Here is a 121896-nt window from a genome sequence, read left to right as displayed (position 1 = left end):
CATGAGGGCGGTGAGTGGCGTGAGGGGTGTGAGGCCATGAGTGCCATGAGTGCGTGAGTGGTGTGCACACCACTCACGCACTCATGGCCCTCACGCCACTCACCGCCCTCACGCCCCTCACGCACTCATGGCCCTCATACCCCTTACCGCCCTCACCGCCCTCACCGCCCTCATGGCCCTCACGGTCCTCACCGCCCTCACGGCCCTCACCGCCCTCACGGCCCTCACGGCCCTCACCGCACTCACCGCCCTCACAGCCCTCACGGCCCTCACGGCCCTCACGGCCCTCACTCACCCTCACTCATGAATTTTCCTGGTTCAGAAACTCACTCACCCTCACCTCACCTGTGAAGATGAGGGTGAATGAGGGTGAGTGAGGGCCCTCATGAGTGAGGTTTGCCGAGGTATGCTCAAAACTGCCTAAATTTTATCTCCATGCATGCACACTGTCGGTGAATCGGATGTGGTGGAAACGTTTGTTTTATTAATATCGAGACCTCTGGCCTTGTGGATGTCCCGTCGGGTCAGTGGGGAGGAGATTAAGCGAGAGTTTAACGGAGTGGTATGCCGGCAGATCGGATGAAAGAAAAGAGTGCGTTGTAAACTACTTTTTGTATAGTTGGTGGCCGATTTTGTTAGCGCACCGCAGCTCGGAGCACAAGGAGCAAAAGCTCGCATGCCCTGCAAAACCCATAGGATCCCGTTTCCCGTTTTGATCTGAATAGGGAATTGTAGTAGACCGTTTTTCTCCTCCGCTACGGTATCCGCGAAGAAAACGCAGCAGCTGCGCATGCACGCCGCCAGCCTTATCTGCATAGTTCAAGGTCTTGTGGCGGATTACGGAGCGCTATCCGGGTGCTTAGTGGGCTACGGAAACGGTCCACTACGATTCCCCAATAAGCATCGTAACCGGCACGCAGCCGTATATCGCTACTGCGTGATGCACGTTGTAGAGCAATCTATCAGTGGTGCTGCGCCGTCAAAATTTCTCATCTATACAGCGGAAACACCGGACACCCTTTGGGGCTAAATTCCCGCCGCCTAAACAGACCGAACCCAATTACTTATTGGCCTATGTCCAACGCTGCCTGAACCTGCGCTCAAGGGAGCATCGATACTCAACAATTGGCACCACCACATTTTCTGAAAGCCTGTCTTCGTTTTCGCTGTCTGCAGAACATGTACAGCACGCTTCGTGAGTGCTTGCTGGCGCACATCGAGGAGAACAGGCCCGAAGCCGACATCAGCACGTCGCCCTCGGCGCTCGAAGAGCTCTGCAACATGACAAACCTGGCGAGGCTGCCGGACATCCAGAGGGACGCCGATGCCGATAAGGTACATACACGGGAAGTGACTCTACACTTCGTTTAACTTTAGGTCCTAGCGCAGTCAAAACATAGATGGCAAACAAGCGCTTACACAGAAACTAAAAATGTAAAATCACGGCACACTCGCCGCGCTTCATTGGATAAGCCTTGCTTAGTTAAGTTTTGTCGGCCGCTCATGGCAAGACAGGACAGCCCGGATTGTATGAGCCAGTGTAGGACGATGATCCGACTACTCCGACAGACACACTGCGGCATTCATTATTGCCTACGCCGTACCGTAGTAGTTTCGGCGTACGCAAAAGCAACAACGGTAGTTTTTTTGCAGGTTTCCCAAAATCACTGCCCTCTTGCCGAAGTCCACTATCCACTACTCCGTAAAGAGTGACTGACGTTTGAGACAAGTAACGTACTGCCCGTCGCCGACTCTGTTCCTTGCCTAAATGTGAGATGAAATGATTGAAAAATACGTTTACTTTGACTACTCTAGGAAAGGCATTTAATTGACAGATGGTTTCATCGGCGCTGCTACAATTGTCATCAAAGAATCGTCTATAGTCGGTTGCAAGCTAAGAAAAAACCGGAAATGCCTCTCAGAGGAAAATGTAATCCTACGCCGAGAAACGCCAGCCAATCGTTTTCTTGACGTCACGATTCTGTGGACCAATCGCAATACTTTTGAAAAAAAAAAAAGCTCAACATGGCTGCTGGCCTTAGCAACGCGACGCTAGTTTCTCGTGACAATTATTCTGCTTTTTTGCACCGTGTTTTACGTGCCCGAGGTTACGCCACGAAATCTTAATGGTATCGGCTTGCGTTTGCAGCAGTTTTTGCGCGACAACGTGAGAATCCAGCGACGCTATCGCCAACGAAAATTTCGAAGCGGGCGCGAGGCTTAGCACTGCTGAGAGGTGAGAAGCTACGCCGGACGTCGTCTGCTTCGTCGGATTGTGCTTCTTTAAGAACCGCTTTGGTGTCGTCGGTAAGGCTGCACCAGGCTGTTTCGTCCAACAAGAATCAGAGGAATCGCTTTCCGATGTCACCTCAGTGGGATCCATGACGGAAGACAAGGAGAACGGGGCGCGGTGGTGGTGTCGATGACTTGGGAGGGTGCCGATTTGTCAAAACCCGAAAAGTATAATTATTCTTGTTTTCTATTCATCCAACAAAATAAAGGCACACATTTCGTGCGCAAAGCCCAAAAAACTAAGTAAATCACTAAATATTTATTATTTGCAGGAACTATAAGTGCAATAAAATGCTTAGATGGGCCAGTTGGTACATCGTGGTGCTTCGCTTTCCCCAGCGGCTTTCCCTCAATCGAAGCAGATCGAAGGCGCTGGAAGACGGTATGTTAGACAGTATCTTGGACAGAAAATGAATTGGGAAGACGGTACATTGGACATGACTTTCTTTCTTTACTAAACAGCTATTTCGTTGACAAAAGCGTATTCTAACTTATTTAAATGTCCTGAATGAATTAAATAAATAATGTAGTAGTTTAAGACACGTTTCCTGGAGGAAGAAAAGGCAACGTTGCTAGCGAACTACTTTCTCGACGGCGGAGGCACTTCAGATGGGCGCAATGCGCTTGTGGGTGGAGCTAAAAGATTGTTTTCAGGTTGCATCCGACTATAACAGGAACGCGTCTCTCCGATGGGAGATGTGTTTTGACCTACCGCAAAAGGGAGCTGTGCACGCCGGCCTGGTGACTTGATGGGAAATGTCACATGACCACAGCAGCACTTTCGAAATGGCCGCCCCTTGTTAGCATGCACCACGGCATGCACCAAGGCGGAGCAGCGTTCGGTTATCCGATTTTTGGGCGCAAGGGCGAAAAACTTGCGGATATTCATCGCAGGATTCTGAAGCAGTACGGAAACGCCTGTGAATCGCTTCGGCAGGTGTACGAGTGGCACAAAAAGTTTCAAAGTGGAGCGTCCAGTTTGACGGACACACCTCGCCCCGGTCGGGCTCGCACTTCAAAGACGCCGGACTCAATCTCTGCTGTGGAACGGCTTATACATTGAAACCGGCGTTTAACTTCGAGGAAGTGGCTGAAGAATTTGGTATTATTCACGGCTCGACGCACCATATGATTCATGATATTCTGTAATACCCCAAGGTATCCGCCAGGGGAATACCAAAACAACTTACGCCGGACCTTAAGAAGAGGTGTGTGGATGCTTGCGAGACGCTATGCGACGCTGCGAAGCCGAGGAAAGTGATTTTCCTCGACACATTGTCACCGGTGATGAATGCTGGCTACACTATGCCCAGCCAGAGACAAAGCGAGCGAGCATAGAGTGGCGACACACAGCGACACAATGTTGAAGACAGCACCAACGGTGGATCCCGACACAGGACGAGAATTCACAATCAAGGAAAGCGCTCTACGCGGAGAGACGAGCTTCTACCACGCCGACGATTACCGCCGACGCCATGTTAGCAGGAACCGCGACCTGCATGCAACACGCGCGGCCGAGCTCTCCCCGACTTGTGATTGGTCTGTCGGTGCGGTCGCTCCCGTCGTTCCCGAACGTAGCGAAAACGTTCAGCCCGACTCAACTTGCGTTGCAAACGAACACGAACAAAACGGCCGTTTGGTGCTTCGTTGGCTTCGCTGCTATGGCAATTCGTCGTTCCAACCGGTTGCATTCCTTCGTAAGCGTAATGGTCGCTCCGAACGCAAGTGTGTGAACGGGCCTTAAATGGTCTTTTGGGACCTTAAAGGCCCAATAATTCAAATTCCGATTTTTTATTTTCAAATCATTCATCCATTTACACAATTGTTGAGCATTAAATGCCCAAGGAACTCACTGTGAACAGTGCATCATACTGCAAACTGCTTGGGTACCACTTGAAGCCTACAATCAGGTTAAAGCGTCGCGGATTGTTCCGCTCAGGGGTGTTGCTGCACCACGACAACGCGCGCCCTCACACGCCATGTATGACAGCAAAAAAAAAAAAAAATTAAAGGTCTGCGGTTCGAGTGTATTCCGCACCCACCATACTCGCCAGACCTCGTACCGAGCGAATTTTTTCTATTTGGAATCCTAAAGGGGCTCTCGGAGGAAGGAAGTTTGATACAGATGATGACCTGAAAGCGGCGGTGCATTCCTTGCTCCGGAGTCAGCCACAAGATTTTTTTTCCGGCGTCATTTATGCATTGATAAAGCGTTGGAGCACATGCGTTGAGCGGGGAGGTGACTATGTTGAAAAGTAATAAAGGGCTTTTCATAATATTTGTACTACTACGCAAATAAAAAAAACAAGCCCGAGGACATCTAAGCACTTCATATGAGTAGTGAATGCGAAAGCAGGAATTTCGTTCTTCAGCGGCGTCACGAGGGTCTGCGGCACCCGGGGCGGTAGCCCACCGCGACACCCCCCCCCCCCCCCCCCCCCCCGCATTCGTGCTTTCGTGGCACGCCGCGACACCCCCCTGAGCGCTGCACCCGGGGCGGTCCGCCCCCCCCCCCCCCCCCCCCCTTGTGACGCCACTGCGTGGACGGCCACGTTTCGCCGGCCGACGGCCGAGCGCGCGCTCTCGTGAAGTGGCCGCGCCGCGCTGGGCCGTGCACCCTCTCCGGAATTTGCCCGGGCTGGGCTCTGCGGCCAGGCGCTCATCGACGCACCGCCGTACCTTTTACCGGCAACCGGGCCGCTTGACGTCCCTGGATATTTTTCGTTTCTACAGGTAGCGACAACTTTCCTCCTTTCCATCTACGATTCCTCTTTCCCCCAAAAATTTTCTCCTCTCCCTCTCTAGCGCCGCCATTCGCTTCCTAACGTCAGACGGGAGGGCGGTTCCGCTGTGTTGTTATGTGGTTAGCAGTAGCGTAGTCTTCTTTGTTTTGGTAATTTCCAGCGCGTGAAATTAATTTGGATATCATCGGGTTACTTACGTGAATCGAAGGTAAGCTGTTATTTCCGCAAAAGCACGTATATATATATCAATATTTTGCCGCAATCCCTATCATACTGCAGCGAGAGCTTTCGCGAGCAACGCTCCCGTCGATGTTAGATATGTGCGCGCCTGCGTTACAATAAACTATTTATATTTGTAATAAAGACAAATGCCTTGTGAAAATTTTGTTCCGTCGTCGATAGAGCCGCATGGTTAAGCTATTGTGAGAACTCTATTTTGTTTGCAACCATTCTCCCTCGTGGCGAGCGTTGGTAATGATACGCAAACGTGTGCACGGTGTAGACGCAAACACGTCTGGAACTCATTTTTTTGGGGTGTATCTACATGACTTAAACATGCATTTTGTTATAAGTACTAGTAGCAGTGTTTAGATGGAAAGCAAGCGTCGTGCGAAGTAGTGACCTTGACAAGTTTGGACGATGCGAGATCCGTGCGGATGAATTTACAGCACTTAACTCACCAGTCCCAAACAATATTTCGGGTGAAGTTACACCATCGCACGTGTTATTCCCACATGCGATAACGGGCAATCTCGTCCTCGAACCTCTACTGCGGAGCCGTGTTTGGTCTCAAATAACTCTGTGAAGGATTCTAGCTGGCAACTTTCGCTGCTTTTGATTGCTGGATAGCATACCTTCAGCGTGCAGTGAAGAAATGTTGCGTACAACTTTTATTATTTTGCCGCATTAAACGGTGAATCCAAGACCGATTTTATTAGATCGCGTTCAAGGAATTCGTTATGAACGTGTTTAATGTCTCTGTCTTTTTTCTGCCAAGCTTCCACTGTAACATCCACGTAGATATTTTTTTAGACAAAACCCCCGAGACTGGGGGTAAGGAAGGACAACACAACAGGAAGCATATGCATTGTGCAGACATTTTTGTTTATTTCAGCTCTTGTCGTGCGATTATATATATATCTCAAAAGACAAGTGTTCTACTCCCACAAGCTCCATTATTCCTCAACTTCGCTTCCTACTCCTAGTTCGGACCACAGCTCTCTCAAAAACAGGTGGTAAGCCAAAGAAGCATGAAAGGCGTTTTCGGCTCATATTGTCCTCGGTAGTAGCTTTTCGTGTTTCGTAGAGGTTCACTGCGAGACACTCACAGCTGAAGCGGCCAATTGGCGGCTTCATCCATTCATATCCTGTCCCTTAAAAACTCAGACTACGCGAAAAACTTTGCCGGCGAACAACCGGGTTTTCGAGTGAAAAACAACGGGCTAAAACGGCAGAGCACCGATGCCGCATTTCAGCTGAGACCGAGTTCGGCAGTCAGGCGCGTCAGGAAAAGCATTGCATGTGTACCTATGTGAACGTGTGTGGAAGAGGTAACTAGCTTAGAAACGCTCACCTCACAAAGCTTGCTGCTTCTGGTAGGGACAAAGTTTTTCCTCCCAATCATGTGGAGCCATGCCTTCTGCCTCTTCAGATCGGCTTTCCGAAGCGGAACGGCGAACAACTTTTTTCCACTACCAGAACTCTGGCGGCACCCAAAAGCGCAACACCCCGTCATCTAACACAAACGCTTCCTACTTGAGTTGCCTCATTACGGTCGAGAAACACCAGGACGTCGGGTTAAAGTCGTCGGCGAGTATCACGAAACACGCGAGCGGACGGAGCAGCCGAGCCAGCCGAGCAGCTTGGAAGCAAATGGCGGACGGAAGTGGCGACAATTCTGGAAATCACGTGACATCGCTCTCCTCCAATAGAAACAGATGTCGGCGCGGCAAAGAATGACGGTACTTGTAAAACGCAGTGAAAAAACATCGAGGGACTTTAGGGCCGCTGCGTGCGCTGCGCCGCCATGAAGAGGGCTTCTCTGGTGGCGTTTTTTGGAACTACGCCGCACGAGAGCCAATAGGAGCCTCGTTCCTTGATGACGCGCGCGCCAGCCAATGAGAGCCTATCCATCAGATTTCTGCTACCGACGACATTGGGACAGAGGAAGGGGCCGTTCGGCGCGGCTTCAAGGCTGATAACGTCGGTTCGCTCTATTGGACAGTTATTTATTAATGGGAACCATTTATTAATGCTTTTGCAATAATAAATTGGGGTTACCTTTTGGACTCTGTTGTCGGTTCTCCCATAGAAGTTCGGCGTGTCAGATGTAAATAAACGCGAGGAGCACCTCACGCCACTTTCGAAGCACCGCTGTTTGGTTCAGCCGCCGGGCGACTAAGCAGTGACGTCATGTGTCACGTGATACATGTCACGATGCAAAAGCAACTAAAACAAGCAGTGACAACATGTGTCACGCGCTACATGTCGCGTGACTTTGTGGCGGCATGGCTGCGCCCTCTGTGCCCCATTCCACCCCTGAAAAGGGGAGTCGCTATTTGCGCAGCATCAACCGGGGGGTCACGCGATATTCCAGTCACGTCATTTCTCTGTGTCACGCAATTCTCTTGATGGAGGTCGCGTGAATTTTTGTTTCTTTGCGTGTTGTCGGTTATAACAGCTGAGGCTGGGCGAAAGAAAGCACTGCAGAGGCTGGGCGCGCGAACATCTTCAGACGCGGTTCGAGTCCGTTCAGCCATAGCCTCCTCTATACTCACAAAGCCTGGCAGTTCGACGACGGAGCCATGGATTGCCCTGTCGCAGATTTGGAGCGCGAGGATCTGGTATACTTCGTTTCAGCTTCGGTCCAGACGCAGCCAAAGCTACAAGCGCGAGCACCGGGCTTTCAGCATCTCTGCCAAGCACGCGCGCTCGTGCAGTGCAAGCACTGTTCAGGGCCACATGCTCGCGCTTGTAGCATCGGCTGCGTCTGGACCGAAGCTGAAACGAAGTATAGCTTGGAGGATCGAAGAGCCATTTCTCGGGAACTTAGGGGAACCTGGACGTCAGCGCACAGCTTTTGCAGCGGCGAGGACTCGAAACACACTTGTTCGCTCGGGAGAAGTTTGTTTCGGCGTCTCGCCGCAGCGGGGCGCCAGTCATGTGGCTCTCCTCATTCGTTGTCTGCTGGTCCACCTTTTTCATTTCAGCGGCCGCTTCTCGTGGCGATCTGCCAGGCTTTGTGAGTATATGGGAGGCTATTGCTCAGCTCGTGCGCTGGCTTTGGCAATGCTTTCTTTCACCCAGTATCAGCTGAAACGCTGTTCCTGGCAGGCCAACCCGGGTTCGAGTGATTAGTAGGTAGACCTAAAGCTAGCTGCCTTTGTCTCCACTGTACTCGTCCAACGCGTTCGAATGCACTCGTCCTGCTTTTCGAATAAATTGAGCGGTACTGGCTGCAGGTGGTGCCCTACAAAGCTGGATCAACGTTCTACTGCGCCTTGTCCAACCTGAAGATCTCGCCACACGAATTTCAGAGGACGTACGACGTAAGTATTTTCTCGCTAAGGGCTCTAGTTGAGCTCGTTGGTTCATGCCGAGTTAATGGGTAGAGGCAGCCGGTCTTCGTCCCTTTCTGACCTTCCTATTCAGTCATGATTATTCAGCTGACCCCAATAACTTGTTCTCGCACAGCCGCGATCGCGCGTAAGCTGCATGATGATTTTATTTTTTTACTTTGAAGTCGGGTAAATGGACATCACGTATTGATTTGCTTATCCCGCAAATCGTACAAAAAAAAGTATTCTTTTTGTGCAAAATTTAAGTACGCATTGCTGAACGCTTATTCTCCGCCCAAATGTAGCGCTATAGCTATTCCAACCCGATGCCAAATTTTCAGAAATAACCGTTATCTTATTCAAAAGATGTAAGCGATTTTCTGAAAAATTCAGTGGGAATGGCAGTTTAACCATTTTCGTATTCAAAAGTTTTAAGTCATTTTCTGAAAATTTTAATGTTGGGACGATTTTCGATAACGAGCCATTCAGCTCCATGTATTTGATGAATCTGTCATCAAATACATGGAGCTGAATGGCTCGTTATCGAAAATCGTCCCAACATTAAAATTTTCAGAGAATGACTTAAAACTTTTGAATACGAAAATGGTTAGTGCTGAAACTTTGGCATCTGGATCGGACCGCTAGCGCTACATTTGGATAAAAACTAAATCTTTAGCAATGTTTTTTTTTTCTTTTTTTGCGCGGTGAGAAAATTATTATGCAATCGCTTTTTGGGGCCGCGCTGTATTTTTGATGTGATAAAGTAGTGGACATATGTTTGTACGAGCGAATTCCTCGCGCGCGTCCTCTATTGTTGAATAATTTATTAATGTTTGCGATTTCATCCTGACGCGGACACCTGTACATTAGAGCAATGATATTGACGAAGAGACAGATGCGTGATTTGCGCATTTTCGTTTGTTCTTGAGCAATAAAAAAAAACGGCTCATTTCAAGACGACTGCATGCCGTCGGGCTTCCAGTATTTGATCATTTATAATTTGCGCAAAATATCATGATGTGACAACATGGATTGAAAACGTCGCTTTTCTTCGGGTTTAGTTTTTCGTAGTTCAACTGAGTAAGACATTTTGAACCGTCGCTTGCTCATCAAGAGGAAATGACCTTGAACGTCTCAAGGCCCGTTCACACAGTACTTTCCTCGCGTTGCGGGTCGAGCTATAGACCTTTTTCACAAGGGTGCCGCCATTTTGAAATGTCGTCACTTCCAGTATGGGCGAAAACATCGTTTTGCCGTCGCCACGTCAGTAGAATGCATTTAGGAGATAAGCGTAACCGTCACGAATTCTCGTTTTGTCTCCCCTCTATTTTTTTACTATTTGCAGATTAAAACGTTTTATTATTTTTTCGTCGCCCATACCGGATATGCCTTCTTGGCGGTCGGGGGCGAGAGTAAGCGGAAAAGGTCTATACAATCGCGAGTCACGGGGATATTGTGCTTCGTATGAACCGTGCCAACCAACAGACGCTTTCGAAAGATCCCCAAAGACCGCGAGCGAAGTCATGCACGTTCCTCTTTGCCCCCGGAAAACATCAAACGCGTGGTACAGAAGGCGGAGACACACAGAAAGGGTAACACACAGTTGATCGCCTGCTCTCACTCGCTCACCTGCGCATCCTCCATCGTCTGTACGGTGCCCCAAAGGCGTTTTTGACTGGTGTGTTTACCTATGGTGCCTGGACCGCGTCTCCGACTGGTGTGTTTAGCGTCCTATCCCGCCCATACGTCAAAAGTAGGGATGCCGCGAACCACCCTCGGTTCGAATTCGAAAGGCTTCGATATTTTTCGACCGTACGGAGATTCGAATTAGAAAAATTCGCAACTTTCAAAAATCGTGAAGTTTCGAATTCGAAAAGTTTGAAGCTTTCACGGTTTCTTAAAGTTCGGGTTCGATTATTTCGAATATTTTTTTACTTGAGGTTCGAGAAATCGAAGATTTCGACCTTTCCTAAATTGAAATTTGATGGATTCGAATGTTTCAAATTCCTTTAAGTCTGAAATTCGAAAAATTTGAACGTTTCGAACCTTTATAGACATAAAGTTCGATAAATTCGAAGATTTCGAATTTCTTTCTACATGAAGGTCGAAAAGTTCAAAGGTTTCGATTCTCCTTTAGCGCTAAATTAGAAAAAGAAACTTATAGCGAGTTCGTTTCACGGCACTCGTGCCCACGCGTGCCCACTCGCAGCGTGGAACGGGTTCGTTTCGGCCGGCACTCCACGAGTGGTTGCACTCTCCGAGTTCGTTTCAGCGCTGACACCGCACGCGTGCATGCACTCGCTGCACCGAGAAAATCGGGAGTGCGCCAAAATGCAATCCCGTCATGCCTCGCTCCGGTGGGGCGGTGGGGCCGGCGAGGAGCGGGAGCAGACGACGAGGGTTCGTCTGCTTCGATGTGTCCCGGAACCGAACGGAAAAAAAGAGTAGATTTTCTGATAGAAATCGCGTCCCGCGGGCAACGAAATCAAACGCGAGCTTGAATTGTGAGCGTCTGCTATTTCACGAAGGAAGCAATTGACAACCCGTGATTTATTTGCAGGTTTTAAATAGCTCTGTTGCCGTACAAATGCTGAAATACACCAGTGTGTAAAGAAATGCTCAGAACAAACGCAACAGCGGCCCCCGAGATGTCTATCACCATCCGTGTGCGGGTGAAAAATTTAACATTTGTCGACAAAACTCCCCCAGCAGAAACCTCTGACTGCCCAATAAGCATCAGAGAAAGCTAAAGATGGAGACTTTACCCGAGGATTGGGCAACATCATCATGTTTAACATTTACCTACGTCAGCTAACTTGCCCCGTCGTATTTTGTTCGAGAAAGCTCTCGTTCTCGACGCCCTCACCAAGGCTAATATCTAATCCACCTATAATGACAATCCTAATCGAAAGTCCCAGTTTTGCTGGATATTCCAACAGGCTAGTTTTAAGCCGTACCCTTTCAGTGGTTCACGCATAATACCATGCTCAAACGGATCAAGCTTCTGCTCGGACGGCATCATCAGTTTTCTTCAGTGTAAACGGTTATAAGAATTGAAAGATCGCAACCACTTGCTTTGTAGACAGCTGGTTGCAGAAATTTACGCAGTCTGTAATTATCTCTACGGCAGCCTAGCTGCTTGAAGTCATCGCAACTATAAACTACAGGTTGCAGCGACCAATGTTTGTAGATAAACGTTGTTAGCGACTGCATTCTCGCATTCCCACGCATCACTCCGAACAGAAAGGCGCTAGTTTCGGTTTGAAGTCGGTACCTTTTCTACAACATAGATGGCGGCAGCATCAGTCTTCTGCACTCGGTGCATTTGGCGAGTTCGTTTGAGTCCAGTTTTCCGTGCAACACTCTGCGAGTGCGATGCATTCTGGGAGAGAACTCGAACGGTGCCAGTGCGTGTGAAACGAACTCGCTATTAGGTTTCGAATTTCTTTAAAGTCCATGTGCGCAAAGTTCGAAGTCCGGTTTTCATGTTCCGCCACAGTTTCAGTTTCAAATAACGTTTTCACGCCTCACTGGTTTTCACGAAATCAGGTTTAGAAATGTTCGGGTGTGATATTCAGATTGCGCGAAGTTGGTCAGGCAATTAAATGAGACGACGAGTGTCCCGCATGTGCTAGATTATTTGCCAGTGCAGAGTGACGTGTGCAGATCAGTAATTGTGGCCGCCAGCCCGGGGGGAGGGGGGGGGGGGGGGGTGTCTTTCATGTGCATCACGCAGTAGTGATCACACGAACGCACTGTTTAACGATACTCATCCAGTTCGAAACGGGCAGGGGCAGGCAGGTGGTTGAGGGTCACTTGATGCTCAGAAAAACCTTGAAGCGATCTGGCAAACTGCCTCCCTACCCCCTTGTACGCTGGTAGTAATCCGCTCGAACGCCGCCCGAGTGACGCTGGCATATAGTAAGTTTAGTTTGTACATGATGCAAAATCCTGAGACTGGGAATGAAATTTGAAAGAAAAAGTGTAAGAAGACAGAAAAAAGGGGACAGGACAACGTCTCAAACTCAACTCAGGTGAAAACTCAGCTCAGGAATAACGTCTCAAACTCAACTCAACTGAGTTTGAGATGTTGTCCTGTCCCCTTTTTTCGTTCTTCTTACACTATTTGTTTCAAATTTCATTTCCAGTCTCGGGATTTTGCATCATGATCAACGTACACCAGCTCGCCTGCACCTTGTCAATTTTTTAGTTTGTATTGGTTTGGAGATTTATTTTCGGAGACGGAAGAAACGCCGAGCAAAAAGCACAGAAGCCGACACAACTTGAGGTCGAGGAGCGTTCTACCATACCAGCAGCGTCGGAAGAGGAAAAACGGGGGGAAGGGGGGAAGGCTGCACTCTCCCCCCCCCCCCCCCCCCCCCCAAGTTATTTCGGACTGTTAAAGGAAACAATGCGGGGAAAGTGGGCATGGTCGAGCTTATTTTAATATGAAATTATTTATGCATATGTACAGACCATTCCATTTAGCGCTCTCTGGGCGGCACCATATTGTTCGACAGCAGCGCCCTCTCCATACATCCGGGAAATTCAGCGGGTTCGGCGGGGTAAAACGAGAGAGAGGGCACGCGCCCGACTCCGCTAGCAGACGACAAAACGGGAGGTTGCCAATCTCCATCTTTGGGCTGTATCGGTGGGCTGTACGGAACATCGAACTCTCGCTCGTGGCTGCCGTTGTGAAGTGGTTCGCGTTCTTAGAATAGCTATGGCTACTCCAAAATCAGCCTAGAGCTCTCTGTTGTTCTACTTCGGTAAATTATCAACTGGCATATCTTTTTTTCCGTTACTTAATAGCAGTTGAGTCAGCCGGCAGTATACCCTCAACTACTGCGTGTATTGGTGTATTGCGGCAGGAGAGCACGTTTTTATTTATTATTTTAGACATCCACTCCTGGTCGCTAAAGGCCTACACCAGTACGAACTCTGTATAGTAAAAAAGGTACAGCCACCGCATTCACTTTTCGCCGGAGAAATCGGCCAGTCTGACAGAATTTTCCCTGTTTTTTTTTTTTTTTTTTTTTTTTTATTTGCACGCAGATAACAGCGCAATTGGACTCTGTTAGTATTTTTATCTGGCATAGTAATACACGATAACTGGCATACCAAAATCTGCGCATCTGCGCTTGAAATTTCCAAAATGACGCGATTTTAAACAGAGTTTGTACGCCGGCCGGATGCTAGGTACTGCCCACTCGGCGGAGCAGACGACACCGGGTGTGAGGGGGAGGGCATTTTTTTCTCTTTTTATCCTCTCTGCTGTGACCCTAATGGAACGGTTTCACTGCATAAAAGATCGCGTAGATGGTCATTTTTAGAAACTCGTTGTCAGAAGGCACTACTCGTCACATGCTTAGTGGTTCGGAACTTCAAAGCTATGTCTTTTCGACCTAAATAATTGTGCCATTGGTAAAAAATAATAAATAAATAAACATAACAATAAATGCAAAAAATGAAAAGCTGGAGAAAAAAAAACTATCAAGAATCCGCCGGAAGTGTGGTATTGTTGCATATTCAGAGGCCCAGAACTACGACACAAGTTTCTCCTACCAAAATGTGTACAGGCTAAAAGAAACACGTCCCAAAAAAGTGAAATGAAAAAAAAAAATATATTTGAATTTGAACAATATTAGAAATCTTCTTCCCTGAGTTAATTTATTCCTCAACGTGAGAAGAACAATATATACATTAATTTGCATTTTGCAGATAGTAATGATATGTACTGTCTGTGGTGTTAATTTAAATGCTACAACTCAAACAATTTCGACAAAAAAGAAATTACCAAGTTTGGGGCATAATTGCCTGTAGATACATATTTGGATATTTCTTCGAAACTCGTCTTGAACAACAATAATCATATCTTAAGATGACACTTACCTAGGTTATACATTGATCATTCTTAAAAAGTTTAACATTTCTACCATAAATATCTTCGGCTATAGCGCGCTTCAAATATGGCAAAAACGACAATTGTCAAAAACCCGTCGTCCTTCCTCGCTCCTTCGGGAATCTATTTCTTTAAAACCAAGCATGTCCGATGATTGAAATGAACGGCATTGTCTTTCGCAAAGAATGCGACACCACATATAAAAATGCGAGAAAAAAAATTACGAATGTACCTCACTGCTTAAATCCAAATGAAACCAACCGCCCGCCCGTCTTTCGAAATTTATTGAACTTCGAACTTTTACCTTAAAAATTCGAAGTTCGTCGACTTTTGACTTTTCAGGAATCGAAAGTTCGACAATTTTCGATTTCTTTAGATTAATAAGTTCGAAAGTTCGAAAATTATCGAATTTCTCAGCGTAGGAAGTTTGAAAGTTCGAAAAGCTTCGAACTTTTTAGTGTAAGAAATCGAAAGTTGGAAAATCATCGATTTTTTAGTCTATCAAGGTCGAAAGTTCGACAAGCATCAAATTTTGCAGCGTAATAAGTTCGAAATTTCGAAAAGCGTCGAACTTCTTAGTTTAACAAGTTCGAAAATTCGACTGCCGTCGAATTTCTCAATATGGAAAGTTCGAAATCTTTCGAACCTTTCGAACCGATTGATTCGAAAATCGAAACTTCGAATCGAAAAAAGTTCGCGGCATCCCTAATCAAAAGTGGTCCCCAAGTAGCAACAAATGACGTCACAGAAGCCGGACTGGCCGGACTGTCATGCTGTTGCCTGTCGCGATCCTGACGGCTGACCGTAGAAATGCTGGCGAAAAGCACGAGCGAACGCGAGTGTCGCTGTCGTCACGGCGTCCCAACTTCCGGCTGCCTTATCTTCCGTCGACTGGCACAGGGGAAAGCGACGTGCAGAAAAACAGGCGTCTGCTACATACACCACAGCTGTTGGGACGCCGCCAGGATCGCGATCGGCGACAGCATGACACTTCTATGACGTCATCAGGCGGAAATCGAGGGACCACTTTTTTGGACCCGGTAAACACGCCAATCGGAGACGCGTTCCAGGCATCATAGTTTAGCGACCTATCTCGCTAGTACATCAAAGGTCCCAAGCTGGCAGCAAATGACGTCACAGAAGATGGCGTGTCATATGTTGTCGGATGTCGCGATCCTGGCGGTTGGTGAAGTGCCGGTAAAAAGTATACAGATTTCGAAGTACGGCCACATGGCGCAGCCATCTTGCTCGCCTGGGATGCGCTTGCACGCGTCATAAACCGATTGGCTTTCATAATCGGACTACGGCCGCGCCCAAGCCCACCCGAAATGAGCAAGATTGCGGCGCCCTTGTAAACCTGCATACACGTTTGCAAGTCCGGCCTCAGGGCGCCGCCATCTTGCTCCATTGGGGTGCGCTTGGGCGCGGCCGTAATCCGATTTCGACGCATTAGCAAAAATTCGTAATCGCATTATGACGCGTCCAAGCGCACCCCAACCGAGCAAGATGGTGGCGCCCTGAAGCCGGACTTGCAAACGTGAGGGAATGCGAGTGTTAGCATAGAACACATAAGCGATCAAAGTGGGCGCCGCGCGGCACTCTCCGCTTGCCCCTAGGCGCGCCGCGCGGCTTTATTTGTATGGACCAGATCCGACCACCGCGGCGCCGCGCAGAAGTGACGTAAAGACGCCAGCAGTGGCCAGGCTCTTTAAATCGACCGCTAAATTTGGTTTCTTAACCTATCGCGCTTCGACTTTGTGCAGTGTTGCCCACAGGTGGTACGTTGTTCCTATAAAATTTGTGAAGAGCGAATTTGCTTGAGGAAAAAGTAAAGAAAAGAAAAAGACTTAGCCCTATGGTTTGAAGACCGGTAGCTTCGCTGCGCTTCCATAAGAGCTAAGTCTTTTCCTTTTCTTTACTTTTTCCTCAAGCAAATTCGCTTGAGGAAAAATTTTACAAAAAAAAACAAAAAAAAAAAAAAACACCATCTGTGCGCAACGCTTTACAAAGTTGTAGCGCGTTAGGTTAAGAAACCGAGTTTTGCGGTCGATTTAGAGAGCCTGGCCTGGGGTGACCACCCGTCCCGCGACTCGCGGGACTGTCCCGCATTGAGGGCTCGTGTCCCGCGTCCCGCCCGAGAAAGTCCCAAATCTACAAAATGTCCCGCATTTCACACTGTCGTAAAATTCACTCCGCAACTCACGGTGCTGCCGAAAAATGGGGCACGGGGAAGTGCGGAAGTCGCTAGTAATTGTGTAAATCGAAATGGTACGCCGTGTTCAATGATCTATCTAAGCTTTGCGGGAAGCGACCGTCGTTCTTGCAAGAGGACCGTCGCGCATGCGCCGTTGTGGCTCTCCCTTTGGTGGAAAAATATTGTACAAAAAAGTTCTCGCCAAAAGTTTAAATATAAAATATTGTAATTATTTTCAAATTGCCGTGCCAATGCGAAAGGTGTGCTGTATTTTTTTTTTTTTTTAATGAAGGCAACTACACATGCAACGGTCGAAAAATAATATTATGTTAAAAGTTTGTGTAGTACCATGCCAATGCGAAAGGTTTGCTGTGGATTTCTCATTTTTTTTTGTTTTTTAGTGAAGGCAGCCACACATGCAACGGTCAAAAAAGAACATAATGTTAAAAGATTTGTGTAGGGCCATGTTGATAGAAGTAACCGCTCATTCACACTGGAAGCGGATCCGCGTTCGCAAAGCGGTTGCGAACGCGCTTGTACTTGATGTCATCGGGTGCGCGTGCAATTGTACTGGATCTTTATACAAGCGCGTTCGCAACCGCTTTGCGAACGCGGATCCGCTTCCAGTGGGAATGAGCGGTTAGCGTGGACAGGAAACAATAACTAGAAAAATATTTACTGCTTCTTATTTCCATTTGATGCATTGAGTTATGGTACAGTCGATTTTTATGTTTTCAACTTCGGCACATGTAATACCATCTTTGGCATTCAAAATAATCTATCACTGGTAGTGAAAATTATTTGAGCTTAATTGCTGCAATACAATTAGCAGGTATATAAACAGTACGGGATAATAAATGTGTTAACAGAGCCTTAATTGGTTCGTTGTGTACGTCTTGCCCCGCATTTCACTAGCAGGAAGGTGGTCACCCTAGCCTGGCCATCACCCAGTCGACACTGGTGCGCGCTGCCGCGCGACACCCGTTTTTATCGCTCCTGTGTCCCCTGCTCGTCGCAGTGTTCGAATACCTGCAGCTGCTGCTTCCGTTGACTGTGAAGCTGGACAGCGACCTGCAACAGGCGTCTGCCACATATCCAACCTGCAGCTGTGATACCGCTAGGATCGTGGTCGGCGACAGCATGCCACTTGTGTGACGTCATCGAGAGGAAATTGAGGGACGCTTTGGGACCCGACAAACCAAACACCCCAGTCGGAGACGCGTTCCAGGTGCCATATTTGTCTACTACGACTATCCCGAACAGGGCTTTCCCGTCATTCCTTTCGGTGCCGCTGACGGTGCTGGCGTGTTGCCCGTTCAGCAACGGTTATCTTCTTTGCACGCGACATAGGAAGCAAGCAAACGCTTCTGTGTGAATAGGCTTTTACCACGTGGCCTTTATGCTGGTTGCAAACATTACAGGAGTGTGCCAAGCAATTCAAGAACCTCATCGGAAAATCCGACGACCAGGTGGACTAGAAGGCGCAGCGCCTTCTACCGAAAGGAAAGCATGCAGTTGAACAACACTCGGGCTCTATTTGTTCATTAAATTTTCGCATAACAAATAAAGACATTTGCGCGCAAGAAACTATATAATTTTATATTTTCGGATGAAAAAATAAACCCAGCAATGGCGCTTTTTAGAACATTGCAAACTCAGCCGTCTCTATGGATGACGCCCGAGACTTTCTAGAGTAGGTACTTCCTGCTCTCTGCTTTTTCCAAGCTCGCCGTTTTTCCAGTGGCCCCTGTAGATTTGATTTTCTGTACGACTACTTTGGGCCCACACCTGATGTGATGAAAGTTTAAACGCCGTCTTGGTACTTTTCGATAGAAGAGCAAACATACTGTCGTTACCCTGTCGCACATTTTACTATGCTCAACCGGTATCAAAATAAACATTTTTATACTTCTTTTTTTTTTTTTTTGCTTTTCTGGTTGTTTTTTGAGCAGCACTACAAGAAAATACTTTCATCTTAAGGGTATTTGTTGATGTGTAGAAGATCGAGCGCATATTTTTATTTTTGACAGTCACTCCTGCTGAGTGAGAGTTCGTGAGGACTCACCCTTGAGCAGAGCTTGCAGTAGTGTTGTTCCGATTGATTTATGCGAGAAAGGGCTGAAAAGAAAACATTTAAACGAAACAGTACTGTCCAAAAGAAAGCAGTATCATGGAAAAGTATGAAGAGCGGAGTTTCTTTCGGATATGAATCGACAGTATATCACTGCAAATATTACGTTGAGGTATATGTCTCGGCCTAGCTGTCCAACTAAAATGCATCATCTACTTTGCCTTCTCACTTACCTGGAACCCTTTGTTAGCATATTGATTGCACAGCAGGAGTGATTTCCTCAAACACAGAGCTAGCTGTTTAGTTTCGTGTAGAAGTACCAGACACGTAAAGGACAGCACCAACTGCTGTAAAAGGTTATTTTCGGCACAGACTTCCACTCAAATAATGTTAGAATGAATTATTTCGAGCACATCAATTTATGTACCGTTCAAGTTCTAGAAATTGTAATAAAACTGCAATTCTTAATTCAAGTAAAAAAACAAAGCCTTTTTCTTATCCGATTATGAACGTCAATTACATTTTATGCGCAGAATATCGTAACAAAAATCGTCATGTGATCGATTAGTATGGCTTCTTACACACAATCCCGCCGAATTCGCTAGGGTTCTTCACAAGTTTCCATCCACTGCTCCAGCTAACTTAGTTCTAATTTGCCCACATTTATGCCAGTGGTAACTAAACGAGAGTTTGCATAAAAAAATAACCTAGAGAATAATCCATATACATTTTCTTGCAATACGTAAGTATTCTTGCTAAATCTCAAACTGGAAAAAATATATTGTCATGTTATCGCAGGCTATTATATTCTAGCCTCAGTTTTAGTCCAAAATTAAGGGTAATGCCCCGCTCTGGTGGAGTGCTTTCCCTTAGCACGCGAGTGCGCTGCGGCAAAGCAAGCAAGACCCGCAAATCCTCTATGCTTACTCAGCCGTTTTCGCTTCACTGCGGTCCACCAGTGCGCGACGAGAAGCGCACTCAATGAAACTGGCCAAGATAACTTTACGATTTTTACGATATTGTGCTCCCACGTAGCACGAAAACGTTCTGAGAACATTCCGGGAATGTTCAAAATAACATAGACAACATTCTTGGAATGTTGAAGATTTACGTAAGAACATTCTATCAACGTTGTCAGAATGTGGCGCAGGTACTTATCGCTACATTCGGGGAATGTCTTCAAAGGGATAATCTTAGAACGTTCTGAGAACGACATAGAACATTACCAAGTCATTCAATCAACATTGAAATATCCTAACAAGGTTCTCAGAACATCTGCAACATTCTCTGAATGTTGCAAATTTACGTAAGAACATTCTATCGACGTTGTCAGAATGTGGCGCAGGCACTTATCGCTACATTCGGGGAATGTTTTCTAGGTGATATTTTTAGAACATTCTAAGCACGACAAAAACTAACTATGTTCTAAGACCGTTCCCAAAACATCCAAAGAACGTCTGCAACATTCTCTGAGGAATGTTTACAAAGATTCCACAATTATAGCTTGCTCACCTTACATCCCCACTGAGGCGTACTACATATATTGATATAATCAATCTCAAAGAGCGATCGATATTTTTTAATCGAAATATATTTTCTCTAGGCCTAGCGCAACCTAGACGGCTTTACCAGCGCGTTAGCCACATCCTGTACTATAACGGCAGTTTACTCCTACTTATCAAAACGTGCGGTATACATAACCGATTACTCACTCTGAGCATAAGAACAGATACCTACGGCGTCCCACACTTCAGCGGGACATACCTTCTTCAAGGTATTAAATCCGAGATGCTTAAAATCGGGTCTATTCAAAACTGCCCCTCTACATACGCAGTGAGTGCCAAACTCGTTATCAAATTTTGAAGACCACTGCTTTTCTCCTACACCTTATCTCACATTCCTCGGTACACTCGTACAAGATAAAACTGATCCCTTATGCTAAGTTTCCAAAACCTCCACTTAATTTGCATATTTTTGGCACAAAGTGGCATATAGTGGATGGTGTTTCGAAACACAGGTTGCTTGAAAGCTCCGTAAAGTTGGCTTCACCTGCGAAAATTCTAGGAATGTTCGGAAGCGAACGCTCTAAGAATGTTGCACATATGAATGTTCAAAGGGGAACGTTCCGAGAACATTGTGCATACGAATGTTCGCCAACAAACGTTTTTAGAATGTTGAGCAGCATACCTTGTAAGGAATGTTCGCATACGAACGTTCCTAGAACGTTCCGAATGGTGTTTAACGTTCCTTCAACATTCAGAACACCCAGGGAATGTTCGCACGACATTGGATGCTACGTGTTGTTGAATAGTTTTTTTTTTAACTTTCATTTTATGATCAATTTTTATGATAAAATTGATTGTTACAAAAGCTGCCAATTATCTAAATCTGGTAAATTATCGTCAAAGGGGACAGGTTCGAAAGTTTTTACAAAACAGCAAAAACTTATGAATACCTTGCAATTTTAGTGCAATTAAAAAAAAAGCATTTCAAAAAGTGTCCTTGTGCGGTAGGTATCCGAGCCAGAAGCTCCCCAATGCGCGACCTGTGACAATCGCCGAAATCCTAAAACCAGTCTTTGGTCCTTTAGAAATAAACTCGAAAAACTAAAAACGACGCGAAAAATGTTTTCGTTTCGTCCTAGTGAAAATTCGCCAAGCATATATACATATTTATTTGTTCAAAAGATTTTGAGAAATAACATATCTTCTGCACGATTTGTAATGAAATCACCCCAGAAGTGAAATCAAGTTTTGGCAAAATGTTGGCGCCAAGTCCTCACATTCTGGCAATAAGTAGCAGGGTTAAGTAAGCACTTTGGCACAGTTTGGTGTAGCAATCCCATAACTGAGAGCACTGAGGCCTCTTCTACTGTGGCCTGTATGTTTTGGGATTTCTTTGTGCAATGTTTTCAGCTGTTTCCTTGTCAAACAAGGACATGGTTTCCCGGGATGACTGATGCCCCTGCATTCTTTACTTCTTCTAGGGACAGCATTTTGCGCGAGCTAGAACGCTCTCAAGCAATCTTTGGTAAGAATCCTTCCTTGACGTAAAAAACGATTTTTCCCCGATTGGCAACTTTCTACTAACAGTAATTTGCTCCCACAAAACGTTCGGTGATGCACTTGGAAAGATCGCTCATTTATTCGCTCTACACACTTTGGTCGCACACATTTATGGGCTGCCTTGGCCAAAATGTATTCGGACTTGCGGATAGCCGCATCCGCAGCCCCGGGCATCTGCATCCGATCTACAATTTGCCAACTTTTATTCGTTTTTATCTGCATCCACCAGTTGACTGCAGATGATCCGTGGGAAGTGTTATCTTTGCTCCCAAGGCAAACCCCTCTCATGCGTCATTCTCGAAATTGCGTTCCAGGAGGGTGGGTTTTCAACCCCGCCATACGAGGAATCGCTCGAATTACGTCAGGTCTCAACTTTTATTGATTCCATCCAGCCAATACACAGAAACAACACACCTTACACATCCACGTGCTAAGGAGGCTGCTGCAAAAGGCCCATGATTATGCATCGACGTGGCCAGAGGACCACAGGGGATTGAGGTTTTCTTTCTCACCCGATTGATTCGTTCGCGAGGCTGCGTTTGCAGACTGTGGGCACACAGAGATCGAGTAAGATTTCTTTTGTAGTCGAGCAATGAAGTAAAACATCTCCCAAATAACAAAAAGGATCCCAACAAATTGTCCAAAACCAGTAAGAAATGTGGCAAAAGCAAAAAGCAACTATAAAGCCTCTAAAAAAGAAAATGCTCATCAGCCGTAGGCTTAGTCTGCTTGGGATGCCCCAAAAATTACCTGAAAAGTGTAAACAAGAAATAAAAACAATAGAGAATGAGGCCATAAAAAGCAGCAACAACTAAGTGTTCAATAAATAACAAAGAAGGTGTAAAGGTACGAAAACAGTGACAAGAAGGATGCACAAGCTGTGAACTCCCGAAATATTTGCCCGGTGTCTGTATTGCTTGACTAGACCCTCCTCTCACAGCCATGTGCCGCACAACAGCTGGCAGGAGCGTCGGGGACGACGGGAAAGTGAAAACAAAGCTGTTGCATGGAGGCTCATGATGGCAACTGCAAAGACCTCAACAAAAGTCGGCTTCAGAGGGGGTCGCACAGGCCCAAAGCATGTGGGAGCACAAACTAGAAAAAAAATAAACTTATGCCCCGCATAAATAATAGAAAAAGAAAAATGCAGACTTTCAACAGGGATTGTAGCAGGCTACTATTAGATTCACCGAGACTCTGCTGACTTGGGACCACCCTAACAACGAGGGGTGTCTCGGGCCATTTGTCGCACTTCGAAGAGATTGCGTGGAGAACCACTTCGAGACCTACGGTCCACGAGTCCCTTTCCCTAGGCTAAGTAAAATAGTTTTTTTATTCGTAAAGCTGCGCGGAACTGGGGGCCGGAAGTGTTGCCCTCCCAAAGTCCTAAGACAAACACGTCCAGGATCACACCTGCCTTATTCCTTTCTGTCCTGCTGCAATAACAGTTGTTGCCAAACGAGGATCAAAGCCGAGTTGGCGTACCGTCAACCTTGCTTCGAATCTTTAACCGACGCTTGGAAAGACGTCAATGCCTCGCAAAGCGAGATTGGCGGAAAGTTGTTTCCCGGGCGTGTCTCGGGCTGCCCCAACAACAGTACTACGTTTATGTCCATGCACAGACCTCCACAAGGCATTAGAAGCTCAAACCTAGAACCTGAGGCACTTCCCTAGAAACGCACGTTTAAACACGACACGTCCCACGCAGAAAGACGAAAGACAGATCCGGCGTTGGCTAGATGTCTTTGCGGCTGCAACGGCCGGAATAAACATGTTTCCCACATTGTAATTTAGTCTTCTTTGTTTCGAGGGCAGGTAAGCAAACAAATGACTCACAGTTCTGACACACGCCACCCTAGAGACAGTCTAGAAGACAAATGCCCCACAACACCGAAAGCATGCGAGAAAAAAAGCATGCGGAAAAACATGCACACATACACGTACGACCATCGAGAAAAAGGACTCATAACGCAGACCCAGGCTGTACAGCTGAAAGACTGGTGTCGCGGTGGTTGACGACACAAAAGCGCTGCTGCCAGGCTTCTATAACGGGGAAAAAATACGAGCCTGGCATTGCAAGCGCGGCAAAAATCTTCTGACGTGGGGCCACCCATGATGCATCATTGGACTTTTCCGTTGCGTGTCGCAGGCTAGTGACTCTCCTAGAGTTCAAGTTTCTGAAGTCCACTAGACTGAGTGAAAGCACCGCTGGACACAACTGTGGCTGATACGTACGGGACATTCACGCATTTCTCGGGTCCCATTAGCCCACTTTGAAACCCTCAGACGGACGTGTAAAGCATACCTGTCAATGCTTTCCGAGCAACTGCAGAACGAAACGAATGAACAAATGGAAGGCCGTCATTGCAGCCTCTTCTGTTTTTCGCAATCGATCGTGTAAATGGATGGCATAAATATGGTGAATGACATATGCAGCCACAAAAGTGTGATGCACGGCCACAGTTTTAAATCACTGGGCCTGTGATCACCAGGAGACATTTCGAATCGACACACTCTAGGCAGGAGTTGAGTGGGTAAAGTTTACAATATGGGGAAATCTTTGGTTCGTAACTAATCATTTGGGAAGTACGCGGGGTCGTAATTTATGTGGTTGGAATCGTTAACAAAGCTCACCACCGTTTTACAATATTCAACAGGGGTGACCAGTATCTAAATGCTCCAACAGCCGGTGCCAAGTGGGTACGCAAGTGCATTGTAATTTGGGTCAGCCAACGGAACAAGTAAACTTCAAAAACCAAACCTCGCATCTTAAAAAAAAAATAAAAAAAAATATGCAGCCCCATCGGAAAGCGACGCTGAACTGTACTCACGTTCCCATCACCACAGATACGACATTACATCGTAACCAACCCTTCTCCGTTACATTGTACGCCCTAAAAAGAAAAAGAAAACGGCGAAGTGAAATTGTCGTATGAAACGACCCTTTCTACAGATGCAAATGAAAAATTTACAAAATGCAAAATGAGTAAAAAGACAAAATAATGCAATGGAAAAGTGAAACTATTTTTCTAAATTAACTATCTGGCAGAATCAGAAATCTGTAAAAAGGGACCACATATTAATTTGAGAGAACAGCTATTAGGTAAAGAGAACCTTAAAACAACATAAAATATATATTTCCACCTCGGGCATTAAGAAAACTAGCAAAAGCTTAGAAGCCCAAGGACCGGTGCTTGAGGAGTGTTGCCGAAAGACGGGAAAGCTAGAAGGAAACCCTGACAAAGCTGGAAGACGCTGGGGAAACCGGGGAAAACTAAACAGATGACGTACCTCGGCGTAACAGATGTGGCCGCAAACGAGCCGGGTGCAGACAATCAACCGCCGTCTGTCGACATACACTTCCAGATTGATTCCCATACTTCGCATCTCTCCTGTATACTCCTCAAACCTAGCACAGCCCTGTCGTACATGTAAATATGCCGCCAGACAACCGTTTTGTCGGCACGAAGTGGCATTTTTGGGTTGCATCATTGAAACCGTGCAAGATGCCAATGAGACAACCCCAATCTTCGTTCGCGGGAGTCTACCGCGGTCGCAACGATTGGCAACGAGCTTAAGCAGGATTGGGGCTGCACGTGCAACAAACAAAAACAAACGAGACGCAAGTGGCACAGGCGCCCACTCGGCACGGCACCCTACCACCGAGAACGGGCGGCACCGACCGTAAGCACGTCAAAATGCAGACGATGTCTGTGCTGAACGTGTGGGAAAGACAGAGCGTAGTCGTTAATGCCTAGAAGACGGGGCCCGAGCGAGACATGTTGCCCGTCAATCCCCGACCCGCCGCAAGCGGCGAACGCGCCGACGCCCAACAAGAATCGCTGCAAAGCCGCAAGAGCGCCCGCCTAGGCGTCGTCGCGTGCCAGAGTCGCGGTCGTTTCGAGATGCCGAAAAGTCCAATTCGAACAGTACCGTTTGCTCACGTTACGTTACATCCGCTTACGTTGAGAGTCGCCGGGACATCTGTGCTTTGTACGAAGCGTGGCAACCAGTTCAAGAAGTGGCCTCGCACGCGACGCTCAAGGCACGGATGTTTTGTTGACTTGTGACGTAATGTAAGATGACATTCCTGTGTGAACAGGCTTTAAGGTGTGCCAAAGGCGACGCCGTTGCGAGCTGGGCGGTGCCGCGCTGATCTGCTAGTGACGACGTTTGGAGGGTCGGGGGAGAAGGCGCAGCCCCCGTCTTCAGTGTTGGCCTAGTCCAGAGGAAGCGGGGTGGGGACCACAGCCGTCGAGAGGTAGGAGTAGCCGGCGGAGGGGGCCGCAGAGGAGAGGGGCTCCCCATGCATGGGCGGAGATCCCGAGGCTGTGACGCTGGCGTCCCCAAGGCTGTCCAGAAACCAGAAGGAGAGGGCGAGAAGGGCAATTCCCAGCAAGTCCCCCAGGGCGGTCAGGTAAGGGATGGCTGCGTTGTCAGGGTCGATGCGCCGCCCCCACATCCAGTACACCATGCAGCGGGCAAAATAGAGCAGCAGGGCCACCTGGGGGAGGGGCAAAGAAAGTGGCGATGGTCTTCGTCCTTCATGCCGGCGCTCAAATCAAATACGACGGTTTTACGTGCCGAACCGACGAAGGGTGTTTGGCACGCCCCGCCGAAGGACCGAGGATTAATTTCGACCACTCAGGGACATTTTGTTCCAAAACAAAATCTCAATTACCACAAAAAAAAAACGCTTGTACCCCGTAAAACGAATTGGAAAAATTGTTGCATGCATGTAGAACAATAAAACACTCGCCGATTGTGCATTTAGGTGGTGGATTTTACCTCGTGAATTTTTTAGGCTTAGTTCTCTTCTCGTAATAAACGAGACCAACAAACTCGTCAAACTCGACGGCAAATGCGTTCTTGGACGACCGAGTCGGCGATGAATGTAACTCGTGGCGCCATCTCCCGATAGGCACGGCAAGCAGATGATGCCCTTTGTTGTCTCCTAGCTGCACCTATTGGGAGGCGGCACTGCAAGTTACGTTCATCGCTAACTCGGATGTCCGTGAACATGTCCGTGAACACGTCCGCCATTGGCCCTGGCAGGTTTCTTGGCATAGAGTTTCGCAGGAAGGGAGCTTTGAAATTGCATGAGGGAAAGCTCACCACCTAAATGTAAGTTCAATGAAAGTTTTAGCTTTCTATGTGTAGGCACCAATTTCGCCGGTGTCTTCTACGGCGTAGGAGACACAGTGGACACACTGCATAACATTGCCGGCCAAGGTAGTGGCCCACCCACCTGGAAGAGGGAGGCCGTCAGGTAACAGGCGAGAAAGATGGGGGTGATCACAGTGTGGCCCGCACTCAGCAGCCGGATCGTGTATACAAAGATCACGTGGCCCGGCAGGACCATCAGCATCAGCAGCCGGGCCGTGCGGGAGTGGGAAGCTGTACACGCAAGGGCACACAAACAAGTTTCAGCAGGAATAGAGTCTGCATTCGCATAGCCCTTACTGCACAAGGTTAGCGTTTGCACTGCATTGGCCAAATTGGCCCCCTACAGCAGAGATCTAAGGTGCCATTTCCAGACAGACTCACCCTCACTGATATGGTCGACTCTTGGTAATTCTAAGTTCACAGGGACAGTCAACTAGAGGCATGTGCGAATAGTAGATTTTGAGTTCGAAGCAAACTGAAAGCCAATAGCGGTTTTGGCTGAATATTTTCAAATCTAATAACAAATAGTTTCTCCAAGCCTCTTACTACTGCACCGTGGTTAAATCAAAAAACAGCTGAACTAGTGAAGGTTTCTCTCAAGCATCTACTTGTCTATTTCTAAGCTAAATTAAGTTAGATATAGATAAATTTATAAACTGTTGCCTCAGAAAGTTCAATGCTTATATTGGGATGGCAAGTAATCGATGCACTTGACATAAAATGAAAACCACAGAGATGCCCAGGTATACCTACTCGAGAGGATTTATCCCTATTCTTGCTAGATGCAAATATATTCTCTACACTCACAAATGGTAACACGGGTTGTCAAGGCATTTCGGCCAAACATATACACATGCTTATTAGCTGGTTCAATATTACAAATTTTGATTTTCAAAATGTAGGCATAAACATTCCCGAAGTTTTCGTGTTTTTTTTTAAGTCCACCAGGCATGCGACTGCATCATCCCACTTTGAAAGGGTGGTTTTCTCCTAAGCGCGTGGCTCTTTTCGAAGTGCTGATTGTGGCGCTTTAGCCCCGTTGAGTGCACTTCTCACCAACCACCAATGCACTGTGGAGAAGCAGCACCAGTGAAAGCGAGCTGTGCGGGTATGGGTTCTCCGCAGAGCACCGGTGCCTGGTAAGAAGCACGCGCCACAAGGCTAACCTACCGCGGTCAGCACTTCAAAAAATACGAATATCGCAGCTCATCTCAAACCGAATACCGAATAGCGTATTATTCAAAAACTACTATTCTAAAATTCAAATATTTTCACAACAATAGCTGATCTAAGTTCATGGGGAAGCGAAATGTTTTGAATTCAGAAAACTTCAAATATACAGGGGTGAGACAAGTGGAACAGGTTTTGGAGCAATTTTTGGTGCAGAAAAATCTGGATTTTGGAGCAGCTTAGGAGCATAAAATTCTCGTTTTGGAGCAGCAGCTTATGCATTTTGGAGCAACTTCGAAGCACAAAAGTCTACAGTTTGGAGCAGATTAGGAGCAGAAAATGTTAGAGCAGCTTATCAGCAACTGAAATCATAAAAAAATCTTATCTAAATCACATAAATCAGATTTTTCTTTTTTAATTGTTAAGTTTGTCCACTTTGGTCCCAATAAGTCATCAGCACCGATACGCACCGAGATAAAATATAAAAGAAAAAAAAACGGAAAAGGCAAATGTGTGCTTCATGCGCAGGCTTGCTGCAAAGTTAGGTGGGCACCAGGTACTTCAAGCTTACACAAACTGGTGCCAAAGCGCAATGGTAATGCAAAACTTTTTAAAGCGGTGATTCGAGAGCATGAACAGGGAAGCACGGTTTACTACAACCAGACATCGATCGGACGCTCGTAGAAAGCACGTGCCGATAGAAAAAAAACTCCCCATAAAAGTGAGTCACAAGGTAAATAGTGAATCGGTAGAAAAACTATGAGCACCACATGCACGCTAAATACGGGTGTGTGACCAATTCATTCGATTGCTCACGCTCTGGAAGCATGTGTGTGATAACCGAAAGTACTCTAGGCGACGGCGCCGTCCATTTTGACGAGATTACGGACACAAACGAACAATTACACAATGGAGACGCTCAATAGCACTTTTAAGAAAAGGTTTGCTCTCAAAACGAACAAAATATTTAGTCATTAAAACTTTGGTTTGGGCTAGTTGGTCCATGGTAGGTATAAGGTTTAAAAGTGCAAACAGACAGGGACAATAGAAAATAACACAAACGACAGGGACAAAGCGCCTTGTCCTTGTCGTTTGTGTTATTTTCTATTGTCCCTGTCTGTTTGCGCTTTTAAACCTTATACCTAAAATATTTAGGTTTGCTTATCTTGACAGCCTGTGCATCGTACCTCCCGCGGCCAGACAGCGAGATCGCGTGACAGCATACCATTAGCATGCAGCCACAAATGACAGCGGAAAGTAGTAGGAAAATCGGGAAAAGAAAACATATCATAAGTACAGAAGGGTACTACGGCTGAAATCTTCGAATCCGGCGGTCTCTTGCGCCACCCTGTACCCGTGCCGTGTACTTTACTACGACGAGATTGTACGCTGCTAACCAAGCTTTCGTCTTTCCTAAAACTAGCGTCGCCACAAATTTTTTTTTTTAGTTTTCGAGTTGCCTTGGCGCAATGTGGCGCAGTTTCGACTGATTTCCCGTTTTTGCCGCAATTAGGCGCAGAAATTTGCGTTTGTATCAAAATAGTGCAATTGGTGCAGATGTCACACCCCTGAATGTATTATACTACCGTAAAATACCGTGCATCCGCCCATACCACATTAAGCGCCCATACCCAAATTTGTAAAATCTGAGAAAATATGCACAGTACGTTGATATGTAGAACTGATGACCGGACAAGTGCCCATCCCCCATTTTTTCATGATTATCTCAAAATTTTGAGTGGGCGCTTGCCCGGTATTTTACGGTATATACGAGGACGGTCAGACAAGTATTTAGCCTCACCGCCTGATGGCGCCACTATTGCAAGAGAAATTTACTATCGTGTATTACATTCTCGTAGATGGCTACTATCGAAATTTCAAACAAATCGGACTCGTAGTTTTGTTTTGACCGCATGTGGAAGCGGGCGTGTTCGCGAATTTTAGAAAAATGGAAAAAGAGCCATATCGGTGGTGATTTGATTCTTGTTTTTGGAAGGGAAATCGCGCAGTGAAATCAAAAAGCGCTTGGATCCTGTGTACGGTGACTGTTCTCCTTCAATGGCGACCGTCAAAAATTGGCTTAACATGTTTCAACGTGGTCGCACGTCGGTTTTTGATGAGTCACGCCTAGGTGCCCCGAAAACGGCTACCACGGGGGATAATGTGACAAAAATACACGATCTCGTATTGGCAGACTGCTGATTGAAGGTGCGCGAGGTAGCTGAGACAGTAAGCATCCCTAAAGACCGCGTGGGTCATATCCTGCATGAAAGTTTGGGCATGAGAAAGCTGTCGGCGCTAGGGTGACCACCCGTCCCGCGACTCGCGGGACTGTCCCGCATTGAGGGCTCGTGTCCCGCGTCCCAGAAGAAATCTGAAAATCTTCAAAATGTCCCGCATTTGTCACTGTCATAGAATTCACTAGGCAACTCATGGTGCTGATGAACAACGAGGCACGGGGAAGCGCGGAGATCCCTGGTGAACAGTATGTGAATCGCGATGGTACAACATTTTCTATCCAAGCATAGCGGGAAGCGACCGTCGTTCTTGCAGGAGAACTGACGCGCATGCGCCATTGTGGCAAAATATTGCAAAAAAAACATTGCTCACCAAAAGTTCAAAAGAAATTATTTTAATTATTTCCAAATCGTGCAGTGTCAATGCAAAAATATCGCTGTAAAAAAAACTTTTATTTTTTTATTGAAGACGACTTAACAAGGCAAGAAAACTGCAACTCAAAAAGGTAAAAAATAACAACATAAGGTTCAAAATTTGCGTAGGAAAATGTTGGAAAAAATAAGAATCGACAGGAAACCAGAAGCCTTTAAAGATTTACTGCTTCTTCTATCCTTCCGATGCATTGAGTTCTGCTGCTGTCGATTTTATGTTTTCAACTTAGGCCCTTTGGTCAGCATATGTGGCATGAAAACTTAAAATATATCACTGGGAGTGAAAATTATTAGCTTAATTGCTGCAATACAATATTCAGCAGTATTCGCAACTCCAACGCCCTATAGGTGGCGGGGCGGTAGTTCCAAGATGGCGGAAGAGACGGGGATAGATTCTCCAGGATATCTTGTGCGCCTGCTCGCTGACGCTGTTCAGCGCGCTAAAATGATTTATTTGTCTACAAATGCGAAGCGGTTAGGGAGGGATCATATTACAAGTGACGGAGATGCTAATGCACGTTAGGAAAACGAGCATGTTGTTATTTAAAAGTTGCAGAAACCTCAAATTGCGAAGCTTTTTGGTGAGCGAGCGCGTTTTAGGCACCGGCCACGTTACTGTTTGTGGCAGAATATTTTTGAGAGTGATGAAGATATGTTTGCACTTTGCCTGGCCATTAGTGCTCTAAAAAGAGAGCCGCGAACTTTGACCGTCAAGCTTCGGAAGAGCAGCGTTCACAGTATTGGTGTCTTCGCGTCACAGCCTCTCGTATCGCTGCTCACCGTCTCGGTTTTAGTGTATTGCAACACGTAATCAAACTGCTCTATGGTTATTGATAAAAAGTTTGTTACCGCAGGCTACCGTGCGGTGTAGCATTACAACCGCAAGCTCGCGCTGCGCCTCTGAAGCACAATTTTCAGTGCGCTCCAGGAGCGTTGCCGTGCTCATCACTCTAAAAAAAAAAAAGATGTAGTTCTTACACTCCTTGTCACATATTCGACACCTAAAAACTTCAGTTCGCCGTGCAACCCACTGACGTCAAACTGACGGCCCCAACTTGTACGAGAGGCTTGATGACGGCGCAATATACAATATTAAACAGCTAAAATACGCATCAGAGAGTACTGAAAAAAAAAAAAAAAGAAAACCGTCGAGGTTTTGTAGTAAAGCCCTAAAAACCCCGATTACTTTTTTTTACAGTCATTTAGAACACTTATTTAAGCTATTTTAATAAGTTGCACAACTCGGCTATCAAGCCGCTCATGAAAGTTGGTAGTACCGGTTGAACGTCAGTGCGCTGTACGTTCAACTGAAGTTTAGGGGTATCGTATGCTATGCAAAATCTGCCTATTAACATAATCGGCGTATTTAGGGGTTTTATTTATCGCTCTATTAAAAATAAATATTTTAATATACCATACATTTTTTGTACCGTGTTATTTGCAACACTGCGGTTCCTCCGGCCAAAACTGCGCGTTCTAAGCTCTCGTCACGAACGGCTGGCTAACACAGATGCGCTTAAAATGCTTCGAGCATTTTTTTAGTTGCTTTGTAATTACTTGAAAGCAAGTACAGGTATTCTGCCTTTTTAAAGTGCTTGGAATAAATGGCCGTGTTCCTTGTAACGGCCTTAAAACGCGAACCCATTCCCGATTTGTATTTCCCAACATACCGTTGCGCGACGAGTTTTCTCCTACTTATGGCAAAGAATACACTTTCCGTAGACCATACTATAGAGTTCTTCATTATTAGCGGGAGCATTTGCCGTCAGGTTGAGCACAGATTGAGCTGGCGGCCATGCACAAGACCAGAAATCCGCAGCGTATGCGATACACGAAAAGTCCCTAATGAAATTAGACATCCCGGTCCTTCGCGCAAGGCTGTTGCAAGGCGGAGTACGAGAATTCCCCTTATAACGCGCTCACTGTTTTCGTTAAAACGGCTTCACGCATCAAGGCCGAGAGCCCCTGCCACCGTTTCCGCGCCGCCGCCGCCAACGCTGCCGTCCCCGATCCTCTGGTTCTCCGTTCGTCCGCGGGAGGGCGAGCGGCGCGCTGGAGTTGCGAATAGTATGCTTTCGGTCAAGACACGATAATAAATGCTTTAGCAGAGCCTCATTTCGTGGCGTGTGTTGATAAATTTCCCTGAATTGTTACTTTTTCAGTTATGTCGTTTTTCTTTTTTTTTTAAGCTAAGACTGGGGCAGAAGGCCGAAACAAATGTTTCGGCCTTCTGCCCGTGTTTGTCTTCTATCTTGTGTACGTCTTTTTTTAGCGCTTTCAACCATGGTTCAATTCAGTCAACACCAACTAGCCCAACAACAAGTTCTTTTAAATGTTTCCTCCTCTTGCTGCAGTCTCGGGTTGAAAAGCATCATGGTAAATTTCCACCAGTCTGACTGCACACTAAGCTCTTTTTTGCAGTTGCCACAGTCGAAATATAATACTGTTCTTCTCTTACACCCCCCCTCCCCACTTTCCTCCGGTCAGCGTGTCCCGCATTTCGCTAGCGGGAAGGTGGTCACCCTAATCGGCGCAATGGGTGCCGCGTTTGCTCACTCCGGACAACAAGCGCAACCGTGAGACCACTTCAGAGCAGTGTTTGACGCTGTTTAAGCGCAATCCGAAGGAGTTTCTGCGTCGTTTCGTGACCGTCGACGAAACATGGATCCACTGGTACACACCAGAGACCAAGGAACATGTTGAAAAACAGCGCGACTAAGACGAGGACACAAAGAAAAGAAGAGAACACAAGACAAAGCGCTAGTGAGAGTTCATGTTTTTCAACATGAACTCTCACCAACTCGCCCAGTTATCTATCTTTACCAAGGAACAGTCGAAACAGTGGACTTCACCCGGGGAACGTGCTCCGAAAAAAGCGAAGACTGTCCTATCGGCCGAAAAGGTGATTTCTACCGTTTTCTGGGATTCACAAGGTGTGATCTACATCGACTACCTGGAGAAGGGCAAAACGGTCACAGGGCTGTAATATGCCGAATTATTGGGCCGATTCGACACCGAATTACAGAAAAAACGGCCCCGGAAGCTGTAATTAAAAGGCTTTGAATTATTGAGGGTTAACTGTACATTCATACAGTATAGACCACTTACAACGTAACCGCTTATAGTGCAGGACCGGGTATAACGCGGTTTTTTTAAACCACCGGTTCACCTCCCATAGAACTCCATGTAATTACATACCGCTTAAAATGCAGGCGCGCGAAGGGAAATACCGGTTATGGTGCGGTTTATGGCACAGCCCGCCGACCGCGCCGACGACCGGAGCAGCGAGCTGGCTTCCCTGTGCGACACTAGATAACGGCGCTGACGGCGCGAGCCACAAGCTGCACTCGCGGGGCAAGGAGGTTACTCGAAAACGCGGGAGAAGCGAAGAGAGAGGCTTCAGTTGCCATAGCGACGGAGGGACGCACGCACGAGTCGTTCACGTGCGTGCGTCCCTCCGCTGCGTTGGAAACAAAGAAACAAACAACCGCAACGACAGACCAATCGCAGGTCGAGGAGAAGTGTTCGCGCGCGTTGCATGACGGTGTGCCGGTCGCGGGCCGGCTGCTTCTATTCCGCAAACAAGGCGTCGGTTGTGATCGTCGTCGTAGACGGCGTGCATCTCATCGTTCTGCGTAAAAGCGCTATCCTTGACTGTGAATTTTCGTTGTGTGTCGCTATGATAACCCAGCACGCACTAGAAGGGAAGATCCACCTACTCGTGCGGCGATGTCGTGGCGGCGCTCTCAAGACGGCAGAAACGCCCGTGTCGTCGTGTTTGTTTACTTCGACTACAGTGGTGATTTCTAAGCATTTGTGTCCTCGAACATCGCCCGGATTTCTTATTTGGCGCATTTCATGCGTGTGCTCAAGCTCAAGTTATTACTGACGCGTACCGTATGAAGGATGCGAATTTTCACGCGCTTTCATCGGCGAAAAGTGATTAGGGTTAGCAATCCTGAACGCTCGCAACGTCCGTCCGCAACCCGCGACGCCGTTAAAAGGCTGCGCCAGGCAAAAGCCGCTAATTTCTTTTAAAATGTGTGACACACTTAAGACATAACTGTGCTCGTCTATTGAAATAAAGACTTTCCTCAAACTAAGCTTATTTTTTCATCTAACATAAAATAAATTCTTTTACAAAGGTAAGTTGTCTCATGGCACGTATTTTGGCCTGAAAAATTGATGTTTTGGTTATAGTGCGGTACCGCTTATAGTGCGGATTTTCGCGACTCCCGAGACATACGTTATATGCGGTCTACACTGTACTGCAATTTTTTGTACTTGGCAAAGCGAAGACCATAGAGTTATTATAATGTACGCTAGAGGTTCAACTGGCGCTAGTGTCTATGCGACTTCCGTGACACAAATTGAAGCAGACAGCAACCAGTCTACTTTTCCAGTCTTCCTGTGCATTTCTATGGGAAAACGCACATGCATTTTGTCTCTTCGACGGGAAATAACACGGAGCACTTCGGTTATTTGGGTCGTGCCGAAATGTATGTACCTTGATTAACGTTGTAAAAGTGTAATTGCTTTAGTTAGCGCATTTTTCTTCATCAGTGAACGATGTTTAACTTCGCTAGATTTCAATCCCAAACGTGTGTTCTGCAGGATGTATGTAAAAACAAGCGACGATTCAAAGCAACATTACAATGAAAAGGAATATAGAGTGTGTTCAAGGCTCGCCAGCATTCCGGTGACGCTTATATATTGCTAATATGCCAGTCCTGTCACTATATAAAATTGACCCCGTCGTGCATGAGCGGATAAAAACATTCAAAACGTAAAGAATAAAGTACGTGGGCTGTGAAAGGTGTCTCTTCGTATTGTTTTCTCTACACGGCAGCTTTTATCGGGCACTTGTTCTCAAGGATTTCGAGCGTGCGGGTGATATTTTGAACTTAGAACAAGCATCTTCGCACAGAGCAGAAAGAATAAAGCGGTATACTTACTTATTAAAAATCCGAATATATTACATGGTCTTCAATTTATTTTGATCGTACATGCACGAGTAGTGGCTGATCCAGTGTTGCTGCGTACTTCTTGCAGTCCTTTATTTCTAGATGTCCTTCGTTCGTTTGGCACGTATATTCCCCATGCTGAAAAGTGCCGACGTCGTGTTCGCGCTAACAGTGTCCGACAGTGCACACAAATACACGTACGAAGGCGTTTTAGCACCGTTTTAAATGCAATGAATTTGAAAGAAAAACGCCGTAACTGACCGATTATTGCATCGGCCTGACTGAGAACTGTTCCAAGCTACCTTGTACGGACGAATTATTCGGGATATTTGCATTTATGATCGAGCGCAGGGAGAAAATGCACTCACTTTTTCCCATAGAAATGCATTACCGGAAGTCAATTTCGGACTGGTTGCTGTCTGCTTCAATTTGCGTCAGCACACTAGCGCCACTTGAACCTCTAGCGTTCATTAGAATAACTCTATGGCGGAGACAGCCCTACTACGCTCGCTAATCTCCATTATACCTTCTAGTCCGAAGATGTGCAAAGAGGGGGTCGTCGGTAGGTGGGGGGAAGGAAGGTGGGGTCGCCGGATGGCGTTTGGTTATTTTTGGAGTTCTGGGCCTAAAAAGTTTGCACACCTTTGTTCTAGACAACATGTTGAATAGATTGCGTCGTCTCTGACACGACGCCGTGTGCAACACATCATGCCTTGGGTAGCCGTGGAGCCACGTCGTTAACACTGGGCAAAGTCCGTATTGCAATGCACCGTCAAAAACTGAATTTGGGTATAGTATGTGCCGCTCCATCTTCCTTCCTAAAGCCAGATCTCGATCACTTAGACACAGAGCGAGAGGGCCTTAAAGGCTCGTTCACAGAGGTGCGTCGACTGCGTTGCACCGCATTGCGTCGTGCAGCACAGCACCTCCCCATTGGCTCGTCATAAGGGTTGCCATAGCAATTGCTCGACGCGAGCAGTCTTAACGCAGTCAAATGCAACTGTGTGAACGAGCCTTAAGGATGCCGTAACGTAGGGGCGCTGGCATTTGCGAAAACGTTTACCGGTGACAGCGTCCGGCAAGAGGTTTTCCTGCTTGCCAAAGTCGCGGAGAGCGAGCAGAAGAGCAAGGAAGGAAAGGAAGGGAAAAAAAAGAATGAGTCTCGTCACTAACTTTTCCCACAGAAGGCGGAGCAGGGGTTGATGCAGCTCTGGTTGTCGCTGCTCGGGTGGCTGCCCATCTTGGACCGCTGGGCGAGGAACGTCGACAGCTTGCACGACTGGATTGCCACCAGGTTCCCACCCACCCCTGCGAGATTTGAGGAATGGAGCTGAGCGAGGCAGGCTGCCACAACTAAAGGGCTGAGGCAGGGTGTCGCTTTTCTCCTCTGCCTCTGTGCGCCTTTCACTTTCACTGCCTGTGGCCAGAGCGGTTTATCCTCGGCGCACGCAAACCATGCAGCGATGGCAGTGTTCGTGGAAAGCCTCGCTACCAGTGGTGCAGCGCGCGGTTTGATGTATCAAATGTTCCGGGGTGGTGAAGTTTGATACAGATGCACAAGGTGTCTAACCTTTCACATGGGATTTTCAAGGGGATGTTTTCATTGTTCCAAATAGACAATATCTAAAAATACCCAGGTTCAATAGAGTCAAGTTCGACTCTATGTAGAAGAAAAACCAGCAAATGTTTTTCTGCGTTTATTTTTAAAAAATCTGCACATTTCAGAGATTTTCTATGAACAGACACTAAAAACAATGATCATCGGTGAAACAACTCACAAAAATGAAGGGTTCAAATTTAATTTACAATTAGTATACAGCCTTACGATGCTTCATGCTTATTATAATGCTACAGTACTTGCGAAACCTGGACAACAAGTGTAAAAAAGTCAAATTTGGGGGCTTTACGTGCCAAACCTACGACGGGCATCTGGCACGCCCCTGCGGAGGACTGAGGATTAATTAGACTACCTGGGGATCTTTTGACGTGCAACCGAAAGCTCGGTTACACGGCGCCTTCTCCGCAATAAGCCTCCGTCATATTGCGGGCACTGGACAACAAGTCTGAACATGGGCCAAAGTCCAAGTAGTCCTTAAGGGGGGACACTATCCAGAAAAAACATTTCTGCAAAAAACAGTTGATTATGAAAATGCTCTATTTACATCTGCCAACATCTAGAGAGTATTCCCAGAAAGTTTCATGCGTTCACAGTGCATAGTTAATTTTTTATAAATTATTTTCAGTTCCCCAATGCTAAAGAAAAGGTAGAGGTTCGAGCACTTTGAATGCATTTTTTTCAATCCACTTTTTGGCATAAGTTAACTACCGAGACGTAATATTTGCGGCTTATATGCCGAAATTTTATGGAGCCGGTTACTACACACTTACATTTTGCATTTTCATGTTCCTTTATTATAAAAAAATGTAATTTGCAAAAATTGGTAAAAGTAAAAAAAAGAAATAGAAGTTTTTTTATTTGAAAAGTGTGTATTTTCTGCAATTTCTTTTCATAGTAACAGGCAACAGGTATTCCAGTATGCATTTCACCAGAAAAATATGTGGTAATCAACACCATTCTTCAACGATAGATTCATGAAGCAGATTCTATGCAAAGCTATGCAGGGCTGAAACTTTTCATGCCTTCCTTCTACAGTAAAACCTCGTTATAACAAAATGGGATATAACAAACTAATGGATATAACAAAGGAATCATAATTCCCCTTGCTTGCTAATATTGAGAAGAAATGGACATTGGCTATAACAAACTAATGGTTATAACGAAATAATTACGACCGCTCCTTCAACTTTGTTATAACGAGGTTTTACTGTATATCCCTACAAACATTATCTGCAAATATCCCGCCAATTGAGTGAGCATTTCAAAAGTTGACATTCCCAGGTAGTGTCCCCTCTTAACATAATCACCCGGAGTGTTTTGCTTTATTTGTATCCTGCAACAGGGAAGGCAAGTTGCTCTCCCTTCTTATGCAAGATTCAACCGACGACGACCGCCAGTGTAGTTTTGAACATGGTCGTCAGGCTCTTACCTGAATAGAACGAAGAAATTCTGACAATCTGTGGTGACCGGCTAAATGACCTAACCAATGTCTCCAAGGTAAGTGATTCTACCGATTCAGGACTGACAGGTGCTTGATTCTAGGTAAGGGTATGCACTCGACAAACGTCTAAGAAGGAAAGGTTTTTTGACAAAACAGCCCTCGTTTAGAGCAACTACTTGCAAATATCAACGTTTTTCGGCTTTAACCGATTTGGTATTTTTGGCACCGGCAGATGCTTATCAATGTTTTTCAGTTAAGACAGGCAAGTGTATGGCCTAGTTATAAGCAATCTTTTAATCAAAAGTTTAGGTTATGCCCATGCCGACCATACGCCTCTCTGACATCGTGCTCCATCGTGTGCATTAGAAATATGAACCATCACAAAACCGTTATGTGATTGCTCACCAATAGAAAGAAGCATCTGGGGGAAGTGGCAAAGACACAGCTAGGTGGATCCAATGATAGATGACTATAGTGCAACAAGGTTTTCACGGTTCATTTAAGTCCAGTGATAGATGACTACAGTGCAACAGTTTTTCACAGTTCCTTCATTTCAATGTGCAGCAGCGACATGCTCACACCCGGTGTGGCATAACTTACAGAAGCCCACTGTGTGCTAGATTTTCCTCTTCCACGTCCCTACCCTTTCTCTTTTCAAAAGGTTCTCATGAAAAAATGTAGCTGTAAACGGCGCGAAAACAGTTAGTGCTCCTTTTGAATTCTAAAATCGTTGAGTCAACCAGTTTTTTTCTTTATTCCTTTAAAGTATATTTAACCTGTTTCCTCCTAAACAGTGTAAAAAGACGTAAATAACGGCCTCTAAGCAATAGGCAGTAAAGCTCTCTCTAGCACATACAAGCCACCGCAGAGGAGACAGTATTTAGGAGGCTTACCATTTATCACAGGCTGAAAGACTGCAAGACCGCTAAACCTGGTCACTGCTGCATCCAGGATACAGCCACCAACACTGGAAGAAAAAGAAAAAAGTGCTTGGAAAAAAGTGCCATAAACCTAACTTGGCCAGTTTACTCAATCAGGTGATGGGACCAAAAGCTGAAGTGCAAAAGAGAGAAAAAAATAAAATAAAATCCCATTTAAAGAGACAGGTAGGTCTTTAGCTTAAAAGCACCATAATGAACACCTGAATATAAAGCAATAGAAAGACAATCAACCCTCAAAGGTGCACTAAAGACGTTTCTGAGATTGCCTATTCTTGGTGATAACTCATTTTATGGGATCTTAGCATCCCAGAAATAAAAAATTATGCTCGTGCGACGTCTATTTCCCTAACAAAAATATGATAGGAGTTTGTGCCACGCCCCTCTCTGAGGGGAAAAATCTGGAAAACAAAATCCAGCAGAGGCGCCGGTGGCGCCTCTGCTTGCGAATGGCTGACACGCACCAGTTGTCACACCGCCGGCGCCTCCGCTGAATTCTGTGCTCCAGATTTTTCCGCTCAGAAAGGGGAGCGGCACAAACTTCAATCACATTTTTAGTAGGTAAGTAGAGTAGCTTTATACATGAGGACTACTCTCCGAGACTACAAAGCCAAAGCTATGGGCACCCGCATGCTCGAGTATCTTGGCACATGCACACTCTTCACTTATGAAATTATACATAGAATTTTTCTCGAAAGCTGCACAGAAATGATGATGACAAGCTCAGTTGCTGCTCAATGAGAAAACATTGCAGTAGGCAAGACAAAAAGACGGAAGCTACAAATCAGGTTCACATTGTGACATGCAACAATTCCTCATTACCTCAGGGTCGAATAAAACGAGAAGTTTTTTTGCCAAAGAAAAGTCTCCATAGGTGCCATGCAATTATTTGTCACCTAGATATCCAGAGGGCTTTCGAGAGACTAACTTGTGACATTTCAAAATGTAACTAAACAGAAGAGGTGGCCCAAAACTGCATCAGAGACTTAAAAGCGGCCAGTACTGTCAGATAACGTAAACGCCAGATTTTGATGCGTCCCTGATTCTAACGTATGAAACAAAATAAGTAACAAACAGATACCTAAAAACTAACATGGTGCCGATTCTACCACACAGATTGCTGACCACCACCTACCCTATAAAACAAAGTGCACTCAACGCATGTATGCAAAACCGCTATCGAAGTCCCACGAGGGTTTGTCACTGTCCACAGACCATGACGTCCAGAGAATGTGATGCTGCTTGATCTAGATCATATTTTTCTATGTATATCATATTTATTCGCATAATGAACGCACTTGCAAAATGAATTCAAAAGCAAAAACTCCAATAGTTGGAGTTTTTTCTTTTCCCCCTCGTGTAATGAATGCACCTCCGATTTTCGGCTCCACAAGTCTCGAACTGAATCCAACTCAGCTAGCCACCAAGCCAATTTTCTTTTGCCGCCAAGCGGCCAGGCCAAGTCAAGCCAAGCTAAGCATAGCAGTACACGCTCTCATGGCTGCAAGTGTGTAGTTGCAGAAGTGATCAACAGTGGAACCGAGCGGCGAGCACACCTAATGAAGCTGGGGTCGAGAAATTGCCCAGCCCCGGACAGTGAAATCGTGAAAGTGGTTAGGTCTAAAAACGGTTGCGTCGCTCTTAGTGCTGAGTGAGCTTCATAAGGCACTTCTCCTTTGGAAAAAGGCATGCTGAAAGCACCCTAAAAAGGGTTTGAAATTTACAGGGCAGAGTACAGTGGCACGTCTCCATCAGTGGAGACGTGCCACAGTACCCTGCCAGATCATATTGGCACCTAAAATGATAATTTCGCGAAGTGCGTAAATGCAAAAATTTTACCATGCATAATGAACACCCTCCCCAAATATCTGTAAATTTTTTGGAAAAGAAAATGTGTTCTATCTGCAAGTAAATACAATATGTAATGTTTTTTTTTTTTTTCCCTAAATTTTTGTTGGTGCATTTTATGTAGCAACATGACTTGTATGCATTTTTTTATAGGTATGAACTTTAGATGTGGAAATGTGCCACAAGGGTTATATTTTTCGTTTCATTCAATGGAAAGAACAGTGAAACTGGCTCCTGCTTGCGTATATATTGCCATCACAACACACACAAGCAGGCTTATCAAAGCAGTATCACCGCGCTGACTGTAAAAATATGTAGGTGCAATTTATACAATGGTACGACGCTTCAGGAAGGGTCGTGATAAAATGACTTTTCACCTCGCAAACAAAAAAAGGGGATAGGTATTTTGGCCATCCAGCCTCGAGCGCCAAGTTCAGGAAGGATGCCCCACCTCGAAATGCCCATGGCACAGATGACGGGCACCCATCCGGTGCACAGCACGTCCTTGGTGTAAGGGTTGCGCCTCGACAGGTACACCCAGAGCGGGATGAAGGCCAGGAACACGCACACCACCAGCGGAGACAGCCACACCAGGTCTGCAACGCCCGGGGAAAACAATGGCACAGAAATTAATGCACTCGTAGCAATGTTAAACAATAAACAAAGTTGTTTCATTTACTGCGTCTTTGTTTACTTCTTTTTTTTTCTACCACAAATCCCATTTTCCTTTATAACTCTTCCCCTCTGGTTATAAAATATTTATAAGCTTTTGTGAGGCAGGGGGGTTAAATCTTATGACTGGTCTGATTGATTGCCAGCTCATCTCTGTAATTGATTAATGAAAAGACCCAATTTATTTGCTTTTCTACAGCTTTCATCAAATACACTGCAAACAATGGTACATTTCATGACTTAAAGGTAACAGTGTAAAAGATAACTCATACACTCAAACCACACGCACTGTTGGTGTGCGTGTGGTCCGAGTGTGCGAGTTATTTATTGTGCTGTTACCTTCAACTCTTTCCTGACCACGAGAAAGGTAGCAATTTTAAATAGATTCATGCAAAAGATTTTTTTCTTTCCTGACTAACTTGCGTATGGGGCAATATGACACATCAAAATGCGGCCATTACTGTTTCTTTCAAAAGAAGCTGAGTTCGCTATAATGTGGAAAAAGATGTTACAATTTTATTTCTTGAAAATACAATGTATCTGTGGAAGGTATATAAACGCAGACACTTCTAGAACTATTCAAATTAAACGACAAATAAATGAAAAATTTTGAATATACAAAATGTGCACCACATCCATATCTATTATTTCTGAAAATTAGTGTACTCTGACGTTGTCTATTTTTGGTTCGTGGGAGAATTAAGGCTGGTTCACACTGTTGCAACCGACTACGACTAAGTCAGACAGAACCCGGTTTTAAGCCTCTTGTGATCACTTAAGACTGCGCTGCGCAGCAACAGTGGCGATCGTAAGCGGCTTGAAACCCCGTTTTGTCGGACTCAATCGTAGTTGGTTGTAACAGTGTGAACCGGCCTTTAGCCTCTGTAACACATGTACTTTTCAACGAAGGAATGTTTATAATGGTGAAATGCAGATAGTACACCTCACATCCCCAGCAGAATGCTTTCTTTGTGTTGTACCTTGGTTTTGTCACAGCCTCAATTTCAGTTCCTTCATGTTTAGCATTTTTGTCCACCTTGTTGGGAACATAAAACGTACACGCCGGCTGTGGACAGCATTGGAAATTATAGTGATGCTTACCGACAACAATCTGTTAATGGGCAACTTCGCTCAATTGATAATAAGGGATTTCCCATTAAAAAGCACTAGTAAAAGACACTATGCCATTTGCTTCACGAAAAATGAGATATATATTGTTACATCTAATTTCATACACAAACAGAAATCAAAAGTCCAGCAACATTGGCCTCGGGCCACCAAGAACATGGCTATCACGTGGTACGAGGTGTCACGTGATCCTCTACAAAATGACGGGTGTGTGCCTGGTGCAAGTGTCATCTCCACAGCGCTCTTCACCATGCTTTGGTGTGGTGTCTATGACATTCAACGACATTGGCACAACTGCGGCATAAGTCTGCGCACGTATTGTCCGTAGTGTGAACAAAACTCTGAGACAATAATCACAAACGGTAAGACGACGACGGCAGTTGTGACGCGGGAGACGGCGCTAACGGCAGGATCATGGTGAGACGGTTCGACAGCTCCCAAGAAGCGTGCTGCGCAGGCCCATTCAGATTTCAGATTTTTTTTTTTTTTTTTTTTAATTCTCAAATTTATTTATTTACTCAACAACTGTTTGGACCCATAGCCACAATGGCTAGTATCGGGTCCAATCACAAACTACGTATCACCGTGCGGCACGAAGCAAACGTTACATCAGATACAAATATCTTGCGTACGAGATGACATGGTTAGGTCATCAACCTTGAATGTTATAAAGCAACTTTTTAATAAAGGCAAAAAGTTAGATTTCTGCTTAATATCCGTGGGTATATCATTCCAAATTAATTCACCGTTGAATTCAACAAGTCTTCGACCATAAACATTTTTACATGGTGGTAAATTAAATTGATTATGAACAGCAGCCCTTGTATTTCTTAATGGGCATTTAAACACAAATAAAGGCAGCAGTTACGCCACTGTGCGCCGAGAGGGAACGTTGCTGACATTACCCATTATGCTCGCCTGGAGAAGTAAAAACAAGCAAAAAGGGGAAGCGGCGATGACATTTCGCTCAATGTCGGCTACGCCCGCGCCGCAGCCTTGACTGCGATGTTGGTTACACCTCAATTGGCCGGCTCGGGTCAGCCGATTTCGGCCACTTGACGAGTTGCAAAGTTTGCCGGACCGTTTAAGAAACGTTTGGACAAAACTAGGTCATAATATTTGATGGGTGGTCTTCCTAGGTGATAGTGAGGAGGACTGCATTGTTATTTGAAAAACAAAAATGAAGCGGAGTTGTTCTTTAAACAATGCCAATAACATAATTTAAAGTGTCCTCAGAGCTCTTGAGGTCTAAAAAATATGCCACAATACAGTTGAATTATGTAAATAATGCCATCTTTGTTCCGAAGACTGATATAAGCAGTTAACCATGTAGACAAGTGCCTCCCAGGGCCCTAGGACTATTTTTGACAGCCCACCAGCTTGCGACAAGGCTCAAACCTACGCCGAGATTGAAACTACAATTCTTCGGCTACCTACGAGATTGTGGAACATCATTCTCCGCACAAAAATTTAATTTCTTGACGGCGCTTGGAAACCATAGATCACCAGTGTTCGATGGCCTATGGGCACAGTCAGGAAAGAGTTAAATCATGAACAGCCAACTCGCCCAAACCTCCATCTTAAGAAGTGGTACATTTGCGGCTCAGTATTTTGCAACTAGGTCCGATCTGGTCTATAACCCCGTGTATCAGTTTTCGTTGGCCCTTTGTGTGGGCGACTGAGTTTTCCAAGTTGCTCCTGGCCCATGAAAAATAAAGTCACCAAGAAAGACAGTTATATTTAAAGAATTTTTATTTTTCATTTAACCTGTACCGTAATATTCCAAAAGATGCCCCACCCCCGATAGATGGCCCACCCCTATTTTTGGCACGATTTGCTATTTTTCCAGAAACACCGAAAGGTAGCCCACTTCTAGTAATTGGAAGGCTCTGGCCAATGGTGATTTTGGCAAAAACAATGTCACTTAAAGGAACTGTGCAACGATTTTAAATGTTGAAAGAATTGGCATCTTCTACTCTTGACATTTTTCGTCTTGCCACAAGGGACAGAAAACCCACCTCCTTCCTTCGAAATGTTGCGATTCTGCCACGTAATCGCGAGGCAAAAATTAGAATATTCCTCGACTTGCAGCCGCAAGCGGCACCCGTAAGAAACACGCGTCATGACGTCAATGGGGGTTTTGTAGAAAGATAGCAAATTGTGCGAATACCTGCTCGATAAAAGGTAACTTTTCTATAAATCTTGTCGTTCCAACATAAATATAAATGCGTCAAAAGCTGGTATCATTGACAAAACTTTCATTATATGGGGTTTTTGTGGCGCCATCTATCCTAGGTCCACAAAACCGTCAGCTCTATCTGCTACCGCGAACAGCGGAACAGCTGCCAGAAGCCGGAGGGGGAGGGGGACAGGGCCGGACGGGGATGGCCGGACCCGGATGCGCTGCGCCCGCCAGCACGTGGTCACGCGGTCGCGAGCGGATGAGTTCTCGCTGCTCACTGATGGCTCTAGAGAGAGAGCTTTACAGGAACCCCGCGCGGCCCCCATTGATGTCACAGCAACGTGACTCGGAAGAAAGTGAAGGAGTTAAGAGGTGCCAAAAACCTCAACCTTTGTCAATTTCTAAAATAAAACCTAGGACATGCAGGCAAAAGCGGTTTTTTGTTCTTTACTTCAGAAAGGTCGAGACACCAACTCCCAAATTATTTAAGCAAAGCACTGAAACTGTTGCACAGCTCCTTTAACCACGACAGAGATAAGGGAACATAGCTGACTGAGAAGGCTGACTTTGGTTCACCACCCCTTCCTGCGATCACAAGTTACGAGGGTCACAAAATCTAAAACTAGCACTTTTTTTTTTTCTTTTTTTATGGCACATTGAAAGTCAGTTTTCCCCCCCCCCCCCCCCCCCCCCCCCTCGCCCCGTTATTTTCACCCTATTTTCTATTTATTTTAGGTGGGCTACCTCTCGGGATATTATGGTAGTAATTTTCGCCTAAAGATACTAAAAAGGTAAAACAGTTTCTGGTGCAGCACTCGATTTCACCGGTGTGGGTGTCAAGCTTCTCCACTCTGCACTTGTGTGTTAGGAGCAGTGGATGATTCAGGGAAGCATACGGATTGGCTCGACAAATTTGCAAATTTCGCTCATTGATATAATAATAATGTATTTTATTTCCCATTCTGGTTGATACAAAACAGGAGGACGTCAGGACAAAAAGCTGCGGTTGCAGCTTGACGAGGTCCTGGCGCCCTAACACACTTTGGCGGGAAAGCAGCATTGGAAACGGAACGAAAACACAAAAATGGGCACTAAAACACAATAACGACTATTCACATTGTTGCACTCAGCTTGAATGCATCAAAACGAATATTTTTAAAGTAGAAACAAGTTTCACCACAGATACAAAAACTCCAGGCACAAGAGGTAAAAATTATGCCGTCTGTAATATGATTTTTGCCAACATCCGATTTGATGTCCCATAGATGCTGATACCATTGGCTTCGAGTTTATTGAGTAAAGATAGTAATGCATATTTTAATGATGTAAAGCCGTAATTCGTATGAGGTATTGAAACGCTCCAAATTTCGCCGTGACATGTGACATATTTATGGTCTAGTTTTGCTAAGCCCGACAGTGCGAAAAGGGAAGAAATATTATGTTTTAATGCCATATTACACATCACCAGCAGGCAAAATTGGTACAAGTGGTCAATAGGAATGACGTTATGTTTAAGAAAGAGCTCCCGAGAAGGGTGCAAGAAGGGTACATTTGCGATAATTCGAAGAACCGTCTTTTGGGTTAGCAGTAGTTTTGTTATATTTTGTATCGTTGTTTGGCCCCAAACTAAATGGCAATACACGTAGTGAGTGTAAATCAAAGAATAATATAAAAGTAATATAACACCTGCTGGAAAGACATCCCGATTCTTACAAAGGAGACCAATAGATTTACAAACTTTTTGATGTATATAATCAACGTGCTCATTCCATGACAACGATTCAGTGAAATAAACGCCCAATATTTTTACCGACTTTACCACTTGAAGTGTTGAAGACCCTAAAGTTATTTGAAGCAAATTAGGTACTTGTCTGTTTCGTGGTCGAAATAACACACATTTAGTTTTAGATTGATATTCTTTGGTTTCAGGTGGCTGCGGCCGAGCTGTTCAATGCTTCGTATCAGCTGTGTCGGGTTTTGGACATAAGAACCACAATACAAACACAACAAGCTGGAAGCTGACAAATATATCCCTATGGGACTTGTACCAGACAGGCATGCATGAATGCCACAGCTGAGAAACTTTATCAGCCGGGAACATATGAATGAGGCTCTACTGTACATTGCGTTAGTGCCATCCACCGAAAAACGTGCAGACTGGGTGTTTTACGGTACTGATAAGTTACGATTAAATCGAATATGAGCTGTATATCGAAAATATTATAATATTCATTCTTGAAATTTAGAATATTTGCAGCCCCTACTAACAACCAGTAGGAGTGGTTTGGCTGCCCTTTGACCCTCTAAATAACAAACAATGTTGCACGCAACTTTACTCAATACTACTCGGGGTCTGGGGCCAAATGCTGGCATTGCGAAATGACAATTGACAAGTGTCCAGGTTGAATTCCACACGACAATCGACTGAAGTCAAAGTCAAATTTTGGGTTTTTTTGTGCCAAACCATCAAAGATCATCTGGCATGCCCCACGAAGGACTGAGGAATAATTTCGACCACCTGGGGGTCTTTTTGAATAGCAACCAAAAGCTCGGCCTGGTCCACAGTAATCCCCCGTCAGATTACGGGCACCTCGGCTGGGATTCTAACCCGCGACCTCGAGATCTGTAGATGGGCGACGGGCACTTTGGTTTAGATCAGCCGTTCTCAAATGGAGGTCTGCAGACCCTTCAAAGTCCCCAGAGACCTCCTTGGGAAATTACAGTGCCTGAAGCCCTCAACCGTCGAGCCATTCAATAATTATTATTATTTTCTTGTATTGATGCTGGCTGTCTCACAAAGCTGAACAGACCAAACCCTGTGCGCCGAGAGAGTATGGTTGATTATTTTCCGTTTTAGAGCCTCAAAGTTGGTTTGCACGGATTTAGTTTCCTTCATTCATCCTTTCATCGTCGTAGTCCTTCCCACCCTCCACCACGGTGGATGGGGTCCCCTGTCACCTCTGCCGATCCAGAAGGGATCCCCAAAATGTTGGCGGTTGAGATTCTTTACTCTAGAGGTGAATGGACGTTTGACCAAAGTAACTGTGATCGGTGGCGTGCTCACCCATGGTGTTGAAGAGGAGGCTACTGACTCCGGCCAGCAGAGCCAGGGTGGTGAGGTCGCCCAGGGAAGCCGCAATGGGTGTCGCAATGTTGTCTGGGTTCAGGTGGCACTTGCGCGAGAAGATCACCACCCCGACCATCAGGGACCCTGCACACATGCATGAGGCGCAGTGAAACAAAGTGTGAGATGACGCGCTGGACCTAGAGAAAAAAAGAAATATTGCAGTTTTGCACTGCAAGACAACCGAGCATATACATAGAGTTTTGCATTTCCTGGGTATATTTCTTCCCACCGATTCGGAGGTTTTAGGTATCAAGGTGTCGGCCGAAATACCGGGGTTTATGTGAGGTTGGGATCCCTCAACCTCCGGGGTTCGAGGACGTTTTTCGAAACAAAAAACTTGAAAAACTTCCTCGTGCCGATAAGACAAAGAAATCAGACGAGTGCTTCCGAAGCAAGAAGCAGCATTGTACACAGTTCATTATGGTTGGTGTTCCGGGTCAAAACATAAAATGAAGCTGCACATGAATATTTCCTCTCCGTGGAGCTTCTGTTCTCTTTACACAGGACAGCCTCAATCGCGGGTTTTCGGTTTTTCCCAACTTTGATCAAACCGAATCAGGAGTCAATTTTTGGGGTTTATTGGTATTTACCGCAAACACAGAACCCTAGCTATCAACAACGCCTTAAGGACACCTTGGCAAAGAGACCAACCGGGGTTCAAACCTTCCTTTTTGCATTAGGGAGGCTGAAACGGAACATTGAAGCCACAGAGGCAGTCTAGACCTAGAAGGACATCAAAAAGAAGAAACCATATACCGTATTTGCACGAATATAACGCGAGTTTTTTTTTCGAAATTACGTGCTCCAAAACGCACCTCGTGTTATATTCGGAATTGAGTTCAGCCACGAGGCGCGCGAGTCTGGAGAAAGCCAGAGGAGAAAGCCATCCCTCCGGCTCAATGCAAAAGAACCGGTGGGAAAAGAAGTGGGGGTGTGGAAGGGAATTTATTAGCTATTGGGCCACGTGGAGGGCTAAATAAAAAACATAAAAAAGCATTTTTATCGCTTTTGTGTTTGTACAACAAACGCACGCCGCAGAAACTCAGCGTGCGCGGGCCATGCGGGAATGCGGGCACTGGCCAATTTGAGCCAAGCCAAGCCGGGCCAAGTCAAGTCAGCACAAGCCAAGCCAAGATCACTGACCACGTTTCAAAATCGTGCAACACGAGGCATTTGTTTATGCAGAGGGACCAGACCAAGATGTGTGATCGTGTATCGGGTTCAGCAGTCTTTTTTCTGTCTGCGCATTATTTAGTTTCTGCTCCAGAGTGGTCTGGTGTTTGTGTGTTGGTACTTCTGCTTCCTGCCTTGTTTGGATTGTGGGCTGCCGAGGAAGAAAAAAAGAACTACCAGACAAGGAAGTGCCCTTATCTGCGTAGTCGCCAAGTGGATTGTAAACGGAAGGACATGAGCAGTGAGGATGAGTGCAGTCAAAACATGAACTGATATTTCTTCTATTTCCATTGACTTTTCACTTCTGCTATGCCCCCGAGTACGAGAAATTGACGCGCCTCGGTTCGCGCTATAATAGTAATATTTTTTTCTTTTTAAGGGCACCGAAACCTGCCCTCGTGTTATATTCGTGGTCACGTTATCTTTGTGCAAATATGGTAGTTTTTTTTATTGTACCGAAGGAAACCCCACTCAAAGTTTCATCCAAAACAAATGACCGATTTTATTTTAGCAGGACAAAACATGAGCATATCCAAAACATGTAAGAACCCTAAAACCGGTACTAGAAATGATATTACAGTCGCCGACCGATTTTTCGGACGCCGATAATTCAGACTTGCTTAATATTTCAAACTTAAAGGAGGAACCATGATCTACCCGATAGAAGTAGTGCATATTGACGACCGATGTTTCAGACAGCTTGAACTCCAAACGTTTAATATTTCGGACAAAATTGTCGCGAGCGATCAGCGGAAGCGGCCATTTTGAATTCTATGTTGGCTGCACATGGATTGGCTTGGTTTGGCAGGCTTCATTGAGTACTGCTAAGTCCTACCGCAAGGTGGCGCTGTATGTTTTTTTGTTTTTTTTTCCTAGCTGTGCATCACTATCATCATCATTGGTGTCACCATTTTGCTTTGTTAGTTTGCCATTGCAGTCGTGGACTTGCGCCTCATCTCGACCTCGTTTTGGTGAATTGTGTTTTCGGACTATGCTGGCTTAGACGTCATTGACCATCTGTTCTTCCGCCGCCGCAATGTGTTGTGAGGAATCGCAGAAAGTATTGACCATAACGCTAGAAAAGAAGGCAGCGACTCTCAAGCTAACAGAAAGTTGCCAAACGCAAACGGAGGCGTAACCTAAAACAAGACACACTGGCATAACCCGAAGCAAGGCACTATTTATGGCTTTTTTAAGCCCACTTTGAAGCAATAAAGGCAAGTTTTTCACTCTGCTGATTTTTCGGACTGCTCAATTATTCGGACGCTTTTTCGGTTCCTGCTAGGTCCGAATAATCGGTCGGCGACTGTATATATATAATAAATTAAAATTTTGGACAGAAGAACCACACCTGAACACCCCTGGCTACGTGCCTGGTACCGGACACCAAGGGCTAACGCCCAAGCTGAAACTCTGTTTGCATTTTCTACACTTGAGAACTACTTTTTAAGGCCAAAATTGCCAGCCACCAAAAGAGAAACGAAGACCGGCGGCTCACCGAGAAGGAGGCTGGCCACACTGGCGGTCACCATACTGCTGGCGCAGAGCAGCACTGCATTGCCGGTGTCGAAGCGGCTTTCGGTGACGTAGCCCATGAGCACTGCAAACAGCGAGGCCAGGAAGGCCACCACTGTCGCCTGGCACTGGAACCATTCAATGAGACGAGCATGCTATAGGAACATACAAACATCATTTTGATCAGAACTGACTTCTGAAATGAGCAGAGCTAAGCCTTGTGCAAGACATGACAAACACCAGCTGCCGTGTCCAGGATCGCAAGAAAGAATGTGCAGTATACGGGAATCTGCTTTTTCACTGCAGCAACGACAACCAGTGTGGTGAAAGGTTTGGGATTAAAAACGGTGTGTCTAAGAATAGCAAGCCTTGCTGGGCACAACCTGCCAGCATTGCTGTGATTTTAAAGTGGATGGTCGCAAGTTGTGCAGTATTTTGCTCAAGGTCGTATTTTACAGACTGAGATTGCGCTGATGGCAAACACTCGTGGTGGGGTTTGAAGTATAACTAAAGTGTATTTGATTGGTGACAAAAGTATGCAAGAGAGGGAGGAAACACTTCTGCAACTCTTCTTTAGCGATGAGTTAATTATAGGACATGGGGTATGTCCTATAATTAGCTCATAGTGATGTTGAGAAATGTACCATTATTTCAGTACAGTGGTTACTCAGTGGCATCACTCTTTGCTTGTAATTATTGCTCTCACAAGCACTTTTCAAACAGGCCTGGCACTCTTTACAAATAGAGGCCTACATCAGAAACATCTTGGTCTGCACAAAGCGGCAGAGCGCCACAGCTGCAATTCACTGTTTTACTTGGTAACTGACCTAAAGAATTACTTCTTTATTCATGCTCTTGATTTCATCGACACCCACATTGGGCTACCCCGCGAGTTGTAATTTATTTATTAGAGCGCAGCTCTTAGGGGCCCGTTCCCGGCTTGAGCGGCGTCGCCGTCGCCGTAACCAAGGTCATCCCAAGGTCACGTGACCCCCAAGGTCACGTGACCCCTCCCAAGGTCATCTCAAGGTCACGTGACCCCACGTGACTCCCAAGGTCACGTGACCCCTCGAGGTCACGTGACCCCTCCCAAGGTCATCTCAAGGTCATGTGACCCCAAGACCCCACGTGACCCTTTGAAGGTCACGTGACCCCCAAGTCACGTGACCCCTCTGAGGTCACGTGATCCCCGAGGTCACGTGGTCTCCTCCCCAAGGTCATCTCAAGGTCACGTGACCCCAAGGTGACCCCCACGTGACCCCCAGGTCACGTGACCCCTCTGAGATCACGTGACCCCCCGAGGTCACGTGACCCCCTCCCCGAAGTCACGTGACACCCCCCCCCCCCCCCGAGGTCACGTGACCGCCCCCCCCCCCGGAGCATATTAAAGAATGAGGGGAGGAGGAGGGGTCTACCCTCCCCTCAGTACCCTTCACTCCTCCTCCTCAAGAGCTGCGCTCCAATTCGGCGTTACAGGGATTTGTAAACGGCTTTCACTTTTTATATAAAAATTAGGCCTGGGAATTTGATAGCTTAACCTACCGATGAATCAATTAATGTTTATATCGCGATTAATTTGTTTAACCACTTAATCGGTAAAATTCTGATAAACAAAAAGAAAGAGTTAAACGCTGTCACCACGCAGATGTAACCGAGAACACCTGTATGAAAAACAAAATTTAGGTGAAATTTTAACCTAAAGTAAACTGTAGGGGCAGGATTTGTAACTCCAGACAAGCTCAAAAGGTTACATGTATCCCGGCCACTTCAACACTGTTTGAGTGCCCATTTAGCGCCGCAGAGAATATTGTGAAAAATCAAAGGAGGTCACTCTTGCCGAAGAATATCAACGAACCACTTTGCCTCATGCAGTCAATTGCGAGTGTCCTTGGACTGTTCTCAGCTACACATTGAGGTTGATTAATAATAAAAATGGCATATTGCGTCGTTTATCACGTATTCAGCACAAGCAGAAAAACATAATTTTGACTTTTTAAAATAAATAAACTAAAGTTCCATTTGGAACTTTAGTAGGGTGGTTAAAGAGTTTCCAAGATCAGACATTAGTTTATGGTGTAAAATATAATTAGCAGGCGAGGTAAAGAAGTATACAGGGTGTCTAGCAATCCGTTATTTTGAAATTCCCTGACTTTTCCAGGTTTTCCCTGACAATTTCAGGTGGAATTCCCTGACCACTGTAGAGGCAGTTAAGTATATAAGACCATTACAACATAAGGCATTGAGCATTGAGCACATTAAGGATCATTTTGCACGGGCTTAATCCAACTTTCATATTTCGAAATATTCGAGTTCACCACCACGGAGAAACGAGCACTTTCTTGCCGCCGACATCGTCAGCGAAGAGGCCACTTCCGGAAACGCGATGAAACCCGACGTTCAATCACACATGTCAATAACTGAATGGCAGCATGGCCACCAGATGCACACTTTTGGCTTAAGGTTTGGATTAAATTACGGTCTGAGACTTTCCCATTTGTTACTAAATCTAGTAGCTTTAACTGAATCTAGCCTAGTGTCGCGCCTTCAATTCAATCCAATCCAAGGCTTGGACTGGATTTGTCGGCTCTTCCCTTTGCATCAAGTAGCATACTCTACATCAAGTGAGCAGAGCCCGCGCTCCACTCTAAACAGAATGAATTGCCTATTTTTCTGCCCCCAAGTTGTCAAGCCTTTGCTCAAAAAACTCGATGGCATTTACAGCTCATTTTCCCTGACAAGGCTCACTTTTTGACAATATCCCTGATTTTTCCCGGTAATTAAAATTTCCCTGACAATTCCCGGTTTTCCCGGTCACTAGACACCCTGGTATAGTATAAAAAGAAAATAGATGCTTCAAAGTTGGGGGTGCATATTTTTTAAGTTTCCGAGCGTACGAACAAGAATAGGAATTACAACACCACCATACTACCATCTTTTACTGCTGCGTGCTTCAATCGACCCGGAACATTGTCGACACGTCCCAGGTTCGTACACTCCGTTTCCCAAATGCCAGTCCCGTTGAACCACAGTGCCTGGAACGCGTCTTCGACTGGTGTGGTCGGCGTCCTATGCCGTCTGAGAAACAAAACTGGTCCCGAAGTGGCAACAAACGACGTCATGGCAGGTAGACATTACGGCAGAAGGCGCAAGCAAACACAAGCATCGCCGCCGTCGCGCCGCTCCAATCCCCGGCTGCCGCAGCTTCCGCGAACTGTCGAGCTGAAGATCGCGGCGGGCGACCGCACGACGCATCCGTGACGTATTTGGGCAGAAATTAAGCGACCACTTTTGAAGACGAGGAAAACGCACCAATCAGAGACGCATTCCGGGAAGCCAAGGAGACCGACCTGAATGAGGGCCATGTTGCCGGTGGTCATGGCCAGCTGCTCGGCCCCCGTGTCCATGTTGCCTAGGTTGGCTTGGGTGGACAGCCGCGCCGCCAGGGTCATCTCCAGATTTCCCTGCGTCGGCGAGGAAGCCGCAACCACTTTGCGTCAATCGGACGGAAGGCGCGTTTCGGGGTGCCTCCGACACAGAAAAACAAGATCACGCGAGCTCGATGATACCGACAAAGACCGGAGAGTGAAGAAAATGTTGCAAATGAGCTGGGCATATGCTGTCGGGAAGTCAACGCCATCGGGAGGTCACATGACTCTATGACATCAGCCAATGTCACGTGACATTGCGGTGTAAAATGTAACACTGGAATCTGACGCTGGAAGGTAACGCTGCAACGTGATGGTTTTTTCGGAGGAATTCAGCTGATAAATCCCATTCTGTATTAAAAATATGCATTTGTTCTGGCAGCAACTATTTCGACATTCCCTGACAAAAAAAATTTGACTATTATTTTGACGTTTGTGATGCAACCTCCCAAAGAGGTAAAAAATGCTTTTCGTATAATTTTGACGTTTGCCATCAAAATATCAACTGCACTACTACTTTGACAGCTCCTGCCAAACTTGCCACCGCAAACAACTGACCAAAGTTTGGACTTGGGAGGTTCAGCCTAAAAGGTGATAGAAAGTGGCGATAAAAAATTTATTACCTCACTTGCAGCCCGCATCGCATATTTTTTCAGATAACAGGTGTTGTGCAATTGCCAATTGATGCAATTTTTATAACCAAATTTTTTAAGGGGAGACACTTTCTAAAAAAGTGAATGTTTGAACCACTTGTCTGATTTAGGTGACATTTAGAGGGCTTGTTTCTGTTAATAACATTCTGCCAAATTTTGTTAACCTGCGTGAAGTACAAAAAAAAAAGTGAAAATGTTCAAAGATGAAAGTGGGTGTGTCCGCACAGGAAAACTATCGTTTTGAAATTACTTATAAATATGTCGTTTTCACCTGTTATATTGCTCTAGGGCAGTTCAGACCAGATAGCTATGGAGCTATATTTCTATATCATACCATCTTTCATGACAAAAAAGCCACATAAACAAAAATACTGTTTTTGAGATTCCCATTCTTTGCCCAAAATTTTAGTTCTTGAGCATAAAAAATGATAAAAATAAAAAATAGAAGCTCATACTATCTTCCCCTTAAAATTTCATCCTAGAAAAACTCATAAAAATGAATCCAAGTTACCTAATAACAAAACAATAGTTTTCCTAAGGTACAATTTATGCCAAAAGTGGAATGGAGAAAAGTTCTGTTCAAGGTACTCCAACCTCTACCTTTTCTTTAGCATCAGTGAACCGATGCCAAAGAAATTGTTTTTTCTAGGACGTGTCCCCCCCATTAAGTGATTGGCAATAAAAAAAACAACAACAACTTCAAAACACAACTTAACCACCTCGCCATACGTAACGTTTGCTTAGTAGTGCCGTGCTAAATGTCACCGAACGCATGATTTATTTCACATTACTTAAACACACGAAACGAGTTTTGAATGCATTAAGATGAAGTTATGAAAATTGGAGTCGACTGCACAAGATCTGGTGGAGGAAAATGTGCGTTTGACTTCGACGCAGACTTTTGCTCGGTGTGTCGGAAGCTTTGTTTGTTTGTTTGCACCGGTCAAAAAACATCAAGGAGGCAATGTTTACATTCACAACCTTATCTGACGTCCAGATCATTTAGTAGCCGCCCCAGACTCGTCACACACAAACAAAAAGAACTAAACAAAATGACAAACCCACGAACTGGATCCAAAGGAAGACCGGCGGGGACTTTTCTTTGCAACCATTCAAAGACAGCCGAGAATGGGCCCAGTAGTCGAGGCATAGAGGCACAAAAACAATTCAGAACTCCCAGTGGCACATAGTGCACATACTTACATTTGTTACAGGCAGACAAAAGATAAAGGGATGTCCAGCTCGCGGAGAAACGGGGTTTGAACCCCGCTCGAGCCGTTTCTTTCTTTTCTCAATCGTGCACTTCTGAAAAGTTTCAGCCCATTCTCCGCCTTCATTTTGTGTTCTGGTTTGGAACAGTCTTGAACGTACCACTTGTGCAAAAGCAGCGCAATGAGCTGCTTCGTTACAGTTATTCTCTCGCCGGCGCAAGATGCCGGTACATTTCTTTTCAAGTTTGAAGGCACAAGTATGCCTTACTACACATTCATTTTCAGTTTCACATTCATCTGTTATTTTTATTTGTGACATCCCATTCGACGCATTATTCCCCACTTAAGCATAATTAAAGGAGGTATATAACAGATGCATGTCCCTTTCTCTGTTGGCTACGAACCGAGCCACAGACGCGAAAATGCACAGGGTTCGCTCAGAAATGCCGCTGTGTTTGGAAAGGGTGCCGGGTGGTCCGGGAGGCTAACCTTGAGCCCGAGCAGGGCCGGAACAAGGATGAAGAGCTCCGAGATGTGGACGAAGGCGGGCCACCTCTGGACCACGTCCAGCACCAGGCCCGCCCCGACCGTGCCGAAGCCTGCCGTCAGGAACGGGATGAACACCTGGACGGCCACCACCCGCAGCCGCTCCTTGGTGATCACCGTCTCCTCCTCCTCCATCACCTCCACCGGGCCTTCCGTCGTCTCCATGTACACCGCCGCTGTGGGCGCCAGCGGGTGGTCTCCGGCACCCAGTACCGCCTGCGTGGAAGGATGCCACACAGTCACGACCCGACTTGATTGAGCCGGAGTAGCCGCAAAGTAGGCTCGACGACGTCTGCTATGCTGCCTTTCAAGGACGTCCGCTTCTACACTTTGCAAAGTAGTATAGCAGACGTCTGCTATAATTTATTTCAATGATGTCTTCTCTTGCCCTTTGCTAAAGAGTAGCAGGTGTCTGCTGTCCAGGTGTAAATCAGTCCACTTACAGATAGATTATAAAACTGGTCTTAGCTGGATCCAGCTGGATCGTCTCATTTCCAGATAGACCCAGCTGGATTGTCTCATTTCCAGCTGGAACCAGTTCCATAATGTGCACTGATTTTTACCTGGGATACTCCGTTTCAATGATGTCTGCTCCTACCTTTGCCAAGGAGTTTAGCAGACGTCCACTATAAACCATTTCAACGGTGTCTGCTATACTTCTTGGCTAATGATGAAAGCTACAGAACGCGAGAGACAAATAAAGCGATTGAGTGGCAAAGCATGCAAAAGCTCTTCACGGAGGGAGTGCCAATCTATGGTACATTGCCATGTGTCTCACATCGATGCTCCAATTGGCTTAACGAGATTGTAACTTTTACCATTCGCCGAGCTAAAATAAAATGGAGTATAATCCTTTTATTACCACGATACCGTGCTTTTCGAGTAATTTTCACGGCACTCTGAGTAGTTTCCAAATGTCTATTTTTTTGCAAGGCAGAGACATAGCCAAGATTACAAATGCAGAAGCCTAGCCAGAGAAATGCTTAGCCAAAAATTATGTCTACACACCAACAGTGAGCATGATGTTTCAAAAGTCCGGAATCCAGTGTAGGTTTACACTGAGGAACAAATACTTTTTGCACCTTGTAATTTTCTAGGCTCACTCAATAGACTAATATAATACGCTACATGAAAAAGTTCACAAGCGGCGGAAAAGTTTTGAGTAAATATGGTAGATTGAATGAAGTTACAAGCTCGCAACAGATTATATTTCGGGAAATAAATAAAATTGTCAAACATGACAAAGCCGGGCAACTGTGACTTCTAGCCATAACTGCTGCACAGCTGGTGTGCAAAGCATTTTAGCAGGCAGTTGGGAAACCAGCCTTGGGCAGGATGATAAATGAAATCGTGGGCCGGAGTGCCACATCAGCAAGGAAGACTATAATGCTCCTCAAGAACATATGTTTCCTACCCCAACAAGTCACATCTGTATCTTCAGTCCCATCTAGCAACAAAAGCCAAATCACGTTCAGAGACCCAATGAATCGAAATAGCGTGGGCTGCTATTTTTGCTAAAAAATGCAGCTCACACAAATGTTGCATGGATGCTCACGCACTAGGACAACCTTGGAAAGAATCAAGCTCCCATTCACAGTTTTCAGAGTAGTGTGAACAAAGTGAACAATCTCAATTAAGCCAAAAGTGGAGCACAGGGTGCCCCACCCTGCCAAAGGAACTGTGCGACATTGCATGGCACCTGTGTGCCCATGCGAAAAAGGTGAGTCTCTATAAGAGGCCATAAATGGTCCCACCCCTTTTCACTTAGAGAACGCTGGAGAGTAGGTCACCTTCTCTCTAGCATTTGCTCTGTTGAAGTAGAAAAAGGTGGGAGCAGCTTCCCCTGAATTCTTGACCTGTCACTGATTATAGTAAGGACCCCAAAAACATGCATGCATGCATGCACTAAAAAAACTAACTTACAAAAAAAAAAAAAATGCCTGGTGCAGGTTTTGGTGGAACAGGGAGTCTCTGCCTCCCTGGGGGTAAATTCACTGCAAGCTATGTGAAGTGCTCGAGAAGGAAACAGCCCAAGGAATGTCTTGGATCAAGCCTATGTAGAGTACAGGCAGAAATAGGCATTGTCATAAATGAAGTCCAATATTTATTCGAAAATAGGCGAAAAGAGGAAAATAGACGCCTGTGTGTCTACTTTACTGCAGAACCCACGAAGCTCAATCATTAAACCTTACTAAAGGAGCCAGGCAAATAATAAAACAAAAATAACCTTTGGGGAACGAGAAAAAAAGAAGGCGATCCATACAGATCTTATTTCTGCGTTCCAACATCGTCAGTGTCTTGTCATTCGCTGGACCTCTTCGGCAAATTGCAATGATTAGCTCTTCTTGAGCGTTGCAGAGAAATACATGTGCAGGCATTGTTTATAATGAGGTCGACCTACTTTCGAATAATTACTGTAACTCTACTCTAGAGGATATTCATTCTTAATCGATACAGATGTTGTTTAGAAAAGGGGTTGTCCAACTTTTAAATGGATAAAATTTGCTCTGCATTTTTGCTGGGCTTGGCAGACATTGTAAGGGGAGACAATTGTCCCCATAACGAGACGGCTAATAACTAAGACGTGTTAAGGATGTTTTTATTTAATGGACTGATGAATTATGCTGCACTTGCAGTTTTGAAGGTCATTATTAGAGGCTACACCGATTTGTAGAATACAGTTGAACCTCAATTTAACGAAACCCGATTTTACGAGTTTCCTGATTTAACGAACAAATTCGGATTCCCCACGCAGCCTAATCCAAAGAATGTCTTTCTCGACTTTACGAAGTTCCCGATTTAACGAAATAATTAGGGGGTCCCGGTGACTTCGCTAAATCGAGGTTCAACTGTATATAAAAAGGAAACAGGCATTAAGATATTCATTCATCATGTTTCACTTTTACGCTACCCCGATTTCGTTCTATGCCCAGAGATATGTACGGAACAGCGACATGCTCGCTGCATGCATCTTGCCATAATCACCATTCCACATTAAGCGCCCATTACCAAAATTTCTAAGATCTCAGAAAATATGCACAGAACATTTATATGTAAAATTGATAACCGGACAAGTGCCCAGATTATCTCCAAAGTATAAGTGGGCGCTTGAATGGTATTTTACGGTAAGTGCATTGCGTCACAACCAACGCCGATCGTGTAATCACCATAGCTCTTGAAACTCCGTCACTGGATCTGTGTGCACCAGAATGAAGATCTACTTACTTAGGCAGTTCATTGTTTCTCTTTCCTGTTTCGCTTATGTCAATATGCATAGCTAAAACTTGTGCACATACAATATCCTGTTAAGCAAGAGCTCCATGTCACAACGAGCGAGGTTTCCTGAACAATGGCGCATGAGAAATGCAGGTGCTGCAAGATGGATGCAGGGACGTGATGCACCTACAACCCAATGCTGCATTGAGGAATGTGTATGAATACAAAAGGTGTCTGATAAAAAGATAAATCCCGGAAGCTAATTTCGAGACACATTACTGGGCTTCATACAAATATCTTTATGCAAAATTCAGACTTTTCAAGAATTTCAAGGGCATCAGAAGACAAAATCCAAGGCAACACAGAGCAAAAATGGCAATAACACGAGATGCCTTGGGTGGGATTGAATTGAAGCGCCCTTTAAAACGGGCGCATGATGCATGACGCAATCGTGACAATTTATGCCAGAGTTGGTGGCTTTGCAATGAAAAATGTGAGATACAATCCCAGTCTGATTAAAATTGTCAGATACGTTTTTCGTGTACGGAGCAGGCACATTTAGAAGAAAAAATAAAGCTTTCTCCAGTGGCTAGAATCTGATGACAAGCGGAAAAGAACTACTATGCTGTCATGTCTGTTGCCAACACAGGAGACTAGCGCTTTTCCCCCGCGATTTTCTTGCATGCCACTACATGCATCCCCGCAGTTTGGACGAGTCAAGAGAAGCTGGTGAACTTCTCAAACCGCTGTAATTTGTAAAAAAACATATCATTAATCTCCAGATGTTCAGGAGTACTAGGATTATTGCAACTTTCAAGAATATTTAAGGGCCCTTGAAAGGCTTTTATCGAAATCCAGGGTGTTCAAGGATTTCAAGGAGCTGTCAGAACCCTGCATTATTAGAAGCATTATGCTACAAAATTCATCCCCTGCATTATGTTACAACCCTGCATTATGTTACAAAAAGTCTTTCTCACGTTTAAAGACACTTGCACACTTTCAGCAGGGGTCAGATGACAGACACCGTGAAAGCAAGACCGAGATATTCCACGAAGCGAGCCAATATGACGTCAGCAAACCGCTTGTCTGCTTACACAAGAGAAGAATAGGGTTTGTCTGCTACAAGGTGTCATTCGCAGATGGAAATAAAACAAGAAAATGCCTAACATCACCTGCTAATAAAACAAAGAAAATGTGAATCGTCTGCTAGGAATCGAATCCTGTGAGAGACTGGATTGAATGCGTGCCTTAATTGTAAATGTCTACTACAGTAGAACCTCATTGATACGTTCCCGGTTTATATGTTTTCCCGGCTGTTACGTTCTCAAGCGCTGGTACCGTTTAATTCCCATAGATACGTGTACTAGTTTCCCGTCTGTTATGTTTGATTTCCCGGTTGTTACGTCCAAAATCTATCCCTCGGCGCTCCTGAACCCTCGCTCCTTGGCTGCGCGCGGCGGATTTTCGGTCTTCTGTTGGCAAAGTATGCCTTACGACCTCTCAGCTGGATTCTTCAAATTATCTAGTCGAATCCAAATCCAAATGCATCCGAACCCATAGCGGCTAGTGAGAGAGTGATGACACAATCAGAGTTCGTTTAGGATAGCTCCACCAGCTCGAAGATTTCAAAGTTTTAATGCACTAGTCTCTAGTGCGTGTTTTAGTTCTTAGATCTTAACGAATTCCGTTCCTGTCGGACGTTTTGATGGAAATGATGGAAATGCAGCGAGCTCAGTGTGACGCTCGTTTCGACTTCGGGAGTGGAGCAAGAGCTGGGAAAAACTTGGTCGCTACTTGACGTGAATGAGTGCACTTGTCAGAAATCATGCTGGAAACGATTTCTAGCAAAATGAAGGTACCGTTTTATTCCTCTATTAGCCTCGCACAACATTCGTGGTTCTATTTTCCCCACTGAGCAATATGAAAAGTTGCCCCTCGAGGTAGCAATCATGGTCGCGCTTTAATCGGGTAGATATGGTATAGGTTGACTGCAAGTTGTAAACAACTGTGCCGAAAAAGAATGCCCAGCTACATGGTAACTATCATGGTAGTTCTCCGAACCCCAAAAAGTCATTCCAGAGTAAATCTTAGAGTGAGGGTTGCTTCCTGTCACATCTGTAGCCCCACCAACAGCATTATCGCTTGTTACATTTTCCCGGATGATATGTTGTTTTCTTTTTCTACGGTTCCCTGAAAACCGTATCAACGGGGTTATACTGTATTTTGGAAAGAAAATAATTGGCATCTTGTGCTTCCTTTGCAAATTTCAAATTGTTTTGTTGCTGCACAGATGCAGAAATTCATTGCTGGGTAAAGAAAGGCTCTGCACAAACATACCGTATTTACTCGAGTAATAGCCGCACTATTTATGAACAAGGCCCTTGTGGCTACTTTCCTGCAGAGCACATATACAGTGAATCATCGCGTTGCGCACAAATAACATAACGTCGTTGTTGTTTACGGTTTTAATGGCGCAAGAGCAACAGTGGCCATACTGCACCAAACAAGGTGGGTCAATAACAAGGGCGAGTGGTGAGTTTAGTTCCCAGCCGAAGTCTTTTCATTTACATTAATTTCGAGCTAACAGATCGAAAATCCTCGTAATGGGTGCAGAGAGTATTTGGGCAGCGACCAGTAGGGTCAGAGTTACATAGCTGAGCGCCTTTTGTTTTCATGGCAGAAGGTAGTGAAAACGAATTGGACAAGGGCCGAGCGTGCACTCTCGGCTAGTGTCGTACTGTAGCGTCGTAGCTGTGGTTCGAAAGGTGACGCTGCAGGTGGCTAGTGATAGAATGAACGCAGAGAAGGAAGTCCACCTTGCCAGCGCACACCTGCAGCTCATTCTCCTCGAGCAGCAGCTCGGGGCCAGGCTTCCCCTCGAGGGTGGTGAGTCGCGGCAGCACCCCGTTGAGCAGGGCGGCGCTCTCCGAGTAGATGCTGCCCTCCGGGGTGGCCGCAAACAGGGCCTCCGAAGGGGTGCGGCTGAAGCCCTCATTGCTGCGGCCGCCGCCCTGCAGCGAGGGCTGCAGGGGCCCCAAGGGCAGGGTCAAGGCATCGGGATTGGCCCTGAAATGGTTGCAGACGGAAGGACGGGGTCAACCAAGCCGAGTCTAACGCAGTAGGGATGTTGCAACACTGCACACTTAAATAAATGCTGAAGTCCCAGAAAAGTAAATTTCTCAAAACTGCCTGGACAGGGCACAAATGTCACATAATTAACTTTCCTGGAAAAAAAAATGTTTTTGGTGCAATATTTCTGCCACAAGACTCATTTGTGCAATTCTAAAACGGGCTTCCATTTTGGGGTCGGCAACTCAAAATAGTGTTTCTGAATCTCTTAATTCAAAAACGTCTCGTGAAGTAAATATTGCGCTACGAAATATTTTCTTTGGAGAAAGTTTGTTTTGTGAAATATATGCCCTATTCACACATTAAGAAAAATGTTTCTTGGGAGTTCAGTGCCCCTTTATAGAAAAATAAAACTGGTTCATGGCTTAATATTAATCGCATGCCCCACCTAAAAAACTTTTTCACCAGAGCTAAGATGTTTTGCTACTGCACCCTACAGCAGTGAAGACAAGGGGAGAAACGCCGGCGCCTTCCGTCAAAATATCCGATGCTCTCAAAATTATTTCTTTTCCTTTTTTATTTTCAAGTTTTTATTTTTTTTTATTTTTGCCTACTTTTTTGCTTTGTTACAAATAATGAAAGCACCAAGCATAATCAGAACAAAGAAAACTATTGCAAAATGCCGGGAAAGCGCCCACCTCACGTTCACAGAAAACTGGGTTATCAGGCACTTGTCCGGTCAAATCGGGCACTTAACGCATAATTTGCAAAATTCCTTAGTTTGAAAAATGCCAATAATGGGAGGTTGAACGAAGTGGATGCTTCTGCAGTATTTTTTTATGGTATGTGTGGGCTTTATCAATCCCTATATCAGTGGTTTTCAAATGGGGGTCCGCGGACCCTTTGGGCTCACCGAAGTCATTCTAGGGGTCCGTGAAGACCTCCTTCATCAGTCAAGTCTCGCATAAAAGGTGTCTTTATTCAGGTCAAGAAGAAATGTTTCAGTTTCCAGGCGAGTTTTCTCGTGTGCATGTCAATAAGAGAGGCCTACTTTACACTAGCCCTTAGTTACATCATTTATTAAATCATAATAAATCATGAAATAAATAAATAAATAAATTATTATATTTAACTTAAACCTTTCCCCTCCCCTCACCACGAACAGGGTCCTCCATCATCTCCGCTGATCCACAAGGGGTCCGCGTAGCATCGGTGGTTGGAACCACTGCCCTATATCATGAGTATGAACCCTCCAAATGCTATGCTGCCATGCTTACTATGTAGGGGTTTTGTTTGGAAACAGTGAATTTAAAAGACCTGCATCAATTTGAACGTTTTCAACTAAACATACTTTCTGCAAGAGTACAAGACACTGAACCTAGAGCAGCAAATAAATATCTTTAAAATTTTAAATAATGTTTAATTGCCGAAGTATGACAAAACGTAAACCGAAACTACTAACTTGCAACTTTACTAGACTGCCATCTTGTTGTGACATCAGAAGTTGTATAAACATCAACTCAAAGGCACGAGCCTGTTTTGCCCAGCGTCTGAAGCCGTCGCAAACGTCCGTGGAAAACAGTAGACTACAATTCATCAAGCTTGTCCTAGTCAAGCAAGGACCAGCAAATGTTTCAAGATTTTTGGCACAAGATTTTAGACGTTCGCCGCTCGCAATTGATCCGCCGTCGTCGCATCAAAGGGGACTAACCCCTCATGGCCGCATTCGCATTCTTCTGATATGTGGACAAAGGTGCCACTTTAAGTAGAATGGTATAGAAGGTATTGTTGGAAGGCCTCGACGAGATAAGCGGTAAGAACCCTTTTGTCAATGATCCAAGATTTGAAGGGCAACTGTAGTGGCATTTTCCCAAGACAATTGACCCTGTCCGCTGATCAAACTTAATTGTAAAATGCCGTCTTTATTTATTTATTTATTTATTTATTTGGGGGGCGGTGGCACATTAGAATTCGGAGTTTGTCGGATGAATCCGAATTGACTAATATTTTACCGGCAGATGTTTTTGAGTTTTTAGGATTTATCCAAGAACACGGAACACCAAATATAGGAAATCGATGTGTCACGTGACATATACTTTCCCGCTAAAAGTAGCGGGAAAACTGAATGGTTGTATAGGTCACGTGACGTCGATTTCCCCACTAAACATAGCAGGGAAACTGGATTGGTGTCTACGTCAGAAGATGTAATTTCCCTGCTAAATTTAGCGAGTAACTGAATTGGTGTATAAGTTACGTGGCACTAATTTTCCTGCCAAATTTAGCGGGGAAACTAAATTGGTGTTGAGGTCACGTCATGTCAATTTTTTCTGGTAAATTTAGCGGAAAAACTGAATTGGTCTGTATGTCCCGTAATGTCAGGTCTCGCAACATCAATTTCCACGCTGGGGAAAGGAACAGATGGATGGACGGACAGACGGACGAACAAGATTATGGGATGGGAATTAGCTCTAAAAAGAAACTCATGCTTTAAAATCGACGACCATCAATATTTCGTCAGAGCTCTCTTTTCATAGAAACAAAGCACAAACACAGTAAGAACTGATGAAAGGAACATGAAAGAGAAACCTTCCTGGGGGCTTCACAACGGCAGCCAAAAAAACCAAATCACTCAGCAAAATCTCAGGTGCCAACTGAGGATGCACTTTAACCCCTTTTTTTTCAAAAAGTAACCTAAAAGTGCCATATCTTCTTTTTATTTATAAGTTCTATTCCTCTAGTAATAAAGATAAAATTTTAAAACTTTATTACGCAAAAATCAGCGGCGGCGAAAAAACAAATGCGCCAACTAAAACGAGTGCTGCCATCTATGATCAGCGCCGCAAACTACTTGGATGAGCCTACCTCGTTCGTGGAATTGAGGGCTACCGAAAGAACCACTGGACGAGTTGAGCTCATCCACGGCATTTTTAGCCAAAAAGTGGCCGACGAGCTCAGCTCGTCCAAGGCACTTAAAGGGTTAACACGACACTCGGGGGTGGAACTCATTAAAAGTACTTGGGAGCAGCCTTGGGATCAGCTGAGCTGTTTTGGAGCAGGTTGGGAGCAGCTAAAACTACATTCTGGAGCAGGCTAGGAGCAGCTCTGATCACTTTTCATTGCACTTCAGCTTGTGTCTTAGACAAGCATAGGAGCAATTTCAATTGTGCTTAGCAACACAGATGAATATGAGTGGTTAGGAACCTGGGTAGATGGGATAACAGTGTAACAAATGCGAAAACTTGAAACTTTGTGAGCCTTAATGAGAACCAAAAAGCAAATACCGTATGTTTCTGAAGATAGTGTCCTTTAAATTTTCTGAGTGGCTTTCAGCTACTCAAAATGCCAACCAGCACTGCTTATCGCACAACCCACACGTGCTCGACATAGCAATTACACTATATGTGCGAACCACAAGACGTGCGTAAGCAACGGACGTGCAGTTGCACGGAGGAGCGGGGCAACAAATTTCGAGTTTATTCTTTTGTGCAACTCAATGTCGAAGTAGCAGACTACGATTAACGGAGTTATTGTATTCGAAGCGATAAGCAGGAGCAAGGTTAAAGTACGCCGAGCAGATCTACCGCTCGAGTGAGAGCTGCTGGCCAGCAAGGTTTCGGATCGGACCGCGTTTCAGTTCTATCAAATCACGATTTATCTTGCGGGAATGCGGTTCCAACTTTTAACGATGAAGTACTCAAAGGAATCTTTTGCTAATGTGTTCAACAGGCTGACGTCCGGATCCCGGGCCGCAGAGCCTCAGGCAATCTGATGCTTAACGACTGGACCTCTCCTCGGCCGACTTGCTTAACCGCTTATGGTTAAAGAATAACAATCCAGTCGCAGGTGGTGTAGCGCTTAGAATGCGACCCCCGAGTTTTTTCACGCACTTCCGACTCGGGATACACAGGGAGAATAAACAGAACAAAGGATTGCAAGGCCGACCAAGCTAAACGCACTCATTGTTGCCAATCAAGTCGATAGAAACCAAAACCAAGACAAAATACAATTTCTTTGGCGCACGTTGTGCGACTTGGTGCATAATGGCGCAAGGTATTGGCTGTGGCGCAGTTTCTGCGAAATGGCACAGGATGGCGCAGAGAAATGCGTCTGGCGCAAAATGGCGCATATGCAGCAGCTGTTTCACCCCTGACGCTCCATGAGCCAAAAGTTCTCTGCGGCGATGGAACGGTGAAACACCCTCCCACAATGCCAAATTACTCAGGCAAATGAACTGTTCCCCGACACAGTGGTGGAACGAGTCTAAAAGGAGACAAACTTGATGCCGCGCGAGCGTTGGGGAAACCAGACTATCTTGCACTGGCTTCTCTTCACGACTTGGCTCTGGAGCTGGGAAGAGGTTACAGGTCTTAGTTGATCTAGTGACTACACGCTGGTCAAGGGTCAGCTTGAACTTACAGAAACAAACGAAAAAAAGACGAAATGGGACAAAAATTTAACGAACAACTTTGCTTTAGTACAATTCTTCTTCACACACATAATTGTCTTCTTCGGAGGCTGTTCGCACATACACTAAGTAACCATTAGTTACAAAAAAAGATTTACAGAAGGAAATTACTACGCTTAACGTTACCCACCAAAAATAATCACACGAGTTATCTGGAAGTGACACAAGTAAACGCCGATTTTCTTCAGTGTGGATGGTAACGGACAAGGTGCCAACACGTTCGTCCGCACATTCTCCCGTGGCCAGTGCACCGAGCATGTTGCGTGCAAAGTGATTCAAAAAGGGCTGTTACCTCGTAAGGGCGTGCGGGTCCTGGGGCTGCGCGATCTCACGGGAAGCGCCGCTCTTGTGCCCCGCTGCCATGGCAGGTGCCGTCCGGAAGCCGCTGCTCGCAGGCGGCCCTCAGCGGGAAGTAGCTTTCACACAACCCTGGACAACGAGACGGGAACGCTCTTACACTGGGCACAGTGAAGGAGGCCGAACGACACGGTTGTCGGACACTTTACAGCATATTTCTTAGTTTTCATGCACTTAAAGAGATGCCAGACTCCCCAAAGTGGGCATCGGTGGCTGCGTGTGTCGACGCACTGTGGCTTGGAGCACGTAAAGCGAAACCTCTTGCTGCAGGACCCAGGGATCCTGCATTCAATCCCCACGGCATCGTGCCCTCGTTTATCGTTACTGCGTAATACAGACTAAAGATGCCGGGCTAGTGGCAGTACCGCACTGGCAATATTTCTCGGCTATGCGATGGCACCACGCGCCCACTAGAGCCGAATAATTTCCTGCCGTCTAAACCTACATGAAACACAATTACTTTTTACTCCCTCAAAACTTTTGTTTCAGTTCTGGATATAGGAGACACGAATCACAAAATACACTTTCCCGGAACAAGAAAAAACATTTTCGACACAATATTTGCTATGTCAAAAGACATATTCTCAGTAAGAAGCAATTCCGAAACATACTTTTATTTCGAGAAGTTGACCCTGAAACTAAGCTATGTTTTGAATTCACTCCTAGATCAAAAGAAATTTTGCAACAAATATATTACACTTTTTTTTTCTTTTTTTTTTTGTGGGCTATGTTTATTTGACGAAATATGTTTCATATCTTTTTAGAGGCCTAATTGCAAGTGGAAAGGGGGAACCTTAGCTCCTCCTTTCATTCTTGCCTTTTCCAAGCTCACTTTCTGTCTACCACATATGGTAGGGTGCAATAGGATTTCGAAAGACTGGAAAAGATTAGTCAAGGGGCTGGTTTTGTGTGAAAAGGACCAGAAGGGCAAGCGGGGACACAGGGGGAAAAGAGAGAAAATAGACTACTTCCATAAATCCCTGCATGCAACACGGCGCATGTTGCACTCTGGGAACTAGTTGGCAAGGGAGGATAGTGGCATGGTTTCGGTTTCGATCGATACTTCGGCAAGAGATTATACACAGAGCGTGGACTATAAACGGCTGTTATATCATGTTTTCTGGTCCCAAGAGCATCATTTGTGGTCTCTAAACTAACCTAAATGGCCAGACCTATGATCTTTAACACAAGCCCGGGACGTATAGCTTGTCTTAACGCATGCTTGTTGTATTTTTGTACTCGAGCCTTTCTGTTAGCGTTTCGAGGGAAGTGGACGAGCCAGTGCTCGAAATCTCGACGCTGCGAAGCTCGGGTATCTTCCTTGTGTACGAATCAACAAGCTGTAGCAACCAATAAATATGCATACATCAAGCTCGCACCTTTACATTAGTGTTGTTGATCAGGAAGTTTGTTTCGTGCGTCCATAGACGAAATATAACTTTTTGCAATTACTGTTTTTCTTAATACACCTGAGTACGCGAGGTAAAACTCGGAGTCGCCACTGAAAAGCTCCATTTGAACACACTTTTCATTTCTCATCTGCACTGCCCCGCACGAAGTGAAGTCCCCACCCACTTGCATTCCACTAATATTCAACATCGCATATGTGCATAAAGTTATCCTGCAATCATATAGGCACACTCGCACATACAAACCGTTTTTAAGAAAGCAAAAGTCGAGCACGTGTGTGAAAATGTCGCACCGTTCACCGGAAGTGCACCGGACGGGCATGAACCCCTATGCGGTGCGCCAAACGAACGAAATTATTCAAAGCGCATTTGACGGTTGCTAATGGCCACAATATTTGTTATGTGTTTGCTTTCTTCCTGACTGAGTATGCCGAGATAATTTCCGACACATCGTTCAGGCACAGATCTTAGGCATCAGTAAAAGCTCGTCCAAAAAGGCTTAGCGAGGAGTAGGGGATGCTTGTTAAAGCCTCCGTCGTAGCTAGCCGATCTCAGTGTTTGCGAAAATTTAATCTTCTATCAGCATAACATTTGAGTGTGAGATATGTGATGACACGAGGAAGACATCATAGCAACTTTTGTGCAGTAGTGAGGTCGAATTTATTGCGTTTCCTTAAAACTTCATGCGCCAACACTGGGCTCATCTTCGATACTCCTGTGAGGATGTGGCTTGCTTTTCGCCCAATGAAGTTGCAAGAAGTGGACGTTGGGCAAACAAAATACACGTGTAGGGCTCAAACTGACCGAATTTCAGTTGTAGTTCACTGGTACTAGACGTACTGACATTGAGCTCAAAGATGCACTCAAGGGGTGAGGTGACTAAGCCACATCTTACTACGTTTGCATACGCATGCACAATATCCGGTGTTTCGGGAACCAGAGAAAGTGCCTCGGTCTTCGTCTTGTATCGCTCGAGAATGAGTGTATTGTATATTCGTAAAAAAACAAATAATCGAAAACGCAAACAGCGCATTCAGTCGCAGCGTGATAGCATGAGACGAAGCTGCTGAGTTGAAACCGAAACTGAGTGGCCAACTAGTTCCCAGAGTGCACTGCGTGGTATTTCGCCGCAATGGGGCGCGTCAGTTTTGGATGAAGTCTATTTCTGCCAGGCGGATTTTTCTTACAGGTCCCCGAGGTTGCACTGCAGTGCTGTTTTCTGTTACCTCACTTCCAAATAATGAGCCTGATTTCACAAAAATATTAATTCTTGTTACTTCTTACTCGGTGACAGACACAACGAACCATCTCCGACAATAGCTGGCTAGTTCGTCACAACAGTGCAAATGCCTAACCTCAAAAAGCAGCTCTTCTGCTGCAAGCAATTCCAACAAACTTATGCAAGGACCAAGAAAAAAAATCTCACCAAATACAAAGAGTCACTCCTAAATGTGTGCTTAGAGTAATTCGAGAAAGGTGAAAAGTCCTACGAATAAAGCAATAGCATCCGATAAACCGATTTCCCAAACTAGAAAATGGACAACAATGACGAAAGCGTTGTCTTATGTTTCGTCTTTGTCGTCAGGCCTTAGTCGTTCATTGCCTGCACTTTGAAACTTTGCACCATATCGAGGAGGTTCAAAATCCAGTTCAACATACCGTAGCTCCTCAGTCAACATGTGAAGAGAGAGCTCACGCCGCGAACTTGGGTATCGCCAGCTAAATTCTTCTTTCTGCCATTTTCAACATGACCGAGCGTGCCAGCACGCATTTAATTGCACCTAGGCAATGCACATAAATACCCAACGTTATGAGCCATGCTGCACCAGCAGAACTGCCACTCCAGACTGGATACGTACGTCACTGCCTCAGGGTAGGCAAACTTACTGCAGTAAAAAGCAGCTATGCAATATTTGTGACTTTTTTAAAATCCCATTCGGCTTCCCCTACACTAAGTGGCGTTCGGAAAGCGATTCCAGGCGTTTGAGGTCGCCTTTTTTTTTTGTCGCATCGGGCGGGCTGCATACTTTGCCATACGAGCTCAGCAACCTCCCTTTGCGCATTTCAACACACATGTGGCTAGCTCCTGTGACAAGTCCAATTGTAACTAGGGAGCGATAAGCCATCGGCGCAACTGCATCTGTCCGTTACGAAATTTTCCTCTCACCCACCTTCTCCATTCCCTCCTGATATGATGAAATAGTCTACTAGTTTATTTTGGTACATTCAAAGTCCGAAAACAATCGAGGGCTTGGGCATATGCAAACGCGAACACGGATGCTAAAAGCTAGAAGCCGCAGCACATTTGCTGCACTTGATTCGTCTATCCGATGACAGCACATGTACAGAAATATTACGAATTCCGTGACGTTGTACTTTTGATGCTGCTTGATTCGGTTTCTCGGGGTGTAGCATTGGCTTCGCTTGAACTTGAGGTGAAACGAAGTAATGCATGTTTTGGTATATAAGTTGCACCTTCGTGTGAATTCCACCCCCCTATAAAAACTGTTTTCAGATAAAATTTGGTACACCTGTAAGTGATGTAGCAAAACTGCCTTGAAAAGCCCACAGATGTGTATCCGATTGCGATATATACGCAAGTGAGACCAAGTTTCAATATTCTTGCCAACGAATTGAACACGTGGCAAATTTCTGTGGTTAGAAGTTCATACATATAAGAAAAGATGGATATAAATCGCACCGTCATAAAAATGTGAAATACAGTGTAGATCAGAGGAAGTCAAAAAGGTTTTTATCTTGAGGAATTTCCAGTAACCTTAATAAGGAAAGCCAAGGAACCCATCCCTGGTATTCCCGCCGTAAGACGGTTCACACACTCAATATAAAACTTAATGGGCAATACCACACATACTAGACCCCATTAACTGCTATTCAACAACTGCTGTATCTGCACTTAAAAACCAGCTGTATATCCAGATTGCAAACACTCGTAAAAAATTATGCTTGTTTCTTTTAGAAAATTCATTAATATCATCCAAGGCTCCGTAACTCCCTACTCCTTCCTAGAGAGCATCATCGCAACTACACCATTTGGACCACGTTGCCAACGAAGCTAGTAAAATATGGAGTGAAAAACTACACGTCTGCATCAAAAAATAAAATATTTTAGCAATAAAAAAAAATTGAATTACACACAAGCCCACGTCACACCTGCAGAATATCAGTTCCTGAACGTCACTATTCCTGGCAATGCTCATTTTCGCCCTCTAGCTAGGTGCCCCCCATGACACAGAGCTAAGACGAAGTAGGTAGGATGTGTCACTTTGCTCTAGGTGAGTAAACCATTTCCGGAAATCCTACTCTTTGGGAAAAGAAATAAACTTCACAACTGGATATTGGTACTTCCGACTATGGGGATACCATGGCAAGCAAACATATGATAACCCCCAACAGCTTTTTTTTTTAAAGACCGGCTGGCAGCTGGGAAGAGGCAACTCTCTCCCATTCCCGGTGCAAGTTGCTCGTTACGAGAGCAACCCACATCCGAGAATTCTCCAACGAGTCCACTGGGTATTTACATTGTGCCCCCTTTGGATGACCTAGCAAACCAAAGATTGCACAAAGAGAGGCTTGCTCGCTCTCCTCCCTCCCCCCTCCCTCTCTCCCTCCTCCCTCCCCTCCCCCTCCTCCTCCTCCTCCTCTTCCCCCCCCCCCCCCCCCCCAATGACAGGCACAGAGAAAGACTCTCGGCCTTGCTGAAGACATTGCAGCAGCAATCACAAATTCTATTGAAGGACAGGAGTGCAAAACCAAAGCAACCTTAAACCAAGAAACGAAAAGAACACATTTGAACCTTTCGTGCTAGCAAAATTCAACCAAAAGGTTGTCTAAAATGTCGGGCAGAATTCTAGCTGATGACTCAAGCGGCACCGCAGCATGTGGCGTGCATTACGAAGACGAAGGGAGATTGTCAATCGTGCCCTTCAGATGTCTGGCATGCGGCCTATAATGACAATGGCTGTCACTCAAGGGGCCTCAAAATGTCGTGCATCGTAACCCCAGACTGCTACTGTTCTCTCGCCAAGAAGGGCTGTCGTGTCGTGCCTTAAATGCCCTTGGATTCTCAGAGCTCACCATTTCTTTGTGGCCTTCACAATACAATGCTCATTTGCACCCCAAATCTGTCTCCTTTCAAAGGAAGCATTTGAATAGTCAACTGAGAAGACAATTTGAAATTATTCAGAATGGCATTGGGGAGGAATGATTTCAAAAGTGGCAGAGCAACCAAAGAACTGAGAGCTACTGTCTTTTTTTTTTTTCATGGTGTAACAGACCACCTTTTCCATGTCCTGCTCAAATATTGCAGTAAAATACCCAAAGTGCTCTAAAGAATGTAGACGTTTCATGTTGAAAATGTACATGGTTGCTCATCAGTCACACACTCAAAGCAATCCCCAAGATTTGATGATCGTTCATCTATATCATCAATCCTCAAATGCTGCGCAGCAGCGGTAATATGGTTGTGGTGCAAACCTTAAAGGGGCAGTCTGGCAATTACTTTTGCTCCCCCAACTACCATAAAATCCCAAGAGATGCCCCTCCCCCGAAAGATAGCCCACCCCTATTTTTGGCTTAATTTGTTATATTTTTTAAACACTGAAAGATAGCCCATTATCAATTACAGTAGTGTCGGCCTCTGCGTAAATGCAGGTAGTTATAGCTATGGGGGGGATATAAGTGAACGTTGCTGACTGGGAAGTACAGTCATCTTTGCTTCGTTGCCTTTTGCCACCATAACAACCTTGAAAGAATTTTTTAAACTTTCCTTGATTGTACACTGAAAGTAAGCCCACCCCATACTTTCTCCCGATTTCCTCGTGATGTTAGGAGGGCTATCTCTCGGGATTTTACATAACTATATTCTCAGAATCACTGGCCCTTACCCTTACCGGTATGCTGTTTAGTATCCCGAAATTCAGAGTAGTTATCGTGAAGTCGGCAAATGAAAATGATACCAAAACCAATAATTAAATATACCCGAGCTTTTCAGTGCCTTCACTGAAAGGCAAGCTTGCAGGTCAAGCGGGCAGTCTAAGGATGAGCTACGCTGAGAGTTTGTTTCGTATTGCTGCCTGCATGGTGCGAGCTTCCAAAGCATTCATTTGACACCAGGAAACTGCTTGTAATCAGTGGGGAACAAAGTCTTCAGTCCAGCGAGTGAACCCCTGCCTTCCGCTGCCGTCACATTTTCATTGTTGCCCTTAGAGATTTTTCCTTTGAAAAACACGGTGATGACTAAAATTGTAATTTCAATTTGACGCAGTATTCGAGCTACTATTTCAACAATATTTGTTGGCGAGTTTAGTAAATATTCAGGCAAATCAAGTTCTATGAAGAAAACGCTGGGGTACCCCTCAGAGCATACAACTGCTCATGTACTATCGGGTTCAAGTGAAGTGCGAACAGCGGAGCACGTGGCCGTCGGTACATGTTGCGCCTCCTGGAGGCCTCTTGAAAATGATAAAACTGTGACTTGGAGAGTAGGGCGCCGTGAGGGTGCGCGTTCTACTCCCATGTGTTTGACGCTCGCCCAGCACAACCCAAGCTTCGACGCTGCGCCGGGGGTGCACTGGAAGTTCCGTCACAGTCACTCTTGTTAGCTCGGCATGATCCATGGGAGGAAGCTTGCTGCTCGCAGCATGAGCAGGGTGCTTTAGTGCGCGTCAATGGAGCATTATTGCAGTTATGCTCCCTCCTAACTTCCACAGTTTTTTTATTTTTATTTTCTTAATACGCATTTTTATGGTGGTCGAGGGAGGGAGCATTATTGTAGTCATGCTCCCTCCTAACTTGCACAGTTTTTTCTAATTTTTATTTTCTTAATATGCATTTTCATGGCTGTGAGCTTCGGACCTGGTATCCCACAAGACGGAAGGTCTACCTCGTCAGATGGCTGCCATCATAGGTGTAGTTTCGGGGGGGCATCGCGGCTCGTGCCCCTCCTGGTAAGATCTAGGGGGGGGGGGGGGGGCAGAGCCCCCTTTGGACCCGGGCCATGATCCTTACCAAGACGCTGTTTACGTGCCATGTAACGAGCTTCTAGTAGGGGCAGGCAAACAAAATAACGCCCACGTTGCTTTTATTGACAAAATACATGGGAGATAAAATCCCAGCGTGCTTTCGTCACCTCCAATCTCCAGTTCTGGCGAAGAGATAATGTGCACCCCCGCACCGCACCCCCTAGGAGAGCTTCTCAGCCTGCCCACTGCCCCTGCCCCTGCCCCTGCCCTGCCCTGCCCCTGCCCCTGCCCCTGCCCCTGCCCCTGCCCCTGCCCCTGCCCCTGCCCCTGCCCCTGCCTGCCCTGCCCCCCCCCCCCCCCCCCGAAGATGGAAAGTCTACGCCGCTGGCTGCCGTTGCAGACGCTGAAGGAGACTTTAAAAAGTATTAGTTGGCTCCTCACCAAGACCAGCTTAGTGAAATACAACAATGAAAGCAATCCTGCCCAGACAGCTATTGCTGCAGCGCTGCCTGAGGCCTCAGCCTTTTGCCAGTTGCAGCATTTGTGTTCCCTTATTGTTTATTATTTACGCTTGCACAAATGCTTCCTGGCAAGTTTCCCGCCCACGCTGTTCCACCATTTTGCAAACGTCATACGTTCTAGGTTCTTCATGAGGACGTCTGCGTGGTTCTGATAACTGACATCAATCAAGCTTCACAGGTCTTCCGTGCACGAACGAACTGCTTTAACTTCTATTTCACACTTCTGACACATTGGTGGTGATAATTCGAAGAGCATGCTGAACAGGACTCCAGCTGCCTGCAAAATGTCAATAATAAAGTTATTGCATTTCATTAAAATGCTTGGCAAATGCGGGAGCTGGCGAACCTGCATTTAGGCAATCCCAGTGCCACACAGGAGACGCAGGGAGAGTGCTGGGAGCTGATATTTAAAAGTTTCCGAGGTAATTGACTTCACTTAGGTGCGAGCAGCCGTCCCGTGTCCCCTCTTGTTATTCTGTCTCGAATTTTGCACACTTTCTGCTATACTGTTCACAAAAAATAATACCAAATATTAAGCAAAAAGCAAACAAAAAAACTGCACAAGTTAGAAGGGAGCATGACTGCTGCAATGATGCTCCACATACACGTGCATGCTCAAGCAGCCTGCTCCTGATGCGAGCGGCAAGCTTTTTCGCATGACTCGTGCCAAGCCAACGAGAGTGGCTGTGACGGAACTTCCAACACACCACCGGCGAAGTGTCAAAGCTTGGGCTGTGCTGGGCGAGGGTCAAACACATCAGAGTAGGACGCACACCCTTGCGGTGCTCTACTCTCCAACTCACAGTTTTATCAGTTTCAACAGGCCTCCAGGAGGCGCAGCATGTACCGACGGCCACGCGCTCCGCTGTTCGCATTTCATTTGAATCCGATAGTACATGTCTTTTGCTCATCTGAGTCAAAAAAAAAATATTGCACCAAAATAAATTCACCTTGACATTCTTTGAGTCTTATTCCTTGCTCAAAGCATTTTTCCCAACAGAAAAGAAAGAGAAAGGAAATGGCAAGGAGGAAATAGAACCCAGTATGCTGGAGTATATGCAAATATAAATATTCTCCAGGCTGTTTTTAAAACTTAATTTCTCAAATTAAATTTTGTTGGCATTCCTTCTACTTTGCTCAGAATACAATATCAAGTTTTAAATCGTTGAAATAAATAAATTAAGAAAATTCTCTCAGAAGCCCCGTGGCTGCACAGCATGGATGACTATTTAGCACTGGCACTGCCAGAACTGCAAGGCCTAAAGTATAAACATCCAGCAGTCAGCAAGAAATGAATTGACTAAAACAGTAGCATCCGAATCGCACCTGGGTAATTTGTGTGTCAAATTCTATCAACGCATCATATTTAGCAAGAGCCAACACAATGGTTGTTTTAATGAAGCTAGATGACAATCCCACATCATTTCACGTTACAGAGAGCACAACTTAATAAAGATAGCTGCAACATTTTAAATCTGAAACAGATTGGAAAAGCATCTGACATGACAAAGATAAAGTAGAAGATGAAGTCTTTTGTATCTCCCACCAAAACTTGGTAGGTGTTTACATGAAATTCACCAAAGAGTCCTGTCCAAAAGCCTCACCGGATTCCAGACGTGCCAGATGTCTCTCAAAGGGACTGTATTTTGTACCATAACAAGCATGATAAGAATAAAAAAAAAAAAAGAACCCCTTTTTACGTTTGATGCATAGTTCTTCACCAATTGTTACGCTATTTTGTTGCAAGATTTTTGGGAGTAGATAGAGTGCTCGCTTGCTCCGACACTAAAAACGTGGAAAGAAAGAATTGTCAGACAGCTCGAGGTAATTTCCACAGGCTGTCAAGGGTGGGGGCTCTGAGCGGAAGGGAATGTCTTGACGGTGCCGCCTGACTGCCCAGCTACCTGTCAAGAACTCCCAGTCCAAACTTTTGGAGCCAAGAAACACGCACGCCCCACTGAAGTTGCTTTGGCGACGTTGGCACGTGATTCGCATCGCCTGCTCACGTGCGAGTCAAAAGTTAATCTGAGAATGGGGTGCAACCATGCCAAGAACTCTAAAAAAAGCGCGCAGAACTGGTCCCCAGTGTGAGGTACTCGCCATTCACCTTTCTGCAATGGTTTTAAGCTGTCGGTGGTAAACTGTGTACACAGGTTTCAACAAGACCTTGCTTCTTACAAAATAAAATATTAACAAAAACTTGTCCAAGTACTTTATATTCTAGTATGCTCATTTTAAAAACTCCACTTTGTGCTGTCATTTTTTTCTTTTAAAGCATGTAATGCTTCATAACAAGACCTCCTATGTCCAGAATTTTGACAGCCTGTCTTTCCAACTGTCCCTACATACCTTATGGTAGGGCACGTCAGCACAACTGGTTTGGTTACCAAGCCAATATAAGCAAAAGCATACACACAAGTAACCGATACATACTCATTTCCCACCAGGATTTGAACTCGGAACTTCTCAGTCTGCAGCCGGGTGCTCTATTTCTATGCCAGCTGGATGACTTTCTATGTGAACTTACTAAGGTCTGTGCTCCACGTTACCTGCTATAGTTACGACGTGACGACAATCTCCGTAGCGCATGGTGATGTCGAGGGGAAGTGTGATGAAAATTTAAAAGGAACATGTTCTTCTTCACCCGCAAAAACAACTCTTAATGTCTTCTGAACGAATTTAAATGATAGCTCTTCAAACAATACATTCCGTGCATTATAGGACTTTCGAGATAAAGGTCGCTGCCAATATTTTATACTATTAAGATTGTCTTTCTGTGCAAGTCCCACACAAGAACATGACTTATTGAAGCTGTAACAACCAACTAGCTCTAGCTTCTGTATCTTTCAATTGTAAAAATGACATATTCTATGCAACCTTGATTTGAAAAAGAAGATTTTCAAGCAGTTTGGTAGTCAATAGCTGGTATAAGTGTATGATTCTTACTCAAACACCGAGACCAGATAGGCTATAGATTCATTCGCTTTATTTGCACCACCCTGCACGGGCGTACTGAGGTACAGCAAGGCCACACTCCCTCTACTCATGAAAAGCGCCAAGAAAACATAATGCGCTCCATATATTTGTGGATATCTATCTCCGCTTTATGACATGCTAAATGAATGTGTCACTGTAACATACATCTTCTTTTGTAAACTACCATTTTTGTTAGTAAAATTGCTCGCTCTATATCAATGGCACGCAACAAAAGTACCTTGCAGATAAGTTAGAGAAGCTTCAAAACCGTGCGGCGAGATTTCTAACAGGAAATTATAATAGAAACAATAGCGTTGCAGAGATTAAAAATCTACTTTATTGTTCAGACGCAAAAGATTTTTGCTTGAGGTTCTTGCTCGCAATTTTTAACGATTTGACAGGTTTTGATTAAAGCGAATACATAGAGTTACCTAACTATATTTCCTACATTTCAAATTGTGTGGATCATTCCAGAAAGATAAGGGAAATTTTCTGTAGGACAGATTATAAGAAGTTTTCATTTTTTCCACACACAATTGCCAATTGGAACCTGTTACATGAGTCTTTTTTCATTAATGACGACGTGGGAAAACTTGCCTCAGGAAATGGCCTTGATTTTTCATGTTGCTATTTATATTTTACATTTATGTATTCTCTTTCTAGACAGCCGAGGCTGTATATTCAAGTGTTGTTTTTCTAGTTCTTTATTAAGCGTATTAATCTATGGCCTGTACCTGCTATAATGCCAAAGTTTCAGCGCTGCAATTTTTTTTTTTTTTGTAAAAAAGTAAACAAATAAAAACACAACACACCGCAGGGTTGTTTCGAGGCAGGCTTGACAGTCACACTGTTACGGCAAGTACAAAATTTCTTATCACGAGACGCCACAAGTGTCAATGGCACACTCCCCCGACAGCTCACTGTTTGGTCCATAAAGATAAGAAGGCCGGCTTACCTTTGGTGAGTAAACTGAGGTACATCCTATGGAGCTCAGGAACCGTCTGCAAATGCAAAATAAAAGGCCGCTTGTCAGAGAAAGGTAGTGGAAGATTTGCATATACAGAGACAGGAGGTCACAGAATGTGTGCTACGAGATCATGACAGATTCGACCGAGACACGATTCTGCGCAACAACCCGAACAGCAGGAGATAGACCAGCGAAACATATTTCTAAAAAATTTTTGCCCCCTTCTCAACAAAGCACATCCCATTACCTAATGTTACTTGCAATCGGTGACATGTTAAGAATACAGAAGTTCCTCCCTCTTTCCACTTTAGCAGAGTAAATGCTGGAGAGGAGATCGCCTCCTCTCCAGTGTTCGCACTGCCAAGGTGGAGAGAGGTGGGATCCCCTGAACTCATCCTCTCACCGACTGTAAAGGCAGACAACTGCTAGGCTAGGGAACTCTGCAGCAATAACAGCTTGAAGCAGAAGGTTTGAAGCCTGACACCAATAGCTGTGACAGCAGGCAAGAAATGGAAGCACACAACAATCATTCGATAAGAGACGCTACCACTCGAGTAATCTCGTACTCCAATATTGACTCCGAGTTGTATATGGTTCATTCATTGATAAGGACATAGATTGCCAGCGCGCTTTTTAGATACAAAAACCATAAAAAAATAACGTACAGTGAATTTCATTGTAGCCGCTGCAAACGAACACTGATCAGCAAGCATATGTACCGCTCAAGTTCCTTTGAAACGCACAGCACTTAGTTCGCAGAGCTTCACAAGTTGCGCTATCGAAGTGTCTTCTGTGGATTTTTTTTCTGAAACCTGACACAAGCGAGTTTTCTTTTCCTTTTTTTTAACTGCGTTTTTTGCTCCCAATTGTCAAACCCAGACGTCATTAGAAAAAAAAGAAAACAGCAAAAATTCGGAATAGACACAGCGACGACCTCATTCGCGAACACTGTCATTAGTACACGTGCAACGACGAGCAGCGCAGAGCAGTGAACTGGTTTCCAGCAGCAATAACCACCTTGGTAGTACGGACACCCACACCGGCCGTTTTTCGACAAAATATAACCGCTACTGCGGAGCGCGATCGCACTTTAGAAGCGACAGCTCTTTATATTATTATTCGGTACGCGATACGCCACACGACAAGCACGTTTGAATGGCGTAAGCGGATCGGCACGACCGCCACCAAACCCTGCGATATGGTCGTCTTCGCGTCAAACAGTGACGGGCGAGTTCGGACGAGGTTCAAGAACCGGTCAGGACAATCACACCGGTGGATTCGGATCAAAAATAAACATAAACCAAGGAGAAAGGAAAGTGGAAAGGTCACCATTCAATCCCGTTATGTTCTGCTGTCACCGTCAGCCATATTTAGCCGCAACTCGACGGCAAGCTGAGCTCAACATATACCTTTCGCGAGCTCGTCTCATCAGCAGGACCAAGTTCGGATATATAATTCACGGCGAGGACTGCGTTTTCATACAATGCCACAACGCCACAGGGAATACCCACACGGTTCGGGCTCTCCGGAGAGCTTCGTATGTCTCCGTGCGCTTCTTTGATTATCGTGAAAAATTCGCAGGATTCCGAGCCTGGCGGTTTATTTTCGGGTCCCAGGTTAGTTTACGCTTCACACTTGACGGTTTCAAGTTTTACCAGGCTCAATTATTCGTCGAATTCGTGCAGAAAAGACGCAGTGCGAACTTACCGAGGTTTATCCCAGTGGACCGGTTGCTTCAGTCACCTGGCCATTGACGGCGCGGAAATCCGTAGTCATCGCAACAATCGCTGCGAGTCAGGCGTGATGTCACGAAATATCCGGCGTTTTATTGGTCTAGTGGCTGCGCCGGCTGCCTGCGATGTCGGCTATTGGCTCAATCGATTCATGACGTTGACAACACGTGACGCAACGGGAGTAGTTCTAAGAAAGCTGTAGTAGAACAGCTCGACAAAAACACGTGCAATCGTACCGGAAGTGACATTGCGCGCCCTCTCAGCATCTCGCTTTCTCCATTTTTAAAACAGGGGAGTGAGGGCACTGTCCTTCACGCTGCTGGCGAGGAGAGCGGTACAACCAGTACAACTTTAAACGCGATAAGAAGACCGTGCAGTGGGCTGCCTTTGTTGACAGCCGCCTCCGCTGGAATTTCCTGACGGCATGTTTACCTTTCTTGAGTTCATTTTGCAGCGGGGACAAGGCTTGATGACACGGGCGTTTCCCCAAGTACCGTTGGTGCCGTCGTTGCGCCACGATGACGTCACACATGCGGAAAAGCCCCTTTAAACCAACGAGCTTTAAACGTAGTTTTTGATGTTTTATCGCGAAGTTCCTATTTGAAATTGAGGTGGAATTAATTTAGGGTTAATTCTGCGAGGTCATATTCCATTACCTAAATATGTGTGTTCTGTCACATTCACAGGTACGTTAAACGACTTTCACTTATTCATGCCAGGACATGAACTTACAAGGTGCAGCTTTCTTTGAACAAATAGAGAGAGAGAAAAAAAAAAAAAAGATAGAGGTGAGCACGACACCGGATGTTAGCGTCTTGCAGCTGAGGCTTGCAGCGTACAACGGCAAGGTCGTTTCACGTGTGATACACCCGAATAAATAACGACTCGGCATGCGGACAACGTGCTCCTGATAAGGGCATTATACTGACTGCTTGCTAAAGTGCGATGACGCGCGTGAAGGCCTATGGACAGATAACCCATATTTATGGCCTCTTTAGCAATCTTTTTTTATTCTTACACATTTGTTTAAAAAAAACGTGAAAGCTACACTAATGTGCAGGTGGGTTATACGGCCAGGCTGACATTATGTGGGTGGCTAATCTTTGGGACAAGTCGGCTAATTAATTAAAATTCGTTAATTAACCTTTTTAATTAGTGGAAATGGACATATGGTTCCAATTAGAAACTTGCTGAGCGTCATCCAAAACCCCTAAATCAGTCACTTTCAGAAAGACTTTGAGCGCGTGAGAAGCGTAGTGGCGCGCTAAAGTTACCACTCGTGGAGCAGGTTCAAGGCTGGGGCTAGATAAGAGACGGAAGAATTGCGCGGGCGCCCTACCGCAGTACCTGCTCCACGAGAGGATAACTTTAGCGCACTACTACGCTTCTCACGCGCTCAAAGTTTTTCTGAAAGTGACTGATTTAGGGGTTTTGGATGACGCTCAGCAAGTTTCTAATTGGAACCATATGTCCATTTACACTAATTAAAATGTTAACTAACGAATTTTAATTAATTAGCCGACTTGTCCCAAAGATTAGCCATCCACATAATGCCCGCCTGGCCGTTTAACCCACCTGCACAAACCGCATTAGTGGAGCTTTCGCGTTTTTTTTAAAACAAATGTGTAAGAATTAAAAAAAAAAAAAACCTGTATATATATATGGGTGGTTTCATCTCAAATCGTGCAGGCAAAAAGGGTCGAATTTTTAATTTAGATGAAAAAAATATATGTTATGGCGCCGTTTCTGAAACCGCAGTCGACACAAACCGCAAGTTCGTCGGATTTTTTGTTCTCGACTTATGAATTTTTAAAGAGGCCGCGGCGAAAAGCAGTGTTTTTCACACCCGTCGTGGGTCGGATGTTTCGCTTAATCTCCCGCCATGGATTTTCAGTCCACATTATATTAACTTTTTTCAAGCACTCTGTGGACACATTTAAAAGGCTCCAATACCATGAAATAATTTTAGGCCTTTTGCTTTTTTTCTGTAAAAATGTCAAAAACGCCTCCTCGGTCAATTGTTGACAAACTTTGACAATTAATTACTGGCCATCTACTTGGGTTACACCGATATTTTTTATGTCCACGGAGAGCCCAAAACACGCTCTTTATATTTATTATAAAATGCCTTGGCTGTATAAAATATCCCTTGCGGTACGTTTACGTTAATATTATGCAAAAACCAAAAAGTACCATTTTTAAAATTGATTTTCTCAAAAAACCCATTTTTTATTTTTTTTATTTTTTGTTCAAATGTAGATATGATAGTTGTCTACACGAAAATCAAGCCTAGAAAGTGTATATTTTGTTTGTATGTTCTACATTTAAGCATCAATATTGTACAAAAACGTGTTTTTACGGCTCGAAATGGACTTGCGAATTGCGCGTCTTCGCAAGCTTGGAAATAGATTTTCTTTTTTTTTTCAACGTTCCCACATAAAAACGAAATAAAGCATTTCCACCCTGATATATTTATTGATTATTTAAATTTTATTATAGGCGAAATCCCGGTCCTGAGGTTAAGCAACTTCTTCAGGAAATGCGTTCAGCTCTACAGGCTTCAATCGACAAAGTTTCTTTGCAACAGTCCACAATGGAAGAAACAATAAAAACTAGGTTTGCTGAGTTAAACGACTCGCTTAAAGTCTTAACCCAGCATACCGAAGAAATTAATCACTTAAAGTCAGAAGTCTCGTCTCTTAAGAAAATAATTACTGAGCAACAGCAGAAAATGGAAGATTTTGAAGATAGAAGTCGCCGCCGAAACCTAGTAATCTTTGGCCTCCCAGAAACGGAAGGCGAAATCCCTGCTCGTTTAAAGCAGCATGTGTTGGAAGATATTTTTTGTACTAAATTGGGTGTTACAGTACAATCAGTAGAAAGAGTGCACAGGATCGGCGTAAAAAGAGCCGATAAGACAAGACCCGTCATGCTAAATTTTTTTGACTACAACGAGAAAATGCATGTTTTGCAGAGTTGTCCTAAACTAAAAGGTTCAAATATATCAATTAGTCACGATTACTGCAGAGCTACACTTAACAAGCGGTCAAAATTGTGGCAACATGGCAAAGAGTTCAAAGCCCAGGGCCGCAAAGTGACTCTGGACTACGACCGCCTTCGGGTGGATGACACGGTTTATATTTGGGACGATGTTAACTCGTGCCCAAAACAGGTTCACTCTACCAATTTCCGTCCGAAACAAGTTCGCCAATCCAACTCTGCTCAGGCATCTTCTTGAAACGAGTTTAAAACGCTTCGGATAAGTGTGCTGAACGGAAGAAGTATTGCTAACAAATCCCAACAATTAGAAGAAGTTCTCCTCCTCTACGACCCTCACCTACTGGCGGTTACAGAGACATGGCTGTCACCAAATATTACTGATTCCGAAATTATACCCCCCTCACATAAAATAGTAAGACGGGATCGTGAAGGACGTGGTGGAGGCGTAGCTATAATAGCAAAGAAAGAAGTTGATATCATTAGGCTTGAAAACATTCCGGAACACGAAAGCATTTGGTGCGAAATCCGTTATCGAAATATTTCTACTTTATTTGGCGTCGTTTACAGACCGCCCAATAGTCCTGTATCATATATTGAATTGCTGGCAAACTATCTTGATCGCATGCTCACGCCTAATAAAAAATGTGTGCTCACTGGCGACTTTAACCTACCTGGGATTGACTGGAATGCGTTAGCTATCTCGGGCTATCATGACGTCGAGAGCGCACGCCTGCTTCTTGATTCTGCCTTTTTCCACGATCTTAAACAGATAGTCACTGTTCCCACTCGAGTCACAGAGACAACTCAGTCAATCCTAGACCTTATTTTTATCAAAGATTTTCCCGGTGACTGTACAGTCTCTACCGCAAATGGAATCGCCGATCACAAACTGGTAAATCTAAATTTGCTTATCAAAAAAACAACACCAACGCCCCCCCTTAAGACTTTCATTGATTTTTCAGCTGCAGACGATGAATCAGTTCTTGATTGTTTACATTTTTCTTTCACGAATTTTGAGCGTATCGATGACGTCTCTCTTCTATGGGAAACGTTCAAAAGCCTCGTCACGTCCTGCATAAATCAGTTTGTTCCGATCCGTCGAAAACCAATCAGAAAACACAATCCATGGATTAACCGTGAGATTATTCACCTTAAGAGGCGTGTCAAACGCAAACGAAAGGCAAAAAATAAAAATAGCTCAGAGCTGAACGTCCTGAATGATGAATTACTCAGTAAAATACGCATCGCACGTGATAATTTTTATGGGCAAACTCTTACTACCTTTTTATTAGAATCACCTCAAAAGTTTTGGCGTTTTCTATCTGATACTAGTGAACGAGTCGAACAACTAAGAATTAATGGTATTGTGTCAACTAACGGTAAAGAAATTGCAAATGAGTTCAATGCCAGTTTTCACAGAGCGTTTACTACACCCGATTCCCTTTTGATTGAGAATGACAATTATGCCTCTTCATCCGCTTCTGTTAAAATGCCAGATGTGGTGCTCAGTCATGAGGGCATATTTTCGCTTTTGTTGAATATCAATGTAAAGAAATCATGCGGTGCTGATGCTATACCTAATTCCTTTCTTCATCGCTACTCGGAAATAGTCTCCGAGTACCTTTACTTGCTTTTCAGTGCCTCACTTAATCAATGTTCCTTACCAGCAGATTGGCTAACGGCTAGAGTAGTTCCAGTATTTAAATCAGGTGACAAATTAGACGCCGGAAATTACAGACCTATTTCTTTAATAAGCACATGTTGCAAGTTACTTGAGCACATAATCGCTAACCATATATCTCGTTACCTAGAGTCGACCAATTTTTTTGACAAGAACCAACACGGATTTCGTAGAAACGTTTCCACAACGACTCAGCTAATATCTGTAGTCCACGATTTTGCAGCCGCGATGGACAATCGTCACCAAATCGACGCAATTTTTTTAGATCTATCTAAGGCGTTCGATCGCGTGCCTCACAATCTGCTCATTGATAGATTGAAAGAGGCAGGACTTCCTGATAGGCTGGTTCGTTGGATACAGGCCTATCTACAAAACCGCTCTCAATTCGTTGAACGTGATGGCTCTAAATCTGATAACCTACAGGTCTTGTCGGGTGTACCACAGGGCTCCGTGCTCGCACCGTTACTTTTTTTGATTTATATTAACAACATTTCCAAAAATATTGATGAATGTGTTAGTGTTAAATTGTTCGCGGATGACTGCGTAATGTATAGCCTTGTCAAAAGTTCTTCCTGTCAGACTACATTGAATGAAAACCTTTGTAAACTTGCGGACTGGTGCGACCTTCAGAAAATGAAAATTAACTTCTCTAAAACCGTCTCAATGACACTGACTACTAAAAAAAAGCCCCTTTCTTACATTTACCATATTGGCAACCAGTGCATTCAAGAAGTTTCCTCTGTAAAATACTTAGGTCTCACAATTAAAAACAACCTAAAATGGGACCAGCACATCAACAACATATGTGCCAAAGCGTTCAGAAAGCTATGCTTTCTTCGAAGAAAACTCAAAGGGTGTCAGTCGGCTGTGAAACTTGTAGCTTATCGTTCTCTGGTTCGCCCAGTTCTAGAGTACGCCTCTATTGTGTGGGACCCGTATTTGGTGAAAGATATTGCGGAGGTGGAGCGGATCCAACGTCTTGCTGCAAGATTCATCCTATCTGACTACCGCACTTCATCATCAGTAACTAACTTGTTAAAGCAGCTTGACCTCGAACCGCTCCACCTTCGCCGACAAATCTCTAGGCTGAAGTTTCTTTACTTACTTTATAACAATTCATCTGGTCTATCAAGTGACACTTATCTTCGCCCTGTGCCACAAAGGTCAGCTCGACTAAATCATTCCAAAGTCATATGCCCATACTATGCCAGAACTAACCTTTTTCAGAAGTCATTTTTCCCTAACACAATTGAACAATGGAACTGTTTGCCGTCATTGCTTATGGAATGTACTCATGTCAACCAATTCGATCATTTGTTAACTAAACTCCTTTTGTAACCCTCCCCTGCTTGGGCAGCGCCGCTGCCTGCAGTATATGTAAATAAATAAATAAATAAATAAATATAGAGACTTCTCCGTCATTCAGTTCACATGCCAACAGCACTCTCAATGCCCATTTCAGTGGCCTCACAAAAGGGGGGGGGGGGGGGGGGGGACCGCCCCGGGTGCAGCGCTCCGGGGGGTGTCGCGGCGGGCAACGAGAAGGTGTGTGTGTGGGGGGGGGGGGGGGGGGGGGTTGGGCGGGAGTGTCGCGGAGGGCCACGAGACGAGGGGGGAGGAGGGGGGGGGGGGGGGGTTGTCGCCGCGGGCCACCGCCCCGGGTGCCGCTGGAACCTAAGAACGATGGGCGAGGGTAAGACCGGCTGGGGAGGAGGAAGCAGACGGAACGCCAAAGAGAGAAGGAGGTTTCCCCCTCTCTTCTCCAGCGTTCCGTTCGCTTCCCCCTCCCCGACCCTTCTTACCCTCGCCCTTCGTTCTTAGGTTGCGTTGGATATCATTTCTAGACTTACGCGCGAGTTTTACATGTCAGCCTGCATAATGCGGTTATACTTTTCATTAATTAGGTCGAAGCTGGAGTTTTCCCCTGTCGTATGGATTTCTACTGGGCGCACGTACCAAAAGATTATTGAAAATGTCCAGAAGCGCTTCTTTCGAATTGATTTTATGATCGGTATGTTGGTCGCTCAGTTGACTTTGGATCTAGAAGAATCTTAGATCAATGTAATTGTTCCTTGAGCGCCAGACGACGCAACAAAGATCGTATATTTTTTCATTTAAATGCTTTCGCGGAGTGAGTGACTGCCCTGATCTAACTTCAGCGATTAATACTCATGTTCTGAGACCATCTTTTGTGAAGTTTTCTTACTTTTTATGTTAATCAAATCTTCCAAACTTGTTTCATAACACGGATTCAGAATTTGTATAAAACCCTCGACTCTCCATGTATTCACGTTTTTAACCCATCTTTTATCGCGTTCAAGTTTTTCCTTAATTATCTCGAAAATTATCGTTCCCCCTTTTGCTGTATGCATAGTGCTCATCATTGCAAAACGCGAAAGCTGTTCATGAGCAAAAAAATAAACGAACTAATATTTGAATGAATTGCATGCTATCTTGTGTATGCTGTGTATGAATACTTATGCGTCCAGTGTTCATTGACCCACACCTGAATGGGTATTCAGTGTACCTTCGGCATCAAGAATAGACAAATAAATAAATAAATAAACGCTTACAGCACCTGGCCAAAAGTGACTTGTAGGCCTACATCGTGTAAATTTTGATAGAATTTAAAATAAGTTAAACGCGTTGTCTAGAGGGGGAATACTTTCTTTTTTTGACGTCTCACCCGAAGAGGTGCATGTAGGGAAACATTGCGCAGCGAAAACAGTTCTGACACTAACAACCTACTGCTTTGCGATTATCAACCAGAAAACAATTGTTCCCATGTCGTTAGGTAGCTATACTGTACGTCCTTGACTCGATGCCTCACTCGTTTGAAACACGCCCGTTCACTCTCCTCCCGCGCGAGGTCAAACGGCGCTTTCAATGACCCGTCCGAATGCGCGCTCAGTACAGTTTGACTCGACGTTGCTAGCAGACTCGTCGTTTGATTGATTTGTTTCTCTTATCATTTCCAAGTTGAATAGACATACACTTCAAAATAGCTAACGTATAAGTTTTGACTGTACGGTGTTGCTAATTCTGCGTGAAAGTTGAAACTTGAGCCTAAAATTGACCGTCGAGGCCTCTGCCTCCCTTCCTGTTTTATACACATCGCTGAAATATCCAACATAGATGGATCTCATCGGGTAAAACATGATGGTGAAAGAATTATCGATATTCGCGACTCCAGCAATACGGACGCCACCAAGCGGGAAAACCGGGAACCAACCGGAACAGGTCGCTTTGCGCCCCTCCGCGTCTCTGGCGGCTTTCGCGGACACGTGTTCTCGGCGCGGGGGCGAACAATGTAGTTTGACGAAGGTCCCAATATTTCTTCAGTTTGCCTAAGTGTTCATTAGTGCGGTGAAGCCTCAGTAGATTGTTTCTTTCCATCGCGTGTTTGAAAGCACGTTTACTTCACAACACACGGTCGCGTGCTTTCGATTTCTTGGATGGAAAGGAATCACGGAAAAACTTTTTGATTTCTTCTCTGTCTCGAGTCACAATCAAAGCGATGACTACTTGATAACTGATAAGTGGTTTCTTTATACGGATTTAGAAGAGTGAACTGCAGGACGGCATGTGCGAGGTGTTTCACTGGAGGGAACAAAAATGTTGCACTCAAGTGAATGGGAAGGTTCGATAGCTGCTTTTCTTGAGTTTGGTTGTGTTCGATTAGCTTCAAGTTTGAGCCACCAACGCCGGTCGGTGCGTTGGCTATTCATCTTGGCTGCTTTTCGCCGAAAAAGCCTCTGGACCACACCGAAGGAGTTGGGCTGATTTCGCAATTACTTGATTCCGGAAAACCCGCTCGCTGCATACGATTAATAAGGAAAATTGTCTCCTTTCAAAAGGTGGGGGACGCGTCTCGCAATGTTAGAAGCTGTCAAGTCATTGTGATCTATCGCGCCTCCAATATTTATATTTTACCCCTGTTGAAGCCAGCAGCCGGCCACAAAAAATACAACTTTTCTCTGTTCAGGACTCAAAGTCAAGTTCGATGCAGAGAGATTCTGCGTGAATCTCCGATGAAGACTCTCTGCAATTTGTCCGCATTCGTCTCCGTGCTACCGGCTAGAACCATTTGGCTAAGTTTAAGTAGTATCTCTCTGTCTGTCAAATTTACTTTTATCCAGCAGTTCACTTAATCGCTATCAACTAAGCTCATATTTCAAACCGAAGAATATACTAATATCGCTTTAGTGGGATATATAGTATGTAATATAATACATAACTCGCTCATCAAAATGAGTTCTCGATTGCTACTAAAACCTGAATTGAAATACGAGTATCAGTTGCTTAGTAGGGCGCCAGCGGCTCAAGCAGCGGTTGCTTAATTTTCGTAATTTTCCTACAGCCTGTGTTGTCGACCGAGCAGACGACTGGAGCTGTTTCTTAAACGCGGATACGCACAAAAGCTCAATTTCGCGGAGAGATAAGTCGCATGGTCGAGGAATGCGTGTTAGCTGAAAATTACTCTCGGTGGAGCAATTCTGTAGTCATCGCCGCTTTCCTTAGCTGGTCAAAACTGATTAGAGTCTATTACCGTCTCTCCGGAGTCCATAGTTTCGGTTTTGAACGAAATTTCCGAAACGAAAGTTTGACACGAAAAGAACAAAAAACACCGGGAAAACAAAACTATATACTCTGCAAGTTTATATGCACCGGCTACACTTAACCGTCGCAGTTCAAAAACCTATAAAATAGGGCATTAAACAAAAGAAAATCTGTTAAATTGAATGCGCCACCCGTTCAGGCGGCCCGGCCCAGCCGACGCGACCTGGAGCCAGCCACCATGTTATATCTCGACCCGTTCAAAAGATCGCACCCAACAAGGTTATCATAGTACGTCCGACCAGTGGCGTCACAAAGTGTGTGTGTGTGTGTGGGGGGGGGGGGGGACCGCCCTAGGTGCAGCGCTCACGGGGTTGTCGCGGTGGGCCGCTGACCCTCGTGACGCCACTGCGTCCGACCCGTGCCGCGATCTTGTGACACGCCTCGCATGTCCAAAGCGGTCGTGGTGATGCGGACCTCCAGAGCGAACAAGGCATTAATCAAACAAAAGTGTTTACAACAAAATCGAGAAAACAACGCACAGAAACGAAAGCGACCTCACAGTGGTTTGGTTTCTTGTGTATCGTTTATGTGTATAACTTTACCCGGTGTTTAAACTAGGGCTGCGCGAATATTCGGATTTCGAGTTCGAATCAAATATAGTGATCGTTCGAATAATTTGATTTGACTTTCTGATCGCTAACAAGTCATCTCTCGTTAATATGTACCCCGTTAAAGGGAAGATGGGGCACTTCTACATTTGAGAAAAAACGCTTGAATTGCGTTCATTTGGCCTTTAGATTAACAGATATCAAAATTGTATTTCAATGCGACGCGCCGGAGAGCCATACGAGCAATTTCAAAATAGGACTGAAGCCCCGCCTCCCTAGCCATGGCAAGCCAAAAGAGCCGTCGATGACGTCACGGACAGCGACTGTCTTTCGCCTTTTTCTCGCGTTTAACAATACTTGCGCAGCAAATGGTTTGGGTATTCGTGTTCACGGGGTAAAAATACACTAGAATTCACTTCTAACTCATTTTTTCCAAGAAGCTCCCTAGCTTCCCTTTAATATGGATACCCTGCTATATGGACACCGTTGTCGGGGACAAACTGAGAAGATACATGCATTTTTGTCTCGCTATGATGGACAACTCACATTATGGACGATTTCTTGGGGGGAACGGAGGTGTCCCTATAAACGAGACATCACTTATTCCAGTTTTGGAATAATTTGACAGAATCTTGTTCAAAACTGTAGACCTAACGATCAGTGACGGATGTGTGCTGCAAAACCATAAAGTGTATAATTTACACAAATCTAATGTAATGGCTTAGCCTAACAAACTTCTAGCCCCTCTCAGCACGGTTTCCGCACTGGTTTTTTATGCACCACGCGGTTGCTAGAGTTTTATCATGCCATTTCGTAGTCGTTTGGCAATGATAAACGGATCAACTGCAATTTCTGAGATAAAAAAAAAAAAGCTTTTGACATGGTTTTTTCAATGCTCTCCGCATGCAGAAACTTCATGAAGTTAACATAGATGCGGCAATTTTTAATGGGACTGGTGATTACTTGAACTGAAGAAAACAGTCCATGTTGATTAATGGCATGTAATCCTTTCACATAACAAAAATAAATAAAAACGCATAACGTCCTGCAAGAGTCGGTTCTTGGAATACTCTTTTTTAATATAATTACTAATGGTACTGTTAAGGGGATCACTTGAAATATACGATTATTTGCAGATGATTGTATTTTGTACAGAGATCTCGCCTGTGATACCGATAGAATTTTGCTCTACAACTCGATTTGGATGCGATTTTGATATATTATGGACAAAGACACCACGCTTTTTGGTGCTTGTAAGATTTTACTGCGCGGACGATATATTGCCAAGCGGTTTCGCATGGCAATTGCACAATATTACGCGAACGAAACCTTGTGTAACATATTGTGAGTTTTACTCAAGGCTATGTTTGCGTAGTAAGAAAAGGCGCAATGCCCCTGCGCTGTTTTTGTTTCTTTTTTGTCACAACTATATATACAACTATCCTATAGCAACTATGCCGAGCACAGAGCTACAGCATGACAGAGCAACGACTTGTGGCATCAGAAGGTCGCATTCCACTATCAAAGTGGCGCAGTCCTCATGAATTCGCACTGAGTATATTGGAAACAAAAAAAGGACAAACGGACAGTTTGTGACTGTACTTTTAAGGGTGCAGTGTTAATTGGAGCACTGTGGAAGCCACGCAAGCCTTGGCACTGTATAATAAAATAGTTTCCCGCCGAATATAAGAACATTGCGTCCTTCCGCAATGTTCTTAAGCTCGGTGTCAACTATATTGTGCTACAGTGCCAATGCATAGGTACCGCAGTGGTCCAACTCTGTCAAAGCTAGTTCCGTGGGTGCATGCGAATAAGGCGCAAAACGAAGCCACGTGTTCTCGCAGCATGAGCGGGGCAGCAGCACCGGAAGTTAAGCTCTTGACAATGCAGCACAAAATAGTGGACGCGAGCGACGCCCTCGTTTTTACTCGAGTGGCCTGTTCACACACTTGCAACCAAGTAGGACTGGCTGAGACAAGACCGGTTTTTAAGCCTCTTCCCACGGCAATTAGGACCGGATGCGCTGCTGCCTGCGGAGCTGGGCCTAAGCCGTCGCAAGATGCTTATAAACGGCTCTTTTCTTAGTCGGTCCTACTCGGTTGCAAGTGTGTGAACCCAAGAGGCTTAAAAACCGGTCCTGTCTCTCTCCGTTCACGAGTCCATATCACATGAGCGAATGACGTTTTAGCGAACAGCGACATTGGAGCGAATCGACGTTTTAGCGAATAACGGGGGCGCGCGTTAACCCATCCGCCGCGCTGCGCTTTACGCCGCTTCGCGGCGACAGTCTGCGGCGGCTCATTACAAAAATGTGAACCCATTTGGCCCACCCGAAAACGCCGCTTTGCGGCGTCCGACTATTCGCTAAAGTGTCATTCGGTGAAACGTGGGCGTTCGCTAAAACGTCATTCGATCACGTGAGTGCCTCTCCTCTGTTCACACGCTTGCAAGTGGGTCCGTTCACACACTTGCAGGTGTGTGAACGCAAGATGCTTAAAAACCGGTCTTGTCTCTCTCGGTCGTACTCGGTTGCAAGTGTGTGAACGGCGCTTAAGCCTCTTGTGACGGCTTACGAACGGCTGCGCTGCTGCGGAGCCGGTCGTAAGTCCTCACGAAAGGCTTAACAGCCGATTGGTAGCCTGCCTGGTCGTGTGAACGGTCCTTAACCCGCAAGGCTACACACTAGGAATTAATAATAAAACCGAGAATGAGCTGCAAGGTAGGCCACAGGTGTTCAACAAGGTAAGAAACCTAGTCATCATGGAATCAAGCGGCCTTAACCACCCAACACTACAAATGTCTGCACCCTTATGCTGTAAATCCTTGACCCCCAAATACTAGAAATGTTCCACTCTTTCACCCTTTTTTTAACAATAAATTCATTTAAACGTAAAATAGGGTGAATGTTGCACGGGACACCTTTTTGGAGGTTGTATAAAGGTGTAGGAAGGGTGCTATAATGAAATGAGGCGAACACCATTTTCGAAAGGTGTCGATCCGCCGCACCGACCCTCCTCCACACAGCGACTTTGTCAAATAATAATTGCCTGTACCAATGATTTCTACTTTGAGATACATTCCTCGAACTTAGATAAGATATACTTTGCGTGAAATATTGTCGATAACAAAGAAACATGCCTGTAACTTTTGTGGTCGCGAAGACGCTGTTATCTGTGAATGAGTGTTTGAATTGTCGAGCATACCATAAGGTGGGGAGCGGTGAAGTGTGTCGTGATTCCTATCTGGTTCGTGATTGATTTTGCATCCGTTGCCTTTTCTTTGCATGTGAACAGCACGCCGTAAGTGTTACTTGTAGACTTGTTTCTCATAACGGTGCTAGAAGGCTGCTAAGATCGCCAGCATCATATTTTTCGGGGGGTCACCAGCACCTATAAGTGTGTTGCTGTCCTGGGGCATGCCAATCAACATCCTTAAAGTACGATTTTTTTTTCTTTTAGTGCGAAAGGTTTGCACGTTGGATTTACGTTAAATGTTTTAACATTGGGTGAGGGTCTACTCAATCCGATCCGCTAACCGACAAATTTGACTAAATTTCGCCCGCACTGGTAGGTTGTTGAATATAATTTAACCGCAGATATGAAAGACTCTACTTACCCTCGTTGTAAAGAAGATACACAAACAAAGTTAGGGCATCTTCATTCCTGCAAGCGCAGCTGCATAAGGTATTGTTTACCACATTCCAGTTAATCCTCGCAGGAGCTGTTATTTCTTTCTTGCTTCCCGCTCTTCTTAAAAGGCACGCACGTGCATAAAAAAAAAAAAAAAAAAAATTACACTGTTTTGATCGTGACATTTTTAGGCTTGGAGGCTGCATCGATAGTCTTTACTGAAAACACGCTGACTAAGCTGCATGATGACGAATTGAGTGAGTCAAAGCCGACGAGGTAAACAGATTCCCTCTGAAACGATGAACGTGCGTCGAGATCTTTATGATCATAAGAACAAAGTTTACTTTATAAAAGAAAAACAAAAAAGATCGATCCCGAGAGAATTGTAAATATTGTAAATATTGGTTACAATTAGTTGCAAATATTGGTGATCATTTTTGTATGTAATATTAACAAAAAAGTGAACGTGGCTCGTAGAAACGTTACTGCAACTACACTCCAGTTGCGTGCAGTACAGGTGAAGACGACGCTAGGCGAGGGTAGAAAGGGCAAGAAGCACTAGGAAGGCTGGGGGGAGTGGGGAGGAGGAGAGGAGAGAAACCTCTTCTCTTCTTCAACGTTTTTTCCCTTCTCCCCTCGCCCTCCATTGCCTTCCTCTCCCATCCCGCCTTCCTAGTGCTCGCCCTTTCTCTCTCCGCCTGGCGCTGCCTTCGCTTGCACTGCACACAACTAGTGACACGGAGTAATAACACGACTGATGGATTGGCCTATCTTTCGCAAAATGTCGTCAAATATGAGGAAATAATGGGGGGGGGGGGGGGGGGATCAAGTTCTCGGTGTGAAATCATAAAAACTAAAAAAAGAACAAAAATCGACCTGATTTTTTACGTATTTACGCCTACAATCACTTGTTTCAGATTACAACACGGGCGTTGTCTGAAAGATAGGAGAGGGGGGAATGTCTTCTTTACATGTGTCTTCTAAAGGCTGGCTCAGAAATTTGCGTATGAGTCTGGCTGACTGCGTTACGACTGTTTATGACGCCTACGACGAAATGGCAACCGAGGTTCACGCAACGCGTCGTAGTGGAATGCAAGGATTCGTAAAGCAGTCGTCACACTCAAACGCAAATGTCTACTATTACACTTCAGTTTCGAAACAAGGTTGCCTGTCCTGTTGAACAACTCTGGTAAAATCAAGTGGCGCAATTAAAACTGACCTTCGGTGGTTTTTCTTTTTTTTTTTTCATGAACAAGTTTAGACAGAAAAGAAGGATGAGCTAGTTTTCTGAGATGGGTTGTACTTCTATATTGCCTTTGTGGTGTTATTACTCGAACCTTGGTCATAAATCAGCGATGAATCATTTGTTAGTTCGGTCGCAACCGAAGGTATTAACTTTTAACTTTTAATGCAAGAGTTTGTGGAGAGCACGACTGCAAACAATAGGGAAGCTACGTCGACTATACGAGCCAGAAACGCACGACTGCATCCCTCGAAAAGTATTTTGGCCGATTTCTCGGGTTACTTCCTCAGTTAGGTTGTCGACTACAGACATATTTAATGCCTAGTCACCAAAACTTCCCACTGATAAGTTGTCCATGTTTTGAAACTTTACTGAATTTAGAAACAGCTGCTGAATGGGTAAGGGGTCACCTTCGAAGTAGAGCTATTATAGTCAGTATATGGGTGCAAAAATGTGCCCCTCACACACGGAAATAAAAGTTATTTTTCAATTGGTCCATCTATTCCCAGAACTCGATCGGTCAAACAAAAGCTAACAAAACCATCCTTCCCTTTTTTTTTTTTTTGTTTTTCTGAGTTAATACGAGAAATGTACATCGCTTATTGTTCGTCCATACAAGAAGACGAGTGCTACTATAGGTTAGCGAACGTCGCTTCGTGTAATGTTATTTACGTCCGGTTAAGATAGTGTGACAAAACAAAACAGGCGAGGTATATAGCGCAGCATCACGGGGTCATCCGTTGAACCGTTATTTGCGACCATGTTTGGCGCTACCAGGTTTGTGTGAACGAAATTTCGATCGACCGCTTACCCCTGCTGGAGTCACAACGGGAGATCCAATCGCGACTGCGCGCAGCTCCAAGCATGTCCAGGCAAAAAGGATAAGGCCATCAGAGGAACAAGGAGAGGCCATGTGTGCTTACTGATATCAGTGTTCGTTTTATGGCTGGGCGTCGATTAAAAGTTTTAACCCGATTAGTCGCCACCCTTTAATCGATTAATTAATCAAATAATCTTTTTCGTTCATTCCATGCATATCATAAAAAAGTCCTTTTTTGTTGCCTTTGCTAATATTGTGGTAAAAATGCGTTATATACAATTTTGGTTATGAATCAATCTAGATGTGTATACTTAAGAACATGTTAGAGGGCACTCACACTCACAGATTATTACTTCAGCTGCATGGAGCAGCCAGGTTTACTGATATTCTACTGCAAGCGCGACCTCCTTTGATTGTTTAAAGTAGTCTCACTTGCGCCGAACACACGTGTTGCCTTCTACACTCGTCTGGAGTTATACATATCTTGCTCCTAAAGTTTACTTTAGGCTAAATTCCGACCTAAAGTTTTTCTTTCATGCAGGTCTGGTCCACGTGTGCGTGGCGGAAGCGTGTAATTTTTACTATCTTTTGGTTTGTCAAAATTTTACCAATTAACCTGTTAAAAAATTAATCGCGATTAAAGCATTAATCGACAGGTTAGTCGATCAATTGCCCAGCCCTAGCTTCGTTTGTATGCGGACTCGTGGCTGTATGCCCGCCACAATGACAATTTACTCTTTTTTTTTTTAACGGCAGATACTTTTTCATGTTCCTGCTATTACCTCTTCTTCGATCATGACTAGCAAATTTGTTATCAAAATTCACTCTATTTTCAAGCTAAATCTTGGTTTGTAGTTTTTGTTTCAACCTGGCGGGGGCTCTAAGGGTGTGTAAACACTATAAAGTCATGTTTAAGTTGTGCATTTACCTCGCTTATAGCCCACTAGCGAAACAATATTTGACATAAATTGAAGGACGAGACGTGAAAATTTGTGGTTCAAAACCAAAGCAGACATTTTCCATGTTTCATGCTGAAGAAGATCTCATCTTAATTTTACAATCAAGTACTGTTGGGCCGAGCGGTGTCCTTGGTGGTGAAGGCGCCTTTCGGGTTACGTACAGGACCGCGACCCAGCGGGAAATGTACGCTGTTTATTTACATTATGGACAAAGTCGAAGAGCACAATCGCGACCACTCGTTTGCTTTTTATATCGTCGCCTTTTCTATGCTCCAGGTAGCCAATGGTGGCTGAGCTGCCAACGTCACATTGCCTGGTTTCATCCCTTTACACTAAGGAGTTAACGACACTTGATAAAGAAAAGAATGCGATTTGCGTAGCGAGTAAGCACATGCTGAGACCATAGTAATTCATATATTGAAAGCAATGTGATTACGAGTGATTTATTGAAAATTAATTCTGGTGTAATGTCCAGCTAGTCCGTTTAGTAAGACTGGGAACTGTTTTACGGAAGATATTGATTGCCATAAAATGATCTACAAAATGGGATGTCCCACCTTAACCTGTCTTAAGTTGCACCGTGAATAGTTTATTTTCAGTTTCAGTAAATTCAGCGCATTTATGTTATGAGTTTTAATTGCCGATTTATCTAGCGATAAAAGTCTATACTTGTAAAGAATCGTTTTTAGATTGATATTTCTCTTCTCAGTGAATGCCAACACAGCTGACGCCTTCCGGCGTGCACATTTCGCGCTACCAATCTAGGCGTTTTGAGCTGACCACATGAGTAATAGTATATATGAAGTGTTACGACGCTGGCTGTCCTCTGGCCAAATGTGTCGAATTGCTCTTCCTTCTTTTTACATTGAGGTCCAAAGAGAAAGGAAAGACGTGGCAACCATACGTGACTCTTTTTGGCAACGGATGCAGGGCCGCGGGTTTATAAATGATCTTCACTTTTTTTTCTATTATATCGCCGGTCACTTTACATTATCCCTTAGTTAAAAGTTAGGTTATGGCTCAATTGCTCATGACCGAATTCGAGGGTGACCTTATCACTGGTGACCAGGAAGTGCGCGTGAGTCGCCTTTTGAAAGCGCCCATCCATAAAAAAGCTTTTTTCTGTCCCCTCGATAGCGCGCTCAAAAGGCGACTCCACTTTTTTTTTTTTTTTTTTTTCCACTCAGCGTTTTGGAAGCTGGAAATTAGACGAAGCAAAAATCACACACACATACACAAAAGAACAAGACTGGAAGAAATCGCGAGAGCTGTTGTCATCGGAGGAGAAAATGATTCGACTAACAATTCAGGAATGTGTCCTTCCCAAGCCGTGGCTACACCCTAGTGTGACCGCCGGAAGACGAGGTCATGGATAACTGCGCCATTAACCCGCAACACACCCAACACGGCTTGTGTGTTGGGTGACAAAAAAATTATAAAGAAATAGACGAAGAGTATTACTCGGAAGTTTTACGAGCTCCGACAGGTGTGCAGCGTGACTCAGTGCTGCTGAGTAAGTGAGCATGATGTCATATACTCTTAAAAAGCTATACATATAGATTCCTGTTCACGGCCACTGGAGACGTGTGCGACCGAACGCGTTGCCGTGGTCGGCCTCCCCGATTGGACAAGCGCTTGAGTTACATGAATTCTACTTTTATTAATGGAGATAAGAGGAACGTCCGGCTGGTCAACTTTGACGCTGTTAGTTTAAAAGCGCGTTGAGTCCAAGTTTTCACCGTGCTTTCAACACACGCCGTCGAAATTGTCGCTGGCAATCGATAGTCCCGGGAGCCAACGGAACACCCCGTCACCAATATCCGTCGTTGGCGAGGTTTCGTAACGGAGCCCGTGTGTGTTTCGCATACGCACCTCGTGGCCCGCTAAATTTAGCAATTTAGCGCGGCACTGTGACGTCACGATTTGACGTGACGTCATGGTGTGGCTTGACGTCATGGCGTCACGTGACGTCCGGGACGGAAGTCCGCACCGTGTTTCGCGTGTCACGGCAGTTCATTCACGGGACATGGCAACACATCGTTTTAACGCAGAATGTCTTTTTTCGCAGCCAAATTCCACGAGAACCGACGCGAAGAAGCGTCATGAAGGAGCACTACGAAGGAGCGTCATGATGGAGCGTCACGTCGATTCCCACGCTAAATGTAGCGGGGAAATTGATGTCCCGTAACGTCAGTTTCACAGCTAAATGTAGCGGGGAAATGGAAGTCACGTGATCATGTCACGCGACCACAAGATGTGATGTCAATTTCCCCGCCGAATTTAGCGGGGAAAATTTACGTCACGTGACCACGTCATGCGACCTCGAGGCATGAAGTCAATTTACCCGCTAAATTTAACGAAGAAATTGACGTCGCGTGAGCGCGTCGTGTGACGTCAAATCACGTACGCGTCAATTTCTTCGAGTGCGCGTGGTTCTTCGATGGGGTAGTTTGCGCTCAACGCGTTCCCTGTGAGCGCGATCAAGTTTGTATATTTGCTCTCTCCTCAACATGCAGACGTGAAGTCCGCGAGTCTGTCCTCGTGCAGCGCGCCGTTTTGCGCAAGGAATCGCTCATAGCTGAACGAAATTCGAAGGCTATTTGCACCGTTACTGTCTGACTGCATTTGGCTGCTATGCGAGGCCTGACGTCGAGGTACAATCGCCAGTTACCGGGACATTCGTGCTTTGTGTGAAGCGTTGCAACCGTTTCCATTGTGCATAGTAGCTTGTCACTCGGTATAGGAAGTACGGATGTCGCGGCAACTCGCAGACGCATCTCAACTTAACCGTAGTAGAACGCGGCCAAACCTGCTGTGTATGGCTACTTTCAATGGCCATCTTGACTTTGTACAAACATACGACTTTAGCTTTAATTTATTTCGATATTTAAATGAAGATAGGCGAAGGTCGTCGCTAAATTACTTCTAAACAACTAAAACAAAAATGTCCCGCTTTGAAAGAGATGTAAGGAAGAAAGAAAAAAATATTTACGAAGTGAAAATCGCGTGCAGGTTTTATATTCCTTAATTCCGTTATTCGTACCCATTTGTTAAATACTCAACTTGACCAGTCATATAAATTTACCGTTTCGATTGTTGATATTTTTATTTTAACTGTGCCTTATAAATGCGATGTCATTCGAGCGGCAGCTAGCTTAGTTTTAAGCACGTTTAATTATATTAAATCGAAAAAAGGGAGCCGGATGAATATCTTATTTTCTATGAAATCAGTATTAGGAAGTGTTAGGAAAAGGCAAACTTTGAATGGATACTAAAATAAAAATCGAGATACACTTCTCGCGTTTAGAAACACATTAAACATGATCAATCTGTTAAATGCGTAATTGTGAAGTTGAGCCTGCTTTCTGGTGACACGTAGAACAGCGCGTCACTCCTTACGTATAACATGCAGCATAAAAAAGAAAGAAATGTAGTCTAGACTTTATTGTAGCACGCCTGTTAGTACCTTCATCGAGTTATATTGAACTGGTTGAAATGCGGAGAGATTCACTCACTTTTGTTGATTTCTGCAAAAAAGGTTTTGACTAATAGAACACAAAGTTCCGCATCATGGAAGCAAGAAAAAAATATTTGCGCAGAAATATAAATGATAAAGAGTAAACGAATACGGGTAAGGGTTTTATGGCTTATGCACGTGGAGAATGTATTTTAAACAGTAAAGAGACAAAATGCAAAATATAGTTTAAAGTAGTAAACACTACTAATACATAGTATAAACAACATGTTGCAAACAGCAATATATCCAGACGAACTCAAAGTCGCGAGGGATAGTGCTGTGCATAAAGGGGGAAACAAAAATGACCTAGAAAAATACCGACCAATATGTTTTGCAAATATTCTCAAAAATATTTGAAAGCCCGATAAACATTAGATTGCAACGGTCTTTTTTCAAATTCAACGTAATCACTAGGTCCCAATATGGTTTTCAAAGGGACAAATCGACTGAACTTGCTCTTACGAGTATAAGGGGCAGAATTATAACCAACATAGAAAATAAACTATTCGCGACTCCAGCGACCTATAGGGGGCGCCACCACCAAACAAACATGGCGGCTGAGTCCAGGTCGCGGCGGCTCGGCTGGGCCGCCTAAATGGGTGGCGCGTTCAATTTAACAGATTTTCTTTTGTTTAATGCCCAATTTTATAGGTATTTGAACTGAGACGGTGAAGTGTAGCCGGTGCAGATAAACTTGCAAAGCATAGTTTTGTTTTGCCGGTGTTTTTTTGTTCTTTTCGTGTCAAACTTTCGTTTCGGAGATTTCGTTCAAAACCGAAACTATGGGCTCCGGAGAGACAGTAATATACTAATCAGTTTTGATCATCTAATGAAAGCGGCGATGACTATAGAATTGTTCCACAGATAGTAACTTTTCAGCTAACTCGCATGCCTCGACCATGCGACTTATCTGTCCGCGGAATCGAGCTTTTGTGCGTATCCGCGTTTACGAAACAGCTCCAGTCGTCTGCTCAGCCATCAACACAGGCTGCAGGATAATTACGAAAATTAAGCAACCGCTTTTTGAGCCAAGGACCATGTTAACCCGCCGGCGCCCCGCTAAGCAGCTGATACTCGTATTTCAATCCAGGTTTTAGTAGCAATCGAGAAGTCATTTTGACGAACGGGTTATGTATTATATTACGTACTATGGTCCCACTAAAGCGATATTAGTATATCCTTCGGGTTGAAATATGAGATTAGTTGACTAGCTATTAGGTGAGCTGCTGAATAAAAGTATATTTGACAGACGAAGACACACTACTTAAATTTAGCCAAATGGTTCTATAGCCGGCAGCACGGAGACAAACTGAAGAGAGTCTTCATTGAAGATCCACGCAGAACCTCTCTGCATTGAACTTTGCTTCGAATCCTGAACGGAGAAAATTAGTATTTTTTTGTGGCCGGTCAACCTGATCAATGTAGACGTATATTACTGCTGGCTTCGACGTCCTGGTAATATAAGTATTGGAAGCACGATAGGTCAAAATGCCGTGGCAGCATCTAACGTTGCGAGACTTGTCTCCCACCTTTTGAAAACAGATAATATCCCTCATTCATCATTTGCAGCGAGCAAGTTTTCCTGAATCAAGTAATTGCGAAATCAGCCCAACTCCTTCAGTGTGGTCCAGAGGCTTTTTCGGCGAAAAGCAGCCAAGATGAATAGCCAACGCACCGACGGCGTGGGTGGCTCAAACTTGAAGCTAACCGAACACAACCAAACTCAAGAAAAGCGGCTATCGAACCTTCCCATTCACTTGACTGCAACATTGATGTTCCCTCCAGTATCAGTTACCAAGCAGTCGTCACTTTGAATGTGATTCGGGACAGACAAGAAATCAAAAAGTTTTTTCCATGATTCCTCCCCATCCAAGAAATCGAAAGCACGCGACCGTGTGCTGTGGAGTAAACGGGCTTTCAAACACGTAATAGAAGAAAACAATTTACTGAGGCTTCACCACACTAATGATCACTCAGGCAAACTTAAGAAATATTCGAACCTTCGTCAAATTACATTGTTCGCCACTGCGCCGACAACATGTCTCCGCGAAAGCCACCAGAGACGCGGAGGGGCGCGGAGCGACCTGGACCGGCTGGTTCCCGGTTTTCCCGCTTGGCGGCGTCCGTTTTGCTGGAGTCGCGAATATATACTCGTGTTATTTCTAGATTTGAGCAAGGCCTTTGATTCGATACAACACAATATTTTACTGTCAAAACTTTAGACTTGTGGTGTACGTGGCGTAGCGTCTGACCTAATCAAGTCCTACCTCCGAAATCGTAAACAGTTTGTACAAGTCTATAACGCCGCTTCTCAGCAATTAGCAGTAAAACATGAACGGCCACAGGCCTCCATACTGGGCCCACTACTTTTTCTCATATACAGGGTGTCAAAAAAAAAAAAAGAAGCTTACAGGGTTTTTTTACCGCAAAAATAAACTAGGCATCACCGAACGCTCATCCTCCGGCCAAAGGTAGCGCTAGAGGTCAGAACCAGATGCCAAAGTTTCAGCCCGATTCGATACCTTCTTCAAAAGGTATCAATAATTTTCTGAAAAGTTCAATGGGAAAACGGAGCCCATTTTTGCCCGTTTTCGGTTTTTGGTGCCAGAGAGCCCATGTACTCAAAAACTCCGTCGGCCGCCATTTTCCCATTAAAGTTTTCAGACAATTACTTGTAACTTTTGAATAAGGTATCGGATCAGGCTGAAACCTTGGCATCTGGTAAGGACCTCTAACAGCACCTTTGGGCAGAGAATGAGCGTTTGGCGATGCCCAGTTTATTTTTGCGGTAAAAAAAAAACACAAAAAAACAAACAAAAAAACACTGTAAATTTTCCTTTGTGACCCTGTATGATATAACAGACATTCCAAATTCCCCACAGATGGTAATACACGCTGACGATACAAATGTTTTATTCTGCAGCAATACAAAAGTGTCCTTCGAACAGGGATGGGCAGTATTTCAAATACAAGTATTTGAAATACGTATATCAAATACTTTGTGTATTTTGCATTTGTATTTAATTACAAATTGGGTAAGGGTAATGTATTTGACTTGTGTATTTAAATACTAAAAAGTGGGCATTTCGAATACAATTGTAATTAAATACAATTTTGAGCGCGAAAATACATCTTGTTTAATGCATGTGGTTGTAAGATATAGTCTCCATGCTTTATTCGGCCATGGGGCTTTTTTCCTTTTCTCCAACGGCTTTATTTAAAAGGCACTGTCCAGAGCAGGAAGAAAAGTATGTTCTGCACCGAATGCAGTGTCTCTCAATCAAGCACAAGCGTTTAGTGACTTTGTGATTACGGTGCTAGTCTAGGGCAAGAACAGTTACGAAATCGACGTTCACAGGCAGACTGGCTAAATAAGCGCCTGTGACAACTTGTGGTGCTTTTCAGCCTGATTTCCATCCATATTTTTGCCTGGAACATTCTAAATGCGCGGGTCGTCCAGATTTTCGTAACTGGTACGAGTTGCAACAATAAAAAATTGTCTAGCTAGTGCTGCGCGTCTTGGTCGTCTCGGTTCTTTGTTGGTTTGTACCAAAATGTAATCGACAAAAAAAGCTGCTTGAAGCTCTGTACTTTTTTCACATATTACGTCCAAGCTGATTACATTTTTTTGTGATTATATTTTTATTACGTTATTAGAGCCTCGCACACTAACTCGCGAGTGTGCGATGCAAAATTAAAATGAGATACCCAGAAACCCGTTGCAGGTGCCCTGAAGTCGCTGACGCAAATTTTGAGGAATGTATTTGGAAAAGTATTTAGAGGAGACCAAATACATTTGGTTGTATTTGTATCTTGTACTTAAATGCTTTTTTGGAAATGTAATTAGATTTGTAATTAAATACATTTTTGACGAAGTATTTTGTATTTGTATTTCAATACATATTTGCATATATTTTGCCCATCCCTGCCTTAGAACAACAGGCAAATGACTATCTTCAAAAACTTTCGGAATGGCTGGAAACAAACACGCTTAAACTAAATGAGGACAAAACAAAGTACATTATATTTGGACCTATCAATAAGCACGACAATACATCTGCCAATATAACAGAACCCCCATATCTCCGGTTATAGAACAAAAGTTTCTTGGCGTCTGGTTTAATGAAACACTTACTTGGAGCACTCACGCGAACAAAATAAAAGGGGACCTATCGAGAACAGTAGGCTGTATATATAAATAGCACATTTATTACCAAAGTGGCTTATCAAAAAACTTATATTACTCTTTGTTTTACTCAAAACTTTGTTATGTAATTAATTATGGCATTGGGAACAACCACTTCCACAAATTATAGCAAATTAATTATTCTCCAGAAAAAGGTTTTGCGCATTTTAGAAAATTATCAAGGAAATGTTCGTGATTTTTATAGCAGTCTATATTTTACAAAACATAACAGGCTTAAAGCAAACCAGATTTATTACTTTAAACTTATGTAGACAATATACAAAGAAAAACTTTATCAAATGGATGAAGTGCCATCGCAACCTTATCTTCTTAGAAACGCGAAACACAAGACTCCTAAGATCCAGACAAATTATGGAAAACAAAAACTATATTATCAGGTTCCTACATTACTCAACATTTTTTAAGAGCGTACTGATTTTACTGTATCATTTAATAAATATAAAAGGAACATCAGACACACCATTGTAGACAACGAGATATATTACACGTAGTAGAAATTGTTTCGTTTTTGCACCTATCAGTGTTGCAATGACAAATGTGTTTGTTACATGGCTGTAACCTTTTGTGTACATATCTTTTGTGATTTTTGTTCCTTTGGTCATTTTGTGGTTATACGTCAGTGATTACGAGTCAATGTCTTATGAATGTTACTCATATTTGTGTGGCATTATCTAGCTAGGTTTAGAATTTTAAACAGTTTTGTGAATCGGTTTCTTATTTCTTGTAATATTATATTAATCTGAGGACAGATTAATTCTTGTTTATATTCGTAAATAATTTCTACGATATTGTGTAAAAAGTGTGCATGTCTGCTGCTATGTGGATATATGTTTTTTTGTTTACTTCCTTTACGTATATATGGCAACTAATGCAAGTTGTGCTGTTATTAACTATGGGGTGTAGAGGCCCAGTCAGGGCAGAAATGCCTTTTGTCTCTACCTCCCTAGCGGGCCTGGCCCGTGAGAAACCAAATAAACCTCAAAACTTCAAACTAACTTGTGTACTTAGAATGGAGGGCGTGCTGGCATGGACAATCGGTAGAACACGAAACACAAGGACGGACATTCACACTTTTTTTTGTGAAATATGATGTTGTTATTGTCCTGTTTCTTAAGAACCTGGACAGTACAAGATTGTCATGTTTTATCGAGATAACTTCGAAATAACAGCACGCTGCCGTTGCGATGGGCACATTGAAGTGCTCGAATCCTAATTTAGGAGCGCACCTACGTCCCTTGACGTTTTAAGTAAAAAAAAAACACACTTTGTAAGAGGTACATTGTACACCATATATTGCGTAGCACATACCTTTAAAAAAAACACTTAAAAAAACACAAGTAAAGGTATTAGGAAAAGACTAAATTCAATATATTGCGAAATTGTACGCGAATGAAGATTGGCCTCATCCCATTACGGCGTTCCGTTGAAAACGTTTTGGAGGCAGCTATTAAACAATCCGTTATCTGGATGGAAGGAGGAATACGGGGTAATTATAAAGCATCTGTTTTCCAGATAAACAACACTAAATATCTTCAGATAAAAAAAAGAGAGGACGAAGATTTGGAATTACATTTTGTTGTCCCATGCATTTTACATCTTTCTTCACTGGTGTACGCTATTTGAAAACAGAAACGATCACAGTAATTTACCCTGTCGTCAAATAAATGAAGGTATTTAATTACTTTGAAGAAACATTACAGAAGCTTTAGAGAGGCAACCGACGTTTCGATACGAGACTCAAGAATTTTCAGGGAGTTTTCTTCTTACCAGATTCACTTTCTTCGTGCAAAGTGTTTAAATGTCAAGGGCCCTAACTGAAATTAAAGGGGTCAGGCAACGATATTGTATAAGAATATATTTCACTTTACACGAGTCAACTGGCACTAGTGGGACAAAAGAGTACTGGCATGTTACGCCACTGACCATGAAGCTTCCTTGTCGCTGCGTAATTAAAAAATAAAAGCGGATCTTTTTTGTTTAGCTTTTTTCCCCCTTTTTTCTTTGTGAGATCTGATGACGAAGTTTTGGGGACCGCAATTTTGGCGTTGTCAACAATGGCATCCCTGGGATTTCGTTATAACCGCGGTTTTTCTTATTGATTCACAAAGTTGACGCTGTCATGACTCGTAATTTAATTTATTCTGCCGTAAATTGAATACAAGTAAACCTAGTGGGTTACGTGGGGGAATGTGTGCCATTCACGCTGGTTTTTCAAGCTTAATACATTCGTAGACTATGAAAGGAGTCTGTAAAAAATATGGCTTTTCATAATCTTAATACTGGCAAACTAAAGTATTATTGTAGTCAAAAATGCTCTAGCTTCGACTGGTTATGCCAAATACTTGGAGGTGGATATACACAGGAGCAATATACGGAACACAAATGCTCAAAACATTGCTTCCAGGAACGCCGATCGATAGTGCCGTACACAAACTTATTCAACAGGATACAAAACGTAACTTAGGGTCAGTTAATTTATTGTAACATTTTGTTATTGGTTTCAATAACAAGACGTCATTATGGTTGGCTTTGAGACGTCTTGCAGCACAGTTTAGACGGAATCAGGGATGGGCAAAATACATTCAAATATGTATCGAAATACAAATACAAAATACTTTGTCAAAAAATGTATTTAATTGCAAATCTAATTACATTTACAAAAAAGCATTTAAGTACAAGATACAAATACAACCAAACGTATTTGGTCTCCTCCAAATACTTTTCCAAATACATTCCTCAAAATTTGCGTCAGCGACTTCAGGGCACCTGCAACGGGTTTCTGGGTATCTCATTTTAATTTTGCATCGCACACTCGGGAGTTAGTGTGCGAGGCTCTAGTAACGTAAGAGAAATATAATCACAAAAGAATGTAACCAGCTTGGACGTAATAGGTGAAAAAAGTACAGAGCTTCAAGCAGCTTTTTTTGTCGATTACATTTTGGTATAGACCAACAAAGAACCGAGACGACCAAGACGCCCTGCACTAGCCAGAGAATTTTTTATCGTTGTAACTCGCACCAGTTACGAAAATCTGGACGACCCGCGCATTTAGAATGTTCCAGGCAAAAATATGGATGGAAATCAGGCTGGAAAGCACCACAAGTTGTCACAGGCACTAATTTAGCCAGTCTGCCGGTGAACGTCGATTTCGTCACTATTCTTGAACTGGACTAGCGCCGTAATCACAAAGTCACTTAACGCTTGTGCTTGATTGAGAGACATTGCATTCGGTGCAGAACGTAGTTTTCTTCCTGCTCTGGACAGTGACAATAAATTTGAGGGATGTATTTTCGCCCACAAAATTCTATTTAATTACAATTGTATTTGAAATACCCCCGTTTTAGTATTTAAACACACACGTCAAATACATAACCCAGTTCGTAATTAAATACAAATTCAAAATGCACAAAGCATTTCAAATACGTATTTCAAATACTTGTATTTGAAGTACTGCCCATCCCTGGACGGAATATATGTTCTTCTTTCCCTGGAACCCTGTATTACGTACAATGCGCGACACTGTTAGCGCGAACAGGCTGTCCATGTCCTTCTAGCTCTGCGGAGCTCAAGTTCGTCTGCTTCTTGCACAGGGGTTGCGATGATGTCGGGGGATCGGTGGCCGAGTGGGCTAGCGCACACCAGCTCGGAGCACGTGGAGCGAAAGCTCGCGCTGCAGAACCCAGGGATCCTGGGTTCGAGCCCCACCCCTGCCCGTTTCGATCTGGATGAGCATCGTACCGGCGAGCGGTCGTGCATAGTCCGCCTCAACGGGCGACGAGTCTCCCAGCTCTAGATGAGCGACAGCTGGGAGACTCGTCGCCCGTTGAGGCGGACTAAGTTCTACTCTGTATAAACATACACACACACCAATTTTTTTTTTCAATGATGTCAGAACGCTAAGCTCTTATTGGCTGATTGAAAAAAAAATAGTGGGTAGACCACAAGGCATCTTGCATTGAGGTCTACTTACTATCCTTCCAATCAGAGCCAACCAGTAGGCGACTGCGTTCTGACGTCACCGCAGCCACTGCGTAAGAGGCAGACGGCTTACTCTCCACCTATTTTTTATAAGACCCACCAGTTAATTTTGATTTCAGTTAATATATTATGGCTGCTTTTGTGAGTGGTTCCTTTTTTTCCTGGTACGCAGAACGTGCTGTTTGTTGGATTTAAGTTCGCGTAAATAACACTTGGGTCTATTTAGGTAGCGAGTTCTTTCTGATTCATTAAGGTTCTAACAAGGTCGCGGCCACCCTTCGATGGAGGCCCCAGTTAATTCGAGTCCCGACTATCGATCTCTTTTTTCTCTCTTGGCCACAAGAAAAAAAAAATTAGCGGAAACTTTTTTTAAAAGTAGGAAGCAGTTCGACGAAAGAGCATGAGCGTTTCTGTTTCGGCCTTAAAGGACCTTTAAACGTGACTTGCATTGACACCACAACACGTGTCCCAGTGATGCACGCGCGAAGTAGGAAAGCCTTTTTGAAACCGCGTCCCCCCCCCCCCCCCCCCCCCCCCCTCCATTTCGATAAACGGTGTTTCTCTAAACTTGGGCTCCGCTTTCTCTAAGCCGAGCTTCGCTAAAGCATGCCCGTTCTATAAGACGTGTTTCGTTGAAATGGCGTTCGATCAACCGTATTAAACCCATGGAATGGTGTAATGAACAACCGCTTTCCTCCACCCGAGTCGCATTCATTACGGGCACTACTTCCTTTCCTCCTGTTCTTCCGCATCCAGTTGGTCCTTCGCTGTCGGCCACAGAAGACAGAAGCGTTTGCCAACAACGAACGAGGCGACGTCGTTGTCTCTGTGGCGCCGTCGCGTCTGCGGTTCTCCGGCGATCAGTTGGCAGCAGGCTCGCTCGTGTACACGAGCGAGAGCCCAAAGGTCGCTGCGAGATCGTCTTCGGCGGGGGACGACGGGCGCCATAAACGAGCCGCCGCCATCGCTCGTCGTGCGTTCATCGTCGTCACGGTCGTCAGTCGTACCGCCGCCCACGTCATGGACAAGGGCGCTCCGGTGTCAAAGGCGGCGGTCGCCTGCTCTTCCGGGTTACGGGGGGCCGCTGCAGCGGAGAGACGTCCAGTGAGCGATGTGAGCGTACCACGTGACTACGCGCCGCGCGCATCGCTGCGCCCCTCCCGAAGGTCACGTGACGCTCACGCGGTACTGGATCGGCTTGGACGGCTCGCAGCGTTCGTCTGCTGCGGTCCTTCGTAAGGTGGAACGGAGTAAGGCGTTTCGGGCAGGTATGGCGGTGGCGGTATCTGTTGCAGCATCACCGAGGGAACGTTAATGAAAAACGAGAGTCTTAGTAGGTCGTTCCGATACCTCTTATCCCATACCCCCGATAATGATACCCGATAACGATACGATGCAGGCGAAAAGGCGGTGGTGGAGTATCGGGTATTGTTATCAGAGTCATCGGTACGATCTGCTAAAGCTTTCTATTGACCTTAGGTCAATAGAAAGCTTTAGTAGATCGTACCGATATACAGCGTCCTGGTGGAACGCCGTTGAAAGTTTTTTTTAATGATCATTACTGCTTATTTATTGACTGTTGTTTCCGGTGTTTGCGACTGCTCGATTCGCTGCGGGGCTTCGTGCAGGGAGTAGTAATCGTGTTATGTACACATTAAGACGGCGGGAGGATATGTGAGCCCCCATGAGCGTCTGGCGGCACCGCGCTGGAAATGAGAAATTTGACTAGCGGGGTACTACTGCTAGCCTAGGGTCTTTGACGTGCATCACACAGATCACACGACCTCACATGGAGGTCTAAACGGTCAGGGGTGGGGGTCGAACCCAGGATTTCTGAATTCTGCAGCACGAGCTTTCGCTTCACGTGGGATGAGAGGTCTCTGCGAGAAAGAGTGCTGATTGTTTATCTGACTGGTAAGAAACAAGATGAGAAAGAGGAGGGTAGAATAGAAGAGGGTAGCGGAAGAAGTTCCTACCATTTAGACAGGGATGCTAGAAAGGCCGGCGATGCGAAAACACGGATGATGAAGATGATGTAAACTTTTATTTAAAGGGCCATGAAACGAATTTTGGGTTGGGATGAATGATTTTAATTGGGACTTTACTAATCGCATATCGTTTAGTTGGCCAAAAGAAAGAGGCTAGAAAGTCAAAAGCCAGCTTTTCGGTACAAACATTTGAAAATATAGCGGACTATTTTGTACCATCTTGCCTTCGAAAGCTCTCCGCTTTTTCACTATGATACATCCGCGGTTTCCCAAAGCGCGTCAGCGGCGCCAAGCTGACGTCAGCAGAGCCCAGCTCACGCATTGGACACGAGAACTGCGTCACTCGGACATATGCGCTCGTCAACAATCAATCCGTCGACGAATATTTGGATTCGCGTTCGTGGCCAATGAGTGCCCTGACGGAACTTATTATCACTGGGGAATGACAAGTTCTATGGTGCGCATAAAAAGCACGGTGGAAGCAAGGAGTCATCGCACCGGTGCCGAAGGAATGTCACGACCACGTGATTTCACAATTCGCATTTGAGTTGACGATTAAAGCTAAGGAGGAAGAAGTAGGAATATCGTTTCATGACCCCTTTAAATATCGAAAAATCCGAAGATGTCTGGGGACCCTAGTCTAGGGCTCCAGTACTGGTCACTTCTGCCTTGGCCCGCTCAACTAGACGGCGTTGGCCGTCCGGGTGCGAGCTGAGCAACGCATCTTCCCAAGTCTCCGGGGAAGGGGAGGGGATGGGGTGAAGGGATGGATCGGATTTACAGGCCCACGTGGCGTGGTATGGGGAGGGGTACTCCGAGCTTTGTGGGCAGCTAGCAGGGTACAGGGTGGGATAAAACTTGCGGAGGAGGGCGAGGTGGCTGTAGGTGTGGAATTGGAGTTGGCGCCAGATCACGGCCTCTTGCCGCCTTAGGCTCCGATGGGGGGGGGGGGGGGGGGGGGGGGGGGAAGGGGGGGGAGGGTGGCGGGGGCGGGGTATCTAAATCTCTCACCTCGTTGCCGAATGAGGATTTCAGAGTATTGGTTGAGTACGGGAAGAAATTTGAGAATTATGTTGCGTTCCTCCGTGTGTAGCACCCGGTGCGTACAGGCTCGGGCTACGGCATTGGCTTGCCGATTTCCATGTGACATCCTTATCATTCGCGTTTTCGCATCGGCGGCCTTGCGCCTGCTGCACGAGCGGTATACCTTTAGCGCACACCCGCACTTCGCTCGGGCTTCAAGCGCTCCTAAAATTGACTGGTTTAGAGGTTGTCGATTACGCTCAACAAGTTTCTAATTGGAACCATATGCTTATTTTCACTCATTAAAATTTAATTACTAAACTAAATACAATTAGTTTGCTAATTAGCATGCTTTTGAAGTCCCTGACGTCCTCCGTGGCTGGCAATTTGTTCCCGAAAAGAGTTCCTTTTTTTTTCTCTCGAACACACCTATTTTTAGTGATGTTTGAAATTCTTCGCAGAAACACCCGGTATACTTAGGGTATAGCGTCAGTAGTGCGTGTAACGTTCGAGGAAAATGACTCCGTTTTTGCGGTGTAGGAATCAAACATAGCTGGATCTTTTTACTCGCGACGCTCTCGACAGAGTTTGTTCAGTTTGCAGGTGTAATGTTAGCTGAGGTGGCACGAAACAAGGGCCCGTGAAACAATTTTTGACAGAAGTTTACTTCAGACAGACATATTGGGCAATCTAGCGCGAATTTTGAAAGATTCGATCCCGGCGCGTTGGGTAATTAACTCGAGAATGTCGAATGCTTAAAGAAGTGAATGCACCAAGCCCTCCATATATGTTCGATGTCATTGCTGTGCACGCTCGTTCTTCATCCGCAGTGTGGGCACGAGAGCGAGAGAATACATGGGGTACACACATCAGCTGCCATTGAAGCAGCCTCGTGCTGAGCGGGTGCCTCAGGCAGCATTCATTTCGCACCGCCCTATTTGTTCTTTTCTCGACACAAACAGGCGGGAGCGACCTTTAGCCTGTTGCGATGACGTCGACCATTAGCCGACGCCGTCACGTGCAAGCCATGTATGGGGAGCATCATATTTGGATTAATTGAACATATAGACGCTTTACACACACGCCAAATTACAGCCGCCATTGCTGACCTTCTCTTGTCTTACCGAAATGCCGGGCAACTGAAACGGTAGTTGACGATCCTCTACAAAGGCCGATGCTTTATAAATGGGCACAGGTGAATCTAACGTGGCAATAACCTGGCCTGCTATGGTAATAATGAAGTGAAATAAACGAAATAAGAGGAAACAAAAACTGAAGGTCAGTTATGGCGGCGTCCATGCACAGCTGCTGCAAAGCGTCTATACATAGAGCTCGCAAAGGCTGCAGAAATGAGCGGACGTCAGGAATTAAACCCGAGAGAAAACAAAGAGTAATTGGCTGCTCACAAGTTCCGGTATGTGCGTTTGTGCTTACAGACCTATCCAAATATTTAGCCATCCATAGCCAAACGCGTAAGCTCCTCCGCTTGCAAATTTTATATAAATAAGTCACGGTGACGCCGTGGAAGTTTGTTCGCTGCAGTTACTTATAAGGCGTTGTGAACAGAACACGAACAGCTGCTACGTGCTCGGATTAGCTGTGCGCATATGCGACCGCGACTCACGGCTCGCGACACCGAAAACCGAGGCGTCTGCATGAGGAAATTGACGCTACGCTCGATCCCTTTGGATTCGTTAGTACTAACAAGCGATGGCAGACCCTCCTCCTTCTCCTCCTCCTCCCCCCCCCCCCCCCCCCGCACATATATTTAATGGTATCGAGCGACTTCGGCGAATCTACCCATGTGACACAGACGAACGCGAGGTGCTCGGTTTTGAAGCAGCCAGTTCGAGTCTCGCTGCAGCCAGCAGAAAGACGACAATCGGCTGTGCGCTGGGCTTCGCTGTGCCGACGCACTGACGGACCGGCCTGTAGCTTTGATTGGATATATTGTTTGAATGTCACTTAGCCATGTATGACAACGACATAATTAATCGAATTAGAGACTTCTAAGATTAGAAGATCATATAAATACTCTAACTTGTACAGTTCGTATATTAGTTTACAGCTACTTGAAATCATTATGAGAAATATTAGCGACTGCACCCTTTCCACAATTATTTAACTTAATCTCCTTTTGTAAACCAAAGTGCTGCTTCAATCATAAATATTTTAATTTAAAGTTTGAAGTGTATTTGGTTTCTCACGGGCCAAGCCCGGCAGGGCTTGACCAGTGAGAAACATTTTTATTTTCCATGCTTAACACACAACTAGAAAATATGTGAAACAGTATTTTACGCCTACGTCTTCCAGGTGATTTTCTGAACGACAAAATAAAAGTAACAGCACGCTCTCGACCTCCCACCGGATGGCCACTTTTGTATTTAAGATGTACAAAAATAAGTGACGGCTCGCTAATTAGGCGGTCATTTGTTTTATTAAAAAAATCTAGTTTGAATAGAGTGAGACAAGCAAATGCGAAACAAAATGTGACTGATTGACTACGTGTCAGAAGGCGATCATGTAATAAATGAACGTGACAAAATGTATAGCTCGCGCCTCATAAGACGACTTCCTTTTTGACTCCGTTTCGCGTTTTAGTATGTCGGTCTACCAGATATGGCGTGGTTCCTTCACACCTTACTTTTAAAACAACGCTAACTTTTTTAGGAAAACAGACAGTTGCTGTTTGGCTGGAGCAAACCTTGCATCCTGACTAAGGCATCATTTTTTTTTTATTTGCAGACATTGTTGAGAATAATGTTCGTGGACTCCCTTGCACAAGGACCCAACTCTTCGAACTCTGGCAGCGTAGCTAGTGTCAGGTCCCTGCCAGCTTTTCGTTGATCACGTAACCGCAAGAATTGAGCAATGTTCTGGGACGACGTAAGCTTGTTCAAAACAACTTCAGCGTGCATTACCACACTGACGACCAACTGTGTTGAAAGGTGTAGTCCTCCTCAATTTAAAGCGTCTGTCAGATGATGAACCACTGCATGCGTCGTGAGGACGTGTCTCCTTCAAACCCAAATTTTCTTCGCGGTATTCGCACTTGAATGTTTTCAGCCACAGAGGCGAGGCTCAGGTCGAAACCATCCGCCTACGTAGGTCAGGAGTCTCGGACGAAAGCGCTGCTAAATCATAGTCGGTGTTGTCAAATGCAAAATCTAGAACACAAAGCAAAATACTCTGCGCAGGTGACTCGCATGCTAAAACCAACAAAATATTCCGGCACACTTTGAAAGTGGTAACTCGTTCTAAAAATAGCTACTATACATCCTTGAGAATACAAAAAAAAAATACCAGAGTTGTTTATACACTATCGTCCTTCTGGTCACATTGGCAATTCGGAAGTACAAGAGTTCAAGGATAAAGCAAAAATCTGCCGAACCAACATACCTTCGAAGAGCTCGCAACTTGAACTACTTTCTCCGGAATTGCCTTAACGCATTGAATACGCCGTTGCTTGTCGGTTGGGAAGGAGAATGTATGAACCTTCGGCTCTCCGGCATAATTTTCACGACACCCCGGCACACGACACATATAATTCATTGATTCTTACATTCGCACAAACCAATATACTAGAGATTCTGGTCGCCGGCGGACACAGTGAATATACGTAGGCGCGTTGACTCCGCATTTCCAACGACTTTTTACGTTACCTGATTGCCCACCTAATGTCCGGCTTTTCTTAGCTTGCGAGCCGCCTGCCACCCATAAAACTGCATCGTCACGGCGCGTTATCTCCTCGTTTTTTTGTTTTTTATTGTTAAATTTAGTCGGCACGAATACAACAACGGAGATGAAGCATTAAAAAAAAAAAGTGTTTCCCGGGTTATCCGGAGTGCTTCGTGAACATCGTCGCAGATGCTCAGCGGTAAAAACCCTCTACAGGCTCTCAGCGCCTGGCCCATGAGCAGTGACGTAGCTGACGTAAAAAAACGAAGCGCGAAGGCCTCAGCTTCTAGAAGGTGTTGATCTGAAAGAAGGCCCTTACATTATTCTCACATGTAGCCTCTTACGTTTGTAAATGACTCATGAATTTGACATCGAAGCCGGAAAAGCATGCCAAAAACGTATACACATTTGAAGTTTAAGCAATATTCATACAGCCCAATGATAAAATTCCGAGACCAATTCTATTTTCAAAGCTTCGGGCTACAATCGTTTACGGGTAAAAATATTTTGTACTTTACTGGTGAAAGCGAAAGCACCGCGTACGCTGCGTGGATGTAACCGACGTTAAGTGCCCTAACAAAAACGGGTCTCAACATTCTTTTTAATTTTTTAGACTTCTTATTGACTTTCCGCGATCCTACTGAATTCCTTTATAAACGCACTTTGTTTTGACTATTGTCAAAAAACTTTCAAACGAAAAAATATTGAATTCTTTTGTAGACTTATTTATAAAAAAATTAAAAAGAACTTGTATAGACGTTTTTCTGTAGGTTATTTTCTAAAAAAATTCAAAAGGAAAAACAATAGATTTTGTTTTGTAGACTTATTTATAAAATTTTTTTTTAAAAAGTTGTAACGACGTTTTTTTGTAGGTTATTTTCTAAAAAATAAAAAGAAAACTTATTGACATTATTTTTTTATATTATTTTATATAAAGACACATTTTTTAATTATTTTATTTTGTCTGCGGTCGTGTGCGGGGTCCCATATGACGGATGTTATTTTTTTTACTTTTTATTGAAGATGTGTTGACTTCTTGTTCACTCTGATTACTTTCTTTTGACTGACTTCCTGTTGACATGGTCAACAGAAAGTTTGTTGATTTTGTGTTGAAACTTTTTAATGATTTTCTTCTGCCTGAGTCAAAAGAAAAGCTATTGACTTTCTATTAACTCTACTTTGGTTCTTTTTCTGTTGACTTCCTGTTGAAAGTGGTATCAGAAATACTGCAGACGTTCTGTTTACTTCGTGTTCAAATTATTCAGTTGACTTTCTGTAGCCAGTGTCAAAAGAAAAACTACAGACTTTCTGTGTACTTTTTATTGAACATAATACAGCTTGACTAAATGTCAAAAGTCACAAAGTTTCTCAATAGTCTCTGACAAGTTGAGAACCGTAGGGGGGAGCTTCCGTTCTCCTACCCCCAGCGCGAGCCTTTTATCCTTGACAACTCTTCGACGTCTCGCGCCCCTCGAGCTCGACTGCACAGTCAAAGCACGACGGAAGGCATGGGGCGTGTGCTGGAGGCCAGGCATTCGAAAAAACACGCCCAGCCGTTCTCACTTTGTAGATGACTATCGTGGCATTATTGACCCTATTAACTAGTAAAGAAGAGCAAAATAACTATTTTAAAGTGGAGAAACCGCTTTGACTGGCTTCGTCCTGAGTGGTGCTATGCAGAGAAGCGATAACATTTGTTCTATGAGCCGTTTTTGTGGATGTTGTTTTAGTGACTACACGAAATTATTATAAGTCGTACCAATGCTTTTTAGGAAGAGATAGAGTCCACGAACTTCGAGAAACTGTCTTCCCTTTGACAGACTTTCGAGAAGGAGACCGGAGACTTGAAACCTTAGTAAGTGCTGAGGTGGTCACCGGCCAAATGATTACCTTCAATATGTAGGCTATATAAGGCTCTGGTGCTGTGAACAGGACTGTGTTTCTGGTGTTGAGTGCTTGATGGTGTTTGTGTTTGTTTACATTGCTTATTTGTGGGATGTGTATGTACCAAAAAGACACTATTTCCTAACGAAATTCAAAAATATATTAAAAAAATTTAGTGTTTTTTTTAAACGTTAATCTGCGGTTCCGTCACAAGGAATTCAACAAAATTTATGTTAAAAGGAATTCAAAAGAATGTATGTAAGAAGGAATTTTCAAAAAATTTAAGTGGCCAATTTTAACAAGGAGTTAAATAAGTTGTCAAAACAAAATCTAAAAAACATCAAAAAAGTTAAAAAAGAAATTCAATACGACTCCAGAAAAGTTTCAACAAAAATTCAAAAGTATTTAACTACAGATTTTTGTAAGGGTGTCTGCTGTTTTGATTTTAATGTCGCAAACGGGAACGGCTGCCAGTGCGGTTAACATATGATCGCGCTCGATTCATACATAGAGATAAGGCAATCGTCCATTTCAATTTACTCCGCCTTTGATACGCCATCGAGTCGCAAGCTCAGTTCGCCAGCAAGCACGTTCGAGCCGTTGCCACTACGGAATTTCTGGGCGACACAAGTGTCCAGAGAACCGTCCACGGGCACGCTCACTTATTGGAGCGTACGAACGTTAGAGCCATACAGAGATAAAGTTCTGATTGAAAAACTAAATGATGGTATTCATAGTATTAGAACAGTATATTTACTATCGGCCATATCCAGGTCAACACGTAAACACAATAACAAATTGAGTTGCGAGAACATCGCATAACACACAACAAGAATGTCAAGAAAAAAAAAAAAAGAATCACGCGTCCGCACTTTGCACGGTTCCGTGCGCACATCAAACACATAGCGGTGGCGACTGAAGGCGGACCGCACTGAACTGTGACGTCATGTGAATACTCTTTGCTGTGACGGTTACAGCCGACACCACCGAGAGTAATCAAAGCCTGTGCGCTATAGACCTTTTCCGTGTACTATCGTCCCCAGCCACCTGAGAGGCATATCCAGTATGGGCGACGAAAAATTATTAAAATGCTTCAACCAGTAAATAGTAAAAAAATAGAGGGTAGACAAAATGAGAATCTGTGACGGTTATGCTTTTATCCTACGTGTCTTCTATTGGCGTGGCGACGGCAAAACAATGTTTTCGCCCATACTAGAAGTGACGACAATTCAAGATGGCGGCGCCCTTGCGAGAAAGGTCTATAGACCAACTCATGTTTACAAACAAACCGGAGAGCCCCTAGCGGACGCCACCGGTGCCGTGCATGTACGATGGAGTGTGGGCAAAAAGCTCTTCGACGCCCACAAACAAACCACTGGAACGCGATGTTGTCGGCGTCGGTGTGAGTCCCCATGCTCTTTTCCGCGTTAGAATTTTTGATTCCAAGTCTTCCTGGCAATGTCTGGTTGCTTTAGCGGCCACAGCGAAATTAAAGGGGCTCGTTACATCGCAAAACGTCCAGTGAATAATGTGACATGCGGCGATTTATTCCGCGTGGACACCGCAGAATGGGCGCTAAAGCCTGATTCGAATGATGAAATTCTGTTTGCTATTTTCAGTCACGACGTCGCTCAGGCTGCAAAAGCGTGGACCGTTGCTGAGAGACATCGATACTGAAAATTGAAAGCAGGATCGGACCAAGTGAATCAGGCCTAACAAGTCGGTGATGACCACTGGTAACAATGATCAACATCTTGTATCTACCGTTTACACCGAGCTTACTTACCCCAAACCGCCTACAAACTTAAAAGTATTTTTAGGCCTGCACTTTCTTCTTATCGCAATTAGCGGGTCAACGTTTGGTCTACGGGCTGCTGTCTTTTGAACAAGCAGACGACAAGAAGCAGAAACGTTTGAAAGAACAGACGACAGTTCGAACGATCAGGCAGCCGTTTGTACTTGACGCACTAAACGTAGTCCGCAGGTGGTCCGTAAATCACTCATTATCTCGAGATCTTCAGAATTAAGCGGGGTTGCCCTTTAAGCTTTTACAGCAGTTGTCGTTGGAACTTCTCGTGAGTCATCTTCCCAGGTGTCCTGGTGAAGATATCTGCCGCAACGCTGAAGACCCTCGCGACGGATGCGCTTGAGGGAAGAGCGGTGTTGTAGCGCACAAACACTTTGCGTACCAGTTCGTGGTTGCGCTGGTGAACTCTTTCAAGATGAAGGGAGGTGGGGGGCCTTTGTAGTGGCGAGATGAGGTTCAGTGCTAGACGGAGTAGTGTATGCCGCGGTACACCTGGTTCGTAACTACCCGTACACAGGAAACGAGGCACTCTCGACAGCTCGACAGTCAAAACTTCGCTGAGCGCGTTGACATTCTAACCCTTCGGTATCTTTTCTAGTTGTTTAGGGGTAAATAAAAAGTATCCAACGTTGCTGCAGCATAGACGAGTGACGCACGGGCAGACAAAGGGATTTTTTTACATAAAAAAACACTCAACTGAATAATTTTAGCTTTTTCAGAAACATATATTTAGTAGGGCTGGGTGTCGATTAAGAATTTTAACCCGATTAATCGCCACCCTTTAATCGATTCATTAATCAATTAATCGGTTGCGTTGATTTTTATAAATAATATATTAAAAAGAGTGGGCAACAACTCGTCTTGCCTTTGAAGACTTATTTTACTCTCTGTAACACGGCGCCAAAGATATTTAGAATTGAGGATACAGATACAGTAGTTCAACGATTCAAAGACGCACATATTTTTGCTCCAGCTCCGAAGACAAAATGTTTGTCCGCATTCTCCGACAGGAAGACAAGAAGTCAGGGTTTGGGCGATGTTTTCTTCTTTTTGCAGGGAAGGGGGCCTCGATGAGAAGGCGTTGATTGTTGTCTGCGTTTTGGCGGATGGTCCTTGCTGCAGCGGCGTACATGGGTGCTTCGCTCGTAGGTGATACTGAAGCGAACTTACGCTTCCACTGTACGAAAACGGCTTTTTGAGAATGATGCAGTGGACGTCCTTCGAGTTAAAAACTTCACCGCTGGAGTTTACTTTAAATCCAAACTTTCCAGCGAGATTGCCTACTCGTGAACTCGTCCATTTTTAAGGGCCCAATAATGGAACAAGTAACCATGGCGTTGTTAGCTTCC

General features: G+C 44.7%; 2 protein-coding genes across 3 annotated transcripts; one reads left to right on the top strand and one right to left on the bottom strand.

The window, feature by feature from the left end:
- The first annotated feature begins 1179 nt into the window (after positions 1–1179).
- Positions 1180–18271, top strand: LOC8035063. The gene is made up of 3 exons (XM_040504962.2): positions 1180–1335; positions 8498–8584; positions 18111–18271. The coding sequence occupies exons 1-3, from the start codon at positions 1180–1182 to the stop codon at positions 18165–18167; spliced, it is 300 nt and encodes a 99-aa protein (XP_040360896.1). The 3' UTR covers positions 18168–18271.
- Positions 18272–22186: 3915 nt separating this feature from the next.
- LOC8034565 (solute carrier family 41 member 1) lies at positions 22187–82262 on the bottom strand. Of its 2 annotated transcripts, none has more exons than XM_029989891.4 (13): positions 81940–82262; positions 80221–80266; positions 68314–68450; positions 63304–63553; positions 57215–57487; positions 54784–54897; positions 51420–51564; positions 48686–48832; positions 42091–42235; positions 39747–39820; positions 36968–37102; positions 27074–27222; positions 22187–26329 (listed from the first exon to the last, which is right to left on the bottom strand). In XM_029989891.4, exons 3-13 carry the CDS (start codon positions 68382–68384, stop codon positions 26045–26047), a joined length of 1788 nt encoding a protein of 595 aa, XP_029845751.2. In that variant the 5' UTR covers positions 68385–68450; positions 80221–80266; positions 81940–82262; the 3' UTR covers positions 22187–26044. The 2 variants fall into 2 exon arrangements, with proteins under 2 accessions (XP_029845751.2, XP_029845752.2); XM_029989892.4 differs by having other exon boundaries at positions 63319–63553; positions 81940–82032.
- Between the last annotated feature and the right edge of the window lie 39634 nt (positions 82263–121896).

The sequence above is a fragment of the Ixodes scapularis genome, unplaced genomic scaffold (assembly GCF_016920785.2).
Source record: "Ixodes scapularis isolate PalLabHiFi unplaced genomic scaffold, ASM1692078v2 PGA_scaffold2__306_contigs__length_199485367, whole genome shotgun sequence".
Lineage (NCBI taxonomy): Eukaryota > Metazoa > Arthropoda > Arachnida > Ixodida > Ixodidae > Ixodes > Ixodes scapularis.
The sequence above is the reverse complement of the archived record's forward strand: the minus strand, read 5'-3'. Positions and strand labels throughout refer to the sequence as shown.

What these genes read in the sequence shown, in the direction of transcription:
- LOC8035063 (XM_040504962.2), top strand. Translation starts at nt 1,180, where the DNA reads ATGTACAGCACGCTTCGTGAGTGCTTGCTGGCGCACATCGAGGAGAAC. An exon ending in GGGACGCCGATGCCGATAAG is followed by an intron (nt 1,336 to 8,497) that starts GTACATACACGG and finishes TACTGGCTGCAG; the next exon opens with GTGGTGCCCTACAAAGCTGG. An exon ending in AATTTCAGAGGACGTACGAC is followed by an intron (nt 8,585 to 18,110) that starts GTAAGTATTTTC and finishes CAAACATTACAG; the next exon opens with GAGTGTGCCAAGCAATTCAA.
- LOC8034565 (XM_029989891.4), bottom strand. Translation starts at nt 68,384, where the DNA reads ATGGCAGCGGGGCACAAGAGCGGCGCTTCCCGTGAGATCGCGCAGCCC. An exon ending in GACCCGCACGCCCTTACGAG is followed by an intron (nt 63,554 to 68,313) that starts GTAACAGCCCTT and finishes CAACCATTTCAG; the next exon opens with GGCCAATCCCGATGCCTTGA. An exon ending in TGTGGCCAGCCTCCTTCTCG is followed by an intron (nt 48,833 to 51,419) that starts GTGAGCCGCCGG and finishes GCATGTGTGCAG; the next exon opens with GGTCCCTGATGGTCGGGGTG.